Source organism: Salmo salar, chromosome 16 (assembly GCF_965601325.2).
Source record: "Salmo salar chromosome 16, fSalSal1, whole genome shotgun sequence".
In the NCBI taxonomy this organism is placed as follows: Eukaryota; Metazoa; Chordata; class Actinopteri; order Salmoniformes; family Salmonidae; genus Salmo; species Salmo salar.
In genome coordinates, this window is record NC_138306.1 from 64,207,958 (window position 1) to 64,340,000 (window position 132,043).

Here is a 132,043-nt window from a genome sequence, read left to right on the forward strand (position 1 = left end):
TCCCTAACGTCCCTCTGGTCCGGTCTAACAGTGGGAAATACTGGTGTGCTCTCGTCTCTGACCAGAAGAACATGGTCTGTTTATCAATAACTACAACCCACTTGATTGAAGGGTAGAGAGACCCGTTTGGCATCGACTCCATGTTCTATGCTGTGGACTCTTCACTACTGGTCTGTGCTCTGCTGGGGATGGTCTTTGTCGTGATCAATGTGAACCTGCAGACCAGGAGAAGAAACAAGGCTTCCCTGAAGAACATGAGGTCTGCAGCCAAGACGCTGGGCAGCAGAACAGCAGAGTGGAAGAGGAGAGCGAGAGAAGAGCGTGAATAAAGGGGAGAGAGGATAGTGAACAGAAAAGAAAGTGAAGAATAAAGAGGACTTTTTCACTTGCTCAATCGATCCAGACAGGTTTAAAGTGCATATTCAGGTTGTTTTCTTACTTTTAGTAGCTTCTGGCGAATCTTTTTGTGCATGTAACAAAGCTAATGTAATTGTGTAGTGCAAAACAAAATAAATCTAAAGTTATTTTTAAGTATGTCCAAAGGAACCTGTACAGTGACTTTGTCTTTGGAATTTGCACATATGAATATATATAATTCGTTTTTTAGACATAAAGAATTGATATTGAGTAAGTTATGATAGCTTTCAAGGATTTTGTTAATACTTCTATGTTAAGTTTAAGGAATTTTGCTAAAGCCACCATCTAGAAGATGTCCTGCACTTCATTTGATTTGTAATTTCCATGAATGATATGTACCCAGAAAATGGAATGATGAGCTTAGTACTACTTTATTACACTATAGTCATAATTCAAAATATTAGGTTATTAAATACAAAAAACTCCCTAATTCACAATAATGTGATTTGTACCGCATGCAAATGGTTTCTTCACACACCACACGAAGACATTATCCCATTCCATTTTATGACGTGAAAGTAAGCTTTGCTTTTATACTTACAAGACCACCAAGCTTTTTTCAAGTGAGCTGTTTTGTCTTGTAGTAATGTGTTGCCTGCCTGTATTTCCTTAAACCTTTATTTTAGCAATACATGTTATTGAGATTTTTATTTTTATAATACCATCCCCTTTTTGGTCAGTAGGTGCCCAACATAACGTGGTTGTGTGTTGGACACAGGCACTCATATAGATATAATGAGCTAGCCTGTCTGCATTCCTGATTTCTGTAACCGCTAGTTTATGTAATATTGACATAAACTCAGAACCACTTGTTTTGCAAACATGTTCCTGTTTTATCCATTTCTGTGCTGATCAATGGACAGTTCATTACCTCTGTCAAATTAATATGTAGCTTTAAGTTATCTTTGTATTTATATTTATTTTTGCAGTGAAGATGATGACGCTACAATAATACACATTTACAATAGGCCTATATCTAAAAATACATACAGCCTGATGATAGATACATACATGGATGTCCCATGTTTCAGAAGCTGAAATAAAAGATCCCAGAAATGTCTCCTAAGCACAAAAACCTTATTTCCATCTAATTGTGGGCACAAATTTGTTTACTTCCCTGTTAGTGAGCATTTCTTCTTCGCCAAGATAATCCATCCACCTTACAGGTGTGGCATATCAAGAAGCTGATTAAACAGCATGATCATTACACAGGTGCACCTTCTGCTGGGGACAATAATAGGCCACTCTTAAATATGCAGTTTTGTCACACAACACAATGCCATAGATGTCTCAAGTTTTGAGGGAGCGTGCAATTGGCATGCCGACTGCAGAAATGCCAAACAGAGCTGTTGCCAGAGAATGGAATGTTCATTTCTCTACCATAAGCCAACTCTAATGTCATTTTAGAGAATTTGGCAGTACGTCCAACCGGCCTCACAACCGCAGACGACATGTATGACAGTGTGTGGGCGAGTGGTTTGCTGATGTCAACGTTGTGAACAGAATGCCTATGGTGTCTGTGGGGTTATGGTATGGGCAGGCATAAGGTACGGACAACGAACACAATTGCATTTTATAAATGGTATTTTTTTGTTCTTTTTTGTTGTATATTACCCCCTTTTTCTCCCCAATTTTTGATCTTGTCTCATCGCTGCAACTCCCCAACGGGCTCGGTAGAGGCAAAAGGTGGAGTCATGCATCCTCCGAAGCATGACCCTCCTAACCATACTCCTTAACACCCGCCAGCTTAACCCTGAAACCAGCCGCACCAATGTGTCGGCAGAAACACCGTTCAAATGGCGACCTGGGTCAGCCCACAGGCACCCGGCCTGCCACAAGGAATCGCTAGAGCGCGATGAGCCCAGTAACGCCCCACTGGCCAAAGCCTCCCCTAACTCGGACGACACTGGGCCAATTGCGCGCTGTGCTATGGGACTCCCGGCCACGGCCGGTTGTGGCACAGCCCGGAAATGAACCCAGGTCTGTAGTAACGCCTCTAGCAAGGCAATGCAGTGCCTTAGACCTCTGCACCACTCGGGAGGCCCCTATCGAATGCACAAAAATACCGTGACGAGATCCTGAGGCGCATCGTGAGGCCCATTTTTTAAAGGTTTCTGTGACCAACAGATGCATATCTGTATTCCCAGTCATGTGAAATCCATAGATTACAGCCTAATGAATTTATTTCTATTGACTTATTTCCTCATATGAACTATAATTCAGTAAAAGCAATGAAATTGTTGCGTTTATATTTTTGTTCAGTATATACAGTATCTGTCAAAAGTTTGGACCCACCTACTCATTCCAGGGTTTTTAGAATGGAATTATCTAGTAACCAAAAAAGTGTTAAACAAATCAAAATATATTTTAGATTTTAGATTCTTCAAAGTAGCCACCCTTTGCCTTGATGACAGCTTTTGACACTCTTGGCATACTCTCAACCGGCTTCACCTGGAATGCTTTTCCAACTGTCTTGAAGGAGTTCCCACATATGCTGAGCACTTGTTGGCTGCATTTCCTTCACTTTGTGGTTCAACTCATCCCAAACCATCTCAATTGGGTTGAGGTCAGGTGATTGTGGAGGCCAGGTCTCTTGATGCAGCACTCTAACACTCTCCTTCTTGGTTAAATAGCCCTTACACAGCCTGGAGGTGTTGAAAAACAAATTAAAGTCCCACTAACCACAAACCAGATGGGATAGCGTATCGCTGCAGAATGCTGTGGTAGCCATGCTGGTTAAATATGCCTTGAATTCTAAATACATCACAGACAGTGTCACCAGCAAAGCACCCCCACACCATCACACCTCCTCCTCCATGCTTCATGGTGGGAACCACACATGTGGAGATCATCCGTTCACCTACTCTGCATCTCACAAAGACACGGTGCTTAGAACCAAAAATCTAAAATCTCGACTCATCAAACCAAAGGCCAGATTTCCACTGGTCTAATGTCCATTGCTCGTGTTTCTTGGCCCAACCAAGTCTCTTCTTCTTATTGGTGTCCTTTAGTAGTGGTTTCTTTGCAGCAATTCGACCATGAAGGCCTGATTCACGTAGTCTCCTCTGAACAGTTGATGTTGAGCTATGTGAAGCATTTATTTGGGCTGCAATTTCTGAGGCTGGTAACTCTAATGAACTTATCCTCTGCAGCATAGGTAACTCTGGTGTCACACCCTGATCTGTTTCACCTGTCTTTGTGATTGTCTCCACCCCCCTCCTGGTGTCGCTCATCTGCCCCATTATCCCCTATGTATATCTACCTGTGTTCTCTGTTTGTCTGTTGCCAATTTGTTTTGTTGCGTCAAGCCTACCAGCGGTTTCCCTCTGCGCCTGTCTCTCGATTGTTCCTGTTTCCTAGTTTTCCCGGTGTTGTCCATTCTGCCTGCCCTGAGCCTGCCTGCCATCCTGTACCTTTGCCCCACCTTTCTGTATTACTGACCTTTGCCTGCCCTGAGCCTGCCTGCCGTCCTCTACCTTTGCCCCACCTAACTGGATTACCGACCTCTGCCTGCCCTGGACCTGCTTTTTGCTTGCCCTTGTTCAATTAATAAACTGTCGTTACTTCGACGTTGTCTGCATCTGGGTCTTACCTGAAAGGTGATATCTGGGTATTCCTTTCCTGTGGCGGTTCTCATGAGAGCCAGTTTCATCATAGCACTTGATGGTTTTTGAAACTGCACTTGAAGAAACTTTAAAAGTTATTGACATTTTCCACATTGACTGACCTTCATGTCTCAAAGTAATGACGGACTGTCGTTTCTCTTTGCTTATTTGAGTTGTTCTTGCCATTATATGGACTTGGTCTTTTACCAAATAGGGCTATCTTCTGTATACCACCCCTACCTTGTCACAGCACAACTGATTGGCACAAATGCATTAAGAAGGAAAGAAATTCCACAAATGAACTTTTAACAAGTTACACCTGTTAATTGAAATGCATTCCAGGTGACTACCTCATGAAGCTGGTTGAGAGAATGCCAAGAGTGTGCAAAGCTGTCATCAAGGCAAAGGGTGGCTACTTTGAAGAATCTCCAATATAAAATATATTTTGATTTGTTTCACACTTCTTTGGTTACTACATGATTCCATATGTGTTATTTCATAGTTTTGATGTATTCACTATTAGTCTACAATGTAGAAAATAGTAAAAAATTAAGAAAATCCCTTGAATGAGTCGGTGTGTCCAAACTTTTGACTGGTACTCTATATATAATATATGTAGGCCAATAAAGTGCATTCAGAAAGTATTCAGACCTCTTGACTTTTGACACATTTTGTTACGTTACAGCCTTATTCTAAAATTGATTACATTTTTATTTTTTTCTCATCAATATACATACAATATCCCATAATGACAAAGCAAAAACAGGTTTTTAGAATGTTTGCAAATGTATTAAAAACAAAAAAACGGAAATACATTATTTACATAAGTATTCAGACCCTTTGCTATGAGACTCGAAATTGATCTCAGGTGTATCCTGTTTCCGTTGATCACCCTTGAGAGTCCACCTGTGGTAAATTCAATTGATTGGACATGATTTGGAAAGGCACAAGTTCCCACAGTTGACAGTGCATGTCAGAGCAATGATCAAGCCACGAATTGTCCGTATAGCTCCGAGACAGGATTGTGCCGAGGCACAGATCTGGGGAAGGTTACCAAAACATTTCTGCAGCATTGAAGGTCCCCAAGAACACAGTGGACTGTAACCACCAATGTATGGGGTATTGTGTGTAGAGTGATGGATGAATAAATTAATTTAATCCATTTTAGAATAAGGCTGTGATGTAACAAAATGTGTAAAAGGTCAAGGGGTCTGAATACTTTCCGAATGCACTGTATACATCATTTTAATAGCAGGACACTGTAAAGTTTATTATCCATCTGAAGAAGGTTTGAATCCTTAGCAACCTGCCTACACTGTCACGCCCTGATCTGTTTCACCTGTCCTTGTGCTTGTCTCCACCCCCTTCCAGGTGTCGCCCATCTTCCCCATTATCCCTTGTGTATTTATACCTGTCGTTTGCCTGCCCCTGTGGTTACAATAAACGTTGTTACTTCACACAGTCTGCACTTGGGTCTTACCTTGATTCCTGATATACACATTGTTTGAAGTACAGTAGACCAACATACAAACTGTAGTAGTTCAAAGCTTTGTGCATGTAAACCTTGGTAGAGCATGGGTAGAGTAGGCATTGTGGCGCTCATGTGAATTTCCTTTCTTTTTCGGCTTCAGACCAATGCCTTCTTCTCACTTAAAACATATTTTTTGGTATTTACTTTCCATGGTTTTTACACCAAAACGTGATTATGCAACATTATTATATAACATTATAATACAGCATAACACAGCAATACAAACAAAGTAAAAATACATAATGACAAATGGCAACAGAAATAATGTAGTTATTAGTATTAATTTAATATTAACAATTGATTTTCCAAAGGGAAGTGAAAAAACACAGACCTATTTAAGCCAATATGGAGGAAACTGGAATAAAAATCCCTGGTCTCAAGACAATTGAGCAAGTTCCTAAAAAATACACAAAATTATCAACATGTACCCATTAAGAGGGCTATTTATATATGAAATTACAATGCATGTAGGTAAACACAGACACATAGTGTACATATACGCTCACGCATCGATACACATGCACCCACACATGGGTGTACACGCACACACCTGTTTTTCTATCCTTGTGGGGACCTAAAATTGATTTCCATTAAAAATCCTATCTTCCCTAACCCCTAACCTCTAAACCTAACTCCTATCCCTAAAACTACCCCCTAACCCTAATTATAACCCTAACCCCTAAGCTTAAAATAGCCTTTGTCCTTGTGGGGACGTGGGAAATGTCCCGATGAAGGAGAATTGTCCTTGTTTTACTATCCTTGTGGGTACTTTGGGGTATGTCAGGTCCCACAAGGATAGAAGAACAAGACATTTACATTTTACATTTAAGTCATTTAGCAGACGCTCTTATCCAGAGCGACTTACAAATTTCACTCTTTCTCACCTCACCGTGGGCGCCAGTCATGCTTGGCATGTCATGACCCTTTGCTTCCCTGAGGTAATACTTTGGAGTTTGAGTCTTTGGTGGCAGGAGTCCTCTGTTCCTCTGAGACCCTACTAGAGCTAGCCTCCTGCTTGTCCTTCCCCTCCTTCCAGCCTTGCTTGTTCAGGCTCAGGTGGCTCATCATGGTCATGGAGAGCCGTGTGTCAGAGAAGCGTGACCATTCCACAAAGAGAGGCTCTACCACGTACGCCATGAAGCCAATCTGTATATTGGCAACCGAGTTGGATTGCCTGTCACAGAGTGGGGTTACTTCAAGATTATGTTTCCGCTCAATGTCACCTTGGTGGAAGAACTCCTCCGTCACTTTCTCGCTCCACTGTTTGCTGAGTTTCCACGGGCGGCAGGGGTTGCAGATGTCCGCACACTTCAGAGCCATCTGAAGGATAAAGTGTCGATGTCCTCCGTTAGTGAGGCAGAGCTCTCCCTTGTCCAAGTGTGTCCTGAACTCTGAAAGATAGTCATTCTGCCTGCTGATGTCCGTAGCCAGAATCAGGGATCCAAGCCTCTCCTCCATGTTCAATCTGTCTTCAGTGGGGAGGTGGGACAGCAGGTCTGATTCACGGAGCAGGCCCACCGCAGACTTCCAGTGGTGATTCTCCAAAACTGAGCTATTCTTGTACAGTGCTGCAAGGTAATGGTCCGTTTTGATGAGGAAAGGCTGGTTGACACCTGGATGGTCCAGATCATGGGTGGCAACAGCAAGCAGACCCAGCAGGATATCACAGGAGGTCAGCGTCTCAGCAAGCTTGGGCTCCTGCAAGTAGCAATACATGGCCTGAGTCACATCTGCAGCGTGGACTGCATTGTGGTAGGGGTTCTGGCAGTGGTAGTCCTCTTGAATCATGACTAAAAATCTCCTAAGTTTAACCATGTCCAACTGGAAGAGCTCAATTAACCCATACGTGTTGAATAAGTGAAAGGTCAGGTTGACGAGGCTGTTCCCGTTCGTAAGTCTGTCAAACAGGAAAATATCAAAGTTCCAGTTTCCAACCTTCTGCAGCATTAACTTGGCTTGACCTGTGAAGTCATCGTCAAGGATGTAGCCTAGAGGGTTGGAGGCTGGGATGCCGTGAAAGAACCGTGACGAGTGGAGGTACCTCTGAAAGCTCAGCAGCCTTCGGACATTCCTGGCAGACACAGGCCGCGCAGCCTCAGGTCGGGCTATGGAAACATAAGTACAGAACCATTTACATTAGCTATGGTTGAAATGCACTGACTTTCTTTTAAAGCTAAGCCAAGTTTATATAGCTAACAACTGAATCCATTTCCAGTAAGAGTAACATCATGCTTTGTTGCATTATCTTTCAAGAAGATGTCTATATTTTCTTTCTTTTCCATAAAGTCTACTTTCAAGTTGCAGTTAGCTAGCTAGGTCACATGTTGTTAAAACAAACACTAGGATTTGTCTGACCACACACATTGTGTGACTGTCAGTCATATGAAGGCTGAAGTGCTGCAGTTTATCATAACGTTCTCTGAGTAAGTTATCTAGGGTTTATTTCCAGAAGATAGAAGAAGCTGAGGAGATAATATAAGGACATATGGAATAGTGTACATGTTATCAACAGGTCCACTCAAGTCAGAGCAACTTCACTGTGTTATTTGATTGATGCCCAATTAGCTGAGGTCATCATGCAGGCCTTAAAGAGGGGTTTATTATTAAAGGAATTAACAAACTTTTACATTGATTTTATTTATTTGAAGCTAATTCTTGGGCTACAATACCTCTTTTGCCAATTGGCCTGGAGCCTTAATTGTCGACATGGAGCCCCGCCGATCCATCAGGACTGGTCTGCCGACGTAATCGTCTGATATGGTTTTAACAGGCTTTTCCATTGCGATGTCACCGAAGACCCATCTGCTAGCCCAGGCCCGTTAGCTTTCTGAACACTGTGTCTCCCGCTCGCCTAGCGTAGTAGCGACTAACGAACGGCTCCCTGACTCACCTATTGCTGCTCATTGGACCCTATGATCACTCGGCTACACAGCTGATGCCTGCTGGACTGTTCATTAATACTGTACCTCATTTTGTTTATCTGTAGGCCCCAGCCTCGAACTCAGGTCCTGTGTGTACCTAACTGACCCTCTCTGCCCATTCATTGCCATTTACCCGTTGTTGTCTTAGCTCTCCCGACCAATCACCTGTGATTGCTTTATGCCTCTCTAATGTCAATATGCCTTGTCTACTGCTGTTTCGGTTAGTTTTATTGTTTTATTTCCCTGTAGAGCCCTCTGTCCCACACAACATGCCTTAGATAGCTCTTTTGTTCCACCCCCCACACATGCTGACACCTCATCTGGCTTAACTGGTGCCTACAGATACACAACCGCTCTCATCGTCACTCAATGCCTAGGTTTACCTCCACTGTACTCACATCCTACCATACCTACCATTATGCTCCAAATGTATTCTGCCATGCCCAGAAATCAGCTCCTTTAATCCTCTGTTCCCAACGCACAAGACGACCAGTTCTTATAGCCTTTAGCCATACCCTTAGCCTACTCCTCCTCTGTCCCTCTGGTGATGTAGAGGTTAACCCAGGCCCTGTAGCCCCCAGTACTACACCTATTCCCCAGGCACTCTCATTTGTTGACTTCTGTAACCGTAAAAGCCTTGGTTTCATGCATGTTAACATCAGAAGCCTCCTCCCGAAGTTTGTTTTATTCACTGCTTTAGCACACTCCGCCAACCCTGATGTCCTAGCCTTGTCTGAATCCTGGCTTAGGAAGGCCACCAAAAATTCAGAAATGTCCATCCCCAACTACAACATTTTCCGTCAAGATAGAACTGCCAAAGGGGGCGGAGTTGCAATCTACTGCAGAGATAGCCTGCAGAGTTCTGTTTTACTATCCAGGTCTGTGCCCAAACAGTTCAAGCTTTAAAAATCCACCTTTCCAGAAATAAGTCTCTCACTGTTGACGCTTGTTGTAGACCCCCTCAGCCCCCAGCTGTGCCCTGGACACCATATGTGAATTGATTGCCCCCCATCTATCTTCAGAGTTTGTACTGTTATGTGACCGAAACTGGGATATGCTTAACACCCCGGCCATCCTACAATCTAAGATAGATGCCCTCAATCTCACACAAATTATCAAGGAACCTACCAGGTACAACCCTAAATCCGTAAACATGGGCACCCTCATAGATATCATCCTGAACAACTTGCCCTCCAAATACACCTCTGCTGTCTTCAACCAGGATCTCAGCAATCACTGCATCATTGCCTGCGTCCGTAACGGGTCCGCGGTCAAACGACCACCCCCATCACTGTCAAACGCTCCCTAAAATACTTCAGTGAGCAGGCCTTTCTAATCAACCTGGCCCGGGTATCCTGGAAGGATATTGACCCCATCCCGTCAGTACAGGATGCCTGGTTGCTCTTTAAAAGTGCTTTCTTCGCCATCTTAAATGAGCATGCCCCATTCAAAAAATGTAGAACTAAGAACAGATATAGCCCCTGCTTCACTCCTGACTTGACTGCCCTTGACCAGCACAAAAACGGCCTGTGGCGTACTGCATTAGCATCGAATAGCCCCCGCGATATGCAACCTTTCAGGGAAGTCAGGAACCAATATACACAGTCAGTTAGGCAAGCAAAGGCTAGCTTTTTCAAACAGAAATTTGCATCCTGTAGCACTAATTCCCAAAAGTTTGGGGACACTGTAAAGTCCATGGAGAGTGAGAGCACCTCCTCCCAGCTGCCAACTGCACTGAGGCTAGGAAACACTGTCACCACCGATAAATCTACGATAATCGATCATTTCAATAAGCATTTTTCTACGGCCGGCCATGCTTTTCACCTGGCTATCCCTACCCCGGCCAACAGCTCTGCACCCCCCGCAGCAACATGCCCAAGCCCCCCCCCCCACCCACTCTCCTTCACCCAAATCCAGATAGCTGATGTTCTGAAAGAGCTGCAAAATCTGGACCCCTACGAATCAGCTGGGCTAGACAATCTGGACCCTCTCTTTCTAAAATTATCCGCAGCAATTGTTGCAGCCCCTGTTATTAGCCTGTTCAACCTCTCTTTCATAGCGTCTGAGATCCCTAAAGATTGGAAAGCTGCCGCGGTCATCTGCCTTTTCAAAGGGGGAGACACTCTAGACCCACCTGTTACAGACCTATATTCATCATGCCCTGCCTTTCTAAAGTCTTCAAAAGTCAATTTAACAAACAGATCACCGACCATTTCGAATCCCACCGTACCTTCTCCGCTATGTAATCTGGTTTCCGAGCTGGTCATGGGTGCACCCAGTACTGTGCAGCCGTCTTCATCGACCTGGCCAAGGCTTTCGACTCTGTCAATCACTGCATTCTTATCGGCATACTCAATAGCCTTGGTTTCTCAAATGACTGCCTCGCCTGATTCACCAACTACTTCTCTGATAGAGTTCAGTGTGTCAAATCGGAGGGCCAAATCGGAAGGCCTGTTGTCCGGACCTCTGGCAGTCTCTATGGGGGTGCCACAGGGTTCAATTCTCGGGCTGACTCTTTTCTCTGTAGACATCAATGATATATATATCAATGATGTCACTTTTGCTGCTGGTGATTCTCTGATCCACCTCTACGCAGACGACACCATTCTGTATACATCTGGCCCTTCTTCGGACACCATGTCAACAAACCTCCAAACGAGCTTCAATGCCATACAACACTCCTTCCGTGGCCTCCAACTGCTCTTAAATGCTAGTAAAACTAAATGCATGCTCTTCAACCGATTGCTGCACGCACCCTCCAGCCCAACTACCATCACTACTCTGGACGGTTCTGACTTAGAATATATGGACAACTACAAATACCCAGGTGTCTGGTTAGACTGTAAACTCTATTTCCAGACTTGCATTAAGCATCTCCAATCCAAAATTAAATCTAGAATCGGCTTCCTATTTCGCAACGAAGCCTCCTTCACTCATGCTGCCAAACATACCCTCATAAAACTGACTATCCTACCGATCTTTGACTTCGGCAATGTAATTTACAAAATAACCTCCAACACTCTACTCAGCAAATTGGATTTAGTCTACCACAGTGCCATCCGTTTTGTCACTAAAGCCCCATATACTACCCACCCCTGCGACCTGTACGGTCTTGTTGGCTGGCCCTCACTACATATCCATCGCCAAACCCTCTGGCTCCAGGTCATCTATAAGTCTTTGCTAGGCAAAGCCCCGCCTTATCTCAACTCACTGGTCACCATAGCAACTCCCACCCATAGCACGCGCTTCAGCAGGTATAATTCACTGGTCATCACCAAAGCCAACACCTCCTTTTGCTGCCTTTCCTTCCAGTTCTCTGCTGCCAATGACTGGAACAAATTGCAAAAGTCACTGAAGCTGGAGACTTATATCTCCCTCACTAGCTATAAGCATCAGCTGTCAGAGCAGCTTACCGATCACTGCACCTGTACACAGCCCATCTGTAAATAGCCCACCCAACTACCTCATCCCCATATTGTTATTTGTTTTGCTCTTTTGCACCCCAGTATCTCGACTTGCACATCATCATCTGCGCATCACTCCAGTGTTAATGATAAATTGTAATTATTTCGCCACTATGGTCTATTTATTGCCTTTAACTCCCTAATCTTACTATCTTTGCACACACTGTATATAGATTGTTCTATTGTGTTATTGATTGTACTTTTGTTTATCCCTTGTGTAACTCTGTGTTGTTTTTGTCGCACTGCTTTGCTTTATCTTGGCCAGGCCGCAGTTGTAAATGAGAACTTGTTCTCAACTGGCCTACTTGGTTAAATAAAGGTGAAATAAAAAATAAAATAAATACCTCCCCAGCAGATCTACAAATCTCTATTGCACTCCACACTGCCCTCTCCCACCTGGACAAAAGGAACACCTATGTGAGACTAATGTTCATTGACTACAGCTCAGCGTTCAATACCACAGTGCCCTCCAAGCTCATCACTAAGGTAAGCACCCTGGGACTGAACACCTCCTTCTGCAACTAGATCCTGGACTTCCTGACGGGCTTCCCCCAGGTGGTGAGGGTAGGCAATAACACCTCTGCCATGCTGAACCTCAACACTGGTGCCCCTCAGGGGTGCGGCTTAGTTCCTTCCTGTATGCCTTGTTCACCCACGACTGCGTGGCCAAGTACAACTCCGACACCATCATTAAGAGTGCTGATGACACAACGGTGGTAGGCCTGATCACTGATGACAATGAGACCGCTTATAAGGAGGAAGTCAGAAACCTGGCAGTGTAGTGCCAGGACAACAACTTCTCCCTCAACATCAGCAAGACAAAGGAGCTGACCGTGGACTATAGGACACGGATCGCCGAGGACGCCCCATTCACATCGAACGGGCTGTAGTGGAGCGGGTCGAGAGCTTCAAGTTCCTCAGTGTCCACATCACTATCATGGTCCATAAACACCAAATCAGTCGTGAAGAGGGCAGGACAACGCCTCTTCCCCCACAGGAGGCTGAAAAGATTTGGCATGGGCCCTCAGATTCTCAAAAGGTTATACAGTTGCACCATTGAGAGCATCTTGAATGGCTTCATCACCACTTGGTATGGCAACTGCTTGGCATCCGACCGCAAGCTGCTACAGAGGGTAATGCGCACGGCCCAGGACATCACTGGGGCCGAGCTCCCTTCCATCCAGGTCCTCTATACCAGGCGGTGTCAGAGGAAGGCCCTAAAAATGTGCTAATTCTCCAGACACCCAAGTCATAGACTGTTCTCTCTGCTACCGCACGGTAAGCAGTACCGATGCACCAAGTCTAGAACCAACAAGACCCTGAACAGCTTCTACCCCCAAGCCATAAGGCTGCTACATAGTTAGTTAAATAGTTAACCAAATAGCCACCCGGATTATCTGCATTGACCCCATTTACCCTTTTGTCTCATTACATATGCTGCTGCTACTGTTTATTATCCGTCCTGTTGACTAATCACTTAATTCCTAGTTATACATACAGATCTATCTCAATTAACTCATTACACATCAACTCTGTACTGGTACCCTGTGTATATAGCCAAGTTATCATTACTCATAGTTTATTTATTATTAGTTTTATTATTACATTTTATTACTTCTCTATTTTCTTTCTGCATTGTTGGGAGGGGCCATAAGTTAACATTTCACTGTTTTTCTGCACCTGTTGTTTACAAGGCATACGACAAATACAATTTGATTTGTAATGCATTGAAATTTCTACTCCTCATTTTGATAGGACTTGCAGGAATGATCAAATGTATTTTCTTATCCATCTGTAGCTAAGATGTTGGTATACCGACAGCCTATTCCTCTCTGTACATTTACATTTCAGTAATTTAGCAGATGATCTTACCCAGAGCGACTTACAGTAGTGAATGCATAGATTTCATTTCATGAATTTTGTATAATTTTTTTTACACTGGCCCCCCCGTGGGAATCGAACCAACAACCATGCTGGCGTTGCACACACACCATGCTGGCGTTGCACACACACCATGCTGGCGTTGCACACACACCATGCTGGCGTTGCACACACACCATGCTGGCGTTGCAAACACCATGCGCTACCAACTGAGCCACAGGGAAGACTGTAGACTATGATGAGACCCAGCGTTCAGATGGCATTTTGATGTGAGGTATGTCTTTGTATATACCGACATCTACTGGTCATATATGAGATTGCGTAACATTCGTTTTGAACATACTTGTGAGCCAGGGGGCTCTAGGACCCGTTCAGGCAGTGTTTTGTAGGAAAGTGTCGATTGTCGAGTCATGGATTACTTCGCTCCTGTATGCCGCAAGAAGAATAAGGATCATTTACAAGTGGATACAACAAAATGACCATTATTGTTATTTTTTACTTTTAATATCTCTTCGCGTAAAACGGGTTATTTGTTGGGAGCTTCAATTCACTAAATCGCTTTCCAGCACCAGCTTGTCTTGAGAAGGTGAGTATTGTAATAACAGCAACAGATCTAAGCTAGCTAATTTAGCTAACGTTAGCTATCTTGAATTACTACTGTAAATCTGACGCTCGTCGTCACAGTCACATTGTTTAAATACGCTCGGTCTGTCAAAGAGCTGGACACCAAGAAAAACAGGCTAAACAATGCCACAGGGGGATATGGATCTTGATTCCTATGATGATATCTGTAGCGCTCAAGAAATGATTCCATAAGAGCAACATAACTTTTTTGTAAAACATAATCTGAAGCATTTGTTTAAAGTTCCATATCACATGACAACAAAAACAATGGAGTAGTAGGGGTTAATAGTTTTTTGGGGGGTTATGATAATAAAGTGCAGTTGTTCTTTCATTAAGATAAGTCATGTACATCCAAATTAATAATTGTATTAGTTGAAATTACAATGTGCACAGTGACCTCTCTGAACTGGAGCTTGTGAGGGCTTGTTCCAACATGCCAAGCTACTCCATGGTACATGTGTCGGCATACCACTGTAACCTAATTCTATGATATTTTGAATGAATATCAGTTGATGAAATGTGATGTGTTTTGGGTGTCTTAAGTGCCTTGACTGAATCAGAATTGGTCCACTGCCCACCCCAGATGACTGGCTGGGGTGCTTTTAGGAGCCATGACTGAAGCACTAACCATATTTTAAAGTTCACAGCCCGATATAGCAGGGTTGGCCTGGATCTCTTAGGGATATTCAAGTCTGTTGAATGATTATAGACTAGGAAGAGATGCTTGCTGTGTTTTGCTTCATAGTACAACACACACACCTCAAGGAGATTAAATCTGCTCTTGACCCTGATACATTAAGTAGGGTATAGCATGATTGACCTGCAAAATAATGAACAGGTGTCCATTGTGTTGACTAACTTCACTTTTCATCGCTGCTGGGGGAGTTATGAATGTTGAATGTCGTCATGAATAGCAGTTCAGAATAGGATACAAATAAGTTCCGGTGCAAATTCGAAAATACTATTTTGGAAAACTAATTTCATGCAATCAACTGTATGATTTCCTTTGCCGGTCTGGCCTTTTTAAAGTCTCTTAACGTACATGCGGACCAGGTTTATGATATTGAGCCCTATGTGTAGGGTTAATGTGGTAGTAATATGTCTGTTATAGTGAATACTCTCTTTCCCCTCCCTGTCTCCCCAGCTCCCAGCCACCATGGTGGTAGTGCAAAGCTACTGTGAGGCCAGCGCTTCCATTTCCGAAGCCTGGCTGGAGGGCGGCATCTCGCCCTGCTTCTACTTCACCCTGGTGCCCACCGTCCTGCTTACCCTCTCCTTCTTCTTCGGCGCCTTCCACTGCGTCTGCTACCGCCGCTACGGCACCGAGATGGAGCCCAAGTTCGTGCCGCGCTCGCGCCTCTATGGCCTCCAACTGGGAGTCTCCCTGCTCCTCCTGCTGCAGTTCCTAGGGGGGCTGGTGTGGAGGGCCGCCGGGGGAGGGGAGCTCCCCGGCTATGTGGTGCTGTACGGCTGCCTGTCCATGCTGGGCTGGGCCTGGGCCGTGTCCCTGCTAAAGCTGGAGAGGAGGTGGGTGCTGGTGAGGGACCGGACAAGGGGCCACAGCACGGTGCTGCTGCTCTTCTGGGCTGTGGCATTCTCAGCGGAGAACCTGGCCTTTGTCTCCTGGGCCAGCCCCTACTGGTGGTGGGGCCTGGAGAACACACAGAAGCAGGTGAGAGAGGAAGAGGGGTATGTTCAGGAGGGTGTAACATTATAGAATGTCCTCAATCTACAAATTAGTCAGAGAGGAATGTCTGTTCTACATAATGTATTTATATCTGAACGTTGCACGTTTGCCTACTGAACGTGGCACTGGAGTCTGTTTAGGAGGGTGTTGTAGAACAAACATGTTTAAATGTCAGGTTAAGATCTTTTCATTGCCTTTCTATCTGCAACGCAATGAACCCCACAGCTCAACCCTCAGTGAGGATAAACTGCCATCCCACTCCATAGTTTCATTGAGGTTGTTCAGATGTTGACATATAATGTTGCTTGATATAAGTATTAAACTTAGTTTCAACACTCCATTACACAAGTGTAGTAGTGGGCTTTCTAAAAACTTAAGTTAGTCTGCTCATAGGGTGTGATATCCATGTAAATGGGACACATAGGCTAGATGTAATATGGTTCTTACCAAGTAGCTACTTAATAACCTCTAAATCCCTTATTCATCATGAGTGTTGTGGTTGTATTTATTTTTATTTTTTAACAATCTATTACAAAGCAGTTTCTCACAAGTAGACTGCTAAAATAGAAACTGATTTTCCAACAATGACACAACAGTGGAAGGGAGGGGAGCCATGATCATTATTCAGCTATGAATAACTCTAGACGTGCTGAGTCACTTCCCCATCTTGCCCTTCCACATTCCTCTCCCTCTGGACACTCCCCCAAATAAATATACAGTTGAAGTTGGAAGTTTACATACACCTTAGCCAAATACATTTAAACTCAGTTTCACAATTCCTGACATTTAATCCTAGTAAAAATTCCCTGTCTTAGGTCAGTTAGGATCACCACTTTATTTTAAGAATGTGAAATGTCAGAATAATAACAGAGAGAATGATTAATTTCAGCTTTTATTTATTTCATCACATTCCCAGTGGGACAGAACTTTACATACACTCAATTAGTATTTGGTAGCATTGCCTTTAAATTGTTTATCTTGGGTCAAACGTTTCGGGTAGCCTTCCACAAGCTTCCCAAAATAAGTTGGGTGAATTTTGACCCATTCCTCCTGACAGAGCTGGTGTAACTGAGTCAGGTGGGTAGGCCTCCTCGCTCGCACACTCTCAGTTCTGCCCACAAAATGTCTATAGGATTGAGGTCAGGGCTTTGTGATGGCCACTCCAATACCTTGACTTTGTTGTCCTTAAGCCATTTTGCCACAACTTTGGAAGTATGCTTGGGGTAATTGTCCATTTGGAAGACCCATTTGCGACTAAGCTTTAACTTCCTGACTGATGTCTTGAGATGTTGCTTCAATATATCCACATAATTTTCCTCCCTCATGATGCCATCTATTTTGTGAAGTGCACCAGTCCCTCCTTCAGCAAAGCACCCCCACAACATGATGCTGCCACCCCCGTGCTTCACGGTTGGGATGGTGTTATTTGGCTTGCAAGCCTCCCCCTTTTTCCTCCAAACATAACGATGGTCATTATGGCCAAACAGTTCTATTTTTGTTTCATCAGACCAGAGGACATTTCTCCAAAAAGTACGATCTTTGTCCCCATGTGCAATTGCAAACCGTAGTCTGGCTTTTTAATGGCGGTTTTGGAGCAGTGGCTTCTTCCTTGCTGAGCGGCCTTTCAGGTTATGTCGATATAGGACTCGTTTTACTGTGGATATAGATACTTTTGTACCTGTTTCCTCCAGCATCTTCACAAGGTCCTTTGCTGTTGTTCTGGGATTGATTTGCACTTTTTACACAACTACGTTCATCTCTAGGAGACAGAACGCATCTCCTTCCTGAGCGGTATGACGGCTGCGTGGTCCCATGGTGTTTATACTTGCATACTATTGTTTGTACAGATGAACGTGGTACCTTCAGGCGTTTGGAAATTGCTCCCAAGGATGAACCAGACTTGTAGAGGTCTACAATGTTTTTTCTGAGGTCTTGGCTGATTTCTTTTGATTTTCCCATGATGTCAAGCAAAGAGGCACTGAGTTTGAAGGTAGGCCTTGAAATACATCCACAGGTACACCTCCAATTGATTCTCAAATGATGTCAATTAGCCTATCAGAAGCTTCTAAAGCCATGACACAATTTTCTTGAATTCTCCAAGCTGTTTAAAGGCACAGTCAACTTAGTGTATGTAAACTTCTGACCCACTGGAATTGTGATACAGTGAATTATAAGTGAAATAATCTGTCTGTAAACAATTGTTGGAAAAATGACTGTCATGCAAAGTAAATGTCCTAACCGACTTGCCAAAACTATAGTTTGTTAACAAGACATTTGTGGAGTGGTTGAAAAACAAGTTTTAATGACCCCAACCTAAGTGTATGTAAACTTCCGACTTCAACTGTATATATATATATGTGTATACTGTATATAGATGTAGTGTGTATACTGTAAATAGATGGCCTAGCCTACCTCTTTCAGGTAATACATTCAATGCAGTATTATCCTTGTATTTAGCTAGTTAATGATGGGTTATGCATAATAAGCTTCTAACTTATAGCCTCTCTTGCGCAATACGCACACCTGTGCTCCGCTGGCCTCTCGCCTTAAAAAACTCTCCTTAGCTTTTGGAATCCCATGCAGGACAAGCTAGACTAGAATAGCTTGATGGACATTATAGAACTCGCAGGTCATTTTAAAGAAGAACGAACGTGCGATGGCGGTAGGCTATAGCAGTTATTTATTCAGACCCATAGCCATTCAATCTTCGTGAAGAGAATTGAAAGCCTTCTGCATCTAATTCTAGTCCTATATTATTTAAGGATGTCATTAGAATGATGAAGATAAGGACAACTGTTGAAAGCGAGGAAGGAATGACGCAACAAGAGGAGATGAGGTATGCTAATAACATTAGGGGAAGTATTATGAAAGGTATATATGCGTCAGCCTACTAATTATACAAATAGGCCCTAATTTATTTTTCAAAGTTCAAATCAAATTCACTAGCCTATAGGCTACTTGTAACTTTGAGGCCGCATGTGCTACACCAGAATTGCATGTTATCTCCCTGCTTTATCATGGCTTGAACGATGTGCGTATTTTCAGTCTATATATTACAGTACAGTAATACAGTTAACACTCAAAGATTAGCATGCTGGAGCTTGTTTCATTTATTTACTGAAGAGAGCATATAGCTAGCTACAACTATGGGCTTTTATGTGTTTCTGTTGTGCGTAATGTGCAGTAACCTATATCATATACCGTATGTATTGGATAACGGCACAATCATTTGGGCTTTTTTTCTGGGCTTGGGATCATTAACCTCTCTAGGGAAGGTGGGACGAAATCGTCCCACCTACGTAACAGCCAGTGGAATCCTGTGGTGCGTTATTCAAATACCTTAGAAATGCTATTACTTAAATTTCTCAAACATATGACTATTTTACACCATTCTAAAGACAAGACTCTTGTTAATCTAACCACACTGTCCGATTTCAAAAAGGCTTTACAACGAAAGCAAAACATTAGATTATGTCAGCAGAGTACCCAGCCAGAAATAATCAGACACCCATTTTTCAAGCTAGCATATAATGTCACATAAACCCAAACCACAGCTAAATGCAGCACTAACCTTTGATGATCTTCATCAGATGACACTCCTAGGACATTATGTTATACAATACATGCATGTTTTGTTCAATCAAGTTCATATTTATATCAAAAACCAGCTTTTTACATTAGCATGTGACGTTCAGAACTAGCATACCCCCCGCAAACTTCCGGTGAATTTACTAAATTACTCACGATAAACGTTCACAAAAACATAACAATTATTTTAAGAATTATAGATACAGAACTCCTCTATGCACTCGCTATGTCCGATTTTAAAATAGCTTTTCAGGGAAAGCACATTTTGCAATATTCTAAGTAGATAGCCCGGCATCACAGGGCTAGCTATTTAGACACCCACCAAGTTTAGCCCTCACCAAAGTCAGATTTACTATAAGAAAAATGTTATTACCTTTGCTGTTCTTCGTCAGAATGCACTCCCAGGACTTCTACTTCAATAACAAATGTTGGTTTGGTTCAAAATAATCCATAGTTATGTTCAAATATCCTCTGTTTTGTTCGTGCGTTCAAGACACTATCTGAAGTGTAAAGAAGGGTGACGCGCCCAACGCGTTTCGTGACAAAAGATTTCTAAATATTCCATTACCGTACTTCGAAGCATGTCAACCGCTGTTTAAAATCAATTTTTATGCCATTTTTCTCGTAAAAAAGCGATAATATTCCGACCGGGAATCTGTGTTTTAGTACAAAGAGAGAGAAAATAAAAACATGGGGTCGCCTCGTGCACGCGCCTCAGTCTCATTGTCCTCTGATAGACCACCTACCAAAGGCGCTAATGTTTTTCAGCCAGGGGCTGCCTCGACATCATTCAGCTTTTTCCCGGGTTCTGAGAGCCTATGGGAGCCGTAGGAAGTGTCACGTTACAGCAAAGATCCTAAGTTTTCAATAAAAAGAGTCAAGAAGCCCAAGGAATGGTCAGAGAGGGCACTTCCTGTACAGAGTCTTCTCAGGTTTTTGCCTGCCATATGAGTTCTGTTATACTCACAGACACCATTCAAACAGTTTTAGAAACTTTAGGGTGTTTTCTATCCAAAGCCAATAATTATATGCATATTCTAGTTTCTGGGCAATAGTAATAACCAGATTAAATCGGGTACGTTTTTTATCCGGCCGTGTAAATACTGCCCCCTAGCCCTAACAGGTTAACTTCTACGGGATCGGTGTCCGTTTCTCAAACTAGACACTCTAATGTACTTGTCCTCTTGCTCAGTTGTGCACCGGGGCCTCCCACTCCTCTTTATATTCTGGTTAGAGCCAGTTTGCGCTGTTCTGTGAAGGGAGTAGTACACAGCGTTGTACGAGATCTTCAGTTTATTGGCAATTTCTCGCATGGAATAGCCTTAATTTCTCAGAACAAGAATAGACTGACGAGTTTCAGAAGAAAGGTCTTTGTTTCTGGCCATTTTGAGCCTGTAATCGAACACACATGCTGATGCTCCAGATACTCAACTAGTCTAATGAAGTCCAGTTTTATTGCTTCTTTAATCAGAACAAGTTTTCAGCTGTGCTAAAATAATTGCAAAATGGTTTTCTAAGGATCAATTAGCCTTTTAAAATTATAAACTTGGATTAGCTAATACAACGTGCTGTTGGAACACAGGAGTGATGGTTGCTGATAATGGGCCTCTGTACACCTATGTAGATATACCATAAAACATTTTTAAAAAATGTGCCGTTTCCAGCGACAATAGTCATTTACAACATTAACTGTATTTCTGATCAATTTGATTTCTGATCAATTTGATGTTTATTTTAATGGACAAAAAAAGTAGCTTTTCTTTCAAAAACAAGGACATTTCTAAGTGACCCCAAACTTTTGAACAGTGGTGTAGTTTATAAATTCCTCATGAGCTTAGTTCAACTTTCACACCACATCAGAACCCAAAATATAAGCTTGTTTTACTCCAATGTTTGTAAACATTGTAAATGTTAACAAACACTGTATAGCCTCAAATTATGATTCAAATTATAATTTTGATATTATGGATGGTCAGTCCTTGCATACATAGCTTGGTCTATGAATTTGAGTGGTTTCATTTCTCCAGACCGATCCCTCAGCTTTTTTCCAAAACAGGTGGGGTACCCACTTTGTTATTGTTTCAACTGCGGATTGCCCCTTTAAAGGTTCAGTTATGACTAAGCATTTTTCATTCATTACCTGAGGTGGAGTTTTCTCTGTGGTTGATGCGCTACCTCGGCACAGGAATGCTCTTCTTCCTGGGCCTAAAGGCTCCGGGGTTGCCACGGAGACCATACATGCTCCTGATCAACGAGGACGAACGTGACGTGGAGGGCGGCACTGACCAGGTAACCTAGTAATCACATCCCTTATGTGTGTATAATATCCAATGACTGTATAAATATGAATATATCCTGATTCAGTTTGTGTGTGTGTGTGTGTAAGTTTGTAATGAGTGTCTGTTTGTCTGTCTGTGCCACCATGTCCCATAATAACCTCTATCTCTACCTCAGCCCCTGTTGGGTGGGGCGGAGGAGTCCCAGTCTACCTGGCAGGACTTTGGGCAGAAGGTGCGTCTGCTGGTGCCCTACATGTGGCCCCGGGGCAATATTCTACTACAGGGCCTGGTGCTACTCTGCCTGTGCCTGCTTGGTTTGGAGAGGGTCATCAATGTCTTTGTCCCCATCTACTACAAGAACATCGGTGAGAGATCCTCCCTCGTTTCTGAACGTCTCCCCGAGAACCATCTTTTTTCTGAATATCTTTTAAGTTCTTAGTTGTTGTCACAGCCTTATTGTTTGCGTTACAGGTCATCTTTTTTTTTCAGAAGGCTTTGATATCATTGAGTCTGACATCTGAATATCTACCTAGCACAACTGCAGAAAAGATGACCTGAAACTGTCAACACTTTTCAAAACCTCTCTTTCTGTCACAGTGAATGAGCTGACTGATGGAAGCAGCTGGAAGACCTTGGTCACCACTGTGTGTGTCTATGTCCTGCTCAAGATCCTGCAAGGTGGAGGGGCAGGTGAGTGGGACTCTCACCCCATATTTTCTTTCTCTACCGCTTTACCCATTCCTTGAGTGCTGTTATTTTAATTCTCTCTTTTGTTTCCTCACTCTCTCACTCCTCTCCCCTTTCCCCCTCTTTCTCTCTTTCCCCCTCCCCTCCTCCTCTTTCTTTCCCCTCTCTTTCCTAGGTGCGTCTGGCTTCATCAGTAACATGCGCTCCTTCCTGTGGATCCGCGTGCAGCAGTACACCAATCGGGTGGTGCAGGTGCGTCTGTTCGGCCACTTACACTCACTGTCGATGCGCTGGCACCTGGGCCGGCGCACCGGGGACGTCCTGCGTAGCATCGACCGCGGCACCTCCTCCATCAACACCCTGCTCAGGTGAGTCTCATAATAATAAATTGTGTGTGTGTCAATGAGTATGTTTACATGCACACTAATAATTAGTGATGCACTGATATGACATTTTTGGCCGATACCGATATCTGATATTTTCCTTGTTAAAAAAAAGAAAAGAAACGATACTGATAACCGATATTTACACTTTTATCAGCCTTTTAAGCATTCTAGTACAGTTAAATAGTTAACACACATGGACGCAGCGGTCTAAGGCACTGCATCTCAGTGCAAGAGGCGTCACTACAGTCCCTGGTTCGAATCCAGGTTGTATCACATCCAGCCGTGATTGGGAGTCCCATAGGGCGGTGCACACAGTGTCGTCCGGGTTTGGCCGGGGTAGGCTGTCATTGAATATAAGATTTTGTTCTTAACTGACTTGCCTAGTTAATTAAAGGTTACACACACACACACACACACACCACACTGACCAAAAAGTTATTTTGTTGGCATTTACGTATGTCCTCATAATCAAAACCTATTTCTTTCACTTGCTGTGCCACTTACTTGCTGTGCCGTTGTTCATTTGTTCACTCGTTTCATTCTCAACCAGGATTTCTATGGTATGCCGTTTGGGTTTTTGCGTATCAAATAATAGAATATTTAACACTATTTCACGTGTCAAATAAGCTTGTTGACCAATCAGGACCTGAATATGACTGCACGTCACATAATCATTTAACGCGTTCATTAATTTTTTACCTAGTTATTACACATTGATTACACTGTCACTCGTATTTCATGTCACAACGATTGATCGATACGTGTGCTATGAAGCTGGTAAAGTTGTCTCGCGCACCAACATTGCTGGTCATAAAAAAAATCTAGCTTGCTCATGGACGCAAACAATGTTCTTCCCCAAAAACATAGCAAAATGACATTATCTGTTTCAGTAGCTATAGTTAGCTAGCTTAGCTAACTATATAGCTAAGTGTCATCATCTAAATAACCCTAATTTATAGGACAGTTCTTATTTGATTAATGGTCGGACCCATCTATGTGAAGCTAGCCACAAAAGGATTAGCTACAATAGTGGACTTTGCGGTTAGCTTTCAAAATAAAAGTATGGCATAATTCTACTATTTGTATTTGTTTGCATCACTGTCAATGACATACTTTTATTTTGAAGGCAAACCGTAAATTCCACTATTGTGCCTAATCCTCATTGTGGCTAGCTTCACAACACATAACCCGGTCCGGTCAAGCCTCACTAGCCAGATGAAGCTAGCTGGCTGCTTATAACGTTAGCTCTGGGCAACAGGGTTAAGTAGCTGGCTAGCAATTTATTTTCATGAACTGAAGTTCAATTTCAATAGGCGAACAACAATACTTACAAGGATTCCTAAATCATTACTAAGAATAATGAAAATGACTGCAGTTTCTACTGGTCATTGTTTTCAGGCTGGTTGTATTGGTGCTAGCTAGATACCAAGCTAAAGCTATCTACCCGAGAAGTTGTGGTCGAAGAAATTATGCTTTATTACCAACACGGTATTTATAACACATCGTTCATGGCCGGTGTTTGCTTGTTTGCAGACTTTTTTGTACAGCTTTGACAGTGCAACTGACATGCAAAGACTGAAACGGCGTTCCATAGTATGTATGTCGTGAAGCTAATAGCAGTGACGCTATTACTGTGTACCGCCGGTAGGGCAACATCTGAAAAATAGCGCACTTGGTAGTGTGTACCGGTGCTCAACCAGTCGGCGAAAGCCAACATCACCCACGACAGAGAACGGTTGATTGTCAAGGGCAATTATCTTGGCTTTAATGGATTTTGTGTATGAGTGTCTCGCTGAAATGTTCTTACTCTTTCAAATGACTACTCGACTTGTTGACTGCTCGATCCACACTGCAGACATTGTGGCCTAGTTTAGGAATGCTGTGTTGCACATGTCGCGCAAAATTTTACACAGCGTCATTACGTCATGTACCTACGTTAAATAGGTATGCACATCGGCGTTAAACTAGACATCGGCTGATACCGGTGTTGGCATTTTTAGCTAATATTGTCCGATTCCGATATGTTCACCGATATATTGTGCATCCTTACTAATAATTCAATATTAAACTGATTATAGCAGTAGGCCGAGTATGAAAATAGTAATGTAAAAACCTTACTCTGCTTATATAAATTGTTGTCAATCTAAGTAAGCATACGCCGATTAAAACATCTGGTTTTCTGAGAAATCTATTGAATTATTAGGACATGTAAACCGCTTAATCTGCGTTTCAGCAGTGTGTTTGATCTGCACATGTGCCAGCGTTGGTGGCGCAAGCCTCCCTCTTATTTGCGAGTGAAGCGAGTTCGGAAAAACTGAAAGTAGGCATCTTAGAAATAGCTTTTACATACAAACATTGTCTGTAGTTGATTCAAGAAGGTAGTTCTTGGATATTTAGTTTCCTGTCGACATTAAAAGCCATATTTTCTTAGTTATCATTCTCAGTAACACAACATTAAACTGTTCTTATGCCTGTGTAATAAAACTAATTACGTTTGGAGCAACATTTTATTAGCATGTTACATAATACTTTTGGTAATATTGTATTTTAATTGCATAGCAATTAGCTGAGTTTTTGTAACTACTGTTACTACAAGAGGAACAGTGACTGTTCCTTATCAGTGGGATAAGGCCTACAAACCTGACTCAGTTACTCCAGCTCTGTCAGGAGGAATGGGCCAAAATTCACCCAACTTATTGTGGGAAGCTTGTGGAAGGCTACCCGAAACGTTTGACCCAAGTTAAACAATTTAAAGGCAATGCTACCAAATACTAATTGAGTGTATGTAAACTTCTGACCCACTGGGAAGGTGATGAAAGAAATAAAAGCTGAAATAAATAATTCTCTATGCTATTATTCTGACATTTCACATTCTTAAAATAAAGTGGTGATCCTAACTGACCTAAGACAGGGAATATTTACTAGGGTTAAATATAAGGAATTGTGAAAAACTGAGTTTAAATGTATTTGGCTAAGGTGTATGTAAACTTCCAACTTCAATTGTATATAGCATTTTTCAAAGCGTTTTACGTTATAAGGGGGAAACTCATCTGCCTTAGATTACTAATGATATCTTTCAGACACAGGTCGTATATGTCAAACACTGTCTAAGGCAATATTTCCTCTAAAATGGGTGCGCATCTCCCCCGGGACTGCTGCGCAGAAGAAATATCAGCCCGTGCAGAGAAGCACGAGATTGATCTTCACTTAATTTTCTACAGTTTTCCATGTCAGATAACACTACAAACGTTTTCTTTTTACTGTTGTAATTGCGATCGAATCAACGCAATATTATCCACTTTCAATGCAACATACCGAAACAAAACTAGCTATGCAAGACTTAGTATGCAAAACTTACTATCAAAGAGATTTTGTTGTAGGGAGAATGCATCGGATTGACAAGGCCCGTACTCTATACACAGACCGGTGCACCATAACCAATCAGAACTGCAGTAGGCCTATATGCAAATAGACCATTGCCATATATGGAACCTGTGCCATTCACTTTGAACTGGACAGTGTTTACAGCATGAGCGGTCGGTCGTTAGTAGATGTGCTTGTCTTGAGATCAAAGTGAGAGCTACATGTCACCACCTGTGCATATTTGTTCAAATCCTTTGCTAGTGAGTGAGTTATTAGCCAAGTTATTGATCATTTGTAGTCAGCAATGGGGGTGCGATTGCGTCCTACAAGAGAACAAAACGTGTGCATTTCTAGATATCTTTGAAAAGTGAGTCAGATAAAGTTTTTTTTTGTCTTAGAGGCAGTGTTGTATTTTGAGACAGGTTTGAATAAGCTAAGTAGCCAATAGGCAGAGGGTAGAATGATTTGTCTGATTCTCTGTAATAATGGTATGGGAATAATAATTTTATTTTGTAAAGTGGTTTCTTGCATCAAAGAGCACAACAACATTTTCAGACCACCTTGTCTGAAGGACAAGTGGATAAACAGGTCAATGTCAAGCCATGCATGTTTTTTTTTCAAAGTGTCATGGAATGTAGGACTACATTGAACACCACACATTGGCTGCTACTGTAGGCTGGATGATAGAACAGTTATTTCCATGTTAAAATGTTTTGAGATACATTTTCTCCATTATTTTTGATGGTAGGCCTTCATTATGATCAAACAGCAGACAGTAGCCTACTTGACCAGTTAACTGTAACTTAAAGTAGGTACAGCCTCAGTGTTCACATTTAACGCGCGCCGGAAGTTGCACAGAATTTTCACAATGTTCAAGTTTGCGCTCAGCAGACCTGAAATTTGCTCAGTGCTGAAAAAATTCAGGGAACATTGGTCTGAGGTATGCTGGATTGAGCTTGGCCTTAGCTTTGCACTTTTTGAATGATTCAGTTGGCTACATAGAACCAGACTAACTGTATCAATTGCAGCTCAAGTGTTTGGAAGTATTTGACATATATATTTGATCTGATTTACTTTATCCTCAAAGCATAGATACTGCTTCCTCGGGTGTTTGCTCTATCCTCAAAAAGAGCAATTATGCCAAAACTGTACTCTTTTCGACCATAAAATGTATTCCACCTTCCAATTCTACTTGCCAGGCCGTGTAACTATGATCCATCCCCCTATAGTATGTCTTAGTTTCTTAGTGTTATCCTGACCTCTGGACAGTCTGTAGTTTCCTGTGTCTGAATGTCTGACTTTCTGTGTCTGAACCCAGAGGTAAACCTGGACTCCCTCTCTTTCTCTCCACAGCTACATTGTATTCAGCATCTTCCCTACCATCGCAGATATCGTCATCTCCATCATCTACTTCATCACCTACTTCAACGCCTGGTTCGGACTCATCGTATTCGTCTGTATGTTCCTCTACCTCAGTGAGTACAAGGCCTCCTTTCCAGAACCAATTCAGTTCTGATCTGAGTCAAATATGTGATATGTCCTCTTGCTCAGTTGTTGCTCAGCTCTCTTTCTATTCTGGTTAGAGCCAGTTTTCTCTATTCTGTGAAGGGAGTAGTACACAGCGTTGTACGAGATCTTCAGTTTATTGGCAATTTCTCGCATGGAATAGCCTTCATTTCTCAGGACAAGAATAGACTGACGAGTTTCAGAAGAAAGTTCTTTGTTTCTGCCCATTTTGAGCCTGTAATCGAACCCACAAATGCTGATGCTCCAGATAGTCAACTAGTCTAAAGAAGGCCAGTTTTATTGCTGCTTTAATCAGCACAACAGTTTTTTCTAATGATCAATTAGCCTTTTAAAATGATAAACTTGTATTAGCTAACACAACGTGCCATTGGAACACAGGAGTGATGGTTGCTGATAATGGGCCTCTGTACACCTATGTAGATATTCCATAAAAAATTATCTGTTTCCAGCTACAATACTCATTTACAACATTAACAATGTCTACACTGTATTTCTGATCAATTTGATGTTATTTTAATGGACAAAAAATGTGCTTTTCTTTAAAAAACAAGGACATTTCTAAGTGACCCCAAACTTTTGAACGGTAGTGTATCTTCAGAATGAGGTTGTTCTTCTCAAACAGCCCCTTTACCCACTTGGCCTTTTCATCCAATTTTTGGGGAGAATTTCTAAAAAATCATTTTTACAATTTTATTTTAGTGTTCAATGTATTTTCAGTGTTATGTTTAACTCTGGCCTTTTCATTATGGGAGCAATGATAAATAATATTTTAAATGTATTTGTTTATTACTTTTTTAAACTGTTGCGGTAATGTGAATTTTGTAAAAATTTTGGTAAAATGCATAATATCTGATCAAAAAACATATGAATAATTATGAAATAGATAAGTACAGATCCTAATCTCAGTGATCCAAGAGGACATTTCATGAAAAATGAAAATTTTTGGAGTCATATTTCAGCTAGTAGTTTACATTTTTGATTGGTCAGATTTACATTACAGATAAGTGCAGGCGTGAGATGCGACTGACATTTCACCGGTGGGGAGAGCGCGCGAGAGAGGGTTGGACATGGAGGGTGCTTTGCTTGAAGCGCTGAACATAATGACATGACGTGAACTAGAATGTGCTTGAGCTATAGAGCCCCACAGTGGAGGTGTCATAATTCCCATAAAACCTAGCGGTCAAACAGGCAAATGGTTCCAATTGTTCACATGCGCCGAATATAACCTTACTGTGAAATGCTTACTTACAAGCCGTTAAGAAAATATTTACTAAATAAACTAAAGTAGAGAAAAAAAATGGTTGTTATTTGTAGAAACACAACAAATAACAATAATGAGGCTATATTCTGTACAGGGGTACCGGTACCGAGTCAATGTGCAGAGGTACAGGTTAGTCAAGGTAATTGAGGTAATATGTACATGTAGGTATGGGTAAAGTGACTATGCATAGATAATAAACATTGAGTAACAGCAATGTATTTTGTTTTTATTACAAAATACATATATTCAGCTGTATTTACTCTCAGAATCAAAAATACAAATTATCATCAAAGTAGACATCATGCAAGACTACAAATCCCTGCAGCTCCTGCAGGTCATCTCTTGCTGACACCTTTGGTAACAGGTATTGTGTATATTTTAAAACTTACACAAGACAGTTCAAAGAATTGTCAATTTTAAAGAACTGTTTCCTATTTATTCATTGTTCAATTTATCTAACATTAGGCGGTTAATTCAGAGATTCTTACCTTTGCCTCTATTCGGCAGTCTAGTCCAGCTCATTAAATGTTTAGTTCTTTATGATCGCCACATTAGCAGCTAATTAGCATTTCATTTTTGGGTGATAAATACAGACAAATATATTGATAAAAGTCACCTTGTCTTCGAGAGATTTACACGGTAATCAAAACGTCACGCCAGGGTAAACCTACACGAAACACCACCCTTATTTTAAGTGTTTCTAAAATCTCCTATAGGAAAAATAAATGGTGGGAAAATGATTCAAATCGAATCAAATTTTATTAGTCACATGCACCATATACAAAAGGTGTAGACCTTACAGTGAAATGCTTACTTACGAGCCCCTAACCAACAATGCAGTTTAAAAAAATACGGAAAAGAATAAGAAGTAAAGTAACAAGTAATTAAAGAGCAGCAGTAAAATAACAGTTGTGAGACTATATGCAGAGGGGTACCGGTACAGAGTCAATGTGCGGGGGCGCCTTGCGGTCGGAGGCCGAGCAATTGCCATACCAGGCAGTGATGCAACGAGTCAGGATGCTCTCGATGGTGCAGCTGTAGAACCTTTTGACGATCTGAGGACCCATGCCAAATATTTTCCGTCTTCTGAAGGGGAATAGGTTTTGTCGTGCCCTCTTCACGACTGTCTTGGTGTGCTTGGACCGTATTAATTTGTTGGTGATGTGGACGCCAAGGAACTTGAAGCTCTCAACCTGCTCCACTACAGCCCCGTCGATGAGAATGGGGGTGTGCTCGGTGCGCTTTTTCCTGTAGTCCACAATCATCTCCTTTGTCTTGATCACGTTGAGGAAGAGTTTGTTATCCTGGCATCACACTGCCAGGTCTCTGACCTCCTCCCTAAAGGCTGTCTCGTCGTTGTCTGTGATCAGGCCTACCACTGTTGTGTCATCGGCAAACTTAATGATAGTGTTGGAGTTGTGCCTGGCCGTGCAGTCATGAGTGAACAGGGAGTACAGGAGGGGACTGAGCACGCACCCCTGAGGGGCCCCTGTGTTGAGGATCAGCGTGGCGGATGTGTTGTTACCTACCCTTACCACCTGGGTGCGGCTCGTCAGGAAGTCCAGGATCCAGTTGCAGAAGGAGGTGTTTAGTCCCAGGGTCCTTAGCTTATTGATGAGCTTTGAGGGCACTATGGTGTTGAATGCAGAGCTGTAGTCAATGAAGAGCATTCTCACATAGGTGTTCATTTTGTCCAGGTGGGAAAGGGCAGTGTGGAGTGCAATAGAGATTGCATCATCTGTGGATCTGTTGGGGCAGTATGAAAATTAGAGTGGGTCTAGGGTTTCTGGGATAATGGTGTTGATGTGAGCCATGACCAGCATTTCAAAGCACTTCATGGCTACAGACGTGAGTGCTACGGGTCGGTTATCATTTTTGCAGGTTACCTTAGTATTCTTGGGCGCAGGCACTATGGTTGTCTCCTTAAAACATGTTGGTATTACAGACTCTGACAGGGAGAGGTTGAAAATGTCAGTGAAGACACTTGCCAGTTGGTCAGCACATGCTCGGAGTACACGTCCTGGTAATCTGTCTGTGATTGTTGACCTGTATAAAGGTCTTACTCACATCGCCTGTGGATAGCGTGATCTCACAATCTCACGGAACAGCTGGTGCTCTCATGCATTTTTCAGTGTTAATTGCCTCAAAGTGAGCATAGAAGTAGTTTAGCTCGTCTGGTAGGCTCTTGTCACTGGGCAGCTCTCGGCTGTGCTTCCCTTTGTAGTCTGTAATGGTTTGCAAGCCCTGCCATATCTGACGAGCTTCAGAGCTGGTGTAGTACGATTTGATCTTAGTCTTGTATTGATGCTTTGCCTGTTTGATGGTTCGTCGGAGGGCATAGAGGGATTTCTTATAAGCTTCCGGGTTAGAGTCCCGCTCCTTGAAAACGGCAGCTCTACCATTTATGCTCCGTGCAGATGTTGCCTGAAATCCATGGCTTCTGGTTGGTGTATGTACATCTTCTTGTCTTCTTAAAGTCTTTTTGCCTGCTCAAGTATGAACAAAGACAATTTTGGTCGAGGGTTAATCTAGTCTCTTCTCAAATATATTGTCTCTTTCTTTCACATTATTGTTTTTGTTTATCATCGATGCACTTATTGATGAAGCCAATGACTGATGTGGTGTACTCCTCAATGCCATCGGAGGAATCCCAGAACATATTTCAGTCTGTGCTAGCAAAACAGTCCTGTAGCTTAGCATCTGTTTCATCTGACCACTTTTTTTATTCATCAAGTCACTGGTGCTTCCTGCTTGAATTTTTGCTTGTCAGCAGGAATCAGAATTATGGTAATATTTGCCAAATGGAGGGCGAGGGAGAGCTTTGAATGTATCTATGTGTGTGGAGTAAAGGTGGTCCAGAGTTCATTTTCCCTCTGGTTGCACATTTAACATACTGATAGAAATTTGGTAAAACGAATTTAAGTTTCTCTGCATTAAAGTCCACGGCTACTAGGAGCACCACCTCTGGGTGAGCGTTTTCTTGTTTGCTTATGGCGGAATACAGCTCATTCAATGCTGTCTTAGTGCCAGCCTCTGACTGTGGTGGTATGTAAACAGCTATGAAAAATACAGATGAAAACTCTCTAGGTAGATAGTGTGGTCTACAGCTTATCATGAGATACTCTACCTCAGGCGAGCAATAGCTCGAGACTTCCTTAGATATCATGCACCAGCTGTTATTTACAAAAATACATAGACCGCCGCCCCTTGTCTTACCAGACACCGATATTCTATTCTGCCGGTACAGCGTATAACCAGCCACCTGTATGTTAATAGTGTCGTCATCCAGCCACGACTCCGTGAAGCATAAGATATTACATTTTTGAATGTCCCGTTGGTAGTTTAATCTTGCGCGTAGGTCATCTATTTTATTCTCTAAAGATTGCACGTTTGCTAGCAGAATGGAAGGAAGTGGGGTTTATTCGATCGCCTACGAATTCTCAAAAGGCAGCCCTCCCTCTGGCCCCTTTTTCTCTACCTCCTTTTCACGCAAATCACGGGGATCTGGGCCTGTTCCCGAGAAAGCAGTATGTCGTTGGCGTTGGGCTCGTTTGACTCATTAAAGGAAAAAAAGGATTCTGCCAGTCTGTGGTGAGTAATCGCAGTCCTGATGTCCAGAAGTTATTTTCGGTCATAAGAGATGGTAACGGCAACATTATGTACAAAATAAGTTCAAAAAATAAGTTACAAACAAAAAACACAATCGGTTGGAGACACGTCAGCCTTCTCCGGCGCCATTTTTTTGGAACCATTTCCTTGTTTGACTGCTAGATTTTATGGGTATTATGGCTCATACTGTGGAACTCAATAACTAGCATTATAACTTTACAGAATTATATAAACATAATAGATCGGGAGGAATATTTTTGGAACCAAAAATAACATTCATTATTAACCGGTTCTCAAGATTTTAAAAGAATGGTTATATTCCAGAACACTAGAGATCAGTTTCCTTCTTCATTTTTTGTTCTTTCGGTTTTTGGTTCTGTTCCCTGAACGGGTTCCTACCCCTGGTAATAACAATGTAATATTTCATAATGGTCCATCAATATATTGCTCCAGCCCTTACCATCATCATCACGGAATGGAGGACTAAGTACAGGCGAGACATGAACACCCAGGACAACAACGCCAAGTCCAAGGCAGTGGACTCCCTGCTCAACTTTGAGACGGTACGGAGATGCTCCCATTGACTTATAACCTCAATACTTGGGTCGTGTTCATTAGGACTATTGTGGAGAAATTACAAGATTAAGTTATAATACTGTTATTGCATCAAATTGTTGTTTTATGCAATAGAATAGGGTTCTATTAGTACTCGCTTATCTGTGTCTGTGTGAACTGAGAGGAGCCTTTGATTTATGAATGGTTTGGTGAATAATTCCTACAGCATGCATTTCATAGAATGAGTTGGTGTTTGTTTAGTGTTAGGTACCAGGGAGAGATGGCTCGGGTATGAGAGGAACCTTGTCTTAGGGGCCAAACTCTGGTTTCTGTACAATAAGAACAGTCTACACGACAAATACTATTTGGCTGGGGGATACTCCTTTCTCTTATATCAAGTCTCACCTTGTGACCCATTCCACATATCTGTTGTTTGTCATGTAGACTAAGTGGGTGTATCTTTACTATAAAATATATTTTGTATTCTTTGTGTCAGGGCTCACAACCCAACAGTCAAGAGTGTTGGGTTGACCAGCCTTGTTATTGCAGAGCACTCGCATCATTTACTTGTGTGTGTGGTGTGACCTGCGATTCCTTATGAATAAGTTCATAAATATTTTGTTTAAGTACAACTCTGACTTTTGTGATAAGTTTGTCTCTCATCATTTGATAATAAAGAAATAACCACCACAGGACACACAACGGAAAGTGTTTAAAAAATGTTTTGCAACAGAAAATTAAAAATAAGTCCAGGTAGTCTCTCCCTGTTTAAGTCTGTTGGGGGCCTAATGAACACGATCCAGAATCCCCACCTGGCACATGAAGCTGTCCACAAACACATTACATTTTGCAGCTTCATGGCTGCAATTGTTGTGTTTTTCCAACAGGTGAAGTACTACAACGCAGAGAATTACGAGGTGAACCGTTTTGAGGACGCCATTCTGAAGTATCAGGTAATCCAGGCTATAGATGTCAAACGCTGAAGAGTTGAGAATGTAGATCTGTGTAAAGTTACACCAGAGTGCTTGCTTTGGTTATTCAGTTAGATACGTTTGACCACCTTAGATGCATGCATAGTTCGAGCTTCTGCAGACCTTTCCTCTCTACATCTCTACCCCCCACCCCCCCCACCTGATGTCTCAACCTTTGAATGCTCGGCTATGAAAAGCCAGCATTTACTCCTGAGATGCTGAACTGTTGCACCCTCTATAACCACTGATTTATTATTTGACCCTGCTGGTCATAGATGAACATTTGAATGTCTTGAAGAGCGATCTGGTCTTAATGGCCATGTACTCTTATAATGCACAGCCATAAGGGGACTGGCCACCTCTCAGAGCCTGGTTTCTGCCTAGGTTCCTTCCTTTCTATGGAGTTTTTTCAAGCCAATGTGCTTGTACATCTGCATTGTTTGCTCTATGGGCTTTTAGGCTGGGTATCTGTATAAGCACTTTGTGACAACTGCTGATGTAAAAAGGCCTTTCTAAAATACAGTTGATTGAAATGTTGATTGATTGAGCTTGCCATTATTGATGATGTGCTATGATTTTAGAACGGCCACCAGTAGACATTGCTCTTTACCTTTTGTAAATCTGTTGGTTCCAGGTCTATTCGACAACACAAGCAGATCTGGGACCATGCTATAACTCTATTTATTATAATGTTGTATTTATGGTCTGCATAACAATGACCATAGGAGTTGGCAAGACGGCACAAACAGATCTGGGACCAGGCTATAACTAGGTTGATTGTAATGTTGCATTTGCATTCTGTCTGTCCCCTCCCATCCTAGATTTCAGAATGGAAGACCCAAGCCTCTCTGGCCTTCCTGAACCAGACCCAGAACCTGATTGTTGGCTCAGGCCTACTGGCAGGCTCACTGCTCTGTGCCTACTTTTTCCAGGAGGGCAAGTTTAAGGTACTGAGCTCAGAATGCTTGCTAGCTTAAAGGTCATTCCACCTCGAAAAGCAGAAGAAAGAGGATTTTGACACCCACTATCTCAGATTGTGCTGAAATCTTTCTTTAGTTCGAAACAGATAAGATTAGCATTCCTGAAACATTGTTTTGTTGAAATGTATAATTTGATCTTGGATACATTAAGCTAATTGATTGCACCCAAATTGGCTATTTTAATTTATAGGATTTATATCATCTTCAATAAATAAACCCAGCAAAAAAATAAAGGTCCTCACTGTCAACTGCGTTTATTTTCAGCAAAGTTATTAACATGTGTAAATATTTGTATGAACATAACAACATTCAACAACTGAAACATAAACTGAACAAGTTCCACAGACATGTGACTAACAGAAATGGAACAATGTGTCCCTGAACAAAGGTGGGGTAAAAATAAAAAGTAACAGTCAGTATCTGGTGTGGCCACCAGCTGCATTAAGTCCTGCAGTGCATCTCCTCCTCATGGACTGCACCAGATTTGCCAGTTCTTTCTGTGAGATGTTACCCCACTCTTCCACCAAGGCACCTGTAAGTTCCATGACATATCTGGGAGGAATGGCCCAAGCCCTCACCCTCTGATCCAACAGGTCCCAGACATGCTCAATGGGATTGAGATCCGGGCGCTTCGCTGGCCATGGCAGAACACTGACATTCCTGTCTTGCAGGAAATCACGCACAAAACTAGCAGTATGGCTGGACTGGAGGCATTGTCATGCTGGAGGGTCATGTCAGGATGAGCCTGCAGGAATGGTACCACATGAGGGAGGAGGATGTCTTCCCTGTAACGCACAGCGTTGAGATTGCCTGCAATGACAACAAGCTCAGTCCGATGATGCTGTGACACACCTCCCCAGACCATGATGGACCCTCCACCTCCAAATTGATCCCGCTCCACAGTATAGGCCTCAGTGTAACGCTCATTCCTTCGTCAGTAAACGAGAATCCGACCATCACCCCTGGTGAGACAAAACCGCGACTCGTTAGTGAAGAGCACTTTTTGCCAGTCCTGTCTGGTCCGGCGACGTTGTTGCCTGTGATGTCTGGTGAGGACCTGCCTTACAACAGGCCTACAAGCCCTCAGTCCAGCCTCTCTCAGCCTATTGCGGACAGTCTGAACACTGATGGAGGGATTGTGCGTTCCTGGTGTAACTCGGGCAATTGTTGTTGCCATCCTGTACCTGTCCCGCAGGTGTGATGTTCGGATGTACCGATCCTGTGCAGGTGTTGTTACACTTGGTCTGCCACTGCGAGGACGATCAGCTGTCTGCCCTGTCTCCCTGTAGCGCTGTCTTAGGCATCTCATAGTACGGACATTGCAATTTATTGCCCTGGCCACATCTGCAGTCCTCATGCCTCCTTGCAGCATGCCTAAGGCACGTTCATGCAGATGAGCAGGGACCCTGCGCATCTTTCTTTTGGTGTTTTTCAGAGTCAGTAGAAAGGCCTCTTTAGTGTCCTACGTTTTCATAACGGTGACCTTAATTGCCTACCGTCTGTAAGCTGTTAGTGTCTTAACGACCGTTCCACAGGTGCATGTTCATTAATTGTTTATGGTTCATTGAACAAGCATGGGAAACAGTGTTTAAACCCTTCACAATGAAGATCTGTGAAGTTATTTGGATTTTTACGAATTATCTTTGAAAGACAGGGTCCTGAAAATGGGATGTTTTTTTGTTGTTGCTGAGTTTATAATACTTAACATCCTATTTGGACCATGATTCTTCCTAACAATGAGTAAGACATGAGGAATCCAATGAAATGATCAAAAGCCACACACGGACCCCCCACACCACACGCCAACAACCAGTATCAGTTCTCAATGTCTGACAAATAGTATGGAGCTGTGGCTTGGAGTATTGCTTCTTCATTCAATGTAATGTATTCCCTGTGATTCAGGTGATTACATTTTTTTTTTTCTGTTCAGAGAAATTTGTTATTTTAGTTGATTGCATTATTTACAATAAATTAGTGTGAGAGTTCCAGGCTTTGCAGCTGTTCCTGCTACTGCCACAACCTTTTATCCATTTTGCTGTAAATTTAAATAAATTGTGTGGTCATCCTCACAATTTAAGCCAGTCCTCCATGAAAGCAATTTAGTGTGTCCTTCTCTTAAGCTTAATATGTGTCCAGTAAACACATCTTCTGTGTGTGGTTTATTCCCTTCAAAAAAGGTTAGTTGGACCATTCCAGGTGTGAACAAGCAAACCATTAGGCTACATCCATTGTAATGGTTTCAATATTATGGCCTTTAATGCTTAAAGTCCCAAATATAGTGTTTGCAATGGTATTGGGTTGGGCTGGGTTTAATGGTCATTGTCACTAAACACACTACCTATAGAGATGTTTTCTAATAATTATATTGAAAAACATACGACTGCCATGCAAGGGTTTATAATTGTATTATTTTGTTAGGGTCGACTGCCATGCAATGGTTTATAACTTTATTATTTTGTTAGGGTTGTCACATTTTAGTCTGCCCATTTCTCCGTTATTTGCTTGAAGGAAAAGTCTTCATATGAGAATTGCGCCATACATTTTTTGTACTATTCAAGAAGAGTTGGGTTAAAGCATTCGGTTACCATGAGAAGGACAAACTGATTTGCTTTCATGGAGGACTCTTTTGACCACACAATTATGACTAGTTTCAGGAAACTAGGTGTATGTTGCACGTCACTACTTCACAGGAGCGCCATTTCAACGTAACGTTTGTTTTTAAATCAAAAGGCATTTGTTTTGGCAGAAATGCCTTCTGGAACATGTGAACTTCCATGTGCCTTAATAACAAACTTGTATGCCATCAGTAAATACAAATAAAATTGTTAAATTACGAGCCTAGTTGGTTTAGCCATGGAAAAAGTCAGCAACCTTCCTGCTAGCCATGATTGGCTGAGATAATGAGCTGGCTGGAAATGCTGAGAGAGGAGAGAAGATTGGTCTCTCATGTAGCGCTATAATTTGAGCTGGACAGTATATGTAGGTAATCCTTTCTAACGCTGCTTTTTTGAAAGATATATATCATGGAGTAGACCTGCATAATTGTTGCTCTCCACTTTCTGGAGGACTGAGTTTTGATATCTGTGAAATTAGAGTATGATAGATAAGGAGAAAATTCTGGCGTTTGATTGCAAATATGCAGACGGGATCGAAAAGAGAACACAGAAGGCTTTTTTTCTTTGCTACTTTAGGTTGAAAATACATTTTCCATCATGAGCGAAAATACTTTATTTTCTACCTAAAGTGGCAAAGAAAATATTCTGATCAATTTATTAAACACGAGACCAGCTAAATTTATAAATGGTGTGGCAGTAGCAGGAACAGCGGCATCTAGTGGGGAAAAACATGGTACTTTTACAGATTTGTGGTAAATAACGCAGACGACTTCAATGCCAAATTTGACTTTATACTGGTTGGGGTGGGATTGGCGTGAGGTCTGTGGGTGGCTTTTGACAATTTTATTGGATTCCTCAGGTCTGACTCAGTGGTAGGAAGAAGTTTGGTCCAAATCGAATGTTGGGTAGGGGAGAGTGGGGTAAGTTGTGCCTAAGGCAGTGGTTCCCAAATTAGGGGTCGCCTGATATTAAAATGGGGTCGTGGGATATCCTGAAAAAAAACCTAATATATACAAAACTATATATGCCTCCGGAAAGTATTCAGACCCCTTGACTTTTTCCTAATTTTGTTAGGTTACAGCCTTATTCTAAAATGGATTAAAAAATATATATATATCCTCAGCAATCTACACAGAATAACCCAAAAATGATTTATTTTCTACCTAAAGTTGCAAACAGGTGCATCCTGTTTCCATTGATCATCCTTGATGTTTCTCCAACTTGATTGGAGTCCAACTGTGGTAAATTCAATTTACTGGACATGATTTGGAAAGCCACACACCTGTCTATTTTTTTTATTGAACTTTTATTTACCTAGGCAAGTCAGTTAAGAACAAATTCTTATTTACAATGACGGCCTACCCCAGCCAAACCCTAACCCGGATGACGCTGTGCCAATTGTGCGCAGCCCTATGGGACTCCCAAACATGGCCGGTTGTGATATAGCCTGGAATAGAACCAGGATCTGTAGTGACGCTGCGCCACTTGGGAGCCCCCAATATATGTGTGTGTGTAATATATATATATATATATATATATACACACACACATATATACACACACACACACACACATACATACATATATTATATATATATACATATATTATATATAAATATATATATATATTATATATAAATATATATATATATACGTATATTATATATAAATATATATTTATATATATATATAATAATATATATATATATATATTTATATATATATATAATATATATATATTTATATATAATATATGTATATATATATAATATATGTATATATATATAATATATATATATATATGTGTATGTATATGTATGTATGTATGTATGTATGTATGTATGTATGTATGTATGTATGTATGTATGTATGTATGTATGTATGTATCTATGTATGTATGTATGTATGTATGTATGTATGTATGTATGTATGTATGTATGTATGTATGTATGTATGTATGTATGTATGTATGTATGTATGTATGTATGTATGTATGTATGTATGTATGTATGTATGTATGTATGTATGTATGTATGTATGTATGTATGTATGTATGTATGTATGTATGTGTGTGTGTGTGTGTGTGTGTGTGTGTGTGTGTGTGTGTGTGTGTGTGTGTGTGTGTGTGTGTGTGTGTGTGTGTGTATATAAGGTCCCACGGTTGACAGTGCATGTCTGAGCAAAAAACAAGCCATCAGGTCGAAGGAATTGTCCGTAGAGCTCCGAGATTGTGTCGAGGCACAGATCTGGGGAAGGGCACCAAAAAATCTCTGCAGCATTGAAGGTCCCTAAGAACACAGTGGCCTCCATTATTCTTTAATGGAAGAAGTTTGGAACCACCAAGACTCTTCCTGGAGCTGGCCGCCCGACCAAACTGAGCAATCGGGGGAGAAGGGTCTTGGTCAGGGAGGTGACCAAGAACCCGATGGTCACTCTGACAGAGTTCCTCTGTGGAGATGGGAGAACCTCCCAGAAGGACAACCATCTCTGCAGCACTCCACCAATCAGGCCTTTATGGTAGAGTGGCCAGACAGAAGCCACTCCTCAGTAAAAAACACATGACAGTCCGCTTGGAGTTTGCCAAAAGGCACCTGAAGACTCTGACTATGAATGCCAAGCGTCATGTCTGGAGGAGACCTGACACCATCCCTATGGTGACGCATGGTGGTGGCAGCATCATGCTGTGGGGATGTTTTCAAGGGCCGAAACTTGGACACTAGTCAGGATCGAGGGAAAGTTGAACGGAGCAAAGTACAGAGAGATCCTTGATGAAAAACAGCTCAGGACCTCAGACTGGGGTGAAGCTTCACCTTCCAGCAGGACAACTACCCTAAGCACGCAGCCAAGACAACGCAGGAGTGGCTTCGGGACAAGTCTCTGAATGTCCTTGAGTGGCCCAGCCAGAGCCCGAACTTGAACCTGATCGAACATCTCTGGAGAGACCTGAAAATAGCTGTGCAGCAACGCTCCCCATCCAACCTCACAGAGCTTGAGAGGCTCAGCAGAGAAGAATGGGAGAAATTTCCCAAATACAGGTGGGCCAATCTTGTAGCGTCATACCCAAGAAGACTTGATTCTGTCATCTCTGCCAAAGGTGCTTCAACAAAGTACTGAGTAAAGGGTCTGAATACTTATGTAAATGTGATATTTCATTAGCAAACATTTTCCCCAAAAAAATGTTTTGCTTTGTCATTATATAATATATTTTCCACATTTGTTACATTATAGCCTTATTCTAAAATGTATTACATTGATGAGGAGGAAAAACAATCTACACACAATACCCCATAATAACAAAGCAAAAACTGTTTTTTTAGGAAATGTATATAAAAAAATTAAATGATACCACATTTACATATTCAGACCCTTTACTCAGTACTTTGTTTCCCAGAAGAGTGGCGGCTGTTATAGCAGCAAAGAGTGTCCACCTACTTTTGGTCATGTAGTGTGAGCACTGTAGAAATCTTTGTTAGAAATAATGGTATATTTCCCTTGACATTGCGATGCTGAATGTAAAAAATGTCTCAACATACCCCACTGCTATATTTGTTGAATATTATGTGAATCCTAAAAATTAAAAGGGCATATTTGGGTGCAATGAATTATCTTAATTTCTCAGAGATTAAAATATAACAAAATAATTTTACAGGAATGCAAATCTTATCTGTTTCTAACTACAAAAGCAATTTCTGAAAAATCTGAGATGGTGAGCCAGGAAAAACTGTAAAACTGGTTTGGTTTTTGTTAAACAGACACTTTCAGGATGAGAAACCATTTAAAAGGGGGAGTTCAGTATTTTACAACTTCATGTTTGTAGCGTGGTTCGTTCTGCGTTGTGTACTTTTACAACTGGAATTATGATGGTTGAATCATGTTTATTGGTCCTGCACACGAAGAGACAACACACAATATGTTAGCCCTCGGTGCAGTCACAGCTCTCGGGCACCTTGCTAGCTGAAGGTCCGGCCAAAAGAGAACGATAAAAGGGTCCGTAAGTACGGATAACCCGCGATGGACCAAACCAAAATATACAAACTTTTACAATTAGGTGTATTTACAATATAGATATCAAAAAATGTTTGTACACCGAAAAATAACATTAACTATGCTGCTGTAATTAAATAAAGAAAACACATTGAATTATTATTATTGTTATTAACTTATTAACATCCCCTCTTGACCTGGCCTACTTGAACTGTCCTTGCGTGCAACTTGATGCATAATCTAGGGGAACAACATCACTCTACTACATTCACCCCCACTGTTTTACACTAGATTATAGGCACAAAACAAAACACATTACCTCGAAGGTAACAAAGCAAAGAAAGAAAAAAAAAAATTCACACCCACAGAGCGACGGAGTAACCCAGTGTAGTCCCTTAAATCTAGACCCACAAATGGTCGATCAGCTGGAAAGCTATCCCGCGAAGGATTAGGAAAAATAAGAGGTAGCTAATCCCTTATTCAACCGTATACAAAAAAAGCCAAATACATTTTATGCTGATGAACTACACACAAAGTTACATGAATTGTCAAAAATATTAGACCAACCCACAAATCACTCTAAGACCCAGTTAGATTACCATATACACCCAAAAAAATGAAAAGGTAGGCAATATCCTACCGTCACTGAGAAACCAAGAACGGTTTCATTTCCTGTGTAGACATAGTTTGGATTAACCTATTCACTGGCTTAATAAATCTACCTAGTCTAGTCCGAACACCCTCACCCAAAAACCTAGCAGGAATGTCACGGACAGCACTAACCGTGCTCAGAGGTCTAACCTCAGGTTGGGAAATACTACAACTCGGCCTATCCGGAGCCAGCACACTTTCAGTTACAGACTCAACACTAGTAGTGTCAGACGACTGATCAGAATCCTGGTAGATTGCCACAGACCACACTGACAAAGCATCTTCAACCAAGTTAACAACATCTGTTACAGCACCATCCCCACTGAATGGAGTTTCGCCATCAGAACTCTTGTAGGCTTTGGGGGTCTCTCTCTGGTCCACTTCTACTGAGCACACCTCACTCAAGGGGACGTCATATGGCCGTTCCACTTCACTTCCATCAACTGGGACTACACCATCCTCTTGGAATATCCTCCCAGAAGACTCAGGAAGGCTTGCTACCCAGTGGGCCTAGATACTCATTTTGTTACCTTTTTCATACTATTGAGCCATTCTAAAACAAACTGCTGGCTCTTTTCACATTGTGCTTTTCAGCATGGTTCCAGCAACTACGGTGAATGTCTGGAGGCATAACCAGGCCACTGCAGCTTGGTTTGGCTCAGTAGTGCGAAAAGCTCAACAGCCTGACCTGAATTGCATGAATTTTTAACCTTTGACCCCAAATGTCATTTATTTCACCTCTTTCATATGAGCCCACATGTTTTGTATCGACATTTTCGGGATCCCCCTCAATGAAGGTTTCCTCTTCGGAGAGAGCAAAACCAAAAATCATTTTTGGTCGTACGCGAAAACTTTTCATATTTTATCGAGCCTGAATGAATTCCGAACGCACTGATGTCAAATTTATAACCGTCGCTTATAATGTCAACATTTAGCGTCGTTTCTCACCGGTCCACAACTTTTGACGTTCTCTCAACTTTTTAGTTCCCAATGGATTTCTGAAAAAAAACCTATGCACGGCGATAGGCTGTCCTCTCAAACGAGAAAGGCCGAAAGAAAATTTCAATTCCGACACTCGCTCAACATTTTATTCATATTTTAATAGATTTTCTACTAGATTCTAAAACTTCATTGTACTCTAATAAGGAAATTATTCTTGCTGCTTGCCTTGCAGACAAACAAAATCAATACAAATGCAAAACATAGACGTATTGCATCACTACAAGGCCAAGCAGCCTTGCTATGTTTTCATGCTTGAAAAATGCATGTTTGAAAAAGGTTTTGCAAAAAACAAAATCCTATAACACTGAGTGATGTTACATGTTTTTCTTAATAGAAAATGTGGTGTGTGAAGTGTTATGATACATTTAACCAGGTTAGTGCCCTCTATCCCCAGCTTGGAGACTTTATCCTCTTTGGCACCTACATCATCCAGCTCTACACCCCTCTCAACTGGTTTGGAACCTACTACAGGTGAGAGGTGTTATGGGCTGAGTTTCAATTCTACTTCCTTACATCCTTCCCTAGTCTCCTTTATGTCTATCACTTATAGCTAAAAGCATATTGCTTCACCTGTCATGTGTTACTAGATCAGGAAAGACACAAGCAAATGAAGCTAGAATATTGAGACAGATCTATGAAAGGCATCATGTATTACAGTAGCCATACAGTACCCATAATGAAAAACGGGCTCTGTATAATACATTGGTCTTCATCCTCCACAGAATTATCCAGAAGTCCTTCATCGACATGGAGAGCATGTTTAAGCTCTTCTCCGAGGAAGAGGAGGTAATTTTGAAATTTGTTGTCGATGACTAATGTTGATGATGACCAATCTCTCATGGGAAGATTATGCGTGTTAACCGAGAGATTGGGATGCGTAGGATAACGAGCAGTAGTAGTTCCAGTGTTTGGTTTTTCGACACTGGTTATTTGGACAAATGACGATTTCGCAGGTCTTAGCATCTTTCGAATTTCAGAAGTGGGATAGACTTTCTGCCCGTAACTTGCGAACAGAGAGAGTGGAGCTCCTTGTTCCGGTTCCACTCCTTGTTCTAGCAATTAATTTCTTCTCTTAACATGTGTGGACCCAGAACTTAATTGAGCAGCTGACCAATTACGCGAGACTCAATGACCAGCATTTTGGTGTCTGTCAGGATTTCTTTGCACTGCGTTATGGGAAATAGTTTTTTGGTCAAATAGATTTACTTTGATTTCCCTTCAGGTGAAGGACGTGGTGAATGCAGGGAACCTTCTCTATAAACTGGGAAAAGTGGAGTTTGAGAATGTGTACTTTAGCTACATTGACGGGTAAGTCCTCGCTTAGATCACTTAGATGTATTTTTAGGTGTTCTTTGGACTAATGATCCAGCACCTCTCAATTTTGTGCAGTTTCGTTCTGGTGTTGTGCTGAAAAGCTCCCCCCTGCATTCAATTCTTCATTGCTGTGACTTGCTTGCTAGTTGAGATTTCTGATCATGTTAGGCTGCGTTTCATTAAATTCTTTGGTCGGTTTGATTGCGGGGGAGGCACTAGTAATGTCTGCAGTTTTCGGTTTGGCTATTTGTTTCAAGTTTATTAGTCTATAAATATATCTCTTTGCCAAAATTCATCATCTCTCCCTTAATCAACTAGTAGTTGTTCTGAAATGTTTATTGCTTGCCTACATTTTACTCCCTCCTCTGTTTAATATAACACACATACATGAATTATTCATTTTGGTTGCCTAGCCTGACATGAAGTTTCTTCTATAGAAAGTATGTGACTCTGATGTGTGCCACAGAAAGTATTTGAATCTAGCCACAAACATAAAGAAATTTAGGACTATAATTTCCTCATATTTTACAATTTGTGTCACTCCACACACCTACGCCAACTGGTGGCCTGTGGGCTGAATAAGGTTTTATTTGGCCCCCCATGTTTTATGAGCAAAAAATACACATTTTTGAGTGAATTTTTATTGTTGGACATAAAAGATAAAAAACTCAGAGTAATCCACTCCAAGTGATTTTAATTTAAGACATTTGTTCCAAAGTATTCCCACGCATAATAGAGATGTGATCGTATACAAACGCAATCAAGGTTTGAAATGATTTTGTTTTAGTCAAACATTATGTCCGTTTGGGCTTCTTGCGGTCAATTTGCAGTCTACAAATGATTTGTAATTATGTTCTGGCCCCCCGACCATCCGCTTAAGAAAAAATCGGCCCGCGGCTGAATCTAGTTGATGATCCCTGGTCTAGGCTATTGATGGATTCAATACAAGGTCGTTTTTATTGATCTCAGATTCTCTTTGTCAGTGTCAAAGTAGAATATCATTTCAATCATTTGTAACGTATTAAATAAGATTCTGCTAAAGTCCCCAGTCATCTAAAATTATGTAGAATTGCAAGAAATGTGTTTATGAAAGGCAACAAAAAATCCCAGACCCTAAACTTAAAAAATAATAATCCCCATGTGTGCAACTTCTTCAAGCGCCGCTATATGCATGCAATTCTTAATTATAAAGGTGATTTTCTTTTTTTTCCATGTGTTCCGGTCCCTAAGAGCCCCCCCAGGTCACCCTCCCTCTCGGCTCACTTTTTGTTCCGGCACCTCCCAATTTCCAAATTAACCACTAGCCATACACAGTTAATGATTCAGAAACAGTTTGATGAATAATCATAGTTGTGGTTGTTCCAGTGTTCTCCTTTGATTACATATATTTTTTGTGCTTCTGTGTTTTTTTAAGGAAGGAGATTCTTAAGGACGTATCATTCACTGTGCAGCCAGGCCATACTGTTGCATTGGTAAGATTGGATTCCAAGCATAATCCAGAGGTTAAAGAGCGGCCTTTAAAAAACAACAAATCCCTTTGAAAATGGCCTATGTGGCATCGATATGAGTCAGAAATAGTTATTCTATTGTCAAAATTGACTACAAAGTGTGCGACGTTCATTTGCCCACTAACATGGGGTGAACAGCTGTGGTGATTGCTCTCTATCCAATAGCATAGACAGTGAGACAGACCTGCCCAGCAGCTCTGACTTTGTTTACATAAGACAACACCTCACACATATTTTTTTTTTACTTACGCAATACTGCACCAAACACCTTAGATGTAAAATTGCTCCACTAAAACATCAGCAAAAAACAGCTAAATTAATTACAGATTTGTTGCATTATCTTAGATTCATTCTTGGGATTTTGAGGACGCGAAATAGGCTTCTGCATCTGCAGTGTCTCATGGGGGACAAACATCATTAACCAAACGCGGAATCGGTCAGGAAACACACTTTCGAGACTGAAATCTCGTTTTCATGCCAATCAGCGTGTTCAGTGGCTCTTAAAGCAAGTAATACTAGACTTCGGTCTTGAAGAGTGGTTAATTTCTCTCTTTTTCTCAACAGTTGTGATGGTTTTGATCTGTCGATTGTTCTCGCTTCTCAACTGTCTGTTTGTGTGTGGACGCCCCTAGGTTGGCCAGTCAGGGTGCGGTAAGAGCACCCTCCTTCGCCTGCTCTTTCGTTTCTATGACGTTCAAGGGGGATGCATCCGCATCGATGGCCAGGACATCTCTAAGGTGAGTAATTTGCCCAGTTGCAAGAAAATAGTTCCCAGGCAATCTGTCTTGTGATCACATATAACATTTTGTTTTCAATGCGCTTTGGTGGTTTTACATGTCCAGGTAGTGCCTCCCCGTTTCACCCTTTTACTGCTTAAGTGTCATCTGAGACTCTTCATTTCTGGGTGCAGGTGAAGCAGGGGTCTCTGCGTGCCCACATCGGCGTGGTGCCCCAGGACACAGTCCTCTTCAACGATAACATCCGCGATAACATCCGCTACGGACGCATCTCTGCCAGCGACCACGAAGTGGAGGCGGCGGCCATCGCCGCAGACATCCACAAGAAGATCCAGACGTTCCCAGAAGGTACGGAAATACCACGGTCTCTTTTGACGGTTTCTTGAACACCAATTTAAGCCAGCAGCATACCACCCTGCATCCCACTGCTAGCTTGCTTCGGAAGCTAAGCAGGGCCAGATGGGAGATCCAATGGTGTTGGAGGGCCAGTAGGAGGCACTCTTTCCTCCGGTCTAAAAAAAGATCCCAATGCCCCATGGCAGAGATTGGGAACATTGCCCTGTGTAGGGTACCGTCTTTCGGATGGGTCGTTAAACGGATGTCCTGACTCTCTCTGGTCACTAAAGATCCCATGGCACTTATCGTAAGAGTTAAGGCTGAGTGATATTGCCAAAAAAATCATATCTACTTTTTTTTCAAACTTATGGGTGATTCACAATAAATACACTACATGGCCAAAAGTATGTAGACATCCCTTCAAATGAGTGGATTCAGGTATTTCAGCCACACTCGTTGCTGACAGGTATAAAATCAAGCACACCGCCATGCAATCTCCATAGACAAACATTGGCAGCAGAATGGTCCATACTGAAGAGCTCAGTGACTTTCAATGTGGCATCGTCATAGGATGCCACCAGTGGTGGAAAAAGTACCCAATTTTCATACTTGAGTAAAAGTATAGATACCTAACTGATAGGGGGCAGTATTTTCACGGCCGGATGAAAAACGTACCCAAATTAAACTGGTTACTACTCTGGCCCAGAAACTAGAATATGCATATTATTAGTAGATTTGGATAGAAAACACTCTGAAGTTTCTAAAAATGTTTGGATGGTGTCTGTGAGTGTAACAGAACTCATATGGCAGGCAAAAACTTGAGAAGAATTCAACCAGGAAGTGGGATATCTGAGAATTGTAGTTCTTCTTTCTAATCCCTATCGAAACTACAGTGTCTGTGGGGTCACGTTGCACTTCCTAAGGCTTCCATTGGCTGTCAAAAGCCTTCAGAAAGTTTTTTCATCGTTGTCCTGTAACCGGGCAGAGAATAGGAGCTCAGTCAATGAGTGGACTGCCTATGGACAAAGGGATTGGTGATGCACGATCCCGCGAGCACGCCTTTCCTTATTTTTCTTCTGGAATGAATACGCTATTGTCCGGTTGGAATATTATCGCATTTTTACGTTAAAAATACCATAAAGATTGATTGTAAACAACGTTTGACATGCTTCTAAGAACAGTAATGGAATATTTTGACTTTTTGTGTCTCAAATTACGCTCGCGCATTATGCCTTTAGATAGTGACCTGAACGCACGAACAAAACGGAGGTATTTGGACATAAATATGGATTATTTCAAACAAAAACAACATTTCTTGTGGAAGTAGCAGTCCTGGGAGTGCATTTTGACGAAGATCAGCAAAGGTAAGAGAATATTTATAATACTAATTCTGAGTTTAGGTGATCCCAGAACTTGGTGGGTGTCTGTATAGCTTGCTTTGATGGCAAGCTATGTACTCAGAATATTGAAAAATGTGCTTTCGCCGAAAAGCTATTTTAAAATCACAGCGGTTGCATCAAGGAGTACTGTATCTGTAATTCTTAAAATAATTGTTATGTATTTTGTCAACGTTTATGATGAGTATTTTTGTAAATTGATGTGGTCATTCACCGGACGTCTTTGGTGGGAATACATTATCTGAACATCACGCGCCAATGTAAAATGCTGTTTTTGGATATAAATATGAACTTTATCGAACAAAACATACATGTATTGTGTAACATGATGTCCTAGGAGTGTCATCTGATGAAGATCGTCAAAGGTTAGTGCTTCATTTAGCTGTGTTTTGGGTTTTTGTGACATATCTCCTTGCTTGGAAAATGGCTGTGTGGTTATTTTTGTCTATGTACTCTACTAACATAATCTAATGTTTTGCTTTCGCTGTAAAGCCTTTTTGAAATCGGACAATGTGGTTACATTAAGGAGAAGTGTATCTTTAAAATGGTGTAAAATAGTCATATGTTTGAGAAATTGAAAATATTAGATTTTTGTTGTTTTGAATTTCGCGCCATGCTATTTTGTCAAACGATCCCGTTAACGGGATCCTATCTCGAAGGGGTCACTAAGAGGTTATTAATAGAAAGTTACTCAAGTAAAAGTGAAAGTCAGCCAGTAAAATACTACTTGAGTAAAATTCGAAAAGTATTTGGTTTTAAATATACTTAAGTATCAAAAGTAAATGTAATTGCTAAAATATACTTAAGTATCAAAAGTACAAGTATAAATCATTTCAAATTCCTTATATTAAGCAAAGCAGACGGCACCATTTTCTGTATGGATAGCCAGGGGCACACTCCAACACTCAGACCTTATTTACAAAAGATGCATTTATGTTTAGTGAGTCCGCCAGGCCAGAGGCAGTAGGGATGACCACGTGTTCTCTTGATAAGTGTGTGAATTTGACAATTTTCCTGTCCTGCTAAGCATTCAAAATGTAATGAGTACTTTTGGTTGTCAGGGAAAATGTATGGAGTAAAAAGTACAATATTTTCTTTAGGAATGTGTCGTGAAGTAAAAGTTCTCAAAAATAGAAATAGTAAAGTACAGATACTCCAAAAAACGACTTAAGTAGTACTTTAAAGTATTTTTACTTAAGTACTTTCTACCACTGGATACCACCTTTCCAACAAGTCAGTTGGTCACATTTCTGCCCTGCTAGAGCTGCACCGGTAAACTGTAAGTGCTGTTATTGTGAAGTGGAAACGTCTAGGAGCAACAATGGCTCAGCCGCGAAGTGGTTAGACCACACAAGCTCACAGAACTGGACCGCCAAATGATGAAAGTGCGTAGTGCGTAAAAATGGTCTGTCCTCGGTTGCATCACTCACAATGGAGTTCCAAACAGCCTCTGGAAGCAATGTCAGTACAATAACTGTTCGTCGAGAGCTTCATGAATGGGATCCATGGCTGAACAGCTGCACACAAAGCCTAAGATCACCATGCGCAATGCCAAGCGTCAGCTGGAGTAGTGTAAAGCCCACCGCCGATGGCCTCTAGAGCAGTGGAAACACGTTCTCTGAAATGATGAATCACGCTTTACCATCTGGCAGTCCGATGGACAATTGGTGGAGGAGGAATAACAGTCTGGGGCTGTTTTTCATGGTTCGGGTTAGGCCCCTAAGTTCCAGTGACGGGAAATCTTAACATTACAATGACATTGTAGACGATTCTGTTCTTCCAACTTTGTGACAACAGTTTGGGGAAGGTCCTTTCCTGTTTCAGCATGGCAATGCCCCCTTGCACAAACTGAGCTCCATACAGAAATGCGTTGTCGAGATCAGTGTGGAAGAACTTGACTGGCCTGCACAGAGCCTTGACCCAACCCCATCAAACACCTTTGGGATGAATTGGAAAGCCAACTGCGAGCCGGGCTTCATCGCCCAACATCAGTGTCGACCTCACTAATGCTCTTGTGGCTGAATGGAAGCAGGTCCCCGCAGTAATGTTCCAACATCTAGTGGAAAGCCTTCCAAGGAGAGTAGAGGCTGTTACAGCAGCAAAGGGGGGGACCAACTCCAAATGAATGCCCATGATTTTGGAATGAGATCTTCAATGAGCAGGTGTCCACATACCATTGACCATGTAGTGTATCTCGTTTTATTTTTTAACGTTTTTTTTTCTAAATAGGCGTTGTTGCACAATTAAAGCTCAATACACTGCATTTCAAACAGTCAGGAATAATGTAATGAATTATACCTAGGCTAAATATAAGCCTTCCACAACCATAAGACCCACTAATAATTATATTTATTTAATCAAATTAGTTGAACCTCCTTTTTTTGTTGTTGCAATAATCACTGATCTGGCTTTCAAGTTTGTCTATAAAAATGCCCTTTTGTAACCAGAACCATGCAAAGTGCACATCCACTAATGATGACCAACTTCTTGAAGCAGGCATTATGGGAAATTAGCACAGATCTCATAAACAATCTCTCAAGCACAAGCCTATGTGCTAGTGAGTAGCCAGATAAACTATATTTAAAGTCTAGCCAACTTGTATCAATTTGCTTTCTAACAACGTAGAACAGTTGAACTGTTATGAATATACCCTCCTGCCACCAACTGCTTGAAAAACACAGCCTGTTCACTTTGTTTAGATATTGAAATCAAGTGGCCTAACTTGATGAGAAGATGCTTATTTCTTAGAATGAGAACGAGTTGCCAATTCATTATATAAATGAATATTTTTTTATTCTCATTGCACATTTCTAAAACACCGAATAGACCTCTAGCACATAAGTCTGTGGCTAAAATGCTGCTAGCGGTACAAACTGAGCATTCATTTTCCATACTCTCGTTTTAGTAGGGTCTGCTCTGTTCTACATTTTGGGAGTTGAGACATAAAAAGGGTGTCGTTAAAAAGGTTAAGTTCTCGTGTATTACAATAAAATGTCTACGTTTTTCTGTGTCCATATGACCGCTTCTGTTGGACCAAACTTGAAACGCAAATAGCAAGTTTATCTTTTGTATTTTGTTGTTGTGAGTGGAAGGGGGAGGGACTTGCTGTCTGTGGAATGGTGCACACAACACAGAAGGAGTAAAAGAGACGTGACCAAAAAGACAGAACACTCATAAAAAAATACAATTAAAACCTTGATTCTTATGATACAGGTATTTTGGAACATTGTGCTAAAACATACATTTGAATTAATTTGATATATCGCCCAGCCCTAGTAAGAGTTTTGGTGTTAACCCCGGTGTCCTGGATAAATTCCCAATTTGGCCCTCATTTCATCATGGCAATTTAATCAGCCCCAGCTTCCAATTGGCCCATTCTTGCACCCTTCTCTCCCTTGTAACTATTCCCGAGATCGTTGCTGTAAATGAGAGTGTGTTCTCAGTCAATTTACTGGGTAAGGGTTATATAAGCCTTGTCTTGGACCGCCCAAAAAATGTCAATAGAGATTCTACATTAAGTCCAGGACGAGGTTTAATCTGTGTCTGGGAAACCAGCGCTATATGCTGCCATTATAGTTCTGGCTGTACTTAACCTGAAGTTGGCTTATGGGTGTCAATGTTGTTGTTTTAAGGGTTCCATAGGTGTTTTGTATTTACCAACCACATTTGCTGAAGCATTTTGACATGCACATCTACATTTCCTGAAACAAGTGGGGAGATTTTGCGGAGGTCACACAGTAGCTCCCAGGTGCATTGTTACTGTATGAAGTGAGTGACATTTGTGTCTGTGTTTTCTCTGTCTGTCCCCCTCCCAGGATACGACACCCAGGTGGGCGAGAGGGGTCTGAAGCTGAGCGGGGGGGAGAAGCAGAGGGTGGCTATCGCCCGGACCATCCTCAAGGCCCCTCGGATTATCCTGCTGGATGAGGTAAACTTTCAGGAAGGGCCACGGTCAATGACCGTGTTCAAATAGGTGCCCCGAGACAATGATCTTGGGTCAGTTGCATTTTTGTATTATTTTTTGGCTAAGTTTAGGATTGGGGAGGGGAAGCTGGTCCTAGATCTTTCCCTAGGGGAAACTTCACCCCGGAGCGTTCAAATACTTTAAAAACACACACTTCCTCCCTCCTCTACTTGAAGTTATCGCTGAGCTTACACAAAATGATAGGTGAAATCAACGGCTCTATCACTTAGCTTTCACCAGTCCAGCCATGTCCGATCAGATATTTCTTCAAGGACGAGAGGAAGCAAGGATGCATTCTTAACGTATTTGATGAGGGCAAATGTTTGCCCCATTTACATTTACGTCATTTAGCAGACGCTCTTATCCAGAGCGACTTACAAATTGGTGCATTCATCTTATGATATCCAGTGGAACAACCACTTTACAATAGTACATCTATATCTTTTTTTGGGGGGGGTTAGAAGGATTACTATATCCTATCCCAGGTATTCCTTAAAGAGGTGGGGTTTCCCGTGGTGCCCCGACACCACTGATCCCCCTGTCATATTGTGTTACAGTGGATTATTACAAGTTCACTGAACTTGAATATGTTATTCATGTTACTTATCTCGTAAAGTTTTCCCTCTGCACAGGCCACATCTGCTCTAGACACACAGACGGAGCGCAACATTCAGGCGTCGCTCACAAAAGTGTGCTCCAACCGGACCACCATCGTCGTGGCTCACAGGTAAGGGATGGGTCTCAGGTGGACATAAATGCATGTATAGAGGGAACCCATACATTAGGATCAGTGGAGGCTGCTGAGGGGAGGATGGCTCATAATAATGGCTGGAATGGAGCGAATGTAATGGCATCATGGTGTATTGGATACATTCCACTCCAGCCATTACCACGAGCCTGTCCTCCTCAATTAAGGTGCCAACAACCTCCTGTGATTAGGACACACACATTTCTCCCCTCTAATGCTGAGTTTATATGGTTTGGATCTGTCTTTAGTCTGATTGTGAATCGTCTGTCTTCAGGTTGTCGACCATCATCGGTGCCGATCAGATTCTTGTTCTAAGTGACGGTCAGATAGCAGAGCGAGGACGGTGAGGGAATGGTTGAAAGAGTGATTGTTCTATTGGTGCACACTCCACAAGTCTATTCCAATCAAAATATTGTTTTATGCTCTTCAAGAAACAAACATCTAAAGAATTGGACAGACCGATGTTTATGATGCTATAGTCACACTATAGTCTTGTTCTCAAAACCATACAGTGCCCATGTGGGAACATCGTGGCATAGTACATGATGATGACTTTAATGGTGATTGTGTGTCCCCATTGTAACTACATATTCTCCACTTTCTCCCTCCCAGGCATGATGAGCTGCTGGCTAAGGGAGGGTTGTACTGTGGCATGTGGATGAAGCAGCAACATGCCCAGGACTCAGACTCAGCCTCTGACACAGAAGCCAAAGACAGGAAGTCTGAGAAACTACAGCCCCCATCAGTCACTGCAGGCCACAGGAGCCACTGAGGATAGAGTGAGAGGTCAAGGATATGTAGATATTGTGAGGAGACGGACGAGGGACGCAGGGAGAGGATTAGATACCTCAAACGGCTGTTTTGCCTGCACTTTTTTAAGGTATCTGTCCATTGAGGTTCATTCGGTTAAGAGTGAAGTTAAGCCCCACCCCAACCCTCTCTGCATGTTACGGGCAAGTCTAGGGGCCAAATGTCCCCTCCCCTTCCAAAATGCGAAAGATGCGAACACCTGCAAAATCATGATTTCTCCAAGTGATCAGTGGCAAAAATCTGTGCACCTCGCTGTTGTCACATTCCACAGTCTTTTGACATACACTACGATACCAGTTCTGTTACATGCGTCTGTCCACGAGAGATTAGTCCCAAATGAACACGACCAGGACTCCGTATAGTCCGTCCTCTTGCTGTCTGAAGTCGTTTGATTGCAGCCGTCCAGAGAAGTGGCAGCAAATCCAAAGTAGACTAATCCCTACCCTTAAGCTCAGGAATAGGCAGTTTGTCAATGTCTCACAACACTTTGAATTGTTGACTAATGTTTAGGGGTAGAGAAATGTATTTGTTTTATTTACAGCATCTAGAGATAGTCTTATTGAACAAGTTCATTGTAAATTATTTATATATATTTTTTTTATTTTTTTTACTACACCCACCCACTTTTTAGCTTATGAGACGGATCATTTTTGTTAGCTATTATACAAGCAATAGACTTACATTATACTTCATAGGTGTCAAAATTTGGTTATTAGTAAAACAGATATTTAGTCTGTATTTGGTCCATTTAGCATCGAAACTGCATCAGTTTTACTCCAATCAGACTTGGGCATTATCATGTACTGTACAGTCTAGGTGTTGACTGATACATGCAAAATTAGCTGGCTGTAACTTTTATTTGTCACCAATGGTGATCAATAAGAACTAGTGGCAGTATATTAAAGAGAACAGAATCGATGGAAAAGGAAACCTTTATCTATGAATGAACTCAGAATTCTCAAACCTGTCTGTGCTGCTACCCATTTTGCATAAAGAACTACTGTCTGTATCTTTATTTTAATGGAAGAAATTAGTCTGTATTTGAATTTGTTAGTGTGGAGTTTGTCAATATCTGTTGATAATAATCACACTCCATTTACAGTATGTATTGTCATTCTGTTTCATTTATTTAAAAAGGGCCATAAGGGAAGGTCTAGCCATTTAGCTGAACTTTAGTTATTTGAGAGAGAATGGGGACTTTATATCTACGTGAAGTCCCTAGGGTTAGAGAGAGAATGGGGACTTTATATCTACGTGAAGTCCCCTGGGTTAGAGAGAGAATGGGGACTTTATATCTACGTGAAGTCCCTAGGGTTAGAGAGAGAATGGGGACTTTATATCTACGTGAAGTCCCCTGGGTTAGAGAGAGAATGGGGACTTTATATCTACGTGAAGTCCCCTGGGTTACGAGTTTGGGGTTGAATTGGAAACTGTCTGCATTAATCAAGGGGACGTGAAAATGGACATACTTACCATCCATATATTGCACAGCAGACTTCACATCATGGAACAAATAAATAGATGAATCCCAAATGCATTTGTGACTACAGAAGTAATACCAAAGAGAGAGAGTGGTTTTGATAGCAAATCATTGCTCTACAACTACAGCAGTCAATCATTTGTAGGTGTACAATATGCGCAAACTGGTGCAGTCAAATAATTTACACGAATGCACCATGAGTTGAAATGTTATGTGTCAATGAGTGACATTGACACCACAGGAGGTTGGTGGCACCTTAATTGGGGAGAACGGGCTTGTGATAATGGCTGGAGCGGAATGGTATCAAATACATCAAACTATTGTTTTCCATGTGTTTGATGCCATTCCATTTGTGCCATTACAGAAATGCAACATTTTTGTTCTGATAATAACTGCTTTGACACAATGTCAAACTTTTTTGTATGTGATTTGGGGTATAGTTTGTTTGTAGTGTGGTCTTTGCCTTTGGCACACTGCCAATGTGTGTTTGGCATCAGGCCATGCCTGGATGTCAAATACATAAATTGTTTCTTTTTTCTTTGTGTATATGTTAATAAATTGTATAATTAAAGATGTATTATGACGAAGTGGGCTCTGTTTTTACTAATTTACCATATTGCTAGCTTTATATTATTAGACAACATTTTGTAGCCATTTAGTACATTGCATAACTGTTCCCTCCCTCCATATCAGCTGTTGATTGGTTTCTAAGCGGCTTGTCAGCCATCACGACGGGGGTTACTGCTGTGCTAGCTAGCCTGAGGAATACCAGGCGCCGTTTTATAGCTATTCAGCTAGATTTTCTCTTTCTTCTATTTGGCTAATGTTGGATAGACAGCATGGATTTCAACGAATTGTTTAGTGAACGAACATTACAATTTTCTGACTTTCAGGAGTTTACGGTAAGTTGGCCTGTCAAGGCGAGTGACGCTAGCTGAGTTGGCTAGTTTAGGTAGTTAAATATGACAGCAAACAGGTTGATGTGAGTTTTAGACATATTTGGTAATAATCGCATTTTAAATATGTATACCAGGTTAAGCAACGTGTTGTATTCCTGTCTTATAATTTAACATCAAAACACGGCAAGGTTAACGCTTAACGTTACATACTGTACAGTAACGTTATTGTACTAGCTCACGCGGTAACGTAGCTAACCAGCCTGCTAACGTTAGCTACATGTGAATGTGGTTGTTATGGATTTATGTGTGAAGTTGAAACTAACGTTAACTGTTACCTCGTAAAATGGTAGCCAGCAAACACAATGGGATAACCGAATATAAGAGTTTGTGGGATAGCTAGCTAACTTATTCCAACCGTGTTGACATGACTTGCTTATGTAAAGTTAGCTAGCTAACGTTATTTCAGGTTCGTTTTTGTCATGTAGGCCCTTCGCTCAATGATAAACTCTGATCTGCCTTCACAGTTTCTTCCTGGACATCAGAAACTGTCTGAGAGAGTGCGGAAGCGATTGTACTATGGCCTGGACCAAGACGGCGCTCTAGATAACCTTTCCTGTCCTGTTACAGGTTAGCTATTCTGTCTGTTAGGTTGTGTCCTGTCCATGTGTGACTGTTGATTATTATGTTGTGAATTTGAATGATTGATTCATATGTTCTGAATATGATTTCTAGATATTGCTGTGGAACTCCTTCAGAAATCTGCCCCTAGCCCAATTCGAAAACTGCACAAGAAATATGCTGCTCATGTCGCGAGGTATGTTGTCAGTGAATGTTGACACTTGTTATCCTTTCTGGGCATGTAATGGTCTTCATAACTTAATATAGTTGGTCTGATTTTCAGGGAGGCGTGCATCTCTCCATGTGCCATGATGCTGGCCCTGGTCTACATCGAAAGGCTACGACACAGGAACCCCGAATACCTGCAAAAGATCTCCTCCTCTGACCTCTTCCTTATCTCCATGGTATGTGGGCCACAGGTTGGATGCATCTCAAATGGCACCCTATATTCCCTTTGTAGTTTACTGCTTATGATCAGACCCAAGATCTGCATTTCACTGTTAGTCTGCACCTGTTGTTTACGAAGTATGTGACAATATTTTTTTGGGATTGATTGATTGGAATAGGGTGCCATTTGGGACTCACAGGTTGTCTCGCCAGAATTAGGCAAAGGCTAATTAGCCTATGTGATAAGCATTAGGCCGTCCGACCAGAATTATGCAATGGCCATGTGGGTGACTGAAAAGCACAGGTCTTCTTGACAGAATTAGGTCATAGCCATGTCGGTGAAACACTAGTCGTCTCGCCAGAATTAAGCCACGGCTATGCATGTGATGGGCACAGAACAGCTTGTTATGAAAATGGGCTTCTATAATTACTGGGCATGTAGGGCCCAGACCCATATACTACACCTAATTCTTGTTCAATTTAGAATTTCCCGCAGCCACCCGCAATGTGCTTTTTAGACCAGGAGTAGGCTTATGTGTGTGTCTGGGAAATGTTTTCAAATCAAATCACATTTTATTCGTCGTGAACTGTTTACAGCAGGTATAAAAGATGCAGCAAAATGCTGACGTGATAGCTTCTTCAACAATGCAGTACATCAGTCAACAACAGTAGTCAAGTCAAAAATAACAAGTAATAAGATGGAATCTCCTGTGTAGTATGTGTGAGGAGAAAGATGCAAACACATCTAGCTTTCTATGACATGGACTGATCTTAACCTCCTAATCCCGTGTCGCCTTTCCTCCAGATGGTTGCCAGCAAATATTTGTACGACGAAGGGGAGGACGAGGAGGTGTTCAATGACGAGTGGGGGGCTGCTGGGAAACTGGACGTCCAGACTGTCAACACCCTGGAGATGAATTTCCTCGATGCTATTGTAAGTTATACGTAGTATTACATACTATACACACACAGGCTCAGAAGCTCGTGGTCCCACTCAGAGCCATATATTTAGTAGTGGTGCGTGGGTCAACCGTTAGTTCAGCCGTACCCGCCCGCAATGAAAATCTGAGGACCGACCCTAACCAGCTAATATAGAAAATGCGCTGTAGGCTACAGTCAGAGACGGCAGAATAATTTTTTTTGACAGAAGATGCAGGATTTGTTTTTGCCTGATTTAGATATGTTTCTGCTTATAATTTCGGGACATTTTGGTAGGCTTTTTTAGTCAACTTGTCTATAACTAGATACATGCAGCTTCTCTTCTGTCATTATGTTTCCTTAGAAGACTAAATAAACCCTTGCTCACCAGAATATCATAAATCGATAGAATGAATGCTTCAATCTAGTTGACATTGGTCAAATTTTCTGTCGTCTCTTGCTTCTTTCACGGAGCAAAGACGTTCCTGAACCGGGAGAAAATGCAATGACAAAAACAAATAAATATTTTCTGTGTAAATTTCCAAATGGCATCAGTTGGACTGGTTGTAAGGAAATAGGAAGCTGTGTAAACGACCCAACGAGTTTCTGAAAATATTTCAGTTGGGCTTGGATGCATATTTTATGTGGTTGAAATACTATCAGCTTTTATGATGCTGATTAAGATAGCACCTCTACAGACGGTATCTAACTGCGCATTCGCTTTCTCTCAAGATAATGAAAGAAAAAAAATCATATTTCTCCATTCCTGTTTGAGTCAAAATGTTTCCTACATTTGGTGTATCATTTTACTGCAATAAATGCTCAATTCTGCAGGAGTTAATATTAAGGCTTTGTGTGTCCAGATTTCAGTATCCATTTAACCCGTCAGAATAGTAGGCTACAGTTCCCTTGAAGTGTCATATGCCTATTTAAAGTATAGCGCCTCACAATCATCACACATAACATAGCCGACACTGCTATTATCCTCTTTTACCACTTCACCAAATCTTTCCCAAACATTACTTTTCTTGCCCCCCCCCCTTTTCTTTATTTTCAACTCTCCATTTCGTAGCTTTTCTCTTATTGTCCTTTTTGCTTCAGTGGATCACCATTACCTTTTTCTGTCCGGCCCCTTCCCAAAAGCATTTCACGATTGGGGTGTAGGCTATTTGGCGCGTGAATCTGAAAAATTTAAAGAACTTTGAGTTTCTTCAAGTGTCTTCAAGTGCAGTCGCAAAAACCATCAAGCGCTATGATGAAACTGGCTCTCATGAGGACCGCCACAGGAAAGGAAGACACAGATAAGTTCATTAGAGTTACCAGCCTCAGAAATTGCAACCCAAATAAATGCTTCACAGAGTTCCCAAGTAAGACATCTCAACATCATCTGTTCAGAGGAGACTGTGTGAATCAGGCCTTCATGGTCGAGTTGCTGCAAAGAAACCACTACTAAAGGACACCAATAAGAAGATGAGACTTGCTTGGGCCAAGAAACATGAGCAATGGACATTAGACTGGTGGAAATCTGTCCTTTGGTCTGGTGAGTCCAAATTTGAGATTTTTTGTTGATCCGACATCCGTGTCTTTGTGAGAAGCAGTGTAGGTGAACGGATGATCTCTGCATGTGTGATTCCCACCGTGATGCATGGAGGAGGTGTGATGGTGTGGGGGTGCTTTGCTGGTGACACTGTCAATGATTCATTTAGAATTCAAGGCACACTTAACCAGCATGGCTACTACAGCATTCTGCAGCGATACAACATCCCATCTGGTTTGCGCTTAGTGGGACTATTCACAGGACAATGACCCAAAACACACCTCCGGGCGATATAAGGGCTATTTGACCAAGAAGGAGAGTGATGGAGTGCTGTATCAGATGACCTGGCCTCCATAATCCCCCAACCTCAACCAAATTGAGATGGTTTCGGATGAGTTGGACCACAGAGTGAAGGAGAAGCAGCCAACAAGTACTCAGCAAAAAGTATGTGTGAACTCCTTCAAGACAGTTGGAAAAGCATTCCTCATGAAGCTGGTTGAGAGAATGCCAAGAGTGTGCAAAGCTGTCATCAAGGCGAAGGGTGGCTACTTTGAAGATCTCAAATATAAAATATATTTTGATTTAACACTTTTTTGGTTTCTACATGATTCCATATGTATTGTTTTGATGTCTTCACTATTATTCTACAATGTTGAAAATAGTACAAATAAAGAAAAAAAAACTTTCAATGAGTAGGTGTGTCCAAACTTTTGAATGGTACTGTACATTCCATGATACCTTTGAAAAAAAACATGCAAGGCTTGACATTAACTTGTTTATCCACTTGTCCTTCAGACAAGGATGTGACTGAAAATATTGTTTGACGCAAGAAACCTCTTTGCAAAATAAAATACGTAATTATTCCCATACCATTATTACAGAGAATCAGACAAATTATACTAACCTCTGCTATTGGCTACTTAGCTTATTCAAGCCGGTCTCAATATACAACACTGTCCCTTTAAGACAAATTAAATGCTCTTTACCCGACACGTTTTGTGCTCTTGTAGGAAGCAATCAGTCCCCCATTGCTGACTAGAAATTGTCAATAACTGGGCTACCAAAGGATATGAACAAATGTGCACACGTCGCTACATGTAGCTCTTGCTTTGATCTCAAAACAAGCGCATCTACTAACGACCGCTCATGCTGTAAACACTGTCCAGTTCAAAGTAAATTGCACCAATCTATGACAATGGTCTATTTGCATATAGACCTACTGAAGCTCTGATTGGTCATGGAGCACCGGTTTGTGTAGAGTATGGCCTGAGTCGTGCCTGTCAATGCTTTCTGTCTACAACAAAATCTCATGCATAGATCGTTTTGCATACTAAGTGTTGCGAGGTTAGTTTCGGTTTGTTGCATTGAAAGTGGCTAATTCTGAGTTGATTCGATCACAATTCCCACAGTAAAGGGAAACGTTAATAGTGTTAACTAACGGGTAAAACTCTAGAAAGTTGATTAAATTCATTCTCGTGCTTCTCTGCGCAGGCTGGTATTTATTCTACTTGACAATCCCGGGGGAACTGCAGCTTAGAGGGAACATTGCTAGCACCCACCCGTCATCCACACAATATTTCATGGCACTAAACCCACCCGCCTGCGTTTATAACCACGGGGACTGCAGGTTGTGTCAACCCGTGCATCACTAATATTTAAATCCCATTGTACTGTATTTGTATGGCCATATAATATGCAATCTAACAGCTGCTCTCACTTCTGTGTTTTAGGAGTGGAGCCTCTTCACTGAGCCCGAGGACTACTTTGGCATACTGAATCAACTAGAAACCAGGTTTGTGATTCTTGTCATTCACGTAGATCGTTTTTCGTGCTAGTGCAGGTTTCCCCATTGGTGATTTTTTTCAGAGTCCAAAAAAAACCAGCATTTTTTTTATTTTTCCAATGTATTGTTGGACATAAAGTAATGTAAAAACACCAGCAAATCATTTCCAAGTGGTTTTAATTCTGGAACTCTGTTCCAAAGTATTCCTATGCATAATAGAGAGAGACGGTATACAAATCTATGGAAGATTTGAAATTGTATTTTTAGTCAAATATATCTGTTTGGGCTTCTTGTAGTCAATTTGCAGTCTACAAAATATTTGTAATTATGTTCCGACCCCGTAACCATCCACTCAAGAAAAAATCAGTGTGTGTGTGTGTGTGTGTGTGTGTGTGACTCCTAATGCATTAGAACCATTAGAAACACAAGAAGCTATGAAGGGTTCGGAATGTCATAGAGACTTCTATTTTTGTAAGCCCCATGACTTTTCAGGGAATAACTAAATTAGTAGTGTCAAGTTCTTGTGGTAATTTGGCTGGTAGATCTGATACAGAGCTGCTAGTTCAAACAAAGGGTTGGTCGTGTGTGTCACATGAGCGTAGTAACATGAGCGTAGTAACATGAGCGTAGTAACATGAGCGTAGTAACATGAGCGTAGTAACATGAGCGTAGCCAGACTCTGTTCTAGGTCCATCTCTCTTTCTCTGTTTGCATTGAGTGTGGACTGTGTGTGTGTGTGTGTATTAACTCTGGCCTGTTGTGACTCCAGTATTGCAGAAAGCCAGGGGATGAAGCGAGGCTGGTTCACCTACACTGACCTCTGTGTGCTGCTGGAGCAGGCGGCGTGGCGACAAGCACTGACGGCCATCTACCTGCACTTTGCCAAGGTGAGGAGGGGCCAGTGGTCACCCCAGTGCACTGAAGGACTGAGTTGTGGGTAATCCTCAGTATGGACACACCGTAGCAGAACATTTTGAAATAGACAATAGCATTTCTTATTTGACATGTTCAGGTAGTATGTTTTCTCCTGTTTTGTGCCGAATGGACACAACGCTAGTCTCAAATACCCCTGAAATGAACATGTCAATGTCATGGAAATTCTTACACAGGGACACTCGAAGTCGATCTTAAATGAATCATTGTTTATTGTCAGCGTGCTGGAGAGGTTTCAACAAACTCAATGCACCATAGTGAACGTCTGTTAGGAGCTCTGCTATGGCAGTCCTAGCAGTTGTCTTATATACGGCTATACACAGACAAGCTATATTTGCATGGTTTAGCATAATTCATTCATCATTAACGTTTTGTTTAATTTATGTGACCGATCAATATTGGGTCATACATGTGACAGACCAATACCTCACGAGGCTTCTTCTCTCTAAGCTGGGACCTTGAATCTGAAATATCTTTCTTTCTCATAAGGTCTGGGCGTACTGCCAAATTGTAGATACTGATAAGTGAGGATTTGTTAAATCAGTCACTTACATGAACACAGAAATTGGTTATTAGAACAGCACATGAATAGAACACAGAAATTAGTTATAAGAAAAGCACAAGTATAACATTTCCATCACATCAATTTCTGAAAACTGCTCATTGCAGAAACCCACATAAACTATGTGTTGATTGAAAGAAGCAACACTTTTGAAAGTAGTTAGTTTTGGAGGAAAGGAAAAACATACTGAAAGAAATCCACTAAATCCACATCCTCACCTCTCTCTAGGTGACCTGCATGCTGGGGCTGGTGTATCTGACCAGTGTCGCGGGCCTTATCGCCACCAGCCTCCCCAGGAGCAGCCAGCCCCTGGCCCCAGTCAGCCAAGTCCACCTGCCGAGCTCCAGCCTCTCTCCACCACCACCACTAGGCCTGCTCCCAGTCCCAGAGACCCCAAGTCCAGCATCCGACCTCCCTCGCTGCTGCGTCTTGGGCAACGACAGTCACAACCGCCGGCCTGGCACTCTCCACACCCACAACGACCACAACCACGGCTCGCCAACCACCTCCCAGACCTCTATACTGTGTCTATGGGGCTCTCTCCTCACTTCCCTAAGCCACACTGACCCACACCCCCAGCCTGACACTGAACCAGCCTTGTCCGCCTCCTCTCTGCACTACCCCGGCTGCCCAGTTACAGTGGGGAGCCTCCCTCCTGGCTCCATCCAGTGTGGCCCATCGAACACCTCTGCTCCACTACTTGAGCCTGGAACCCCTGGTCACCCCGCAGCACTGTGGCTGGCCCCTGCCCCCCTCCTCTACGGAGCCGTCCCGATGCTCCTGGACTCCCGTCTGACTGGCATGGCAACCCTCAGTGTTGGACCCTGCTGCCCACAGTTCATGCTGCCCATCGAGAAAGCCCAATCTCTCCTCATGCCCAGCTAGACACAGACGGACAAAACAAGCCACTATCGTTACCCTGCAATGACTATGACGCCAGACTCCAAATTAAACCAGCTGATTTTTCAGAATGCGTCCGTTGCAGTGAAAGGCTTGATTTTGTATGTGCTTTTTTGGTTGTTGCATATACTATCTAAATTTGCGATAAGGCCCCCTAAAGGTGAGTAGCACATTTTGTACAGTGGTTTGCCAGCTGAATTGGTGTAAATAAGTGAGATGAACTCATAACAGCGTGAGATCTGAGTTCTGTACTCAGACCCTCGTATCTTTTCTAACGTATATTTTTCAAATCGCTTTACAATGGGTGTTTCCAAAGTCAAGGAGGTGTTTGAGGTCTAGAAGGTGTGTACATGGCAAACTAATCTTTTGTGTTTGGTTTAAAAAGACACAAATATGTTTAAGCATGGCTACCATACCCACACAGCGTTTGTTACTACCTAGTCTTTGGCCTGGGTACCAGATTTGTTTGTGTCATCATTCCACTCACACTCCATGTTTGGCATGACAAAGTGGCATGATGGAAGAAACAGACTGGTACCCAGGCTACTTACTCTTTACCTGTGTTTGAAAATGGGGGCTTGTGGGAGTTGGGCTAAGTCAAGTTTTCAGTTGGAAGAGTTAAGTTTTGATGCGACATCATAGCTATTTGAGAATGTGTTGAGAAAGTAAGTTGTCTCCACAAAAGCAAGGCTGCTTTCTAAGTCGGTACTGTAGTGCTTTAAGAAGGGAGTCAAGCCTGGTCCCAGATCTATTTGTGCTCTTGCCAACGCTATTGCTGTCCTTGTCAAGCCAAACATTGCATGACAATGAGTGAGAAGGAGTTGGATTGATGGCACAAACAGACTTGCATTCAAGCTAGAGACAACTAGCTAGCCTACATTTGATTTGCCATGGAGTTTTTGGGTCATTATTCTTCCATTTACTGCAGTTGTTATTTAAAAAATGTCAACATATTTTTGCACAGATGGCTACTGGTCCCTGCACTGAACAATAGTAGAGATTTAATGCTTTTTTTATTCCAGTGAAAAAACAGTAAACATTCAATTCATATCTCGGTTTGGCTGCCCCTCAAGTCGTGTTCATTAGGGCACATCATAGCGAAATGCTTTACACCACTTTGCAACAGTAAACGAAAATAAAGTTTCTTATTGGACAAGTTCAGAGAGTTTCCCCCCCCCCCCCCCCCCCCCCCCCCATTTGTTTAATTTCATGCCTACTGAACATGACCCTGAACTCGGATAGCACTGGGGGACAGATGGAACTCTGACTAACTATTTATTTTACCATGATAGAATGCAGTGGCTATCTCTAATTTCATGTTTGTACAACAGAATGCCACGCAACTGAAATAGGTCATAACCAGTTTACTGTTTGATGTTTTCTAAATAAGAGTTTTGAATATGATTGAAAATGTATCTAATGAATGCGATTTTCATCCAATTACCCTTTTCATGGAAATATAGCATTCTCATATGGATGAGTTGTATTGTGCAAAACATCAACTTTTTTTTTTAAAGTAGAAATGTCTTTTTTAAATTTATGCAATTAATTAGTATCCCTCTTTAACATACCCATTTGGTTGGGGAGACCTGACAACATTAAAAGCCACTCAATCACTCGAATACCATTTGTCTTCTCCACCCGCTCAACATTGGAAAATGTCTTCTTTCTCCATAGAATTACTTGAATGGGGATGTAAATTCTAGTAATACTATTTCTGTCTCTCATCCCTGAAAAACAGTTGGCTCTTCTCATATTTTTCTACTCAAGATAGAAGGTTCTTGCTAGGGAATTTGATATTTGTACTTTTGACTTGGTTTTACATTGACACGTTTCTTATAAAGCCAGGAGGCACTGTGGTCCCTAGGACATGAACTCATGAAGTTTGGCTTTTGTTGAATTGCTGAAAGCATCTAAATAAAACATTTTTCAAATCAGACTTAGATTTTGAAGCACAATATCCTTACATTTTGTAAACAATGTGTAGAAATCTGTAAAAAAAAAAAAAGTAAATGCTTGACCCTTAACCAAACTTTTTTCATTTGTCATTTATGCCTGAATTGCTGTTCACATGATCCACTGACATACAGTATGTAATGTGAGTTGTCAACATTGAGCTATTAATCTCACTATCTGGGCATGCACACACATCCTAGAAAGCAATATGCCATTTGAGCTGACATCTAAGAACTGCAGTCACACAGGCACTGATCTACATGTGTGGTGTCAAGCAAGCCGACATTAACCTGGTCACAGATTTGTTTGGGCTGTCTTGCCAATTCACATGGTCTTTGTCAAGACGACACAAACAGATCTGGGACCAGGCTAAGGCACTGTCACCTAAGCCACCATCTTTGGAATCTCAATTGAATTTCTTAAATTCCTCATCTTTGTCTCCTCAAAATACAATGGAACAGAATATATGGGGTTCCTGCTCTGTGGGCCGTATTCACAAAGCGTCTCAGTGTAGGACTGCTAATCAAGGATCAGGTTACCTCTTGTCATCTAAAGCTAAGCGAAGGACCCTGGGACTAAACCTTCCTCTGCAACTGGATCCTGTACTTCCTGACGGGCCGCCCTCAGGTGGTAAGGGTAGGTAACAACATCCTCCACGCTGATCCCCAACACGGGGGCCCCTCAGGTGCATCCTCAGTCCCCTCCTGTACTCCCTGTTCACTCAACTGCATGGCCAGGCACGACTCCAACACCATCATCAAGTTTGTTGATGACACAACAGGGGTAGGCCTGATCACCGACAACAATGAGACAGCCTATAGGGAGGAGGTCAGAGACATTGCCGTGTGGTGCCAGGATAACAACCTCTCCCTCAACATGATCAAGACAAAGGAGGTGATTGTGGACTACAGGAAAAGGATGACCGAGCACGCACCATTCTCATCGACGGGGCTGCAGTGGAGCAGGTTGAGCGCTTCAAGTTCCTTGGTGTCCACATCACCAACAAACTATCATACGACAAAGCCTATTCCCACTTAGGAGACTGAAAAGATATGGCATGGGTCCTCAGATCCTCAAATGATTGTACTGCTGCACCATCGAGAGCATCTTGACTGGTTGCATCACTGCCTGGTATGGCAACTGCTCGGCCTCCGACCGCAAGGCACTACAGAGAGTAGTGCGTACAGTCCAGTACATCACTGGGGCCAAGCTTCCTGTCATCCATGACCTCTATACCAGGCGGTGTCGGAGGAAGGCCCTGAAAATTGTCAATGACTCCAGCCACCCCAGTCATAGACTGTTCTCTCTGCTACCGCACGGCAAGCGGTACCGGAGTGCCAAGTCTAGGTCCAAAAGGCTTCTTAACAGCTTCTACCCCCAAGCCATAAGACTCCTGAACAGCTAATCAAAGGGCTACGCAGACCCCTCTTTTACGCTGCTGCTGCTGTTTATTAGCTATGCATAGTCACTTTAACTCAACCTACATGTACATAAACTCAGCAAAAAAAGAAACAGCCCTTTTTCAGGACCCTGTCTTTCAAAGATAATTCGTAAAATCCAAATAACTTCACAGATCTTCATTGTAAAGGGTTTAAATACTGTTTCCCATGCTTGTTCAATGAACTATAAACAATCAATGAACATGCACCTGTGGAACGGTCGTTAAGACACTAACAGCTTACAGACGGTAGGCAATTAAGGCCACAGTTATGAAAACGTAGGACACTAAAGAGGCCTTTCTACTGACTCTGAAAAACACCAAAAGAAAGATGCCCAGGGTCCCTGCTCATCTGTGTGAACGTGCCTCAGGCATGCTGCAAGGAGGCATGAGGACTGCAGATGTGACCAGGGCAATAAATTGCAATGTCCGTACTGTGAGACACCTAAGACAGTGCTACAGGGAGACAGGACGGACAGCTGATCGTCCTCGCAGTGGCAGACCACGTGTAACAACACCTGCACAGGGTCGGTACATCCGAACATCACACCTGCGTGACCGGTACAGGATGGCAACAACAACTGCCCGAGTAACACCAGGAACGCACAATCCCTCCATCGGTGCTCAGACTGTCCACAATAGGCTGAGAGAGGCTGGACTGAGGGCTTACAGGCATGTTATAAGGCAGGTCCTCACCAGACATCACCGGCAACAACGTCGCCTATGGACACAAACCCACAGTCGCTGGACCAGACAGGACTGGCAAAAAGTGCTCTTCACTGACGAGTCGCGGTTTTGTCTCACCAGGGGTGATGGTCGGATTCACGTTTATCGTCGAAAGAATGAGCGTTACACCGAGGACTGTACTCTGGAGCGGGATCGATTTGGAGGTGGTGGGTTCGTCATGGTCTGGGGAGGTGTGTCACAGCATCATCGGACTGAGCTTGTTGTCATTGCAGGCAATCTCAATGCTGTGCGTTACAGGGAAGACATCCTCCTCCCTCATGTGGTACCCTTCCCGTAGGCTCATCCTGACATGACCTTCCAGCATGACAATGCCACTAGCCATACTGCTCGTTCTGTGCGTGATTTCCTGCAAGACAGGAATGTCAGTGTTCTGCCATGGCCAGCACAGAGCCCGGATCTCAATCCCATTGAGGACGTCTGGGACCTGTTGGATCAGAGGGTGAGGGCTAGGGCCATTCTCCCCAGAAATGTCCGGGAACTTGCAGGTGCCTTGATGGAAGAGTGGGGTAACATCTCACGGCAAGAACTGGCAAATCTGGTGCAGTCCATGAGGAGAAGATGCACTGCAGTACATAATGCAGCTGGTGGCCACACCAGATACTGACTGTTACTTTTGATTTTGACCCCCATTTGTTCAGGGACATTATTATTCAATTTCTGTTAGTCACATTTCTGTGGAACTTGTTCAGTTTATGTCTCAGTTGTTGAATCTTATGTTCATACAAATATTTACACATGTTAAGTTTGCTGAAAATAAACGCAGTTGACAGTGAGAGGATGTTTATTTTTTGGCTGAGTTTATTACCTCAATTACCTCGACTAACCGGTGCCCCCGCACATTGACTATGTAACGGTACCCCCTGTATATGGCCTCGCTATTGTTATTTTACGGCTGCTGTTTAATTATTTGTTACTTCTATTTTTAACTTAACACTTATTTTTCTTAACCTCTTATAGCATTGTTGGTTAAGGGCTTGTAAGTAAGCATTTCACTGTAAGGGCTTCAACTGTTGTGTTTGGCACATGTGACAAATACATTTTGATTTGATTTGATTTTAAAAGGTTTAACTTTATCCTAGATCAGCACTCCTACTCTGACACTCTTTGTAAATATGAGCCCCAATCTTCTCCAATGTGTTTTGAGAAGGAGAGAGGATGTGAGGAATCAAGGAAGCACAATTAAAATGCAATCTACCCAGCAACAACTCTGCACAACATAGTGTGCTTCACCTCATTTCCTGTTATTGCTGCTGTCCTCAAGCTCGTGCAAATAACAATGAACAACACAATGCCAATGGGAACAGGAAGCCATTACAGCTGAATCAAAACAGTCAACATAGTTACACCCATCACCAGAGTCATAGCAAGCCTTTCAAAACACTGCAGCACCTCTCTATTGCATTCAACTTCAGCACATATCCATATTACAACACAACACATCCTTTTGACTGCTGTGCCTCGTGTAGTCCTAGTATGCCAAGTCTGCGTGAGCATTTCTGACACTGCGCTTCTGTGCAAAATATCAGATCAGTTACATTGCCAGGCAAAATGTTTTCACAACTCAGGAACCACATCAACAACATGATGTAATGCTCCTAAAATCCACACAGAAACGATGCAGAATATGTCAGAGAGGAATGTACCCACCCCTCTTCTGCCTGCGCCTCTCCCCTCACCCCAGACCCCGCCCCCATCCCCTTGGCCCTCTGCATACCACTTGAGACTCCTGCTCCTAATATAGACCCAACTGGTTTGTGGGACAGGCAGGGGGAGAGGAGCCTGCATGTAGCAGGATCTAGCGTTTATTGTTGGGTCTGTAGTGCCCAAGTCTTACATGGAGAAAATACTTATCAGGCAGGTAAGTCATGGTACACCAGTTGGCCGGATTTGTGTTTGAGAAGTGTGTGTAGGACTGAAACATTTAGGACTACAAGGAATCAAGCTGGGGTAAAAAGTCTGTTGGATTGTAAACTGTTTTTGGTTTAGAGCTTAGTTCAACTTGATCCCGAATGTTTTCCCTTTCGAGCTTCATTCCAGCAGTGATTTTAGAGCACATTTATCAAGGTGTTATAGAGTGTTGTTGGTGTTTTTTTTATGTTGGTCTAGATCATGTTTCAAGAGATGCGTGAAGAATTGAAGAATTCAGGTAACCTTCAGTGTTTGTGTGTGTGAATGTACATTTGTGTGTCTGTTTCATGGAATGAGGTGTATAGGGGATCTATAACTGTCTGTGTGTGTGTGTAACTGTGTCCCCACTTCACCTACCCATAACTTCAGAGGCTGATGCTGAGATGTACATGAAGTTCATGAAAAGTCATTGCTGCTATGAGGCCATTCCAACCAGCTGTAAACTGGTCATATTTGACACAACACTACAAGTAAGAGTCCAGGGTCCTGTAACCCACTTGTATGTTGGAACTGAACAATACAAAATAATTTTGGGGCTAAATCAAGAGTCCAGGATCGTGTTCAGTAGGGCACATCGTAGCAAAACGTCTTACAACAGGTTACAGGAAACTAAAATCGGTGTTCTTATTTGACAAATTCACGTAGTGCCTCCCCGTTTCAGAACATATTCTTCCTGCTGAACTCAACACAGATATTTATTCTCCCTCCACTTCCCAAGGGAAAGGTCATGGTCCCTTTTGGTATGACATTTCAAGTCAGAGTTCCTCTCTCCTGTAACTGCAGCTACAGTTATAGCGGTTTTCCCTGCAGCAATATTTCATGTGCAGCCTCATTCCTTCTTCCCTAATGCATACTCACTACTAAGACCGGTGTTAACTGGTTGTGTTAAAGAAATCCTATGTTTGCAGGTGAAGAAAGCCTTTTTCGCTCTTGTAGCAAACGGCTTGAGAGCTGCACCTCTCTGGGATAGCAAGACACAGAGGTTTGTGGGTAAGAGAAGAGATTAGGGGGTGCTCTCTTGCTACTTGCTTGTGGCAACGCAATGCCCTGAATGATTGCAAGCTTTGGCTGGTTTTGGGGGTAGTGTGATATGAAGACTAGACACTAGTGCGTATCCATGCCAATAGTGATAAGAACTCTCTCTCTCTCTCTCTCTCTCTCTCTCTCTCTTTCTCTCTCTCGTCCTCACAGGTATGCTGACTATAACAGATTTCATCAACATTCTCCATCGTTACTACAGGTCCCCATTGGTGCGTATCTGAACCAAATGCAAGTCAATATCCCAGTCATTAGCATGTTTCACATTTCATGTCCAAATCATCCCAATATGTCTGAAATGGATTGTGTAGCTCAATAAACGTCCTTAAAGATGATTTGGACATTTAACATGCAAAATGCTAATAATGGGGATATTGACCTGCATTGATTTTTGGACAAAAATTCTTAAAAGTTAGCCTTTGTTCACTGTGGCCAGGTAAACAAAACCAAAGCATGGATTGCTGTCTTACTGATAAGGGATTTATATGTTTGAATGTAATGATTGAATAATTCCACCCTGAAACTTAACTATGAGTGATTATTAGTTATGTAGCATGTATAATGAATGATTAAAGTACTAAACATAGGTCCCATAAGGTTTAGTGGAGACCTGTGATGAGGATAAATGTATGTGTGTATGTGTGTGCCTAAGAGAATACCGAGAACAATGAAGACTGTGTTTGTCTCGACCTGGCTAGAACTGAGAAACCTATGATAGGACAGGGAGTACTCCTCAAGGTTCCTCTAATCTCGGGGGAATGGAATGGACAGCGCTGGGTAGTGATTAACAGTGGTGAGAACTCTGGGGAGGGATACAACTCACCTACTGTTCGTGTGTATGTATGTGCGTAGGATATCAACTGTTGGTGTGGAGGTATGTGCGTAAGTAGGGAGTGAGTTATAAAATGAATGTCTTTGTATAATGGACTTCAGAACATTCTCTGAATAAACTGTACAAACCTTTTGCATAAGCTGAGTCTTTGCCTAATTATCCAGTGTCTTACAAACCCTGGGGATTAGTCAAAGCTTATTGATTGTTAGTTATTATCATTGGGATTGAAAATTCTCGTGACACTTACCTTGTCCATACATTTCTTACATGGTAAGGAAACCATTTTGTAATTTGGGTGGACTATCCCTTTAAGCCTAGTCCTGGCCTATAAAGCATGTTCAATGGAGACAAGATCATGGTTGTGTGAATAACACAGAAATCATTCATCATAATTTGTCCAATATGTTTGCCACCTCCCACAGGTTCAAATGAATGAGCTGGAGAGGCATCAAATTGGAACATGGCGAGGTGATTCATTCAAGTAAATAAGCTAGAGAAAGCAAATGATACAGTGTTCTATGTCTATGGTATATACGTACATGTCTTTCTGTAACTTTCCCTTCTGTTTATTTCTCTCTCTCTGCAGATGTGTACCTGCAATACTCCAACCACTGTCTTCACAGTATCACTCCAGACGCTAGGTGAATCTATGCAGCTCTCAGTCAAACCAACTCCTGTCACCTGGCTTTGCCTGAGTTGTTACTTTTACTGATAACTTTTTTAATGAGTGACAGACTAAGGAAATTGAGGCTGGGATTCAGTCAATTACAGGCAGTGTTCTGGGTTGTGTTCAATAGGGCACACTGTAGCACAATGTTTTGCAACATGACCCAGGTGTGGATGTTGGTTGTGCTCTCCAGGGTTAGACACAGTGACTATAGGCCTACTCAGTCTCCCCTCCTCTCCTTTGCAGCCTCTTCGACGCCATCTATTCCCTACTGAGGTATAAGATCCACAGATTGCCGGTTATCGATCCGGTGTCCGGAAATGTCTTACACATTCTCACGCACAAGCGAATCCTCAAGTTTCTCCATATATTTGTAAGACAACATGACTTGAAGAAGATGTCTGTGTGTTTATGCTCATATCATATGGTCATCCATTTCAAACAGTGGTGTTGTGAACTGTATGTGTTGCTTTTACAATCCTTGTGTTGCTTTTTTTTTTTTTTAAGTACTCTACACAGAAAAAGACAGTCCCAAAACCCTGCTTCATGCAGAAGACGATCCAGGACGTTGGGATCGGGACATTCCGGAACATTGCCACGGTCCAGCAGACGGCCTCAGTCTACGATGCCCTGTCTGTGTTTGTAGAGAGGAGGGTCTCTGCACTGCCCGTAGTAAATGAGCAAGGTGGGTTAACCTAATCTCTTGTTCAAAGTCAAACACTGACTAGTACAGTATGTGTATGTCCTTACGTAGGTGCCCGTCAAAATAAAGTTTGACTTGTAAGATGTAGGTAGGCTATGTATCTCACTGTCCTTTGTACACCAAGGCAAGGTGGTGGCTCTCTACTCCAGATTTGATGTGATTGTAAGTACCCCAAAGCTGCCCGTTACAGTTTAATTCACTTGAAAACAATACAAAATAAAGCCCTTCACATCTTTGTTGGTGCATTGTGTACATTTTTATTGTTCTCTCCGCTCCTCTCCTCTTCTTCTCGGAGACAGAATCTGGCTGCCCAGAAGACATACAACAACCTGAACATGTCCATGCAGGAGGCCATCCAACGGCGCTGCTGTTTCATTGAGGGCGTCATCAAGTGTCTCCCCGACGAGACCCTGGAGACCATCATTGATCGCATAATTAAGGCTGAGGTTAGTGTCCCACTCTGCTCTCACCAGGGTTGTGTTCATAAGGCACCAAATGGAAGAAAAAGGGCTGCATCAGGGAGGGACTACTTGAACGTGTCCAATTAGAAACACTTGTTATTTTTGCTACGGTGTGCACTACTGAACATGACCAAGGTCATGTCCTCTATCACAGCGGCCCTGTCTCTCCACTCCACCTACGAGTTTGTTTAAAAAAAGACATCAAAGTAATGGGCTTTATGCTGTAACATTTAGCTCTATTAGCCCACACAATGAAATATAGAGTTATGAAGGTTTTTGACATTAGGTCACTAGTATTTAAATATATTTCAATGCATTAGCTGTAGACTGTATAAGTATTAGCCCTCTGTTGCTTACTGCTCTGCTCTACTCTACTTAATTACTGGTAAGTCCTTGTTGTGTAACCACGACCAACCCTTTCCCACCACACACTCCCATCCTGCCCCTATCCTCTCCCCCTCCTGTCCCTATTCTACGCCATCCTGCCCCCATCCCCTCTCCATCCTCTCCCCATACTGCCCTCATCCTGTCCCCATCGTGCTCTCCATCCTCCCTCCATCCTGTCCCCATCATACCCTCCATCCTTTATCCATCCTGTCACCGTCTTACCCCCATCCTGCCCTATTCCTCTCTCCATCCTCTCCTCTCCCCTTTTACTCCTCATCCTGTCCCCATCGTGTCCCCATCCTTTCCCCTCAGGTCCATCGGCTGGTCCTAGTGGACAAAGAGGACGTGTGCAGGGGGATCATCTCTCTCTCTGACCTGCTCCAGGCCATGGTGTTAAGCCCGGCAGGTATTGATGCCCTTTTAGCCTCTTAGCAGGCCCCCTTGCCCTACCTCCATCTTCTACCGCCTCTAGCCCCACCTTCCTGGCCCAGGTATGTCCACCCTTTTTCTCTCCTCTCCCCAATCCCCCCGGCTCACTGACTGGCATCAGACACACTTCTTTGACCCCCCACAACAGCTACTGCTGCTATATGTTGCACCCTGTTTCTCTGAGCTTCAGCCACATATCAACCCCCCACCACATACCCTGAAGCACCAACATGCAAGTGGGCACATGCGCGCACACACACACACACACACACACACACACACACACACACAGACTTTCTCTGCAAAGGGTGATGATGATGACCTCTGACCTATCGGTCCCTGCTTGCCTGATGCATGGGGCGCAGTATAAATCCAATGATTTTCAAAAGGACTGCAATCTTGAAGATTCCAAGCCTTTGTGGTTGACATTCTATGGACTAGCTGCAGCTAAAAGGCTAAGTTACAGTATGGCACTAGAGGAATGTGGTGATGTATCTGCATAAAGATTTGATGATATCTGATTTGATCTGCGTGCCAAATGGCACCCTATTCCCTATAGTGTACTACTTTTGACCAGTGTCCATAGGACTCAGGTGAAAAATTAATAAATAGCTTGGCTTGTGCAAGCCGAAACGATTAATCTCCTGTTTCTGGAGCGTGAGGCAGCTTGATGTACAAGTACAGCCCCTGGGCAGGACACTAGTCTATCTCAGGTCAGTAGTTCATTATATATAGGTAATAGGGTGCCATTTGGGATGTCTCAGGTCAGTAGTTCATTATATATAGGTAATAGGGTGCCATTTGGGATGTCTCAGGTCAGTAGTTCATTATATATAGGTAATAGGGTGCCATTTGGGATGCATATCTCAGATTGGTTTGTATCTATGGCAAGAATCTGTATGGAGCGTATTATCTATTTATGCTGATATAATAAGAACACACTTTGATGCACACCTTTTTTTATCATATGCTTTGGTTATAATCATTCCAATCTTTGATAATATTGCATTTCCACTATTGTTTTTTTCTTTTCCAGAGATTTCAAGCAAATCAAACTGACATCACTAGAGGACAATGTGAAGTCCATGGTGGATGAAAAGGGAGACCGTTTTCAAAATGTCAACATACCGTTGTAGAGAAAAACATAATCCGCAACAATCAGCTGTATCAGTTGAGTTCAATAAAACACAATAGTCATTAGTTACATTTGATCAAATTGAGGATGTAAGTTTGTGTTACTTTGTGTTGCGCTGAATTTGTGCTGTATTAAACATGTTCAAATCAATTTGACTTGGGTTTTTTTTTATAATGGACTTGCACAATGGATTTTAATGTTTTATGTAAGCTTTTCAGAGAAACGAGTGGAGATATAAATATAAATTGTATTTTACTATCCAATTTATCCAGCAGATGTCAGTAAATAGCTATTGTTTTCGCAAAACGAAGCGCAGTAAACAAGGAAGCACGTGACATGCTGAGCCAGTAAACTGGGTTTCCACTAGATAGCACAGCTATAAAGTCTTAATTTGCTATATCGTAAGAATTCATGAAAACAACATTTTAGATTTTTGTTCTTAATTTAAGGTTAGGCATAATATTAGCAGTGTGGTTGGGGTTAGATTTAAAGTCCCATTTTAAGACGAGCAATTGTAGAAATAGGCGGGGTTTATGACTTTGTGGCTGTAGGACTAGTGACCACCAGTAACATCGGTTCCTACTTTTTTTTTTTTTTTAATCCATGACGGCCTTCGCGGATCTATCCGCCTATCCATACCCCGTGATCACCAAAACAACATAACAAAGTGGGGGAAAGATGGCGAGCGGAGAGGAGGCTAGATGCCCCTCTGTTTCTTCCGTACTCGAGGACCTGTTCCCTGCCGGAGGATCAGAGCAAGTATGCGGGGATGGGAACCCTGAGCTCGTGCAACTGCGGGAGCGTCTTCAAGGCTGGCTATCGCAATATGAGCCTTTGCTGTTATGGATGCAGAGGCTGCTTGTTTGGGAAAGGCCGCTCTACAGCATCTTTGTTGCGCTCACGCTGAACACATTGTTCTGGTAATGCTAAATAATTAGTAATAATCACTCATGTAATCAGTTATTTTGCACTGAAGCTAATGTTGTCTTAACTTGATAGTAGTAGTAGCTACTTACTGTAGTGTAGCTAGATTGAATGACAACGATAATCCTCCTCGGACGACCGTGACGCGCTAGCTAGGTGGCTAATTAGCTATTTAACGATGTCAGCTGGTAGTTTGGTATGCCGAAGTTTACCCTACTATTATCGAATAAACGAATAACGTTTCGCTAAATACTCTACAAGTACACTCTACAAGTGAGCTATCTTTCAAATAACTGTCATTTACCTAGTTGACAGCTGTCAAATCTAGCTAACAAGACGTTTTGGAGCGTTCAGTTAGAAATGTAGAACAAACGTGCGTCTCCGACATGTAGACCAAGGAATCATGACGGCTGTATTCATGGCATGTCAAATCTGCAACGTTTGACAACTGAACGTAGCCAAGTTGGCAGGAGTTATGTATTGACCTGAACCAGGACAGGGGGCTAGCTGACAGTCTATTCACTCGTGGCTAGCTAGTGAACTTGACTAACATTGGTTACATGTTAAAATGGCATGGGTTGTTTGTGTTTTTTACAGGCTTCTGTCTTCGACGTCCCTGCGTCCTCTCTTCCTCCTGAGTCTTTCCATTCTAGGGCTCATGCAGCTGGAGAGATGGAAGCATAAGTTACCTCTTACAACAGGTAAGTTCATAAACTCAGCAAAAAAGAAACGTCCTCTCACTGTCAACTGCATTTATTTTCAGGGAACTTAACGTGTAAATATTTGTATGAACATAAGATTCAGCAACTGTGACATAAACTGAACAAGTTCCACAGACATGTTACGCATGCCTCTTGGAGGAGGGAATGCAAAACCCTGCTACACAACTCCCCGTGGAGTGAAAGAGGTATGTGACTGTAGGTGCGGGTAAGGATGACTGAGACAGAATTTTACCGTTAACAGGGAATGTATTCCTTCACAAGGTAATTTTGGGAAAAAGTGGCTGGATGGAAGCAAAGAAAGTTAGAGTCCCCTCTTCTACCTTACCTACCCACAACTTACCTAACCTGGCGCACTAACCAAAATACAGGGGATGGTCTGCCCAGGTCTTACCTAGTGTGCATAGACAGAGTACATACTACGGGTATATGTATGCCCGCAGGCCTCTTGCCTAAGCACTCCCAAGGTGCCTTCCCCTTCCCCCCTGGGAACAAAAACAGAATAATACTAACGTAACGTTAACAATTGCAATCATCAAAACACAGTCCTTGTGACAAAACATACCTCAGCAGGACCGGCTACAAAATACTGTACAAAAACTGTCTGAGCAACAACCAACACAGGACATCAAAGAAGCTCTATCTGAGCCACAACCATCAAAGGACATACCGATCAGCTGCTTGGGGGAATCCAGGAAGCCATTTCCTGAAATGCATACATAAAAACCCACAACAACACAGAAACTGGGGAACGTAACACGTGACTAATAGAAATTCCATAATGTGTCCCTGAACAAAGGGGGGTCAAAATCAAAAGTAACAGTCAGTATCTGGTATGGCCACCAGCTGCATTAAGTACTGCAGTGCATCTCATGAACTGCACCAGATTTGCCACTTCTTGCGCTGAGATGTTACCCCACTCTTCCACCATGGCACCTGCAAGTTCCCGGACATTTCTGGGGAGAATGGCCCTAGACCTCACCCTCCGATCCAACAGGTCCCAGATGTGCTCAATGGGATTGAGATCCGGGCTCTTCGCTGGCCATGGCAGAACAGACATTTCTGTCTTGCAGGAAATCACACACAGAATGAGCAGCATGGCTGGTGGCATTGTCATGTCAGGATGAGCCTGCAGGAGGGGTACCACACGAGGGAGGAGGATGTCTTCCCTGTAACGCACATTGTTGAGATTGCCTGCAATGACAACAAGCTCAGTCCGATGATGCTGTGACACACCGCCCCAGACCATTTTTTATTTATTTGACCTTTATTTTACTAGGCAAGTCAGTTAAGAACAAATTCTTATTTTCAATGACGGCCTAGGGACAGTGGGTTAACTGCCTTGTTCAGGGGCAGAACGACAGATTTTTACCTTGTCAGCTCAGGGATTCAATCTTGCAACATTTCGGTTACTAGTCCAACGCTCTAATCACTAGGCTACCTGCCGCCCCTATTGCGGACAGTCTGAGCACTGATGGAGAGATTGTGCATTCCTGGTGTAACTCAGGCAGTATTTGTTGCCATCCTGTACCAGTCCCGCAGGTGTGATGTTCGGATGTACCGATCCTGTGCAGGTGTTGTTACACGTGGTCTGACACTGCGAGGGCGATCAGCTGTCCGTCCTGTCTCCCTATAGCGCTCTCTTAGGCGTCTCACAGTACGGACATTGCAATTTATTGCCCTGGCCACATCTGCGGTCCTCATACCTCCTTGCATCGTGCCTAATGCACGTTCACACAGATGCGCAGGGACCCTGGGCATCTTTCTTTTGGTGTTTTTCAGTCAGTTTTCTGCCTCTTTAGTGCTGTAAGTTTTCATAATTGTGACCTTAATTGCCTACCGTCTGTAAGCTGTTAGTGTCTTAACGACGTTCCACAGGTGCCTGTTCATTAATTGTTTATGGTTCATTGAACAAGCATGGAAAACCGTGTTTAAACCCTTTACAATGAAGATCTGTGAAGTTATTTGGATTTTTACGAATTATCTTTTGAAAGACAGGGTCCTGAAAAAGGAACATTTTTTTTTCTTTTTTTGCTGAGTTTAGTAGGTGCATGCATGCATTACTCATGCCACACCCACCCCTGGCCCTATGGTTAGTGTGAAGTCTGAAATGCTAGTATAGGTCACGATTTGATAAGGTGGTTAAATGTCAGTGCTGTCGATTTGGATTTGATTTTACATATCATTGTTCTGATGACTTTGATTACCAAGCCTACTCTATGAAGTCTAAAATGTCTTGTTGATGTTGGACTTAGATGAACAAATCTGTGCTGTCTCCTCTCTCCACTACAGTTCAGTATCCTGAGGCCAACCCAATGGAAAGGTACACATCTTGACTCAAAGGTCCAATGCAGCTGTTTTAATCTCAATATCAAATCATTTCTGGGTAACGATTAAGTACCTTACTGTGATTGTTTTCAATTAAAATAGTACAAAAATAAACAAATAGCTTCTTAGCTAAGAGCAATTTCTCAAGCAAGAATTTAGCTAGGAGTGGTCTGAGTGGGGAGGGGAGCATGTAACATTAGCTGTTATTGGCAGAGGTTTGGAATTCTCTTTCTTATTGGTCTATTAACTAGTTTAATGCATGATGATGTCACCATGGAAGGCCTAAACTTCATCCCACCAAAACAGGCTGAAATTGCAGGCTGTCTTTTCAAACAGCTCTTACACTAAAAGGGCATTATCATAATTTTCACAATTTCACAGTATTATTCCAACCTCATAGTGTGGAAATATAAAACGCAGTACAATAACAATTTTGACTACACTGAGCCTTTAAACACATCCTAACTCACCCTGCTCCTATAACACCTTCAAGCACTTTACTGTTAGTGACTATCATGTGATTATTCAGGTGTTTTCCCTACTTGTTTGATGGTCTGTGCCTGTCAATAGCATCAGGGCACATATTTATAAAGAGTAGAAGAGCTGATCTAGGATCAGGCTCACTCTATCCATTGTCATCTGATCCTAGATCAGCACTCCTACTCTGAGATGCGTGAATCCTTTTAGGTCTGGCTTAGTACTGCTTGTGTTCGTGTGTTCATCCCACAGTCTCTTTCTCTGACTGCAGAGAGACCATTAATGTGCAACCCCGGCTCCTCAGTATTCCAGAGCTCAGCCACCACCTGGTGGAGAGCTACCTCTACTGCTGCCTCTTCGTCCAGGAGATGCTGCAGTACAAAAGGCAGAACCATGGCAAGGTATGTTGAGTTTGTTGGTGGCTCAGTGGGTTAGAGCTCATTGCCTCCATCAGGGTTGTGGGTTCGATTTCCACGTGGGCCACATATACTGATTGTCATTTGGTATCTGGAGGTCGAAGTGTATTAAAACTGTTACCATATTGTAAAGTGCCTCAAAGTCATAGTTTATCAAAACATTAAATTGGTTGAGTTGCATACATTTTTTGTATAGCTGAAGCAGAGGCTGGTTGCAGGAGCTGTAGGAGGACAAGCTCATTGTAATGGCCGGAATGGAATTTATGGAACGGTGTCAAATGTGATTTCCATGTGTTAGATACTGCATGAATCCCATTCCAGCCATTACAATGAGCCTCCTCCTATAGCGCCTCCCACCATCCTCCTCTGATCTGAAGAGGTATTTGCTGAAGTAGTTGTTCCTCCCCTACATTAGTTTCAGCTAACTTGCAAGTTTAATGACTCTGCATCTCTTTTCTCCCTCCAGTTCTGTGCCATGATGTGCTCTGGCTGTTCTGTGCTCGCCGTGGTGGGACACTACGTACCAGGAATCATGATATCCTATATCGTCGGTGAGCTGCCTTGCCTTTTCAATTATTTTTCCTTGTTTTTCACAAGGGCAACCAACCAACCAGTATGCCAAAGGGTGTGGTTGTCTAAGAAATGCAGTGCTACTGCATAACAATTGCCAACCAAAGTTATTGCCAATAACTTCTAAATGCAACCTTCATACCACCATTTATAGTGTTGCCATTCCCCAACCTGGAAATGTATTGTGATTTGGCCATATGTGACGCTCAGTATTCCAGGGTTGTAGTCAATAGTGCACACAGTAGCCAAACATTTGCAATGGGAACCGCTTACGCCACGTTGTAGCGTTTGGAGTAAATGGTTTCCGTTGCAAAATGTTTTTCTACGTTGTTCACTAATGAATACAACCCTGAGGTATATCCCTTTCTCTGGTTAAACTAAAGATGGTGTGTGTTCCAAATGGAACCCTATTCCCTATATAGTGCACTACTTTTGTCTAGAACCTTATGGCCCTGGTCAAAAGTAGTGCACTATGTAGGCAAAAGGGTGCCATTTGGGATGCTGTGCTTGTCATGGTGAGCCAAAAGCCATTTAAGTGCCATGTTGAGGTTGTTTTTTTGTCCTGTGCCCAGCGCTGAGTGTGTTGGTGTGGCCTCTGGTGGTGTACCACGAGCTGATCCAGCGGATGTACACAGGCCTGGAGCCCATTCTGATGAAACTGGACTACAGCATGAAGGGAGACACGCAGCACCGCAAGCACGATAAGAGGAGTGAGTTTACACTGTATGCGCGCGCATTGTCTGTCAGTGTGTGTTTGATGGCGTGTGTGTGTGTCTGTCTTTTAGTGTGTGTGCCCTGCCGTCATTCACATGTCACCAGGTCCCCTCTCTCTAGCTGTGAACACTGAACGTCAGGGTTGCCTGGGAAATCGTTCTCCTCCCGGTTTGTGGCACTGGTGTGGCAGCTGGAGCAAATTTATTTTCAGACATGTAAGGATCCTGTCCACAGATCCTTAAGTCTTCAAATGTCTTAAATTGCACTTTTAAAGGTCTTTAAAAAATGCAACAGAGATGACTACAGTGATTCCATTATATTATGCAGCTGCTTAGTTGTTGCCACCGCGGGAAAAACAAACAAAATTGATAATACTCTGGGCGCACTTTCAAGACATCCACATATACGCCTTTGAGTCATGTCGTTGCCAGAGGAGAGAGCAAGGTAGCCTATGCCATTTGAAAACACTAACTAGAGGTGGGACAATAAACTGAAAATTACTAACGCCCTGCTCGTACCGAAGCAATTTTGCTTATGTTTGTAATTTCGGTGATCAGGCTACACAACGGTCCTGCTGATTTTATATTTTTTAATATATATTTTTTTGGGGGGGGGTTCTAAAACCATTATTTGGTCAACCGTAATGTGCATTAACCTGCTTCCTGCAATGAAAGTATCTGCCCTGTCCATGTTTCTCACTCCTGCTCCCCTCTGCACATGGATTGAAGGGAGAGATGAATTCTGATAAGTGCAAGCATACTGAAAGTTGAGCAGCATTTCAAAATATAATTGCGTGAAAGACAGTTTTTCAAACAACTACTGTTGTTAAGTGACTCAGCTTTATTTGCGTAACAATTATTTCTGAACTGTCAATATAGAGGGAAAAAAACACTTTACAAACACAGCATGGAATTGAGATGATTTGCCAACAGAGCGGTGAATTTTACGGTGAATACATCAAGTATGCTACCAATGGAAAGTTTTTGTAGGACGTTACATTTACTGTTAGTTTCTTTAGCCATAGAATTGATCTATCATATTTAGCAATCTAGCTAACGTGTTTTGAGTTCCCGCTTCCTCAGTTGGTATATTTATGTAGCATAGGCTATAGCCTAGGCCAATATATGCACAACAAATATACAGGCAAATTAATCTCTAAAGAGGCAAAAATATCAAATTATTCTGGATCATATTTTGAAATATTGCACATCAAAATATCCATCATGCACTCCCTGAATATGTTAGATGAAATGGCATACTTCTTTACTTGACACTGGAAAGTCAGTCTAGAGCCCTCCCACTTCACTACCTTGCTTCGAAGTATAGCCATTTGATACCTGATTCACTTAATGAATCAACTTTTTGGTTGTAATCTAATTGTTATAGCATAATACCCCCAGAAGAGCTACTGTGTGTGTGTAGACTTTTGTTCCACCCCCACTCTAACAAACCAGACTCTGCAAATCAACTGCTCAACAGGACCTTGTTAAGCTGACTCGGGTGTGTTTGAGCAGTGCTGGATCAAAAGCCTGCACACCCAGTGGCCTAGCTCTCCAGATGGAGAGTTGACCATGTGTTTTATACAGTAACAGTGCTGTATGTTTGACCTTTTTAAGGCATTTTATTTATCATTATGGTATTGAGTATCATTATACTAAACTGGTATTGATATCAAAGCCAAAATTCTGGAAACTGAGTTAATGATTAGTCAATTGGGGTAGCCTAACAAATGCAGATGGGCAACCCCATGCTTCAGCCATCTATAGTCTAGCCAGTAGCAACTATGCTACTACATTCATCAGGCTCAATGCTAAAATAGCACACCTCCCTGATAATGAGCCACCTTTGGTGAAAGAGCCAGCCCTAAAAATATGACTTGTTTCCAACATGAGCTCATTTCTGGAGAAGAATATTAGCTGGTGTGGGGCTCGCAGACCTCAATTTGTATTAAATTGCATGCCAAGTGACATTAAAAAGGCCTTAAGTCTAAAATTCAACTTATTGGATCCTGTAGTTACCCTTTAAACTGTGTGTGTTGCAGAGGTGAAGAAGGAGGTGGAGGAAGGGGATGAGCCCAGGGCTGAGACAGAGAGTGAGAGTGAGGAGGAGCTGTCCTGCTTTGCCCCCCTGGTAAGCACCACATCGTCTGCCATCTTGCACCAGGGCACTAGGATCATGTGTGTGGACATTATTACCTATACTTGTGGGGACCAGAACAGAAATTTGACTAACTAGGGACATTTTGTCGGCCCCCACAAGGGAAAAAGGGCAATTTCTAGGGGATTAAGGTTAGAATTAGGGTTGGGGGCAATGTTCCCTCATTTATTTAGTCACTGAGCAAATTTCAGGTCTGCTGAGCTTAAACTTGAATGTTGTGAAAATTCAGTGGAGCTTCCAGTGCACGTTTACTGTGAACACTGAGGCTGTACCTGCTTTAAGTTCATTTTTTAACAGTGGCCAAGTAGACTACTATGGCTATTTTATCATAATGTAGTCTTACCAGAGTGGCCTACCATCAAAAACAATGGAGAAAATGCATCCCAAAACATTTTAAATCTGGAAATAGCTGTTCTATTATTCAGCCAATGTGTGATGTTTCATGTAGGCCTACATTCTATGAGACTTTTGGAAAAAAATAAGCATGCAGGGCTTGACATGAACCTTTATCCACTCAGACAAGGACGTGTCTGTTCTTAATGTTGTGACTGATGCAAGAAACCACTTTACTAGATAATATGCATTATTATTCCCATACCATTTATTACAGAGAATCAGACAAATTATGCTACCCTCTGCCTATTGTCTACTTAGCTTATTCAAGCCTACCTCAAAATACAACACTGCCCCTTTAAGACAAAAACAATCTCTTTACCTTTCTTTTCTCCCTAAGTGTGCACATGTTCACTTCCCCTTATGGATTTGAAAGGAATGAATGTTAATGGAAACTCCCTCTAGCCCATGCCTATAAATCCAATGCTTTTAAATATGTATGGAATAGAACAAACGCACACTTCAGGAGGAATGAGAGATTATTCATACTTAACCAAGATATTCCCCTCAATGAAAGGCTAAATATTAGATTTTTACAGAATGTGAATCCATGTTTCAATGTTGACATTCAATTGAGAGGATAATATTAAATATTATTGCTTGACTTTGTAATAACCTAATTGGGTTCTGTCGAGAGCCTTTCACTAAAGAACAATGGTGATATCATAAAATTGTGCCATGTCATTGGTCAGGTGGATGCAAAGACCACAGCCCTGGCTATGGCCATCACTGACTCAGAGCTGTCTGACGAGGAAGCATCCATTTTGGAGAGTGGGGGGTTCTCCGTATCCAGAGCTACCACCCCGCAGATCACAGACGTCTCTGAAGGTAAGTACCCATGCACAACAGGCCCTTCCTCCAAAGTATCTGTCCTGCGCAACTTGGATTTAAAAGAAAATGGTGTGTATTAATTAGTGCAAACCGAAGCAAAATGTTTTGCCCCATAAAGAAAATACTCATCGGTAGCCTAGCGTGTTGTTATTGTCGGTCAATCAAAGCGACACCAGTCAGAGGCTCCATGTGTAGCAAGTGAAGTGAAGTGGGAGATTTCTAATCAATGCTAAATGGAATTGGGCTACAATGATCAACCAACTGGTAGGCTGTGGTTTCATATGAATAAAGTTGTTGTACACAAGGCCTCAATAAGCCTCGCTACTTTAGCTAGTTAGCTGGCAACTGTAGCTAGCTTCTTTACAAAGATTAGATGCAGTCAAGAAGAGCACTAGCAGATGGTATGATAACCTATGGCAGCAACAAGTTTGTCTAACTAGCGGGAGTCGTTTTGGCAACTTTCTCTCTCACACACACACACACACACACACACAGACTGTCACACACACCCGCCCTGCTCCCCTATCGCCCCTCCCCCACCCTTCCAAGCAGAGCGCAGCGGCTCTCAAGTTACGCGAGCAAGTCTCCATTGAAGTTAACTTAATATATAATCTTTAAAACATGTATTTAGACTATCTGAAAAATCATGATATTATTCTAATAGTGAAATCATTTGAAATGCCCATCCCTAGCATATAACCCGATGTTAGACATGCCTCTGTGTTAACTGAAATACGACAAGGTTCCAGTTTAACACCGTTTACTTAACTGTATTAGCACAATACATGGTTGCCATTGCACTCAGGCCAGGTTAATCTACAACGAGACTCCTGCGCAGGCGCACTAATAACAGAGTGATAGCGCCGTTAACAGAAATATAGCCATACTTAAAAAATGAATTTAATAACAATCTCCCACTTTTTCTTTTAAAGACAAATAAACCATCAACAACAATTAAATGTCCCAAGTATTATTTAAGTTCCCCATTACAAATGGGTTGGGTTTCACTGGGTTTCTTTGTATTGACAATGCTTCCAGCACTGAAGCGTGTGAAGTGGTTGATTTTTATGTGACGGTACCACACACTTGGTCCAAACTCATGTAGATCTATAGCCACTGTTTCATTGTACTTGGAAACCAGTGGCAAACCAACAGTTGGCCAGGTCTTAGGTTTGCTGTGTCACAACTGTTAACTATCTGCCATAGAATGAAAAATACTCATCATTATTCCCAAAACTACTGAGTAATTTCTGAAGTCTGTCAACTGCATGTCCAAACGGTTTGAAGTTTTAACAATACTTTTTTTCCTGTGTGTTCATGTTCTGTGTCTGTCAGAATCTCATTTTTACATGGACAATGTGTGATGTCTTTGTCTAAAATGTTTACACAATCGTGGCCTGAGGTAGTAAGTTCAAGGGTCACTGGTTGTTTAAACATCACTGCCTTGTCATTTTTTTATGTCTAGTACAGCCCCTGACTTCTTGAGGGAAGCTTTGCTTAATAGTAAGGGGATATCTGTAGGGGCAACCTCTGTTTCAATGTGACACTTATTAGTCTGACCAATTTTTGCTGGTATCATAACTCTCTTGGTAGAATGGACAATTCTCTCATCTTGGGGCGGCAGGTAGCCTAGCGTTGAGTCGGTAACCGAAAGCTTGCTAGATCGAATCCCCGAGATGAGAGTAATAGTAGTAGCACCGTAGTAACAGAAATATAGGGATACTTAATAACATGATGATCAATCTGATGCTTTTAAATGTGTGCGGAGAAAGGACAGAATTGGCTTGCAGGGATTTTTATAATTGAGCAGTATGTTACATGTGTTCCACAGTCCAAATCATGTGAATCAAATATTGGCACTAGCAAAATTTGATTTGTCATTATCTTGATATATGCTGTTGACTCCTTCCTCATTCACTATATATCAGAATTGCATATTACTTTTCTAATCACTATATATATATTTTTCTATTGTGTTATTGTCTGTACTTTTGTTTATACCACGTGTGATTCTGTTTTTGCCGCACTGCTTTGCTTTATCTTGGCCAGGTCGCAGTTGTAAATGAGAACTTGTTCTCAGCTGGCCTACCTGGTTAAATAAAGGGGAAATAAAAACTGCGACATTGTGTTGCCACAAGCAGGATATTGTAGATATTCACTCACAAACAATATCTGGCCATGTGCAGGTGAGCTTCAAGCTGCTGCAATGTGACAGCTGCTGGACCAAAACGGCAGAGAAGTTCGGCCTTGCGATTCACACTCTTAGAAGTCAACCCAATATTCAGATTTACTTCATGCATTGCTGACTACCTTTAACCCCATCCTCTCTCTCTCCTGTGACTGTTTAGACCTGGACCAGCAGAGTGTGCACAATGACCCAGAGGAGGCCTTCCTATCTGAATTCCCCACGGTTGATGAGTTCCCCATCGAGCACAGCCTCCTCCACTTTCCGTTGCGGGGCCCTGGTCAGGGCCAAGGGGACGGGGCTACGGCTGGGGGAAGAGAGCCCTCGGAGGGGGAGCCCATGAGCCCGGCCAGCCTCCTCATCCAGCACCTGGCCTCCCCACTCCACTTTGTCAACACACACTTCAACGGACGTGGACGGCCGCCAGGTCGGGACCAGGGACCACTGCTGGGTGCTGGGACAGCGGAGGTGGTGCATGGGGGGGAAGGGGAGTCCCAGGCCCCGAGGCAGTCACTGGAAGCCCTGAGTGAGGAGATTGTGAACACGGCAATCTCCACCGTGGTGCAGAACACTCTGTCGGCCCTGCAACGCTCCACCGAGGACAGCAAGGTCCACTCAATCGCAGATTTCCTGCCCACCGACACGCCCCCCAGCACCCTGGAAAGTCCCTCTGTCGCCGAGGCAGAAAAGGACCAGGATGCGGTCGCTGTGGAGAGCAGTGCTGAGGAGATGCCGGACGACATGTTTGTACCGACCGAGGACGAGGACTTTGAGCTTCTGGACCAAAGTGAACTGGAGCAGATGGATGAGGACCTGCTGGGTCTTCTCAGTCCTGATGGACAGGGGATAGTGGGAGTGGCCTCTCCCACAGACACACCCCCATCTCCGACGCACCAACCAGAGTCCTTCTAGCATCCTCGTCACCGCTCATACCCTACTGTTTTGTTTTATGTAGATATACATTATACAGATATACATGTACACTTATCAAAGTGTCTGTGGTTAGTGGCAGTTGGTTAGTGATTTAGATCACTGTGGTTGATTCTGCCTTCACACTATCACTGTGGATGAGTCCCGAATGGCACCTATTCCCTTTACAGTGCTCTACTTTTTACCAGGGCCCATAGGGCTCTGGTCAAAAGTAGTGCAGTATAGCTAGAATAGGGTGCCATTTGGGATGAAACTTGTGTTTTTCTCGAGGCTTGGGCTTGATGGCACCTGTGTTTGACAGGGTTTTATTGCTTTTAACCAAGGGAACAAGCCATCCAGAGTTTTGGGAACTACTAGTAATGTGTTTGGGTGGCAGGAGAAGGGTTTGGAGCCTTGTCCCAGATCTGTTTGTGCTGTAATGCCAAATGGAGTTGGGTATATTACAGCACAATCTGCAATGGGACCAGGCTATAGGGACCAGATCTACAACCACCCTTCTCAAAGGAAATTATTAACAGATTATATGTGGATGGAGTCTTTGAGAGAAAGAAAAGGTTTTTGTTTTGATTATATTAATATATGATATATATATTATTTATTGTCGTCGTGCGGGAATTTTAAAGTAATAAAGATTCTCTATGGTCAGTAACCCAAGTCAATTCTACAATCTGCATTGGATTTAGATCTTCAGCAAAACAAATGTTTTCATCATGTATGCACAAATACGTACATTTGGGAGTTTCATTGAAGGCAGTTTATTGACCAGCAACCCCTCAAGTAAATTCAGCACTCAATTGTGAAATCTCCCAAACAAAACTTAGTACTGCAGTTATTAGCCATACACAAAGGACTTATTTTAACCATCTATTAAAATTACATTTCAGATTCACAATAATAGGTCTTTGAAATTTAGGGTGTATTGGACATCGTATGCACAAATACATGTTTGGGAGTTTTATCGAAGGCAATTTAATGACCAGCAGCCCCTCAAGTAAGTTCCACACTCAACAAAATTGTGAAATCTCCCAAACAATAATAGATTATAGGGTGCTTGTAAAAAAAAAAAAAAAAAAGTATTATCCCCAAACCAGGTGATGGTAAATATTTCTTTATCCATACAAAACATACTTACTGTGGTATGCTGACAACCTTTTCAATTGCTCATCGTTAACATCTCAAAGGTCTATTTTGTTAGTTGTGTTCTGTAATGTTTGTAAATTAATGCAAGTGCTACTTCACCACCACCAATTGCTTAATGTGTACAACTTAAATGTTATGGGTACTTAATACTCTTGGAAATCCCAGACCTAGGGAAAAACATTTGTAACATTGTGGGAGGCAACCAGTCTGTCTAGAGAGTAGGTACCTTACATCTAAAGGTTGTTTATGCTGGTTTTGTCACGGCAATCCCACACAACTGCCATTCGCTATGACAAATTATTGAAATCGGAATACATGCATTGCGTTATCTCCCCCAAAAGATGTTACCTAGGTCCTATGTAACAATGATGGGTTATAAATGTTGCAACCTGACGATAGGAATTCTTCATTTCATAAATCGGTCATTAGTGTGAATTCAGCTCGACCCCAATATAACTAGGACAGCTTTGTTGCGGCAAGTGTGCCTATCTGAATCTCAAGGAGTGGGAGGTACTTTAGTTTGCGCAATGGAAGATACCGTTGCACATAGAAACTAATATGTAGACGCAAATTAACGTGAAGTAGAAAATGGCGTCCACCAATGTCTAGCCTAAAGTTCTCTAACCCAAGTTGTCCCTGTGCACTGTATTGTAATATAAACAATCCTTTTTCCTGGCCAATGCCTTCCAAGCACTTCTGTAAAAGTTACCCTCAAAATGAGAGCAATTTTTAACATTGCATGTGATTACCAAGCATTAAAAATGCAATTGTCCTCTCCAAACTTGAAGGGAGCAAGACCTTGGACTTGTAGCAAGCATGCAATTTGTATGTTGCAGCTTTTATTAAACCAATGTCCCTTAAAGAATTCCGATAACACTACATTGCCAATGAGGAAATTTAGTGTGATTCATTTAAAAGGTCATTTCTTCTGCTATAAACCCACTGTAACCAATAAAGATTATATTAACATGTGTTTATAGAAATGTTTGCCTATGCTTTTACTGCTTCTTGATCTATAAAGGCACTTAACAAGAACTGCATTGTAAAGAAAGGTACCTATTTTCAAATTTCTCTTGTTTTTCAGAAAATGCTCATCAGTTTGATCTTTTACATCTACAAAGGAACACAAACAAGTTCAGAAAATGCTGATAAGATTTATTGCAATTACAACAGGTTAAACACTGACAGCAGCTCTTTGTGCAGTGAAAGAATAAAAGAACAAACTGAAACAAGGGATGGAATGCAGTTAATTGATTTTAAAATCCCTTTTATCCGTCTAACCAATATCCTCTTCTCCCTCCTCTTCAAACTCGCCCTCCTCCTCGGCGGTGGCATCCTGGTACTGCTGGTACTCAGACACCAGGTCGTTCATGTTGCTCTCGGCCTCGGTGAACTCCATCTCGTCCATGCCCTCTCCGGTGTACCAGTGCAGGAAGGCCTTGCGGCGGAACATGGCTGTGAACTGCTCAGAGATGCGCTTAAACAGCTCCTGGATGGCCGTGCTGTTGCCGATGAAGGTAGCGGACATTTTGAGGCCGCGGGGCGGGATGTCGCAGACTGCAGTCTTGACATTGTTGGGGATCCATTCGACGAAGTAGCTGCTGTTCTTGTTCTGCACGTTCAGCATCTGCTCGTCCACCTCCTTCATGGACATGCGGCCACGGAAAATGGCGGCCACAGTGAGGTAGCGGCCGTGGCGGGGGTCGCAGGCGGCCATCATGTTCTTGGCATCGAACATCTGCTGGGTGAGTTCGGGCACCGTCAGCGCTCTGTACTGCTGGCTACCTCTGCTGGTGAGGGGGGCAAAGCCTGGCATGAAGAAATGCAGGCGGGGGAACGGGACCATGTTGACAGCTAGCTTACGTAGGTCGGCGTTGAGCTGGCCGGGGAAGCGCAGGCAGGTGGTGACACCACTCATAGTGGCTGACACCAGGTGGTTGAGGTCCCCGTAAGTGGGAGTCGTCAGCTTCAGAGTGCGAAAGCAGATGTCATACAAGGCCTCGTTGTCAATGCAATAAGTCTCGTCAGTGTTCTCTACTAGCTGATGCACAGACAGGGTGGCATTGTAGGGCTCCACCACGGTGTCTGAGACTTTAGGGGAGGGCACCACACTGAAGGTGTTCATGATGCGGTCAGGGTATTCCTCACGGATCTTGCTAATCAACAGGGTACCCATACCAGAGCCCGTGCCACCTCCAAGGGAGTGGGTGAGCTGGAAACCCTGAAGACAGTCGCAGCTCTCGGCTTCCTTTCTCACCACATCCAGGACAGAGTCTACCAACTCTGCTCCCTCAGTGTAATGGCCCTTTGCCCAGTTGTTACCTGCACCACTCTGTCCTTTTAAACAAACAAAAAGTAACGCAATGAGATGGAGGCTAAGTGTATTACTATGGTAGAATCGACTATGACAAGGTGAAATGAATTTGCAATTTCAAAGCATTTGCTCACCAAAGACAAAGTTGTCCGGTCTGAATATTTGGCCAAATGGTCCAGAGCGGACAGAGTCCATTGTGCCAGGCTCCAGATCAACTAGAATGGCACGAGGAACATACTTGCCACCTGAAATAAATGAACAATCAGATTATGGGTCAGTAATTTGTGACAGATTTATGCAAATATTGTAAAATCCGCATTAAGAAAATATGCGCATTTTCCCACCAGTGGTGTTTCCACCAAACTGAATTGTTGCGGATAGAAATCAGTGTGATAACGTAGCGCACAAACATTGTACTTTTTCCCTTAAATGTTCATATACCCCCCCCAAAAAATCTAAAGTTCAATGTGTTTCCATCGCAAACTGTTGCATTAAATAGCAAATGTTCCTACTCTGGTCTTGGCACATGCACTCAAGCCAACAGCTTGCAGAAACAGTGCGGGTAGGCTAGTCTACATGAGATTTATTATGGATAAGAGTGAGAATATTTGTATTTGTCAAAAAGCAGTCAAGCATCAAGTCACCAGAATTAGACCCTCTATTTATTGGAAAGGAGCATCAAGATCTCATCTGTAGCCTAATAAATGGCATTGTTTCTCTGAGTCGGAGACCACACCATGTTGCGTGATTCCAAGTTTACTTCGATATGATGGTTGTTATATCAATATTTACGCATAGATGCATTTCCACTGCCATTTCTGCATTTCCACCACCAATTTATTTTACCAACACAAAAAGATCCCACCAAGTCTAGCGTATTTTGTTGTCGACATTTGGAATGTTTACCGACATTCTGTTTCCATCAGGCCTGTCATGACATGTACTTTACTTGCATAAAAAGGTTGGATGGAAACCTGGTTACGGTCTTTGCAGACTACGATTTTAGCCGTCTTATGCCACTATTATTTCCGTCCTAGACAAAATGTCCACATTGTAGGCAAATTCTCAGGTCGTAAACGATTGTCTGACGTCTTGGCTCGTTAAGTGTGACTGGGTCTAGGTCTGGCAATTTAAGTACCGCTTCGTGCGGTCATAGGCTCTGACAAAATTCTAGCAGTGTCTGAATTTTTGGGCCTTTATCGTGTAGTGTGGCTGGTGTTATGAGCTGATCCTGGTGACTGACCAATAGGAACACGGTTGGCACCGAGTATGCACACAATAATACGATTAATATGAGTAAAATTTAAACATTCAGCCTACATGCTGTGCAAGAACGATTTTCCTAATCTTTTTTTACCTGAAATCAGGCCTATTTTATTCTGAGTTTGAACATAAAAAGTTTTCACATAAACCTTATAAGATGCATACCTTGTTTTTCTGAACTCACTTCACTGGCACATAAACAGAGAAGCTTGAGCTGCTGGCACATTCCCAGATCAAAATATCAAATACAATGCTGCAGCTGACTGCAAGCCAATTTCAGAATGTGACTACAGAACAGAAGCAAATCCTACAACCTGGACAGGTTGATGTCAATATTTTAATTTGATAATCACAATGTATATCTTAAAAGACAAGGCCTTTAGTTAAAGAGAACACAGCATACTTTTTTTTTTTAACTTGACACTACTACAAGCGCAAATACACTTTTAAAATCACTTCAACTAGCTGCTTTCAATTTGTATATACATTGTAATGGAACAAGCAGGGAGCAGGTCTCGAACCCCCGACCTTTTAGCCCGCTATTGACTATGCCGCATAAGCATGCTCGAGCATGCAGAGTCGATATCGGCGCTTATAAACCCAGGGTCGTTACACTAATCCCTTCTTTCAAAGAGCGCGTCCTCGCGCTAGCTTACGTCCTATATGAACGCGCTCACCGGCCAAGCACGCGCACTGTCGTGGATGCAAGGTCCGATCACTTTTGACACCAATGTAATGAAACAGCAGGGAGCAGGTCTCGAACCCTCGACCTTCTAGCCCGAAGTCCAGCACGCGATCGACTGTGCCGTAAAAGCATGCTCGAGCGGCAGAGTCGATATCCGCGCCTATAAACCCTGGGTCGTTACAATATATATAAAAACATTTCACAATGTAGTTAATTACCGCTATGTACATAGAGGATCCTTTAAAGTTAGTTACCTGTTGCCTCATTATAGTACACGTTGATTCTCTCAAGTTGCAGATCGCTATCTCCATGGTAAGTGCCTGTTGGGTCTATTCCATGTTCGTCACTGATAACCTCCCAAAACTGCAAAAGTATGTTGGAATGGTTAGTGGCATGTGGGCGGGTAAACGTTTCTCATAGCGTTATAGCTAGCAAGCTAAAGTTAGGCGCTAGCCGAGCAGCCATCGAAAGTTGACCGAATTTTACTCTTCGTATCAACTACACATTTCAGATAGCTAACGTTAGCTTTGGTTAACTAACAAATCCCAAATACTTTAGTTTGGATTTACCGTATGAGCATGCTAGCGACACAAAGTTAGCTAGCTAACGTTAGTTACTTTGAAAAATTCAACTGCGTTTGCAATACATTTTCATTAATAAATTCCCTTACCTTGGCACCGATCTGATTTCCACATTGACCGGCCTGCAGATGAACAATCTCCCTCATGTTAAAATCGAGTTTCCGAGTAAATTAATCAAGATCACTTGTAAACATCTGACTCTTTTAATCTTTACTACGCGCCTTTTTGTAAGCGTCTGTCTAGCGAGCCGTTGAGAGAGCGCGAGGGAAAAGAAAGCTTCAGAGCACGTGAGGAATTTGTCTTCGCATGCATTTCATTGGCTAAATCAACATTACATCATTATCATACACATGAAAAAAATGCTTGGGTGTGAGCAATGATGTGTGTGTGAACTCAACAAAAAATAAATCTCTCACTGTCAACTGCGTTTATTTTAAGCAAACGTAACATGTGTAAATATTAAAAGTTGTTGCCAGTGATGTCTGAGACCTGCCTTACAACAGGCCTAAAAGCCCTCAGTCCAGCCTCTCTCAGCCTATTGCGGACAGTCTGAACACTGATGGAGGGATTGTGCGTTCCTGGTGTAACTCGGGCAGTTGTTGTTGCCATCCTGTACCTGTCCCGCAGGTCTGATGTTCGGATGTACCAATCCTGTGCAGGTGTTGTTAAACTTGGTCTGGCACTGCGAGGACGATCAGCTGGTCATCCTGTCTCCCTGTAGCCTGTCTTAGGCGTCTCACAGTATGGACATTGCAATTTCTTGCCCTGGCCACATCTGCAGTCCTCATACCTCCTTGCAGCGTGCCTAAGGCACGTTCACACAGATTAGCAGGGACCCTGAGTATCTTTCTTTTGGTGTTTTTCAGTCAGTAGAAAGGGCTCTTTAGTGCTGTAAGTTTTCATAACTGTGACCTTAATTGCCTACCGTCTGTCTTAATGACCGTTCCACAGGTGCATGTTCATTGATTGTTTCTGGTTCATTGAACAAGCATGGGAAACAGTGTTTAAACCCTTTACAATAAAGATCTGTGAAGTTATTTGGATTTTTACGAATTATCTTTTGAAAGACAGGGTCCTGAAAAAGGGCTGTTTCTTTTTTTGCTGCGTTTATGTGTGTGTGTGTGTGTGTGTGTGTGTGTGTGTGTGTTATTGCATGCAGTGTTTATCTATGGACCATGATATAAAAATAGTTACATAATGTAACCATTAGTAGTGTGTGTGAAGCCATTCCTTTTTGACCCCAATGTGAAATGGCTGCTTCACCAGAAAACTCAGCCCCTTGTGCAAGGCACTATTCCACTGCTCAAGGGGCACTGCTCTGCTCCTGACACTTTGCTGCTTATAGCCTCTTGTGTGTTTGGGGGTTGGGAATTAAATAAAAGACAGCCCACTTACATATCCTTTATTGCTGATGCTATATATTGGACATTGAGGCTTTGAAGCCACCGGTCGGCCATATTGGCACTCCCCAGTAGGCACAGTCCTCCACAGGAATGAATGGAATTCTACAGTATTTCAATTAAATGTTAAGGACTAAATTACTTATTTACCGCTTAGTATTTGTTGTGGGCACAGTAACATTAGTACTCTCCCTCCCCCCCAAAAATGTAGTTATTTTTGTATTATGTTTAGTGCAAATACTTTTAAATTATGCATTAAGGTGTCTGTAAATGCAAGATTTTTGCGCTGTGGCTTCAATACAGCACCCCCCATTTTGAGTCAACTCAAATATGCAAACGCTTGTGGTGAGTTGCAGGTCTAACATATGGCGTGCATTTCCTCAGCGGAAGTCTGTCTGACAGGGGTCCAAGTGTAGTTGCACTGCCTGAGCTAAAAAAATTAAAATAAAGGCTTTGTCTAAATACATCTCAAGGTGTTGTACATGGGCAAGCTAAGACACTCTTGTCTAAAATTAATGATTTCTAGTTGGTTCGAAGCAGTTGGAGGGTGTCAGTGTGAACAAATGGTGAACTGTCTTGCCAAGTGCTATGTTACAGTACTGACATGAACACTTGGCAAGCAGAGCCTCTTGAAAACGAGACATGCAACTCTGCAAACATTCCTCACTAGAACCTTGGTGTTCCAGCCTTTGCCCTTTTAGGTCTGATGTGGACGATTTGGGATTCACACCCCACCAGTTACATAAGGCTTACAGACATGGAATATGAGAATGGCATGAACTATGTAAAAATTACTTCATAGCTCAAACAATGAGTTGAAGGGGAAGGATGCAGTGGGGAAGAAGGATACAGTGGGGAAAGGGGCAACCGGAAGTCCAGTGATGATGAAACATTCAACCTTGAATAACTTTAATATGCAAATAAATGTCATGTCTTTATCAAAAAAGTATAAAGAGCATTGTTTATTTTGAACAAACATATTACAACTCCGACAGGAAGCGCTTCAGAAAGTAGTGTAAATTCATGCAATCTTTCTCCTTGGGATAGTATAAACACAAAAGGAACATTACTTTGCAATTAAAAGTTCATGAAAAAAAATCTATTTATCCAAAGGAATGAGGGCAATGCAGTACAGATGTTTCCCCTACTATTAGTAAAGATTTGGTATCTCTCTCCTCCCCCCCATACACACACTTACCTCTGTGCCTCCCTCCTAAAAATATTTGGGATTTAATTGGATTCAATTGAAATATTAAAGGCCCTGGAAAATAATCTAAAAACATTGGCACAGAAGCATACTAAGTTATGAGACACCATGTGATTGCTGTGTCTGTGTCCTAGTTACTATACTCACCTCCCTGAGTTGGTCTGCGGCAATCTGCAGTTTGGCCCTCTTATCACCAATCACATCAGACAACATGGACCATCTACCATCCTGGAAGCTCACTGGCATTGAGAATACTACACCAGCTGGGAGGTTGTACTGTCCTGCAGAGAAGCCAAGAGAAGACAGATATCAGGGCCTTTATAAAGTGTCTTAGAGAAGGAGTGCCGATCTAGGATCAGTTTAACCTTTTAGATCATAATAAATTAAGAGGGCGGGACCTGATCCTAAATCAGCACTCGTACTCAGACACTATGAATACAGGCTATAGGCTTCATAGGCAGCACTTATTTAGTATGCTTACTTACTTTCTTGTGTTCTTATTTATTGTATGTTTTTGTTATACCTTGTTATTTTTAGTATTATGTTTGTTATTGATTACTGCATTGTTGGGTTAAGAGTTTGCAAGAAAGGAATTTCACTCTACTTGTGCACGTGACATTGAAACTTATCCTGAAACACATTATATAAAATGCTGATACAACATATAAAATTACTACATACCCTGGTCCCAGATCTTTAGGTGCTGTAATAGCCAAATCCTATGGCTGTTGTCAATGCTAATGTTACAGCACAAACAGATCTAGGATCAGGCTTAATGATGCAGTCTTTCTATAGCTAAGTCATGTCAATGACTAAAGGAGTTGGTATGTCTGCACAAACAGATCTGGGACCAGACTAGTATTATTCCCTCCTACCTGCAACTGTCACTATGTTGACTTTTAACCCTACCTGTGCTGAGTATGCAAAAGGAGAGGACCTCCTTAGCAGAAGAGTTGCAGTTCCAGGCCTTTAGAACTGCAATGATCCCATTAGTGGCTGATATGGCTGTAGCCCTCTGGGACTTGGAGGCTACTGTGGCACATTTGGAACTGACCAAATTCAGGAAGTCAGACTGTAGCCATTTCCTTTGAGGAAAAAAAAGGTATTCGAAGTTTGGGTGTACTATGTGTGTGTTAGAACTAGAGCATTGATGACAGGGAGGTATATTATCAAAACTTAGTGCAGTGGTATTTTACGGTAGTTGAATATAGGTATGAAATAGCACGGGTGAAGACAGCTTGTCTATCGAAACGTTGGACATACAATTTTTGCATCTGAGCTCCTAGAGTGTGCGGCTCTCCTTTATTTTTGTTAATTAAATAGCACAGGAACAGTAGCTTCGTCCCAGATCTGACTGTGCTGTCTTGCCAAATCCTAAGGACATTTTGGCATGACAACGACCATAGGAGTTGGCAATACAGCACAAACAGATCTGGACTAGAGGAACAGTACAGACTCATTGATAAACATAATTTGGCAATAATGTATTGGCAAACAGTTAAATTACCTGTCATATATAATCTCTAGGACTGGTTGAGAAAAGTCTGATGGTCCCCAGATGGCCTCTTCGTATTGGAAAACCGTCGCACTCTGCAGGTCAACATGGGAACTGCCGCTGATGTTGCCCCAAACGATGACCTCTGTCACATCTGACAAATTATAAAGAAGAATCACATGAATGTTTGAGGTTTTATTTCCAATTTAAGGTGAATGTTTATCAGTTTTATAGATGTAATGGTAATGAAAAAAATGAAGGAAAAAAAGTTGATTTGAGGAAAGTTTCACTTGGAATGTTGAATGCACTGACTAAGTCGCTCTGTATGAGAGCAAAATTTATGTAAATGTACAATTTTTATTTGTTACCTGCAGTCTTCACAGACAGTTTCTGTGCAATGTGGGCTTTGGCCTCGTACTCCAGTTGAGTTGCCATGCCCACAAAGCGTCTGCTGTCAACCGAGGGAGAACTCTCTAGCAAAAGGGAGCACTTCAGGTTAACCAAGGAGTCCCCAGCCACAATCACCGCCACGTTCATGTGCACCCTTTCGTCGATGAGGCTCCCATACTGTTGGGAACGTTCCGACACCTTTCTCACCTTAAAAATAATATGTTCATTTAGCAGACATTTGTATCCAAAGCAACTTAAAGAACTGTCAACACTGACAGTCAGAGACACATGTTCAGCGTATGTGGAGTGGATGATACAAGAATCCAACCCACAACCCTGGTGTTGCTTGCACCGTGCTCTAACTAACCCACGAGCCATTCAAACTACAAACCTTGCCTTCTTCCTCGTCCTCCCCTCCACCCTCTCTGTCCTCAGGCCAACTGTCATCCAGGAGGATGATGAGGTGTGCTTGTTGGAAGACCTGGTGCAGCTCTGTGTAGACGGTGACTTTATGGAGCTGTGGGAGGGCCAGGTCCTCTGCCTATGACTTCTGTACAAGACAAACATATTTGAGCCAAACATTTTCTATATTTTTACTTCATATTTTCAATGGCAATAGAAATGTCACTTTACTTCCTGAATTGACTCAATTGAAATGGAATTGATCCCAGCCCTGCCTCACATTGAGACGCAGCTAGCTACCCTACGTACCTGCTGATCCATATGTGCAGTGGCTTGATGAGGCTCTGATGGTACACCTCCTCCTTCATGCACAGCTCCTGTGTCAGCAGGTTCTTTGTTGCAATCTTCATCAGTTGAACCTGTCGCCGGCTGGAGCGAGGGAACCTGACAGACCAGCTGAGGCAGGGGAGCCTGGCAATCCGGCTGAAGCATGAGAGCCCGACGAGCCGGTGGAAGCAGGGGAGCCTGGCGATCTGATGAAGGCATGAGAGCCTGTAACGGCTCCCGGACCCGACGTCATTCCCACCCCCAAAAAAAATCATATATATATTTTTTAATAAACACTCCCTGATGCTTCCCTTAGGTGAGGCGTCATTCTATAACGATGTGCTCTGAAAGTCTGGAAGTAAATTCAGGGAGTGAGTGTTTTAATAAAATAAACAGAACATAATACAAAACAAGAAACACTAACAGCACACAGACAAGAAACAGAAACAATGACGCCTGGGGAAGGAACCAAAGGGAGTGACATATATAGGGAAGGTAATCAGGGAAGTGATGGAGTCCAGGTAAGTCTGATGACGCGATGGTGATGTGTGTGCCATAACGAGCAGCCTGGTGACCTAGAGGCTGGAGAGGGAGCGCACGTGACAGTGGGGGTGAATGTTTGATGATTAACGACTCATGGTGTAATTGTAACAACATACAAGAGCTCAAGTCGAGCACCTGACCTAGAATTGCTCACAATCAAATGCCAACCATATTATCTCCAAAGAGAACTCTCCTCAGTTATCGTCACAGCTGTGTATATACCCCCCGCAAGCTGATACCAAGACTGCCATCAAGGAACTTCACTGGACTTTATGCAAACTGGAAACCATATCTTGAGGCTGCATTTATTGTAGCTTGGGATTTTAACAAAACTAATCTGAGAACAAGGATAGAACTACATTCTATCAGCATATCGATTGCAGTACACGAGTGAGTAACATACTCGACCACTGCTATTCTAACTTCCACAATGCACACAAGGCCCTCCCCACCCTCCTTTTGGCAAATCTGACCATGACTCCATCTTGTTGCTCCCCTCCTATAGGCAGAAACCAAAACAGAAAACGCCCGTGCTTAGGTCTATCCAACACTTGTCTGACCAATCGGAATCCATGCTTCAATATTGCTTCGATCACGTGGACTGGGATATGTTCCCGGGTAGCCTCAGACAACAATATTGACGTATACGCTGATTCGGTGAGCTAGTTTATAAGGAAGTGTATAGGAGATGTTGTACCCACTGTGACTATTAAAACCTTTCCTAACCAGAAACCGTGGATTGATGGCAGCATTCGCGCAAACTGAAAGCACGTACCACTGCATTTAATCATGGCAAGGTGACTGGAAACATGGCTGAATACAAACAGTGTTGTTATTCCCTCCGTAAGGCAATCAAAAAAGCAAAGCGTCAGTATGGAGACAAAGTGGAGTTGCAATTCAACGGCTCAAACACAAGACATGTGGCAGGGTCTGCAGACAATTATGGATTACAAAAAGAAAACCAGCCCCGTCGCGGACATCGACATCTTCCTCCCAGTCAAATTAAACAACTTCGTTGCACGCTTTGAGGACAATACAGTGCCACCGACATGGCCCGCTACCAAAGACTGTGGGCTCTCCTTCTCCGTAGCCGACTTGAGTAAAACATTTAAACGTGTTAACTCTCGCAAGGCTGCCAGCCCAGGGGGCATCCCTAGCCGCATCCTCAGAGCATGCGCAGACCAGCTGGCTGGTGTGTTTACGGACATATTCAATCAATCCCTATCTGTCTGCTGTCCCCACATGCTTCAAGATGGCCACCATGGTTCCTGTTCCCAAGAAAGCTAAGGTAACTGAACTAAATGACTATCGCCCCATGCTTTGAGAGACTAGTCAAGGATCACATCATTAAGCTTGAGACCCTGCGTGTCGACCCCGCCCTGTGCAACTGGGTCCTGGACTTCCTGACGGGCCGCCCCCAGGTGGTGAAGGTAGGAAACAACATCTCCACTCCGCTGATCCTAAACACTGGGGCCCCACAAGGGTGCGTTCTAAGCCCTCTTCTGTACTCCCTGTTCATCCACGACTGCGTGGCCATGCACACATCCAACTCAATCATCAAATTTGCAGATGACACTACAGGGTGATTTCCAACAACGACGAGACAGCCTACAGGGAGGAGGTGAGGGCCCCTTGTTTTGCAGACTCAGTGTCAGCAAAACAAAAGAGATGATCGTGGACTTCAGGAAACACCAGAGGGAGCACCCCCCTATCCACATCGATGGGACAGCAGTGGAGAAGGTGGAAAGTTTTAAGTTCCTCTGTGTACATATCACCGACAAACTGAAATGATCCACGTGTAACAGTATAGCTTCCGTCCCTCTCCTCGCCTCTACCTGGGCTTGAACCAGGGACCCTCTGCACACATCTACAACTGCCTCCCACGAAGCATCGTTACCCATCGCTCCACAAAAGCCGCGGCCCTTGCAGAGCAAGGGGAACAACTACTTCAAGGTCTCAGAGCGAGTGACGTCACCGATTGAAACGCTATTAGCGCACCCCCCGCTAACTAGCTAGCCATTTCACATCGGTTACACACGCACACAGACAGTGTGGTGAAGAAGGCGCAACGATCAATCAATCAAATGTATTTATAAAGCCCCTTTTACATCAGCTGATGTCACAAAGTGCTATACAGAAACCCAGCCTAAAACCCCAAACAGCAAGCAATGCAGATGTAGAAGCACGTGGACTTGATACAGCGCCTCTTCAACCTCGGGAGGCTGAAAAAATGTGTCTTGTCACCGAAAACCCTCACTAACTTTTACAAGTGCACAATTGAGAGCATCCTGTCAGGCTGTATCACTGCTTGGTACGGCAACTGGTACAGCCCACAACCGCAGGGCACTCCAGAGGGTGGTGTGGTCTGCACAAAGCATTACTGGGGGCAAACTTCCCGCCCTCCTGGACACCTACAGCACTCGATGTCATAGGAAGGAAAAAAAGATCATCAAGGACAACAACCACCCGAGCCACTACCTGTTCACCCCACTTCCATCCAGAAGGTGAGGTCAGTACAGATGCATCAAAGCTGGGACAGAGAGATTGAGAAACAGCTTTTATCTCAAGGCCATCAGATTGTTAAACAGCCACCACTAGCACAGAGAGGTGGCTGCCTACCTCATGATGCAGTGTTGCCAACTAATTTTCATGGTAAGTTGCTAGAGGCAGGTTGATTTGTTGCTAAAAGTTGCTAAATGACACTGTGATGTCATTGCGTGATAACGTAAAACTGCGTCATTACGTAGAACACAATAACGTTACTCAAATTGACTGGCAAAAAATATGATTTGACATTTGATCAGGTACAGACTCCCACTCTTTTCTGTACTTCTGGCTGTACATTTTTGATTGAGGCATGTTGATTGATGTTGTAAGTTCTGTTCAAGATCAAACATTCGTGACCAACTAGATTCATTGTGTTTGGCTCTTCGAACCCGTACTACTGCAGCTGCAGTCAGCCAACAATGATTTGCAATTTGCTGAAATTGCTGCTGCCTGTGCACGAGCTGAGCGCTTGCTTGATTATTTCTCCTTTTACTTAGAACCTTTGCGCAAATGTTCAATTAAGCATGTAACTAAATATAATATATCAATGTATACAATCTAAAAAGGTAAATAGAAAACACTTCAACTATAGTTGCAAACAAAATAAATATAGGCCTAAAATATATATTTATTTTGTTTGCAACTATAGTTGAAGTGTTTTCTATTTACCTTTTTAGATTTTATACATTGATATATTATATTTTGTTACATGTTAATTGAACATTTGCACAAAGGTTCTAAATAAAAGGAGAAATAATCAAATATGAGTAAGTACCTTTTATTTGTTGAGTTTAATTCAAAATGTAATAAGAAATAGGCCTTTATATGTGGTCATTTTATATAAACTATTTATTCATTACATTTATATCGTGATGTGTATCGTTATCATGATATGAAATGACCTATATCGGGATATGAGATTTTGGCCATATCGCCCAGCTCTGCTGTGTACTATACTATACTACTGTATACTATTGTATAATTTACCATACTACTGTATACTATACTATAATTGACCATACTACAGTATTCTATACTACACTATATATACTGATACTATACTGCTTACCCCCTTAGCTACACGATTTCGAGTAATATTACCTATATTCTTATTTGCTATAGCCTATTTCAATTCATGTTATATTTAGAGAATGCAAGAGAACAATGTAGACATTTTTAAGTTTCACCAAAGCAGCGCTAAATGTCCCGTCATAAAATGTTTTAGTTTTTTCTCTTTCCGTAGCGGATGATTTCTCCAGCCGCACTATTTCATGATCAAACAATTAGCCTACAACTCTGTTCGATTATCTCAGAAAGTTGTAAATTGTTTTTGAATAACCTACAAATATGGTAGGCCTAACATAATATTGAGAGAGGAGAAACAATAGCAAGATGTAAACATTTAATGAGAAATTTGAACAAAACTTAGTTGATCAATGCCAGGGGCGGAAATCCCGGGGGGGACGGGGGACACACGACCCCCCCCCATCCTGGGAAAAATATGATTTGTCCCCCCCAATATATCACTGAAACATAACTATGTAATTTAAATAATATTAATAATACGCAATGAAAGCAATTGTGCTGATTATAGACACTTAATAGCGCGCTTTTAAGTTTCAAAAGATTGCGACCCCCCACCCTTTGCCTCATAATGGTTTGATCCACTGCCAGTTCCTTAGTTGGCAAGGTAACAGAGGGGTTGTGTCTACTGTCTGAAAGGCACTCAATGAACGTAACTGACGTAAGGTTAATCCAGTCAATCGCGCACACACACTAGCTGAATATGCAGAGCTAGCGCGCAAATATGAACTATTAAGCTAGCTAGTACCTATTCCATTTATGTGGCCTCGTCAAAGATGGAATCTTTGCTATCGTCAATTTATTCCAAGATCAGCATGCAGATGATGTAAGTTAGTGCTTCAAAGTCCCTGTGATAAGGTTAGCGATAAACTGAAGTCCAAACTGAACAGAACTACATTCTCTTCTACCATTGTCTTAAATATATTTAATGGTCTCGTTGCAAAAGCTAAATTGTCGCAAGGGAACTTTTATTTATTTATTTAATTTCACCTTTATTTAACCCGGGTAGCAAAGATTATAGCAAACACCACTGAAACTGAATTGGTGCTCGCTAGCTTTGCAAATTCAGCTATTGTTGGAAGCCAGCCAATATGAAACAAACTATTAAAATTACAAAAGGTTGCAGCATATGTTGTGTAAATGGTGAACTCATACAGCTGTCAACTCTTGTCATTTTAATCCATTTCACATTTGCTAGCTACCTTTTAGATCGAAGCCCAAATAGAATGATAGAAGGTGATATAAGCCCATCTCCTACTGTAAATAACCTACACACTGTGTGTGTGTGTAGCCAGCCAGGTAGAAAAATGGCAGAAAAATAAAAGACGGACATCAGAGTATTTTTCAGTACACCAAAACGCAAAGTAAGAACCCTAGTAGCCTAATATCTCAGACTAGTTGATAAAATGTTCAAAAGAAAGAAATGAAATTCTAATGGAAATGTTTCACAATGATGTCATTAGGCAGAGCAGGCAACAGATGGCACACAGACAGCAGAGTTGGGGACAGATATGCAGGGACAGACTGGCAGAGAGAGGGAGTCTCAGGTAAGTTTGTTGAGTCTTTGTTTGGCAACATTATGAAAGGTTCTCAATTTTTTTGACTTGTAAAATAGGAACATAATTGGAAAATGCCATGGATACCCCCACTCTCAACTTAAACTGGTGACTGAACTAAGATTTGTTAAAGGCAATGGTATTGCTGTTGTGATTAGTTGTGTAGTTTTGGGTACCGGTAGTTAGGAGTACGGCAAACACCTTATTTCTTTGGTTCCTCAATATACATTTACCATATTACAATGTAGGCTATGTGTTACAGCACTACTTTTGGTGTCCCCCTCAGGAATTGCTCTTGAGAAAATTTCATGTAATTGTCCCCTCCAAAGTTGATATCAGATTTTCGCCCCTGATCAATGCATTATGTAACAGAAATAATGCATGCATGCCAGGTTGTGAAAAAAAAAATCCCTCCTTGCCATTGTGAACCAAACTGTCAAAAGTCTAATCCTACTAATTGAAATATCATAAAAGCATTAAGACCAATTAAAGTTATGAAAAGTATTTACCATATATTCTAATAGTGTTTGTCCTAAAGTTTCTGCTTTTAAATGTGAACAATTATGTAAGTTGGAGTCTATGCTTTTCTCAATCACAACTTTATTTTGAATGACACATTTATATTTCAGACCACAAGAAGTGAAATGAACAGCTAATCAAATGGCTACCCAGACTATTTGCACCCTCCACGCTGCTACTACTCTCTGTTATTATCTATGCATAGCTACTTTAACAACCCTACCTGCATGTACATAATTATCTCAATTACCTCGACACTGGTGCCCTCGCACATTGACACATTGACTCTGTACCGGTACCCCATGTATATAGCCCTGCTATTGTTATTTACTGCTCCTCTTTAATTATTTGTTTTTCTTATCTCTTACTTTTTAAAACTTTTATTTTTTTTAGGTATTTTCTTAAACTGCATCATTGGTTAAGGGCTTGTTAGTAAGCATTTCACTAAGGTCTACTACACCTGTTGTATTCAGCGCATGTGACAAATAAAATTTGATTTGATTTGAATGTGCAACCTACCTTAAACTCTTAGTAGCCTAGGCCTAATAAGAGAGGAGGATTAGGAAAAATGTGAATCAGTTTATAATTATGCAATTTTAAGGACAGCAGAGTTGCTTGCTCTGCAGCCCATGATGTTGACTGTCATTTGCTCTGCAGCCCACTCGTTGACTGTCACTTGCTCCATCTGCACGCTTCAGCACACACAGACATGCCCACCCACCTCTTTCATGCCACAGCTCCACCTGAGAGGAATAGGCTACTAGAAATGATTTAGCTCCACTAAATATATTTTGCCAATGTCGGGATTGATCTCAATGTCGGGATTGGTCTCATCTCTCCCGTAGCATGCGAGCTTGTGCTCGCATCTTTTTTTTATCGTGGGGAGGGGGGCGGTTGGCCAATAGGGGGTGATACCATCGTATAGCACAAGGTTTTAGGAGTGCATAATCATGATGTTGAAAAGGTTGACATCGCCCAACCCTAATACAGTTACATAGATGTATGCAGCATGGGAGCACTGTTTCTGATACACCAGCCTTTGATAAGATTCCCATAGCTTCTAGCACCTAGCATACTGTTAAGTGGTGATATTGATCCCTAAGAGTCTGTGTTTGAAATCGGAAGATTACTCCCCTCCCCTCTAACACTCTTCTCCTCTAACATGTTCTGTCGATTGTAAGTGATTCTCTTCCTGTCAGCGTTTGAGGATCTAGCGTTCTGCCCCACGGCCATGTTGGACGCCTTCGCAGAGAGAGTGACCAAGAACCCGGACGCCCTGGGGCTCAAAGACGTCCTCAGCGTTCTGAAGACCTACTCGTCCCCAAACCACAACCTACAGAACTACAGAGAGCCGTGAGTCTCCACCATAGAATTAGAATGTACCATAGAAATAGAATGACATTGCTGACATTTTTATTTCTATGGTCTCTAACTCGCCATACCATCCCTCCTCCCTCTTCTCTGCATTACCTTAATGTGCGAAGTTAAATAATTGCTATCTGTACTTAGAGGCCTAGACCCTGTTTGAATACCTTAAATGCAGGCTTCCATTGTCCCCACCTTAAGGCACAGTATTTACTGATTCGACTAGGTTGGTGAAAGTTGATGCAGTAGGGTGGAATCTATGTATGTAGGTTTCAAGACTGGGCATTCAACTGAGACTGCTCTTCTCTGTGTCACGGAGGCTCTCCGCACTGCTAAAGCTAACTCTCTCTCCTCTGCTCTCATCCTTCTAGACCTATCTGCTGCCTTTGATACTGTGAACCATCAGATCCTCCTCTCCACCCTCTCCGAGTTGGGCATCTCCGGCGCGGCCCACGCTTGGATTGCGTCCTACCTGACAGGTCGCTCCTACCAGGTGGCGTGGCGAGAATCTGTCTCCGCACCATGCGCTCTCACCACTGGTGTCCCCCAGGGCTCTGTTCTAGGCCCTCTCCTATTCTCGCTATACACCAAGTCACTTGGCTCTGTCATATCCTCACATGGTCTCTCCTATCATTGCTATGCAGACGACACACAATTAATCTTCTCCTTTCCCCCTTCTGATAACCAGGCGGCGAATCGCATCTCTGCATGTCTGCCAGACATATCAGTGTGGATGACGGATCACCACCTCAAGCTGAACCTCGGCAAGACAGAGCTGCTCTTCCTCCCGGGGAAGGACTGCCCGTTCCATGATCTCGCCATCACGGTTGACAACTCCCTTGTGTCCTCCTCCCAGAGTGCTAAGAACCTTGGCGTGATCCTGGACAACACCCTGTCGTTCTCCACTAACATCAAGGCGGTGACCCGATCCTGTAGGTTCATGCTCTACAACATTCGCAGAGTACGACCCTGCCTCACACAGGAAGCGGCGCAGGTCCTAATCCAGGCACTTGTCATCTCCCGTCTGGATTACTGCAACTCGCTGTTGGCTGGGCTCCCTGCCTGTGCCATTAAACCCCTACAACTCATCCAGAACGCCGCAGCCCGTCTGGTGTTCAACCTTCCCAAGTTCTCTCACGTCACCCCGCTCCTCCGCTCTCTCCACTGGCTTCCAGTTGAAGCACGCATCCGTGCTGATTGCTTACGGAGCTGTGAAGGGAACGGCACCTCCATACCTTCAGGCTCTGATCAGGCCCTACACCCAAACAAGGGCACTGCGTTCATCCACCTCTGGCCTGCTGGCCCCCCTACCTCTGAGGAAGCACAGTTCCCGCTCAGCCCAGTCAAAACTGTTCGCTGCTCTGGCACTCCAATGGTGGAACAAGCTCCCTCACGACGCCAGGACAGTGGAGTCAATCACCACCTTCCGGAGACACCTGAAACCCCACCTCTTTAAGGAATACCTAGGATAGGATAAAGTAATCCTTCTAACCCCCCCCCCCCCCTTAAAAGATTTAGATGCACTATTGTAAAGTGGTTGTTCCACTGGATATCATAAGGTGAATGCACCAATTTGTAAGTCGCTCTGGATAAGAGCGTCTGCTAAATGACTTAAATGTAAATGTAAATGTATCTCACTTATTCAATTACTTACAGATCAATAGTTACCGCAAGAAACAGAGGAAGCAAGGCTACATTTTGAAGGAACCTACAGTAATATCTGTGCTTCCTGCTATATAGCACTTTTGCAGTGTGCACAGCTACAGCTGTATTTGTAAATGGAGATGGGTTGTCAATCAATATTCAAAGTAGCCACATAACAGTCGCATAATACAAATGACCACCATATCCCGCTGAATGCAACCTAACTCTATATGTTTCTCTTGACCTGACTGGTTTCTTCCTGGCCATAGGTTCCTGGAGGGCGTGACCCATGTGGTGGTGTCCTATCTGCCCAAGATGGCTGCCTGCGAGCTGCTGAAGGTGGTCTACTGCCTGAGTCTGCTGGGCCACTTCCCCGCCACCCCACTGGAACAGCTGCTGCAGCAGGAGACACTGGAGGAGATCAGTGCCAGAGGTCAGGCACTGTCAGCCTAAATTAAGATACTCATATCTGATTAGATTTTCAAATAATTAGATTTAGAAAAAAATACTTATACATCATTATTAAACATTATTATACATCTATTATACATTATTATAATACAGATATTCTGAATTCGAAATCGAACTGTGAAATGGGTGTAAGCAATATGGCAATATTTCTACCCAGCCAATAAGAAGGCAAGAGGATACGATTACCATCTTACTTAAACCTATCCAACCAGCTGACCCCTTGTCCTCCATGTCCGTATAGGTGGGGGGGCTGCAGAAGGGGATGGGAAAAAAGCTGCAGATAGTGGACCTGTGTCTCAGGCTCTAGGCTCTCCAGACCCTAATGACCTGTCCATTAACCCAGGGCTATCTATGACCCTGCAGAGCATCGCCCAGGAAGGGCTGCTACAGGAGGGTGTGATGGTCGAAGACCTATACTTCATAGGTAAATAGGACCTCACTGTTAGCTTGGTCCCAATGTTTCCTCAACATTTTTTAGGCACTGAGCAAATTTCAGGTCTGCTGAGCGCAAACTTGAACATTGTGAAAATTCTGTGCAACCAATGGCGCGCGTTTACTGTGACCACAGGCTGTACCCGCTTTAAGTTAGTTTTTAACAGTGGTCAAGTAGACTACTATTTGATCATAATATAGGTCTACCAGAGTTGCCTACCATCAAAATCAAAAACTATGGAGAAAAATGCATCCCAAAATGTTTTAATATAGAAATAGCTGTTCTATCATTCAGCCTACAGTAGCATCCAATGTGTGGTGTTCAATGTAGGCCTACATTCCATGAGACCTTTGGGGAAAAAACATGCAGGGCTTGACATTGACCTGTTTATTCACTTGTCCTTCAGACAAGGAGGTGACTGAATGTTGTTGTTTGATGCAAGAAACCACTTTTCAAAATAAAATGCATTATTATTCCCATACCATTATTACAGAGAATCTGACAAATTATGCTGCCCTTTGCCTGTTGGCTACAACACTGCCCCTTTAAGACAAAAAAAAGCTCTTTACCTCGTTTTTCAAAGATGGCTAGAAATGCACACATTTTGTGCTCTTGTAGGACACAACCACTCCCCCATTGTTGACTAGTGTTAGGTTCTAATTTTTCAGAGTAAATAACTCACGGACATGAGAGAAGCTTAACCAAGTGTAATTCTTCCCGAAGGGTCGACACAGCTGTATTCAGACAAAGACATGTTCCCACCACTACAAGTATATATACTCCACTTTAGGCACCCCTCCTTCTCTCCAATCCTTACATCTTATGGTTTGACAGGAAGAGGGTAATAGGATAATAAACCATAATTTCTCCCTTCAGGGGATCTGACCTGACCTCAACCCCTCCTTCGCCTAATCCACAGATGTCCATCCGCTTCCCCTATAGCAATCCTGTGACCTCCCGTCCACCCAACACATTCCAAAGCCATCTGTCTTTTTACAGAGAACCATTAACCTCTGGCATAAAAACCAGTCTCCTTTATATACTATGCTTATGCGTAAATGTTTAAAGTTTACACCGAATCCAACACTAGAAATGAGCTATAACTGGGCTAATAACTCACTAACTAGCAAAGAATATGAACAAATGTGCACAGGTGGCTACATGCAACTTTCGCTTTGATCTCAAAACAAGCTCATCTACTCGCTAACGCTCATGCTGTAAACACAGTCCAGTTCAAAGTGAATGGCACGGATCCGTATATGACAATGGCTATCTGCATATAGGCCTACTGCAGCTCTGATTGGTTTTGTCGCACCGGTTTGTGTAGAGTACGGGTCGTGACTGTCAATGAAATATAATCCTACTCCAATGTGCTTTGCCTACAAGAAAATCTCTTGCACAGTTAGTTTTGCATACTAAGTCTTGCATACCCCCCCCCTTGTTTATTTTTACACTGCAGCTACTCACGGATTATTATCTATGAATAGTCACTTTACCCCAACCTACATGTACAAATTACCTCAACTAAACTGTACACCTGCACATTGACTCGGTACCCCTGTATATAGCCTCGTTATTGTGTTACATTTATACAAATGTTTTACTTTAGTCTATTTAGTAAATATTTTCTTTAAATCTATTTCTTGAACTGCGTTTTTGGTTAAGGGCTTGTAAGTAAGCATTTCACAGTAATGCTTACTTACTTACTTGTTGTATTTGGCACATGTGACAAATAACATTTGATTTGATTTGAAAATATTGTGTTCTGGGAGGACAGATCCAAAATTCATACAACCACTGCACATACATTTTTGTTAAGGCAATGAGACTGATACAACAGATCAGACCATTTAGCTTTACATTTTGATAAAGTTTTATTTCTTCATAATATAAGCTCAACAATGCACACATGGCTGTCGGCTACGTGCGAATGTTCCAAAATGCAATTAGCGGGAAAATACCATTCTCAAAAGCGTGTGACAGAAATTAAGAAAAGGGAGATCTAAAGATGCATCAACTAGCATGTGTTACTCATATGACTAAGATTATGCCTTTAGCTGCTGGACAGTATAATAACATTGATTTGAAAACCAATAGAATGTGAGAATAATGCTGGTTTCAATGACATATTAAGTATTTAGGCTATAAAATAATTCCCTCTTTCTATGGTCGTATTTTAGCAAGGCTTCTTTGAAACAAGGTAAGACATGCTTCATAAAATGACATAAAATGTCTCGGTTTTATACAATGAAGTTTATGGTTAAAAAGTTTCAAAACCTCCGCTCAGATGCAAGGTGGGTGATGTGTGGTGCGCAACAGGCACTATCCTTCACTCTCACCGGTCTTGTGACCATTTGATCTGAACGAACCGTGCCTCGAGTAATTCGTCATAATGAAGCTTTAGACGTTAATGTTAATTATCCTTTGTTAGGCCTATATTTGTAAAACATAACTGGCGTTTAGCCTATATTTATATAAGTATCATTAAAGTTTGGCTACATTTTCTGGCGCCTTCCTCATGTCAGCATTGGTTTGGACATGAGGCTGTAGCCACTATGCATGTCACCTACACATTGACATGTAGGCTTTTATTTATATATATGATCAATAGATTTGAAAAGTACAATGTTGGCCTCTGATCCAATTCTGATCGGAGTAATTGTTTGATGTTGTGATTTTTGTGTGATATTTTTTTCCCTTGTCCATTCGGACAATTGAAATCTATATTCTTGGTCTTTGAAAAAATATTTATTTGTTTATTTTTTTTACTTGTCCCTGATGAGGACAAGCATTAATGTCGAGCCCTGTGAAGTGTCATATGGACAGGGTTGTTTTGCACTTTGGGACTATTCCATTGGTCCCAAAATATTAAGTGTGATTTTTTGGGGGGGGACTATTGTTCGTTTGTCTTTATGCACCAAACAAACATTTACATTTACGTTTTAGTCATTTAGCAGACGCTCTTATCCAGAGCGACTTACAGTAGTGAATGCATACATTTCATAATTAATTTTTTTTTCCCGTACTGGTCCGTCGTGGGAATCGAACCCACAACCCTGGCGTTGCAAACACCATGCTCTACCAAGTGAGCCACACGGGACAAAACACTATTCAAGTTTTAGGTTGAGTGCGATGGTACCTGCTTTCTTCACTATTTCATTGATATCATGGCTCTAGGAAAGCTCAGTCAATTGAGCTAAAGTATTTGAAAGAAAACAAATACCATCTGTTAGATTTACAGGAATATATGATTCAGTTAATCTGAATTAGATCTGAGGGTGTAGTCGCTCCCATTCAAACTCATTCAATCACTGTTTCAGTCACATTGTTATCCAAATTAGGATCAAACTATTCTTGTATTCTCTCCCCCTGATGTAGATTTGCAGTATTCTGCGTACCCCCGATCTCTTTCTGTTATGGTAGCTCCCGTCCCCATGGCAACCTGGCTATCAAGATGCGTCATTTGGCGATCCTAGGATACACCCCAGTCGTGGTGAGTCTTGCACCCCAATGTTGTAGCCTAGGCTCTTGTTTTAAGCTCTCGCTAATGTGATTGTGTCTTAACTGTCTCTTGTTTGTCTTTTATTAATAATTAACAAAAAAATGTCCCTCAGATGATAAAGATTGACTTGATATGGTCTTCTGATTAAAACTCTTCCATTTCTTTTCTGAAAATGTGCCATCCTATTTTGATAAGGTGAAATGTGAGCCATGTTTAGCATTCTTATTTATGAGTCTTAACTTTGTGCATTTGAGAGATATTGTAATACACTAAAATAATGTTGCAGAGCCCATCTTGAACCTGACTCGACTTCAAGGCCCCCTACTAGGTACCCCCACTTTTACCCATCCCTCGTTTCTAAATACATTATTTCCCGTCCATCCTCTCCATTGCTAGTTGTCGGAGCACGAGCTGCACAATCTATCCGAGGAGGAGAGAACAGAGCTCCTCAGAACACGGATCTTTCCAGAACAGGAAAGACCTGCTAAAGTCGATCAAATGACAGACTGACGGACATGGAGAGAGGGGGGACATGGCTCATTCAGTCAAGAGAACCTCGGCCTGGTTCTGTGGTCAGTCTGGTCACGATCCGGTCCTGTTTCGGTCCTGTCATTCGTTGCACAGGAACTGCTGGTATACTGAATTGACTACATGAAGACTGTTGTCGAAAATATCTCTGTGTGAGTGTCTGGACTATACAGTTAACTGCATAATGTCTCACTATTTAACTAGAAAGTAAATGGGAACCAACTCCCATTGCTCCTCATATTTGTGAGGGAATCTGTGTTGGAGCGTAAATGTTCCAGTTTAAGTAAGTTAAATCCTGTTGAAGTAACTTTAAAGTTAAGTAACATAACTTTAAACATCTTAATACCTTGCATGGGTTATTCCTAAATAGTCTAAATTCATATCCTCGCCTCCTCTCCTTCATCTGCACTGATCTGAAGGAACTGACCAGCCTAATCAGTGCAGATGAAGGAAAGGAGATGAGGAGAAGAAGCTACTCTAGACTATTGAGACAGAGAGCCATGTTTCTACTGGGTTTGTGTGTCTCGTTTAGAATACGTTGTCACTTGAGATGAATCTGTGGCCTTGCCAAAAGTGAGGCCCAATCCTAAATGGACCCCTAGACCTTACACCCTGTGGAGATTGGATATGATTTGATGGGTTTAAGGAATAACGTGAAACTTCAACCTAGCCTACCAGAGGGCCAGTTGGAATTAATTACCAAATTGCTTCCACCCGTTAAATCCTCCTAGATCTCCTCAAGTGGATAGGATGAGGGTCTAGGGGTTGATTTGGGATTGGGTCTGACATTGTTCAGATTGATGCCATTGAAATGTGTTGAGTCGAGGTGGTTATGCGAACTGATGTTATAATAAAAAATGGCTTATAATCATGACTGTCACTTAAGCTGAAAATAGAATGTCATCCACTATATACAGTACCAGTCAAAAGTTTGGACACCTACTCATTCCAAGCTTTTTCTTTATTTTTAAAATGTTCTACAATGTAGAATAATAGTGAATACATCAAAACTATGAATTAATACATATGGAATCATGTAGTAACCAAAAAAGTGTTAAACAAATCAAAATATATTTTATATTTGAGATTCTTCAAAGTAGCCACCCTTTGCCTTGATGACAGCTTTGCACACTGGCATTCTCTCAACCAGCTTCATGAGGAATGCTTTTCCAACAGTCTTGAAGGAATTCCCACATATGCTGAGTACTTGTTGGCTGCTTTTCCTTCACTCTGCGGTCCAACTCATCCCAAGTCATCTCAATTGGGTTGAGGTCGGATGATTGTGGAGGCCAGGTCATCTGACGCAGCACTCCGTCACTCTCCTTGGTCAAATAGCCCTTACACAGCCTGGAGGTGTGTTTTGGGTCATTGTCCTGTTGAAAAACAAATGATAGTACTACTAAGCGCAAACCAGATGGGATGGCGTATCGCTGCAGAATGCTATGGTAGCCGTGCTGGTTAAGTGTGCCTTGAATTCTAAATAAATCACCAGCAAAGCACCCCAAACCATCACAACTCCTCCATGCTTCATGGTGGGAACCACGCATGCGGAGATGATCCGTTCACTTACTCTGCGTCTCACAAAGACACGGCAGTTGGAACCAAAAATCTCAAATTTGGACTCATCAGACCAAAGGACAGCTTTCCACCAGTCTAATGTCCATTGCTCGAGTTTCTCGGCCCAAGCAAGTCTCTTCTTCTTATTGGTGTCCTTTAGTAGTGTTTTTTTTGCAGCAATTCAACCACGAAGGCCTGATTCATGCAGTCTCCTCTGAACAGTTGATGTTGAGATGTGTCTCTTACTTTGAACTCTGTAAAGCATTTATTTGGGCTGCAATCTTAGGTGCAGTTAACTCTAGTGAACTTATCCTCTGCAGCAGAGGTAACTATGGGTCTTCCTTTCCTGTGGCGGTCCTCATGAGAGGCAGTTTCATCATAGCGCTTGATGGTTTTTGCAACTGCACTTGAAGAAACTTTCAAAGTTCTTGACATTTTCTGAATTGACTGACGTTCATGTCTTAAAGTAATGATAGACTGTCGTTTCTCTTTGCTTATTTGAGCTGTTTTTGCCATAATATGGACTTGGTATTTTAACAAATAGGGCTATCTTCTGTATACCACCCCTACCTTGTCACAACAACTGATTGGCTCAAATTCCACAAAATAACTTTTAGGAAGACACACCTGTTCATTGAAATGCATTCCAGGTGACTACCACATGAAGCTGGTTGAGAGAATGCCAAGAGAGTGCACAGCTGTCAAGGCAAAGGGTGGCTACTTTGAAGAATCTCAAATACAAAATATTTTTTTATTTGATTACTACATGATTCCATATGTGTTACTTCATAGTTTTGATGTCTTCTATTATTGTACAATGTAGAAAATAATAAAAATAAAGAAAACCCTTTGAATGAGTAGGTGTGTCCAAACTTTTGACAGGTACTGTGTATAAATACATACAGTGTATTCAGACCCCTTAACTTTTTCCACATTTTGTTCCGTTATTCTAAAATTCATTTTAGGTCTAATTCTCATTTCTGGAAAAAGCTTAAAATAAAAGTTAAAATCCAGGTCATGTGACATGATTATCAAAAACAGGGCACTAGTCATATAGAATATGTTGGCTCTTGAGAACAATACTGATGTAATGAATTGGTGGCCTTGCCAAGAGTGAAACTGTTCAAATTATTGCCATGTCATTTAGTAGAGTTGGATACTGATGTGATAACTAAGTGGCCTATATTCATGCCTGTAACTAAAATAAAATGTAATAGAAACAGGAATCCCTTAAAATCTGTTTTTAAAATGCATTTAATTTATTGGAGACACTGTCAAAGCTTTTCACAATGTTTGTCACATATCTGGTTACTATTTTCCATTATTTATTCATCTGCCATTGTGCATATGTAAACTTGCTGACAAAAATGTATGAGATGTATAGAATCCGTCCCAAATCGTACCCTATTCCCTACAGTGCATTCGGAAAGTATTCAGACCCCTTGACTTTTTCCACATTTTTTATGTTACAGCCTTATTCTAAAATGGATTAAATGAAACATTTTCTTCTTCAACCTACACACAATACCCCATGAAGACAAAGAGAAAACAGTTTTTTCGAAATTAGAGCTCAGAGACAGGATTGTGTCGGCACAGATCTGGGGAAGGGTACCAAAAAATGCATGCAGCATTAAAGGTCCCCAAGAACACAGTGGCCTCCATTCTTAAATGGAAGAAGTTTGGAACCACCAAGCTTCCTAGAGCTGGCCACCCGGCCAAACTGAGCAATCAGGGGAGAAGGGCCTTGGTCAGGGAGGTGAACAAGAAACCGATGGTTACTCTGTACTCTGAGAGAGCTCCAGAGTTCCTCTGTGGAGATGGGAGAACCTTCCAGAAGTACAACCATCTCTGCAGCACTTCACCAGTCAGACCTTTATGGTAGAGTGGCCAAGTGGAAGCCTCACCTCAGTAAAAGGCACATGACAGTCCACTCTGAGTTTGCCAAAAGGCAGCTAAAGAACTCTGACCATGAGAAACAAGTGTCTCTGGTCTGATGAAACCAAGATTGACCTCTTGGCCTGAATGCCAAGCGTCACCTCTGGAGGAAACCTGGCACCATCCCTACAGTGAAGTGTGGTGGCAGCATCATGCTGTGGGGATGTTTTTCAGCGGCAGGGACTGGGAGACTAGACAGGTCAAGGGAAAGATGAATGGAGCAAAGTACTGAGATATCCTTAATAACAACCTACTTCAGAGTGCTCAGGACCTCAGACTGGGGTGAAGCTTCACCTTCCAACAGGACAACGACCCTAAGCACACAGCCAAGACAATGCAGGAGTGGCTCTGAATGTCCATGAGTGGCCCAGCCAGAGCCCGGACTTGAACCTGATCGAACATCTCTGGAGAGACCTGAAAATAGCTGTGCAACAACGCTCCCTATCCAATCTGACAGAGCTTGAGAGGATCAGCAGCGAAGAATGGGAGAAACTCCCCAATACAGGTGTGCCAAGCTTGTAGCGTCATATCCAACAAAACTCGAGGCTGTAATCGCTGCCAAAGGTGCTTCAATAAAGTACTGAGTAAAGGGTCTGAATACTTATGTGAAAATACTGATGAAAATGGCACTGACGGAGAGGGCTGCTGTGCTTATAGCTCTTAGGAAACTTTGCAGTATTTTGTTTTTTATGTGTTATTTCTTACATTATTAGAATTTATTTTGTGTACAGCCGGGAAGAACTACTGGATATCAGATCGCCGATAACTCACCAGCCCTACCAGCATTACAGCTTTCCCGAATCGGATCCTTTGTTCGTACCCCCAGGGCAATTGAACTGATTCCAGAGGCCGATCCAAAACACCGCCAGCGGAGGAGATGTACTCGGAGTGGTCTTCTAGTCCGACTTCCAAGTATATTACTTGCTGAAGTTCAGTCTCTGGACTGTGGGCTGTCCTTCTCTGTGGCCGATGTAAGACATTTAAGCGTTTTAATGGGAATTTGTGCTTTTCTTATAACTAATTTCCTTCTTCTATTCATGTGCTATTCTAATAACCAATTTATGTGTTCACACAAGTGGTTGACTGAACAAATCCTCCTCTTATCAGTACCTGCAATTTGGCGCTGACAGAGATGGCCGCCTTGCTTCGCGTTCTCAGGAAACTATGCAGTATTTAGTTTTTTTTATGTATTATTTCTTACATTGTTACCCCAGGAAATCTTACGTTTTATTACATACAGCCGGGAGGAACTATTGGATATAAGAGCAACGTCAACTTACCAGGAATAGGACTTTCCCGAAGCGGATCCTCTGTTTGGTCTACCACCCAGCACAATGGATCGGAACCCAGCCGGCGACCCAAAACAACGGCGCCGCAGAAGGGGCAGAAGAAGCGATCATCTGGTCAGGCTCTGTAGACGGGCACATCGCACACCGCTCCCTAGTTTACTACTGGAAGTATTTGATCCCCTGCTGATTTTGTATGTTTCCCACTGATAAAGAAAGGATCAGTCTATAATTTTAATGGTAGGTTTATTTGAACAGTGAGAGACAGAATAACAACAAAAATATCCAGAAAACCGCATGTCAAAAATGTTATAAATTGATCTGCATTTTAATGAGGGAAATAAGTATTTGACCCCCTCTCAATCAGAAAGATTTCTGGCTCCCATGGGTCTTTTATACAGGTAACGAGCTGAGATTAGGAGCACACTCTTAAAGGGAGTGCTCCTAACCGCAGCTTGTTACCTGTAAAAAAGACACATGTCCACAGAAGCAATCAATCAATCAGATTCCAAACTCTCCACCATGGCCTAGACCAAAGAGCTCTCCAAGGATGTCAGGGACAAGATTGTAGACCTACACAAGGCTGGAATGGGCTACAAGACCATCGCCAAGCAGCTTGGTGAGAAGGTGACAACATTTTGTGCGATTATTCGCAAATGGAAGAAAGACAAAAGAACTGTCAATATCCCTCGGCCTGGGGCTCCATGCAAGATCTCACCTCGTGGGGTTGCAATGATCATGAGAACGGTGAGGAATCAGCCCAGAACTACACGGGAGGATCTTGTCAATGATCTCAAGGCAGCTGGGACCTTTGTCACCAAGAAAACAATTGGTAACACACTACGCCGTGAAGGACTGAAATCCTGCAGCGCCCGCAAGGTCCCCCTGCTCAAGAATACATATACATGCCCGTCTGAAGTTTGCCAATGAACATCTGAATGATTCAGAGGACAACTGGTGAAAGTGTTGTGGTCAGATGAGACCAAAATGGAGCTCTTTGGCATCAACTCAACTCGCCGTGTTTGGAGGAGGAGGAATGCTGCCTATGACCCCAAGAACACCATCTCCACCGTCAAACATGGAGGTGGAAACATTATGCTTTGGGGGTGTTTTTCTGCTGAGACAGGACAACTTCACCGCATCATTTGACGGGGCCATGTACTGTCAAATCTTGGGTGAGAACCTCCTTCCCTCAGCCAGGGCATTGAAAATGGGTTGTGGGTGGGTATTCCAGCATGACATTGACCCAAAACACACGGCCAAGGCAACAAAGGAGTAGCTCAAGAAGAAGCACATTAAGGTCCTGGAGTGGCCTAGCCAGTCTCCAGACCTTAATCCCATAGAAAATCTGTGGAGGGAGCTGAAGGTTCGAGTTGCCAAACGTCAGCCTCGAAACCTTAATGACTTGGAGAAGATCTGCAAAGAGGAGTGGGACAAAATCCCTCCTGAGATGTGTGCAAACCTGGTGGCCAACTACAAGAAACGTCTGACCTCTGTGATTGCCAACAAGGGTTTTGCCACCAAGTACTAAGTCATGTTTTGCAGAGGGGTCAAATACTTATTTCCCTCATTAAAATGCAAATCATTTTATAACATTTTTGACATGCGTTTTTCTGGATTTTTTTGTTGTTATTCTGTCTCTCACTGTTTATATAAACCTACCATTAAAATTATAGACTGATCATTTCTTTGTAAGTAGGCAAACGTACAAAATCAGCAGGGGATCAAATACTTTTTTCCCCCACTGCATATTCCCCCCCAAGCAGACACATCGATGGCCCTGAATGAACTTCATTGGACTCTATGTAAACTAGAAACCACATATCCTGAGGCTGCATTCATTGTAGTTGAGGATTTTAACAAGGCTAATCTGAAATCAAGACTCCCTAAATTTTATCAGCATATCGAATGTGCTACCCGGGCGGAAAAAATCCTGGGCCATTGTTACTCTAACTTCCGCGACGCATACAAAGCCCTGCCCCGCCCTCCTTTCGGAAAATCTGACCACGACTCCATTTTGTTGCTCCCAGCCTGTAAACAGAAACTAAAACAGGAAATGCCCGTGCTCAGGTCTGTTCAACGCTGGTCCGACCAATCTGATTCCACGCTTCAAGATTGCTTCGATCACGTGGACTGGGATATGTTCCGCATAGCGTCGGATAATAACATTGATGAATACGCTGATTCGGTGAGCGAATTTATTAGCAAGTGCATCGGTGATGTTGTACCCACAGCAACTATTATAACCTTCCCCAACCAGAAACCGTGGATTGATTGCAGCATTCGTGCAAAACTGAAAGCGCGAACCACTGCTTTTAATCAGGGCAAGGCGATCGGAAACATGACGGAATACAAATAGTGTAACTATTCCCTCCACAAGGCAATCAAACAAGCTAAGCGTCAGTATAGAGACAAAGTAGAGTCGCAATTCAACGGCTCAGACACGAGAGGTATGTGGTAGGGTCTACAGTCAATCACGGACTACAAAAAGAAATCCAGCCCCGTCGCGGACCACGATGTCCTGCTCCCAGACAAACTAAACAACTTCTTTGCCTGCTTTGAGGACAATACAGTGCCAACGACACGGCCCGCTACCAAAACCTGCGGGCTCTCCTTCACTGCAGCCAACGTGAGTAAAGCATTTAAACATGTTAACCCTCGCAAGGCTGCCGGGCCAGACAATCGAGAGCATCCTGTCAGGCTGTATCACCTCCTGGTACGGCAACTGCTCCGCCCACAACCGTAAGGTTCTCCAGAGGGTAGTGAGGTCTGCACAACGCATCACCGGGGGCAAACTACCTGCTCTCCAGGACACCTACACCACCCGATGTCACAGGAAGGCCAAAAAGATCATCAAGGACAACAACCACCCGAGCCACTGCCTGTTCACCCCGCTATCATCCAGAAGGCGAGGTCAGTACAGGTGCATCGAAGCTGGGATCGAGAGACTGAAAAACAGCTTCTATCTCAAGGCCATCAGACTGTTAAACAGCCATCACTAACATTCAGTGGCTGCTACCAACATACTGACTCAATCTCTAGCCACTTTAATAATAAAAAAATGGATGTAATAAATGTATCACTAGTCACTTTAAACTATGCCACTTTATATAATGTTTACATAACCTACACTACTCATCTCATATGTATATACTGTACTCTATACCATCTACTGCATCTTGCCTATGCCGTTCGGCCATCGCTCATCCATATATATTTTTATGTACATATTCTTATTCATTCCTTTACACTTGTGTGTATAAGGTAGTTGTTGTGAAATTGTTAGATTACTTGTTAGATATTACTGCATGGTCGGAACTAGAAGCACAAGCATTTCGCTACACTCGCATTAACATCTGCTAACCATGTGTATGTGACAAATAAAATTTGATTTGATTTGGCAGTACACCCAGACCTTGTTTTGAGAACAAACAAAAGATATCTCAGTTTCAAAGTCTCAGCTTAGAGAGGAGAAGCCTCGTGAGGTGTTGGTCTGTCACATGTTATGAAACAGTATTGGTCGGTCACATGAATGAAACAAAATGGTAATGATTAATTAATTATGCTAAATCATGCAAATATAACTTGTCTGTGTATAGCCATATATAAGACAGCTGCTGGGTCTGCCGAAGAAGAGCTCCTGGTTAACATGTGTACTGTAGTATGGTGCATTGAGTTGGTTGGAACCTCTTCAGCGCGCTGACAATAAACAAGGATTCATTTAAGATTGACTTCGCGTGTCCCTGTGTAAGAATTTCCACAACAGCGTGTTAACCCTTGCAAGGCTGCCGGCCCAGACGGCATCCCTAGCTGCGTCCTCAGAGCATGCTCAGACAAGCTGTCTGGAGTGTTTACGGACTTATTACATCTATCCCAGTCTACTGTCCCCACATGCTTCAAGATGTCCACCATTGTCCCTGTACCCAAGAAAGCAAAGGTAACTGAACAAAATGACTATTGCCCCCTAGCACTCACTTCTGTCATCATGAAGTGCTTTGAGAGGCTAGTTAAGGATCATATCACCTCTACCTTACCTGTCACCCTAGACCCACTTCAATTTGCTTACCGCCCCAATAGATCCACAAGCGATGCAATTGCCATTGCACTGCACACTGCCCTATCCCTTCTGGACAAGAGGAATATTTATGTAAGAATGCTGTTCATTGACTATAGCTTAGCATTCAACACCATAGTACCCTTCAAGCTCATCATTAAGCTTGATGCCCTGGGTCTGAACCCCGCCCTGTGCAACTGGGTCCTGGACTTTCTGACGGGCCACCCCCAGGTGGTGAAGGTAGAGTTGTGGAATTATTGTAATCAAAAGGAGAGACTTTGTTTTTAAAAAATCTATCAAACTTTATTATTTAATTACTGCAGTAATGGAGCTGGTCGGTAATCATCCCTGGAGGTGATCACTGAGAACTCAATGAGCTGGTTTGAGCCACAGCATTTTATAGCAAAGTCCATCCTCCTTCAGTCTACATGACAAACAACAGATGTATGGAATGAGTCACATCAGCAGATAGTATCTCATTGTGTAGAGACCAGGGTCTGGCCCTGGAGTCATCTATCCCTGGTACCTTATAGAACAAAAACATTAACTCATGCTCTGGAATGCGGTATCACCCAAAGACATCGTAAATCTTCTAGAGGCCCATCCTCAGTAGAACACACACAGATGAGGGTTCTAACAACCCCTTATTCTGTTGCATAAAACCGCCATTTGATGCAATAACAGCATTATAACATAATCTTGTAATTTCCACCATTGTGGGTGGCAGGTAGTGTCGTGGTTAGAGCGTTGGACTAGTAACCGAAAAGTTGCAAGATTGAATCCCCGAGCTGGCAAGGTAAAAATCTGTTGTTCTGCCCCTGAACAAGGCAGTTAACCCACTGTTCCTAGGCCATCATTCTTAACTGACTTGCCTAGTTAAATAAAGGGAAAAAAATAAAATTGTAGGGGAAAAAAACTCTTCTTTGCTGATACTCAACACTGGGGTCTCACAAGGATGTGTGCTCAGCCGCCTCCTGTACTCCCTGTTCACCCATGACTGCGTGGCCACGCACATCTCCAACTCAATCATCAAGTTGCAGACAACACAACAGTAGTAGGCCTGATTACCAACAATGGCGAGACAGACTACAGGGAGGAGGTGAGGCCCTGGGAGTGTGGTGTCAGGAAAACAACCTCTCACCCAACGTCAACAAAACAAAGGAGCTGATTGTGGACTTCAGGAAACAGCAGAGGGACCACCCCCTATCCACATCAACAGAACCGCAGTGGTGAAGGTGGAAAGCTTCAAGTTCCTTGTCGTACACATAACTGAAAAATCTGAAATGGTCCATCTACACAGACAGCAACAGCGCTTCTTCAACCTCAGGAGGCTGAATAAATTTGTCTTGGCACCTTAAACCCTCACAAACCTTTACAGATGCACAATTGAGAGCATCCTGTCGGACTGTATCACCGCCTGGTACGGCAACTGCACTACCCGCAACCGCAGGGCTCTCCAGAGGGGGGTGCGGTCTGCACAACGCATCCCCGGGCACCCCGCTATCATCCAGAAGGCGAGGTCAGTACAAGCTGGGACCGAGAGACTGAAAAACAGCATCTATCTCAAGGCCATCAGGCAGTTAAATAGTGTTAAATAGCCACCACTAACACATTAGAGGCTGCTGCCCTATATACATAGACATGGAATCACTGGCCACTTTAATAATGTTTACATATTTTGCATTACTCATATATGTATATACTGTATTCTATCCTATTCTACTGTATCTTAGTCTTTGCCGTTCTGACATTACTCGCCCAAATATTTAAATATTCTTAATTCCTTTACTTTAGATTTGTGTGTATTGTTGTGAAATTGTTAGATATTACTGTTAGATATTACTGCACTGTTAGAGCTAGAAACACAAGCATTTTGCTACACCCGCAATAACATCTGCTAAACACGTGTATGTGACAAATAAAATTTGATTTGATCTGATTTTCAGTTTTGATTTTTAATACATTTGCAAAAATGTCTAAAAACTTGTTTTTGCCTTGTCATTATAGGGTATTGTATGTAGATTGATGAGGAGGAAAAAACCCAATTTAATATATAATATAAAAATAGTGCACTATAAAGAGAAAAGGGTGCCATTTGGTATGTAGCTACTGTTTCATTGTGACAAACAGCCCTCTCTCTGTAATTGATTATGGTGACTTGTTTATGCATGCAACCTCCTCCGTCTCACAGAGACTGGACTGTTTATCATGCATCCTTGCGCTTTATTACAAATGCCAAGTCCCTCACCCACCATTGCACATTGTACCAAATGGTAGGTTGGACCTCACTTTATATGCGCAGAAAGATACATTTGCATGTGTTCATCTACAAAGCCCTTTTGGGAAACTCCCTCTTTACCTCTGTAGTCTGGGCTCCTTCACTACCAGCAGTTACCATACCCGGTCTGATAGGTGGTTGCTACTTAAAGTCCCCAGGACATTCACAGTATTAGTTAGGCAAGACTGCCTTCTCTTCTTGTGCACCAGACGCATGGAATTGTCTACAATCCATGTTTCATCTAGATATGTTAGTGCCACTGAATGAATTTAAAATATTGATGGGAGACTCTGTTACAGAGGAGTGTAAATGCTTTTATTAGGCTGGATCATGTTGTTGTATTGTATTGTTGTATGTTTTAATTATGTAATGTATTGATTGTTGCTGCCTTCTTTGCCAAGTCTCCATTGAGAAAGAGACTCTGGGTCTCAATGGGCTTTAACCTGGTTAAATAAAGGTTAAATAAAACATGTAATAGTCTGTTGGTTTAATGCATTTGCCCTATCTACATAGAAACTGCAAGGTGTGCAACATCAAGGTGCAGTCCCTCTTATGCATACTCTAGTGCAAAATGGCACAAAACACACGCTTCAAGGAAACAGTAGACAGGAAATTATGCTAGGTGTGTTTTTTTGTTTGTGTCATTACAGCAGTTTTTTTTGTATTTTAACGTTTCCTCGTGGCTGAGTTACTTAAGTTAACCCTCAAAGGATGAGTTGTATGTTGTTCTATAAAAATCTGTAAACAATGGTTAAAACTAAAATATTGCAATACACTGAAACAGTTGAGAGAGGCCTGTAGCTGGGGAATGCTCAATTTGAATCACCAGCTTGATTAAATAAAGGTTAAATAAAAAATAAAATAGTCTGCTGGTTTAATGCGTTTGCCCTATCTACATAGAAACTGCAAGGTGTGCAACATCAAGATGCAGTCCATCTTATGCATACTCTAGTGCACAATGGTACAAAACACAAGCCTCCAAGTAGACAGGAAATGATACTATGGGTGTGTTTTTTAGTTTTTGTCATTACAGCAGTTTTTTTGTATTTTACCGTTTCCTCGTGGCTGAGTTAAGTTAACCCTCAAAGGATGAGTTGTAAGTTGTTCTATAAAAATCTGTAAACAATGGTTAAAACTAAAATATTACAATACACTGAAACAGTTGAGAGAGGCCTGTAGCTGGGGAATGCTCAATTTGAACCACCAGCTTGATTAGATTTAAAAAAGAATAATACTTAAGTACAGTAACAAAGTATTAGTCCATTAAAAGGACAAGCAGGGATTTGTCATTCAGTGTGCCAGTTTCAATGTAAGGCAGTCCCTTATTTTGATACATATACTGTACATGACAATCAGTGGCTCTCAGAGAGAGTGTGTGAAAATGTGGTTCAGTCCCCTCATATTCGGAAACCACTGTTTCCTGTGAGACCCATTCACCACAGAGCTAGGGTCTTCCTCTTCACTACACGCCCACTACAAATCAAAGAGGATATCCCTGTGACTGTATGCTTAACCAAATGATGTGTGTTGGCGTGTGTGTTCGTTCTCTACAGTATGCATGGGGATATTTTCTTATATAGTATGCTGCCCACAACTTCAAGACTCCATTCTCAATAGTTTCCCAGAAGATCATATTACATCAGACTATAATTATTTGATTCACATTTCTAAGATGACTAAGATACACCACATCATTTGAAGGGCAAGCTTTCGTATTTACATAAAGAACTTTGTCTGTTTCTCCAGTCAGCTCTCAAAGGCCAATAAAGGCTCAACTCTCGTGTTGCTTTTGTCTGAGAATGACTGATCTGAGGATGACTGATCAGTATCGTCCCATTCTGATTGGATGCTGGACCCCCTGCTTCTTCCTGGGCCCCCTGAGTGGAGCTTTGGGTTTGATGTTCATGTAGTCGCTCTGGGAACACTTCACTCTCCTCAGTCTGAGCTGAAGATGAAATTCACAGAAAGAGGTGGAGAGTGAGTAGGGTGAGCTCTGTATATGTATGCAGTGGTAGTTGCATAAAACTGTCTCCATGTATCACTTGTGTTTTCAATACATACAGTACCAGTCAAAAGTTTGGACACACCTACTCATTCAAGGGTTTTTCTTTATTTTCTACATTGTACAATAATAGTGAAGACATCAAAACTATGAAGTAACACCTATGGAATCATGTATTAACCAAAAAAGTGTTAAATAAATCTAAATATATTTTATATTGGAGATTCTTCAAAGTAGCTACCCTTTGCCATGATGACAGCTTTGCACACTCTTGGCATTCTCTCAACCAGCTTCATGCGGTAGTCACCTGGAATGCATTTCAATTAACAGGTGTGCCTTGTTAAAAGTTAATTTGTGAAATGTCTTAATGCATGTGAGCCAATCAGTTGTGTTGTGACAAGGTAGGGGTGGTATACAAAAGATAGCCCTATTTGGTAAAAGACCAAGTCCATATTATGGCAAGAACAGCTCAAATAAGCAAAGAGAAATGACAGTCCATCATTACTTTAAGACATGAAGGTCAGTCAATTCAGAAAATGTCAAGAACTTTGAAAGTTTCTTCAAGTGCAGTCGCAAAAACCATCAAGCGCTATAATGAAACTGGCTCTCATGAGGACCGCCACAGGAAAGGAAGACCAAGAGTTACCTCTGCTGCAGAGGATAAGTTCATTAGAGTTAACTACATCTCAGATTGCAGTCCAAATTAATGCTTCACAGAGTTCAAGTAATAGACACATCTCAACATCATCTGTTCAGAGGAGACAGCGTGAATCAGGCCTTCATGGTTGAATTGCTGCAAAGAAACCACTACTAAAGGACACCAATAAGAAGAAGAGATTTGCTCGGGCCAAGAAACATGAGCAATGGACATTAAACCGGTGGAAATCTGTCCTTTGGTCTGATGAGTGCAAATTTGAGAATTTTGGTTCCAACCGCCGTGTCTGTGAAAGGTAGAGTAGGTGAACGGATGGTCTCTGCATGTGTGGTTCCCACCGTGAAGCATGGAGGAGGAGGTGTGATGGTGTGGGGGTGCTTTTCTCGTGACACTTTCAGTGATTTATTTAGAATTCAAGGCACACTTAATCCGCATGGCTACCACAGCATTCTGCAGCGATATGCCATCCCATCTGGTTTGCGCTTAGTGGGACTATTCACAGGACAATGACCCAAAACACACCTCCGGGCGATGTAAGGGTTATTTGACCAAGAACGAGAGTGATGGAGTGCTGCATCAGATGACCTGGCCTCCACAATCACCTGACCTCAACCCAATTGAGATGGTTTGGGATGAGTTGGACTGCAAGGTGAAGGAAAAGCAGCCAGCAAAGGCTCAGCATATGTGGGAACTCCTTCAAGACTGTTGGAAAAGCCTTCCAGGTGAAGCTGGCTGAGAGAATGCCAAGACTGTGCAAAGCTGTCATCAAGGCAAAGGGTGGCTACTTTAAAGAATCTCAAATATAAAATATATTTATATTTGTTTAAGACTTTTTTTGGTTACTACATGATTCCATATGTGTTATTTCATCTTTTTGATGTTTTCACTGTTATTCTACAATGCAGAAAATATTTTTAAAAAGGTGTAGGTGAGTAGGTGTGTCCAAACTTTTGACTGGTACTGTATTCCATATTACATTCTTGGACTAAATAGTTCATTATGCATTGCATTTATGCCAAGGCTTGAGAGATTACTTCAGGAGGCAGCACCTCATGGATGTAAGACAAGTTACCATCTCTCTGAGTAAAGGAAGCGAGATATCACTTACCCAGATGACAAAGGCGATGACAGTGACAGCCAGGCCATAGAGGATGGTGACCCAGAACCCCAGCACCCATGCCCAAACAGGGACACCATCCACTCTAGACTCTACACATCCCACAGTCTTTCCTGCCTGGCACTGGTATGCTGACCAACCAATCAGAGAGAGAGAGAGATGTGAGTTTTAAACTTCAAAGGATTGTTTTACAGATCCAGATTAAGTATACTCCTGGGGTACTTGAGTTTTTACAAGTAACATCATTAAGGGACCATAGCTTTCACCTGGATTTATCTGATCAGTCTTTGTCATGGAAAGAGCAGGTGTTCCTAATGTTTTGTACACTCAGTGTATATTCCTTTAAATCAAGATATAGCATTTTGAACTACTGTGCGTGCATGCATGCCTGCGCGCATGCGTGTGAATTTGTGTGTGCTTGCATAGATTAGTTCCTTTTGAAGTAAACATACCTTCAACCAGGACCACAGTCTGAGTCTCGTCTTGTACTTTCTCAATGGGAGGTGGGTACATGGGTTGCCCCTCACAGGTATAGACCCCAGCGCGCTCCGTGGTCATTCCAGAGAGGACAAAACTGACCGTATGGTCCTGTTCGTTCACCCTCAGCCCCAGACCCTCCCCAACAGGACTCACTGTCTCTGTGGAGTTGTGGTTGTGAGCACTGTCGTGAGTGTGGTTGCCAACCTCGACCAAGCCCAAGTAAAGGTGGAATCTCATCTCCTCCTGGTCCTTGCCTGTCAGGTTGGGGCAGCTGACCGATGCAGTGCCGTTGACAGACACACGGACCACATGGAACGTTCTGAGCTTGTCTGGTGAGGGAAGGTCAAAAGTCAAACAGAGGCCGTCAGTTGTGTGCGTTATATTAGGGGGAAGTAGACAAGGGCTCTGTTTTAATACTTCCCTTCGTCTTTCCTTGAAGAAATCACTGATCTGACACAGCAAGATTTGGTGAGTGCAATGGGGTGTAAACCTAGCCAGTCTGTTTCTGCTCTCTTGCCAAGTCCTTATAGAATTGTCATGCCTAACAGATTACTGTGAGACCAGACTTTTTAGCTTGACAATGACAGCATTTGAGTCACTGTCAACAGATCTGGGGCCAGGCTAGTAGAAACCTACTCTGCTTACCAGTCTTTTTAGCTAACGTTCCACTCCTTGCCACTCCTGTCATTTGCCAAATTGCTTGTCTCTTTGATCTTGAACACACACACATACACAGCTATGTATTTCTATACTTGTAAGGACTAACAATGGATTCCCATTCAAAATCCTATTTTCCCTAACCCTAACCTTAACCCTAACCTTAACCCCTAACTCCTAACCCTAACCCCAATTCTAAACCTAACCTTAATTCTAACCCTAATCCTGAACCTAACCCCTAAAATAACTTTTTTACTTGTTAAACATTGTCAGAATTTTAGCGGACTTCTGAGGACTTTTGGAACTCACAAGTATAGTAAAACGTGTCCACACACACACACACACACACACACACACACACACACACACACACACACACACACACACACACACACACACACACACACACACACACACACACACACACACACACACACACACACACACACAGGAAATGGCTTCTGAGGCTTACCTAATCTTTTTATACTCTCAAGTTTGGATTATTCATATGCATAATTTCACAGTATTTTAACCCACACATTGAACATTCTCCAAAACAACTGATGTGGCCTGAGATTTCAAAAAGTGGTGGAGAGAGGCAATCCCGTAACTGTGTGGAATAGAAAATGTGAGTCATTTAGTTGAATCCTTGTCACCCCCACCCCTGCCATTTCATTTCTGCAAGTCCTATCAAAATGAGGAAACAGCAACTTCAGTGCATTACATACACCTGCTTATTCTATTCATAATGTAGCTGTAGTCTAGATGTAAAAGGATATCCACATCTGTAACTGGGGTTTAACTGCAGTCATTTGAGTAATGCGTTGGAGGAATTCAAACCACTGCAATTAGCATCCACATCTAATAAAACCATGCAACTCTGCAAGCATTACAATCTTGAATGATCTGCAACCCTTTGATTGGGCAACCTTTTGCTTTTGTTCTAGTTGTCAGAATGTTCTGGTAGTGCTATGGATCCTGCCTGATGTGACATTTGTTAATACTGAGAATATAGATGAACGTTAATGACAAAGTCCAATGGGTGAAACATTCAGATAGAAATGTAATAATTAGAACTGAAACGATTCCCTATTCTATCTGACAGACATTTATATCTATTCTACATAATACATTTGTATATGAACATTTTATAACGTTGCACCATCCTGAACTGGCCCAGAGCTTTTTATTTATTAATTTTTGGCCCATATCGATCCCCCCAGCTTTTTATTTTGTTGTTACATGTACATTCTACACACATTTTACATACATGGCACTTTTTTCACAGTAGTTACATAGCAAGAATAAAGTATTTGTTACACATTACATCTGAATAGACAGTACTTAGTATACATAATACATCGTATTTTCAGCCATAACTATTATAGAATGTGAGCTTTTATGCAGGCCCAGATCTTACCTTTACAGTTGTGGGAGCTTATCATGTTGGCAGCACTGGAGAGGCAGAGGGAGAGAAGGATCGTGGGTTTCCAGTAAACGTTCATCTTGAAAGTTCTCAGTTTTGTCGTGAAATTGAAGCTCCCCTAGTATCCCTTCACAGTGCACAACAATCGGGGTAAATGCGACGATACACTGTATGCCAAGCAGACCGAGACAGTGACTGCTCTGCTCTACCTAGACATCACTCAACACATGCGTACATCTCATAACATCCTTCCCCGTCACTTCACCGTGCCCAACGATCTGGCCCTCGTCGACTGTAAGCAACTCTCTCTGCTGCACATCTGACTGACTGCACAGACTTGAGTAAAAAAACATCCGCACTCTGTGCCAGTGCACTCTGAACTTCACAAGGAGTATCCGCCTTCTAACGGTGTCTAACCTTTGATGCCCTTTGAATTT

At 42.4% G+C, this 132,043-nt stretch overlaps 7 protein-coding genes and 1 long non-coding RNA gene across 12 annotated transcripts; 5 read left to right on the plus strand and 3 right to left on the minus strand.

Moving 5' to 3' along the window:
- Positions 1-6,355: 6,355 nt before the first annotated feature.
- LOC106574382 (high affinity 3',5'-cyclic-AMP phosphodiesterase 7A-like) lies at positions 6,356-8,882 on the minus strand. Its single transcript, XM_045696697.2, has 2 exons — positions 8,873-8,882; positions 6,356-7,658 (listed from the first exon to the last, which is right to left on the minus strand). Exons 1-2 carry the CDS (start codon positions 8,880-8,882, stop codon positions 6,469-6,471), a joined length of 1,200 nt encoding a protein of 399 aa, XP_045552653.2. The 3' UTR covers positions 6,356-6,468.
- Positions 8,883-14,205: 5,323 nt separating this feature from the next.
- Positions 14,206-56,469, plus strand: LOC106574323 (ATP-binding cassette sub-family B member 6). Of its 3 annotated transcripts, none has more exons than XM_014150165.3 (20): positions 14,206-14,405; positions 15,588-16,115; positions 21,864-22,007; positions 22,173-22,362; positions 22,595-22,687; positions 22,860-23,052; positions 27,787-27,908; positions 33,284-33,393; positions 34,273-34,338; positions 35,178-35,303; positions 43,983-44,059; positions 44,311-44,374; positions 44,811-44,896; positions 46,317-46,374; positions 47,043-47,147; positions 47,321-47,495; positions 52,696-52,808; positions 53,477-53,571; positions 53,867-53,935; positions 54,205-56,469. In XM_014150165.3, the coding sequence occupies exons 2-20, from the start codon at positions 15,600-15,602 to the stop codon at positions 54,362-54,364; spliced, it is 2,562 nt and encodes an 853-aa protein (XP_014005640.2). In that variant the 5' UTR covers positions 14,206-14,405; positions 15,588-15,599; the 3' UTR covers positions 54,365-56,469. The 3 variants fall into 3 exon arrangements, with proteins under 3 accessions (XP_014005640.2, XP_082818940.1, XP_045553516.1); XM_045697560.2 differs by lacking the exon at positions 14,206-14,405 and adding an exon at positions 18,893-18,966 and having other exon boundaries at positions 15,938-16,115; XM_082962814.1 differs by lacking the exon at positions 54,205-56,469 and having other exon boundaries at positions 53,867-53,939.
- A 107-nt stretch (positions 56,470-56,576) lies between these two features.
- On the plus strand, positions 56,577-66,358 carry LOC106574321 (protein CNPPD1). The gene is made up of 8 exons (XM_014150159.3): positions 56,577-56,784; positions 57,306-57,408; positions 57,514-57,595; positions 57,683-57,803; positions 58,592-58,720; positions 61,972-62,033; positions 62,794-62,911; positions 63,748-66,358. Exons 1-8 carry the CDS (start codon positions 56,722-56,724, stop codon positions 64,402-64,404), a joined length of 1,335 nt encoding a protein of 444 aa, XP_014005634.1. The 5' UTR covers positions 56,577-56,721; the 3' UTR covers positions 64,405-66,358.
- Positions 66,359-70,282: 3,924 nt separating this feature from the next.
- LOC106574322 (5'-AMP-activated protein kinase subunit gamma-1) lies at positions 70,283-76,270 on the plus strand. Of its 2 annotated transcripts, none has more exons than XR_001321515.3 (13): positions 70,283-70,418; positions 70,667-70,706; positions 70,838-70,938; positions 71,377-71,458; positions 71,660-71,718; positions 72,761-72,806; positions 72,925-72,979; positions 73,252-73,378; positions 73,513-73,690; positions 73,833-73,870; positions 74,008-74,154; positions 74,869-75,047; positions 76,022-76,270. XR_001321515.3 is itself a non-coding variant. In XM_014150161.2 (13 exons), the coding sequence occupies exons 1-13, from the start codon at positions 70,395-70,397 to the stop codon at positions 76,042-76,044; spliced, it is 1,014 nt and encodes a 337-aa protein (XP_014005636.1). In that variant the 5' UTR covers positions 70,283-70,394; the 3' UTR covers positions 76,045-76,270. The 2 variants fall into 2 exon arrangements, 1 of the variants encoding a protein (XP_014005636.1); XM_014150161.2 differs by having other exon boundaries at positions 74,869-74,962.
- Positions 76,271-76,707: 437 nt separating this feature from the next.
- On the plus strand, positions 76,708-90,887 carry LOC106574318 (reticulophagy regulator 2). 2 transcript variants are annotated; one of them, XM_014150156.3, is made up of 9 exons: positions 76,708-77,040; positions 77,642-77,745; positions 80,056-80,086; positions 80,840-80,969; positions 81,451-81,535; positions 82,127-82,264; positions 84,310-84,398; positions 85,511-85,646; positions 87,998-90,887. In XM_014150156.3, the coding sequence occupies exons 1-9, from the start codon at positions 76,799-76,801 to the stop codon at positions 88,744-88,746; spliced, it is 1,704 nt and encodes a 567-aa protein (XP_014005631.3). In that variant the 5' UTR covers positions 76,708-76,798; the 3' UTR covers positions 88,747-90,887. The 2 variants fall into 2 exon arrangements, with proteins under 2 accessions (XP_014005631.3, XP_014005632.3); XM_014150157.3 differs by lacking the exon at positions 76,708-77,040 and adding an exon at positions 77,231-77,317.
- A 151-nt stretch (positions 90,888-91,038) lies between these two features.
- Positions 91,039-95,025, minus strand: LOC106574319 (tubulin beta-4B chain). The gene is made up of 4 exons (XM_014150158.3): positions 94,837-95,025; positions 94,421-94,529; positions 92,353-92,463; positions 91,039-92,241 (listed from the first exon to the last, which is right to left on the minus strand). The coding sequence occupies exons 1-4, from the start codon at positions 94,891-94,893 to the stop codon at positions 91,181-91,183; spliced, it is 1,338 nt and encodes a 445-aa protein (XP_014005633.1). The 5' UTR covers positions 94,894-95,025; the 3' UTR covers positions 91,039-91,180.
- A 14,522-nt stretch (positions 95,026-109,547) lies between these two features.
- LOC106574317 (uncharacterized) lies at positions 109,548-114,229 on the plus strand. The gene is made up of 3 exons (XR_006759796.2): positions 109,548-109,658; positions 113,508-113,622; positions 114,028-114,229. It is a non-coding gene; the product is annotated as an uncharacterized LOC106574317 (long non-coding RNA).
- Positions 114,230-125,562: 11,333 nt separating this feature from the next.
- On the minus strand, positions 125,563-131,949 carry LOC106574316 (T-cell-specific surface glycoprotein CD28). Its single transcript, XM_014150154.3, has 4 exons — positions 131,601-131,949; positions 129,496-129,852; positions 129,035-129,174; positions 125,563-127,214 (listed from the first exon to the last, which is right to left on the minus strand). The coding sequence occupies exons 1-4, from the start codon at positions 131,683-131,685 to the stop codon at positions 127,092-127,094; spliced, it is 705 nt and encodes a 234-aa protein (XP_014005629.1). The 5' UTR covers positions 131,686-131,949; the 3' UTR covers positions 125,563-127,091.
- Positions 131,950-132,043: the final 94 nt, after the last annotated feature.

Coding starts and splice junctions, on each gene's coding strand:
- LOC106574323 (XM_014150165.3), top strand. CDS start 15,600: ATGGTGGTAGTGCAAAGCTACTGTGAGGCCAGCGCTTCCATTTCCGAA. Junction 22,363..22,594: donor CATCTACTACAAGAACATCG/GTGAGAGATCCT, acceptor TTTCTGTCACAG/TGAATGAGCTGACTGATGGA. Junction 52,809..53,476: donor GGATTATCCTGCTGGATGAG/GTAAACTTTCAG, acceptor CCCTCTGCACAG/GCCACATCTGCTCTAGACAC.
- LOC106574321 (XM_014150159.3), top strand. CDS start 56,722: ATGGATTTCAACGAATTGTTTAGTGAACGAACATTACAATTTTCTGAC. Junction 57,596..57,682: donor TATGCTGCTCATGTCGCGAG/GTATGTTGTCAG, acceptor TCTGATTTTCAG/GGAGGCGTGCATCTCTCCAT. Junction 58,721..61,971: donor TGAATTTCCTCGATGCTATT/GTAAGTTATACG, acceptor TCTGTGTTTTAG/GAGTGGAGCCTCTTCACTGA.
- LOC106574322 (XM_014150161.2), top strand. CDS start 70,395: ATGGAGAAAATACTTATCAGGCAG. Junction 73,691..73,832: donor GCCCGTAGTAAATGAGCAAG/GTGGGTTAACCT, acceptor TTGTACACCAAG/GCAAGGTGGTGGCTCTCTAC. Junction 74,963..76,021: donor CATGGTGTTAAGCCCGGCAG/GTATTGATGCCC, acceptor TTTCTTTTCCAG/AGATTTCAAGCAAATCAAAC.
- LOC106574318 (XM_014150156.3), top strand. CDS start 76,799: ATGGCGAGCGGAGAGGAGGCTAGATGCCCCTCTGTTTCTTCCGTACTC. Junction 80,970..81,450: donor AAAGGCAGAACCATGGCAAG/GTATGTTGAGTT, acceptor TTCTCCCTCCAG/TTCTGTGCCATGATGTGCTC. Junction 84,399..85,510: donor TGTCCTGCTTTGCCCCCCTG/GTAAGCACCACA, acceptor GTCATTGGTCAG/GTGGATGCAAAGACCACAGC.
- LOC106574319 (XM_014150158.3), bottom strand. CDS start 94,893: ATGAGGGAGATTGTTCATCTGCAGGCCGGTCAATGTGGAAATCAGATC. Junction 92,464..94,420: donor GTACTATAATGAGGCAACAG/GTAACTAACTTT, acceptor CATTTATTTCAG/GTGGCAAGTATGTTCCTCGT. Junction 92,242..92,352: donor ACCGGACAACTTTGTCTTTG/GTGAGCAAATGC, acceptor TTTGTTTAAAAG/GACAGAGTGGTGCAGGTAAC.
- LOC106574316 (XM_014150154.3), bottom strand. CDS start 131,685: ATGAACGTTTACTGGAAACCCACGATCCTTCTCTCCCTCTGCCTCTCC. Junction 129,175..129,495: donor GACTGTGGTCCTGGTTGAAG/GTATGTTTACTT, acceptor TTGGTTGGTCAG/CATACCAGTGCCAGGCAGGA. Junction 127,215..129,034: donor TCATCGCCTTTGTCATCTGG/GTAAGTGATATC, acceptor TTTCATCTTCAG/CTCAGACTGAGGAGAGTGAA.